This window comes from Amblyomma maculatum, chromosome 8 (assembly GCF_055883805.1).
Source record: "Amblyomma maculatum isolate TAMU_Amacu chromosome 8, ASM5588380v1, whole genome shotgun sequence".
Taxonomy (NCBI): Eukaryota; Metazoa; Arthropoda; class Arachnida; order Ixodida; family Ixodidae; genus Amblyomma; species Amblyomma maculatum.
Genome location: NC_139351.1, coordinates 55703696 through 55823998, shown reverse-complemented (window position 1 = coordinate 55823998; position 120303 = coordinate 55703696). Strand labels below are relative to the sequence as shown.

The following is a 120303-nucleotide window of genomic DNA, read 5'->3' as shown; positions in this document are numbered from 1 at the left end:
GAAGCCGCTACTACCATCGTGGATGCATCGTTGCTCAACATAGGAATCTAACGCGTCTCCATCATCCCCTGAGAATCCAAGTGACCCAGTTTACTGTCTTTTCAAACGATAGCATATACAACTCGTTATCCTTGAACGCCGACGATAAGACGTGGTGAAGTCGTGCGGGGACCTTGAAGCCCGAGAGGCCCTATTTATAGTGCCAAATAGAGTTTCTCTCTCTTAGAATTGTGGTCGTATCTGCGTGTCGGAAATACGTCTGTAATAACAAAGTTCACGTTCACGTGAATGATTAAATTGTCTTAGTGTTCATCTATTCTAAGCACGTTACTATCATTCGATTGAGGTGCCATACGAACTACCTCGGCCATTATAGTTACTGCAGCATTCGCAGTTAATACTGATGAAGCGAAAAGTTTTATACAGTCTGCGCACGCATTGCAGTCGGAGAGGAAGTCAAAGGAGGCGCACATTGAGTCTGCAATTCCCCGATTTTCACGTTCATGTTTGTCACTTTCAGTACCTGTTCAATTTGGCAAAAGTCATCCTTCGCGTCCGCTTAATGTGTACTAAGAGGGATAAGCAAATGAAATATATAAAAGTATATTTCCTTGATTTCATTTACGAGCGCAAAATCTAATATAAGGTAAGTTTATTGCTGTCAAACAGGAGGGCATTTTTACCACTTCCTATTTTCTAACAGCCAGCTCCCTGAAGAAAATGTACTATCTCATTACAAAATACGCGATGTAAATATACGCTCCGCAATTGGTTTTTATTCCGTCACCCTGAAACTCGCGGACGACCTCTTTAAGTCGCAAATTGAGGCACGCACAAACCGCTGCCACAGAAGAAAGCGTCCAGGGTTGAAATTAGGATCCTATATTTTTTTTAAATAGCGGCAACTATACGAGTGCCGTCTCAAGGAGTGCAAAGGGCAGAGCTAGCAGACGACACGCCGCTCTCTTTAGTGCATACCTCGTACTAATGAAGCCGCGCTCAGTGCAAACATAAACTGGTTAATTTACCAGATTTGAAACCTAAGCTTCCCAGGATGTTTCAAAAGACAGGGACAACAACTGAACAAGAACTGACGCACGCCTGTACCCCAATAGTGTAGAAATAAAACGGGTGCGGTAAACGAGACAGCTCATTTATCACAACCATTCGACTAAGCACAGGGGCTTGGATTTTGTTTGTTAATATCGCTCTGCGGAAAGTGGTATATTAGGAGGTATCGCCATCGGTGTGCGCACTTAACCTTGGTGTACGCAGCCTGTTCCTGCCGTGCTTCTTGATCAAGCCGCAGTGCCTCTAGTAAACTCCCATCCTATATTTGGCGGAGGCACTGCCTCGAAATGTCATTCCTGGAACTCTGCAATTGTACTCTTCCTACACCTGCCCTGCCAGACGGCGTCCAACATCAAGGCATGCAGGCGGGTCCAACTGTCATCTGCGCCGGCTGCCTTCGCCATCGAGACCCGGCTATCTTCATTGGGACCTATGAGCACGATGTGGAATATTAACTCGTTTCTTACGAACAGGTGAGCTTCCGCAATAAATGGGGCTACGAAATGAAACCAAACAACATAATCGTTACCGCACCGGCATGGCAAATTGTGGTACCACAACCATGAAAGCAGCAGACAAAGTGAGCTGCGTTTAAAACAACACGCGCAGAAATCTTTGATCACCCGGCTGTTAGGATATTACGCGCTGAGCAGCACTTGAGTGAAGGGTAACAGCCATGGCGGCGAAAGCTTCACCAAATATATCGAAGAAGTCGTCGGCCTGTCCTAACGTGTGAACGCCAACATGTCAGAGGCTGAAAAGATCCCTCAAATCATGAAGGGTATTGACGATAACGCCTTCGAAATGTTGTTAGCGGGCAACGTCCGTACAGTCATCGGTCTTCACGCCCTGCCAGAGCTTCAAGGGCACGGCGTCGGCCGCCAACTTCCATTCTACCTGCTTGGCCTTTGCAAGAACCAAGACCCTATTTTTGACCGGGTCCAAGACACCGCCATTCCGGGCCCACAATGGACACCCGCCAATTTGTTACACTTGCAGTCAGGGTAGACACATTGTCCGCTTTTTTCAAAACCGACTCTCAGCACCCACGATTTTGGGTAGTGCTCTTTGACGCCTCAGTATTCCTCGCCTACTTAGCATCCAGCAAGCCGTAATTTCTCAACAGACTGCTCAGCCATCTCTGACCACCATTCACCGTCGACACGACGCCGCTTCATCTCTCCGATGGGTCGTCGACCAAATGCTTCACGTCAAGAAAACTAGAGGCCACAGTTCCTGAGGCAAAAACTGTGACCTCATCGAACCTTACAATTTCTCATCAATGATCAGCCAACCTTATTGAAGTTTTTGCCGAGCTCGTTTCTCTCATGGCCTAATGAACACTGATGCAGCGATTCTGTAATGGATGCAAAACTTTGTAGGTGATTAAAGAGCGTCAAGATGCCAATTGCATTACTTTAGTTGGGAACGCGCAGCGCTCACCACATCAAGCTTTAGCAGCGTTCACGACTTGAGTAGCAATCCAGAATTGCTTTATGCATTTGTGTTCGTCGTCCTGCCACGTTGCTCATACGCAGTTATCTTAGGCTGGAATTTCCTGTCCCGTCACGCCATTATAATTGATCGTGCTCGCACTGAAGTCGGGTTTTCTGGGCTACCCGTGTGCATGCTATAGACAACGCTCTTCTACTTTGTGCTCTCGTCGTCGAAGACATCGACATTCGCCCCTCTTCTTCCCTGCTTGTAAATATCGCTTATGACTCTGTCTGTACTCAAACTGTACTCTTCATGCCAGCACATATATTTCTGCACCGATATTGCCTTTCGTTGCCCTATGCTGTACTCACTATTTCTGCTGGCTTCTTTGCGCCCTGAATTTCTGAACCATTTCCTTACTTCACTGCTTTGCGCCACGGTGAATGTCTCGGGAACCTACCCTCCATCGCATCTGTTCTCAGACGGACGACGTGACGCACTCGCCGTGACAGCGCTCAGTCCTCCACTTTCTGTACACGCTCCCTTGTTCACTGACCTGTTACACCACTCAATCTTCCTACGCCTCAGCGAATGCGACCTCTTTCCATACTTCAACAGTTCAGCGCCTCCTTCGACTCCCATGAAACTTCCCTGGTCCAAAGATCAATTGTCCCTCATCAGATCGACACCGGAGCCCACGAGCAACTGCGACAGGGGCCCTATCGTGTGTCTGCAACTGAGCGCAAGGTTAGTGCAGAGCAAGTAGACCAGGTGCTTCAGAATGGGATCATTCAGCACTCAAACAGCCCTGGGGCTTCGCCTGTGGTCCTCGTTACAAAGAGAGATTGCCCCATCCCCTTCTGTATGGATTACCGTCGACTTAATAAGATTGCGAACAAAGACGACTATCCTCTTCCGCGCATCGATGACGAGCTGCAGTTTTCGCAAGGTGCTGAATTCTTTTCCTCTGTAGATTTACGTTCCCGGTACTAGCAGGTCCCGAGGGAAGCGACCGACTTCTATAAAACTACTTTGTTACTTCATCCTTCACCTTGGCGTACCTCGTTAACTACTCAGTGACAGAAGATGCGTCTTTTAATCTGACATTGTTAAAGCTCTACTCAAATAAAAATGAGAATGGTTCAACGCTGCTGAACAAAATGTGGAGCGAAAGCATTAGCTGCGGGTGACCGAGCATTTTTCTACCTCTTCTGCTTCTTCGTTGTCTTCTTTATCTTCTTCGTCGTACTCTTCGTGCTCTTCTTCTTTGTATTCGTCTTTTATTTCTTCCTCTTCGCCTTTTTCGCGGCTGTTCAAGGTCATTTGTGACTGCGGCCACGGACTACGCGACGGGCCGAAACCTGGCGTAATGTTGCTTTCGCAACAAACGTACGTGCCACATAATTATCGAACCTCCACCGCCTATCATCCAGAGACTAACGGACTCGGACTCACCAAACGCTTTAGCCGGACTATTGGCGAGATGTTGTCTAGGTACGTCTCCACCGACCACTCTGACTAGGATCTCCTCCTTCCATATATGATGTCACAGACAACTACCGCATTCTTTCCATTATAGCTTCTCTAGGTCGTCACCCTTCTGCTCCACTAAATACCGTTATTCTGTATCAACCAGGCGCATCTCAATTTACCCCTTCTTCTTAAGCTGCCCCACACGCACAGGGGTGTCGCCAAGTTGCCCGGTGTGTCCCGACTGAAACCCAGTGTAAACAGAAATTCCGAGGTGACCACCATACTACGACACCGAAATTCACCTCCAGTAGTCTTCTGTCGCTCTGGACTCCATCCGGTACCTTCGGACTATCCTACAAGTTTATTTCCAATTATCACGACCCTTTTCGTATCCTGACGCGCATCTCTCCAGTCAGTTACCATTGTGAAACCCCAGACGTACCCCTTCTGATTTCCGCCGACACGGCTGTGATCTGTCCACGCCCAAGAGCCTTAAGCGATACTACGACCCTGCCATCTTGCCTACGGAATAGGTAGCCAGGGTGGCTCCTCTTCTCCTCGGAGGCCCTTGTACAGATGAAGACGTACTTGGAAAGGGGAAGAAGATTCTGAGCGCTGTCTTTAATGCTATCGCCATCGATGGGTGCGCTTGACCTGGCTGTACGCGGACTGTTCCTGCCGTGCTTCTTGGTGGAGTCCCAGTACCTTTAATAAACCCCCATCCTACATTTGAAATTAGTGGCTAGCTTGAAGTAGATACAATACTTCGGTAAACTTATTCAGCTCGTTTCCTAACTAAACATGGGTAGGTTGCAAATGTTCGGGAACTTTTTGAAACGTCTCTAATACAATAGTCGTCATTGCGTTTGTAACCGGTTGGCATTACTGCGTTTTGCACGTCTATGATTCGAGTTTATTTCGTTTACACAGCATTTTAAAGCTTTAGTTAGGTCAGTTTCACTGCAACTGTGGATTACCAGCCCATGTATACTTTCCAAGAACTAGAAATAAAATCTGTTGTGACGCGATAGCAGTGCTCACTATACAATTTTTTATCACTTTATGATAGTTCTTTGGTTTATATTATTTTACATCCTGCTGGCAAATGACGTCACCAGTAAACTCGTAATACGCTTCTTGAAACTTGATGTACTATGTGCTCGTTCGGCCGAACGCAATGTTTGCTTTCGATGCAATACTGGGGAATGCATGAATGAACGAATGAATGAATGAATGAATGAATGAATGAAAAAAGAAACATTTTAGGGAGGGTACAGCAGCGGTCCATAAGAAGCCGCCTCTTACAAATAATAGGTTAGCCTCCTTTCCAGGGGACCCACTGGCTTCACCCGCGGCCCGGGCCCGCTCGACAGAGGCGCGCTGCGCCTTCAGCTCACAGCAGCCACGCAGAGGCGCCTCCAAATCGCCAGGAAAAGTGTTCGGCAGGGAGATATATTTGCATCTTTTTGGCATGTCCACGCCATGTGAAAAATATTCGTGGATTTTACCTCACAGTGCGGGCATTTCGCCGTGCAAGCGGGGTAAGAGTATATTAGTAACACCTGTGGACGCCACCGTGTTAATTCCTAACCCTCCGCTATGAAGCCATAGCTTCCTTGGGCTGCTGTTATCGTCACCGCGAGGAATGGAAAATAACTTTTCCCCTTCTTGGCATTGTTTCTGAGCCAAAGGCCTAGGAGCCCTACATAACCGTATGTCACGCGTAGGCTGCAAATGTTGAGTTGAGACACGCAATCCTTGCGTCCGGTACTACTAGTAAATATGCAAAAGAGGCGTGTGAAATACCTCTTGCTTAAATAACGAGCCAATATCACACTCGCAAGAGCAGACTTTCGTGCTCTCAGCGGTGCAGAGAGCACTGCAGGACTCTTTGGGTATAGTTTTTTTGGCAAAGAGTTCACGTGATGCTAACCGGCCAATCGCAGGGAGGGGCGGCTTGATCAATACTATTTGGTACACTGTAAAAGTAGAAGGGCCTTAGGTCGGATTGTATTTCCTATATATTCTTTTCCAGAGTAGAGCGAAGGTTCCGCGTAAGCAACAAATTTGTGCAGCGAAGAAATACCTAGTCTTCGCAGGATTCAATCAGCCAGACTAGAAAACAGTCGAAAAAGAATTGCATTTAATGCCCTAATAAAAATAAGTCACCATCGCTACAGCTTGCAAACAGCGCGGCACGCCGTACTCACCACGGATGATGCAATGCAGCCGGAGCGCCCGTGGTGTTGGCGTCAAAGTGCTACATGGTTGCTTGGCGGCGAACGAAAAGGAAAGCAGAAGTCTGGCTAATCTTATAGAGTAACTGTAGGTCGGATGTTCGGATAGGTCCTGCGCGCCCCTTGCGGCGGAAGAGGACGCTAATCACTTAGAAGAGCTCTCATTGTATCCGCAGCGACTGCACAGGCTGTATGGAAGCGAGCGCCGCCACCGCTTGAGTTCAGCCCAAACGCGCAACTGTATACCAATGCTCCTCTCTGATTAGGGCCGCCTTCACTTGAATCCGGCCCAAACGTGCCACCATATGGCAATTCTTCTCTCTCTTTATTTTCCTTATAATTCCCAGAAAAGCTGTGTCAGAAGTTAACTGCATGTTACGCATGCCCCAGCAGACTGAGTACCCACACGGCCCATCTGTAAGCATAATTACAACTACAAAGCTCATACCTTTAAAGCAGTCCTGAGGCTGCAGACAAGAACCACAGAGCACAAAAAATAAAGAAAAGCACACGCGGGCACCCACCACACGCTGCCCAGCCGAAGCCAAGCGGCGGGTTTGTGCGCATAGCACACAATATATTTCCGCACGATGTTTGTCCCCGTAGCATTCCTTAACTCGTCAAAAGCACATAATAATCAAACTACTCAGCTATATACCTAATGTCCTGGCTTCCTTCGCTGTCATTTAAAACTTGCCTCTCTCTCTGTAACGTATGGCGTGTCTAACCCTCGCTCGACCAAAATTAGAATACGCATGCGCTATTTGGGACCCGCACCAATCATACCTTGCTAACACACTCAAATCAGTACAAATTCGAGCCATACTTTTTGTTTACTCTGCCTACAGCTACTTCACTAGTGTATCTAATCTAAAGTCTCAGGCTACATACCCCTTTTCGTTCATCGACGTAAAATTTTTCGACTTTGTCTTTTTCATAAGTTTTATCATTAACTGCAATTAAACTCCGTTATTATGCCCTCTGACCGGACTTGGCAACATGTCAGCCACAACAAAAGCGTTTATCCACCAACTGCCCAAGCCACTGCGCATCTGTTTTCATTTTTCATCCAGACTGCGAAAGACTGGAAAGATCTTCACCTTCAAGACGTGCTCCACTCTAATCCGCAAGATTTAAAAACTTCACAGCGAAAATAATTTATGATTGATAACTAATATAAAACTTCAATTTTATGGTGCTATCCCTTGAGTAATACCCCACAGCTGAGGCCTTTGAGGCGTGTTCTAAATAAAAAACAAAATAGAAAATATGTACTGGATGAATACAGATTTATCGGGTGTTATATGTCAGCACTGCGTTTATGAGGTCTTTTTCAATATTTGAAGAGGACTATTAGGTGTGTGGGACCAGACGGTGTTTTACCTTTGAAGATTACTTACACTCAGCACCGAAATGTGTTTAATTACTGGAAATTAGTTCAAAATGAATAAAATCGAAATGGGGCAATTGAACAAAGCGTTTCAAAAGTAAACTGGATTATAACAATGCTAAAAGATGATCCATCTCACTAAACTTCATCGCCGCATTCTGCAGCGGGAATGAGGAAGGGAAATGCTTTTAATTTAGAAACTACTGAATGTGGAAAGCTAAAATCTTGCTTGAATATACACAACATAGTTATAGAACTAAATGAAAAAAATTGGTAACTTATATACAGAACCTCATGAATAAAAGCAATCTTAATTATAGTGTTACAGAACTCCGGCTTCGGCCAGGACAGCCATTCGGCTCCTCTGGATAGATTAATGTAGGAGTTGTACACCCAGGTATGTGTTTCTATTTTGTTGCGTCCCCTCACAGTCTAAATGAAGTGCTCAATGGATATTTATGTGAAAAATTCCGTCGAAGTTTTCAGTTCTGCACAGGTATGCAGTTTTTAATAGCAAAATTTTCATTGAGGTTTCAATGACCATTGCTTTAACTAAAGCACCAAAGGCACAGCCCTTAACGTAAAACGCTAAGAAACAGGAGAAATTGATAAAACATTTACAAGCAATTATCGCACTGAAGGTTAGGCGAATATAGATATAGTGAGTACTGCTGAATAAGTTAACCCCTGCATGGATCACTGCCTTGTCGTGGCGGAGGGGCTTGCGAAACTCGATGAAGTCGTGAGCTATACTGTGTAGGGCCACCCAAGGTAGACAGGTCACGGCAGAGAGTTCAGACAAAATGTGATGCACTGGAGAAGGTAATGGCAACCCACTCCAGTATTTCCTGCCAAGAAAACCCTATGATCAGTCACAATAGCATTAATGGTATGGCGCCGGAAGATGAGCCCCTCAGGTTGGAAGGCGTTACAAGTTACTGGGGATGAACAAAGGGCGATTCCTAGTAGCTCCAGGACGAATGAAGCGGCTGGGCTAAAGCCAAAAGGACGCTCAGTTGTGGATGTGTCGGGAAGCATCCGGAAAGTCCGATGTTGCAAGGAGATATATCACATAGCAACATGGAATGTAAGATCTATGACGCAAGGTAAACTGGATGTCGTCAAGCGAGAAATGGACAGATTGAACATTGATATCTTGGGTATCAGTGAGCTCAAATTGACCGGAATGGGAGAATTTAATCCCGGTGGCCATTATATCGTTTATTGTGAGGACGAATCCAGCAGAAGGAATGGGGTCGCTCTCATAGTAAACAGAAGAATGGGCAAAGCAGTGCTAGGGTACAACCCCAAAAACAACCGAATGATTTCACTTCGGATCCAAGGTCACCCTTTCAACATAACAGTCATCCAAGTCTATGCACCAACAACTAATGCTGAAGAAGCGGACGTTGAGAGATTTTATGCTGACATGCAATGCCTTTTAGACCGCACTCCATCATCAGACGTCGTTTTTCTCATAGGAGACTGGAGTGCTAAGGTGGGGAGTGAAGAAATAACCGGAATTACAGGCAAGTTCGGTCTTGGGAGCCAAATGAAGATGGGCAGAAGCTAGTAGAGTTTTGTCAAGAAAACAACCTGACCATAGCGAATACTCATTTTCAACAGCACAAGAGTTGCCTGTACATATGGACTTCACAGGACGGTCTGTACACGGATCAGATTGATTATATTCTTTGCCGGCAGAGATGGAGAAGCGCTTTACAAGCAGTAAAAAAAGGCCTGGGGCCGATTTACTCATTTTCAACAGCACAAGAGTTGCCTGTACATATGGACTTCACCGGACGGTCTGTACACGGATCAGATTGATTATATTCTTTGCCGGCAGAGATGGAGAAGCGCTATACAAGCAGTAAAAAAAAGGCCTGGGGCCGATTGTGGCACCGATCATCAGCTTCTTGTTGCAAAATTTAGGCTTCGATTGAGCAAAAACCCAGAAAACTAGAAGGCCTTTCAGGTATGACCTGGATCAAACTCTATCAGAATATGCTATGGAAGTGAGGAATCGGTTTCGAGAATTAGACCTAGAAGACAGAGAGCCTGAAGAGATGTGGACTGATGTTCGTGATATAATACAAGAAGTTGCTACTAAGGTAGTTCCAAAGCAAAAGAAATGCAAGAAAGCAAACTGGTTATCTGAAGAGGCTTTGCAAATAGCTGAGGAAAGGAAGATGGCAAAAGGTATGGGGCAAAGAGAAAGATAAAGGGTTCTCAATGCGGATTTTCAGAAAATAGCAAGAAGAGTTAAAAATGCCTTCCTGAACATACAGTGCCAAACTGTTGAGGACCACAGCGAATTGAGGAACACAAGAGCTCTGTATAAGACTATCAAAGATATCAAAGGAAGCTTCTGTGCCAAGCTGGGCGTGATAAAGGACAAACAAGGCATGGACCTCACTGAAGCCTCAGAGATATAGAAGAAGTGGCAGGAATACACATAAGAACTGTACAAGAAGGACCCGGATTTGCAAACCCAACATAAGACGGTTGTGATTGCTGATCTCGAACCAGGCATCCTGAAGAGTGAAGTTGAATGGGCCTTAGCCAGCCTTGCTATGAACAAAGCTAGCGGAATTGATGGCATTCCAGCCGAGGTGCTTCAAAACCTTAACCACGACGACGCTGTCAATGTTCTATATGCATTATGTCAGCAAACTTGGACACCCCTTTAGTGGCCACTGGATTGGAGGAGGTCAGTTTACATGCCCATTCCAAAGAAAGGCAGTGTCAAAGATTGTTCCAACTACCGCACGATCGCGCTTATTTCGCATGCTAGCAATGTGATGTTGAAAATCCTCCAAGGTAGGCTGCAGCAGTAGGTGGATCGGGAGCTTCCGAACATGCAAGCTAGGTTTCGCAAGGGCAGAGGAACTAGAGACCAGATTGCCAAACTTTGCTGGATGATGGAAAAAGCAATTGTTCCAGAAACCCATCTACTTCTGCTTTATTGATTATGCGAAAGTGTTTGACTGCGTAGATCACAGCAGATTGTGGCAAGTTCTCCAAATGATGGGAGTTCCAATTCACCTCATCTGTATCCTCATGAACCTGTATGAAGGGCAAGAGGCCACAGTCAGAACTGGGCATAGTCTTACTGATTGGTCTCCGATTGAGAAAGGACTGAAACAAGGCTGCATACTATCGCCCTGCCTATTTAACCTATAGGCTGAGTGCATCATGAGGAAGGCCGGCCTGGACGAGTCTTCAGCTGGAGTGAAGATAACTGGGAAACGTATAAACAACCTTAGATATGCGTATGATATCACTTTAATGGCAGAGAGTGAATGGAACTCAAGAGACTTCTAATGCGCGTACAAAATGAGAGTGAGAAGTTTGGGCTTAAACTGAACATTAAAAAGACAAAGATCATGGCGTCTTGCCCTATATAGTCCTGGAGCATCAAGGGACAAGAAGTGGAAGCTGTGACAGATTTTCTCTCCTTGGGCTCCAAGATTACCCCGGAAGGAGACTGGAGCCATGAAATTAGGAGACGCCTGCCTCTGGGAAAGAGAGCCATGGCTAGCCTTGACCGCCTAGTAAAGAGCAGAGACATTACACTGCTAACCAAGATCCGTATAACTCGTGCTGGGAGTTCCAATTCCAGAGATGGGAGTTCCAATTCATCTCATCTGTCTCCTCAGGAACCTGTATGAAGGGCAAGAGGCCACAGTCAGAACTGGGCATGGTCTTACTGATTGGCTTCCGATTGATAAAAGAGCGAGACAAGGCTGCATAATGTCGCCCTGCCTATTTAACCTATATGCAGAGTGCGTCAGGAGGAAGGCCGGTCTGGACGAGTCTTCAGCTGGAGTGAAGATTGCTGGAAAACGTATCAACAACCTTAGATATGCGGATGATACCACTTTAATGGCAGAAAATGAAGTGGAACTCAAGAGACTTCTGATGCGCGTACATGAAGAGAGTGAAAAGTTTGGGCTTAAATTGAACATTAAATAGACAAAGATCATGGCGTCTTGCCCTATCAAGTCCTGGAGCACCAAGGGACAAGAAGTGGAAGCTGTGACAGATTTTCTCTTCTTGGGCTCCAAGATTAGCCCGGAAGGAGACTGCAGCCATGAAATAAGGAGACGCCTGCTTCTGCCATGGTTAGCCTTGAGCGCCTAGTAAAGAGCAGAGACATTAGTCTGCCAACCAAGATCCGTATAACTCGTGCTATGGTCTTTCCAGTTGTGATGTATGTATGGGAGAGTTGGACTGTGAAGAAGGCTGACCGCCGAAGAATTGACGCGTTTTAATTTGGGTTCTGGCGGAGACTTGAGCGTTCCTTGGATGGCCAGAAGATCAAATCAGGCGATATTGTCAACCATAAACCCTGACTGCTCATTGGAGGGTCAAATTGTAAAGTTAAAGCTCAGTTACTTTGGTCATCTGATGTAAAGAGAGGAGTCACTGGAGAAAGACTTGATATTGGGAAAGGTTGAGGGTCACCAGAGAAGGGGTAGGCAGCGAACGCGATGGTTAGATGACATTCTCGAGGCGCTGCAGATTAGGTTAGGACGATAGTGAGAGACCGGAAAGCATGGCGTGATATGGTCAAGAGGGTAACGAAAGGTCGGACACGACTGAACGACTGAACTGAACTGAGCTGAATAAGTTAAATATGTGACATATAAACACGAAATGCTTGAAGATTTGCCAAATTTCGTCTCTTCTTGAATCAAAAGGCAATAGAACGATAAAGCTTTAGTTGTAGCAAACAATTTCATGCGTCCCACATTTTTTGCAGTCGAACCTGATATTTTATGTAAGCGCTGTATTAACATGCTCGCCCAATTCTGGTTGAGCAATAATAAATTTACTGCATGGAAAGGAAGCATGTTTTTATTTCGGTATATTAGTTGGATGGCGATTATACAAGCAGTGAACCGAAGACAGCTTATAGTGCATTAATAATACAGTCAGTGTAAAAGACGACAAATAGCAGCAGCTATCTACACAGCCTCGAAGTTTCGAAAAAAGGGGGAAATGCTTGCGATTCCTCCTGCACTTTAAAAACGCAATAAAACTCACATGCTGTAGTTGTTAATGGCTAAAATAGCCTTTAACAACTACAGCAGGTCCGTTTTATTGCGTACGTACGCAAAATCTATCGCACTTAAAGGCTCTTGTCACCGGTGCAGCCATGTGCAGCCGCAAAGGCTGAAAATGACTCGAACCACCATTATTAGGAATTTTATGGGCAAATATTATATATTAGTGATAATACGGTTAAGGAGCGTAGTATCGAGACGACGATGATGTCATCTAAGTAGCACAAACCTGTTGACCATTTGAAGCCACGGAGGAGCGAGTCCATCATGCGCTGGAATTTTGCAGGAGCTTTACAGAGACCAGAAGGCATCAATCACCTTGAGTTGATACACACTAAACACGAATCCACACAAATCGGAGTAAATGGCTTGACCTCTGATGTCCTTCCTAAACAAGGTTCGGTTTAGAACGCTGGATTAGAGTGAAATTTTACCCCAATAAAAACGGAGCACTTGCTGGTGGACGGCTTCTGTCGAACTGGGTGTCAGTAGCCTGTGTCAATGCGATGTCGGGTACGTGTCACGGGAATGCACCGGGAACGGCTGGGCTGCGAGAGATCAAAGATGGAAGAATACTTGACCAGTAAGGCTTCCAAATCATCACGCTGTTCACTGTTTAGATAGCAGCTGATCATCCGATGCAGTTGTGAGTCAGGGGCCGGAGCGGCAGAAACTTAGCTAGGTGCACAAGTAAATAAAGCCACCGACGGAGCGTCCTCTTTGCTGCACGTCGCAATCTTCGTATTCACAGGCAAAACTACAGGTTGCGAAGAACAACTGATGGTCCACAGCCGTGAGCAGCCCTTGACCACCGACAGTAGGCAATGAGGAACCAGAATGTGTTTCTTTGCACAGTTAGAATGACGCGGTGCCACCGTAGCGTCGAATGTGTCGGAGGCGCGGCTAGGGCACAAAACTGGGAAGCACACCATAAACAGGGCTGGCACATTGATACCCTCTGTTACGCAGAACACTTCCTCACGCACGTGTGGCTTCTCTAAAAGTCCAGAAGGAAAGGAACCATCAACGCAGAGTTCCCCCGAGCGGCAATAAACCGTACCGCCACAAAACTTCAAAAAGTCCTTTCCTAAAATGATGTTATGCGTAGAGTGTTATGCGTAGAGTAGAGACACTTGCGCATTGCACACACCCAGAGGCCGCAATGCCTCTCCACTCATACCACAAAACGCTGAAGCACGATCATATTCAAACGTCACTTCGCGTCCCAACAAGCGCCTAAACTGATTGCTCATCACAGACACAGTCGCACCCGTATCCACCAAAGCTAATGTACACACACCATCTATGTACGCTCGAATTTGGTTTTGAGCATTGTATTTGGAGGGATGTTTGCACACAGCACATTTCCAGCGGCCTCACCCCCATTGGGCGCGCTGGTTAGCTTTCCTGGCGGGGCACATGGAGCGCCGATGCAGTTATGGAGAACGACGCGCACGGAAAGCGGGTGGAGGAGTAACGCTTCGATCAGATGCAGGGGAATGGTCGCGCAGATTATCGTTATGGATGTTGCGGTAATACCCACGCGGAGTATTTGATTTCTCAAAAACAGGCTGTATTGCAGATTGTTGGGTACGTTTGGAGGCGCCGGGTGGTTATAGCATGGAGGGAATATACTGTGGCAGTACCTTGCGACGTGGCCTTCGAGGCCGCAGTGGTAGCATATCGGTGGGGAAGGTACAAAATGCGGTTGTGGATAAGAGCCAGGAACAGCAGGGCGCGTCGTAGGTCTGGCTGAATGCACATACTGCTCAGGAATCCTGGCAGATCGAATTGAAGATCTAGGTGCACTTGAGGCGACGTCATCCTTCGGGTGTCCAGCATTGACGCAGTCGCGTTGGCGAAATGCATAGGCGGGTGGTCAATTGAAGCTGCAACTTCAGGAGGTTTGGAGAAAGGCTCTACTGCAATCGCTTGTGGTGGAGAAGCAGGCCATCTAGAGACCCTCTGGACAGAGACCGCAGCAGATACATGCAGGGGAAGTGTGTTGAGCCATAGAAGTTCATCCCGCACGATTTGCCGGATAGCGGACGGAAGATATAGGTGGACATGGTCATCAAGGCTGGCCACGGTAGGCCCTTTGGCCAGCCGCCGAAATTTCGGTGGAATTCGACGTGTTTTGTGAGCTTGAAACGCGCGGATGTGTCTAATGACATCGGAGACAGTGTTAAGATTGTCTTTGGCTATTACGAATTTGTGACGTCAGCCGCGATGCCCTTCAAAGTGTGGTCGACTCTGTCTTCCTCGGGCAAGTTAGAATTGACACATCTGCATAATCTTAGTATCTCTTGTGTACAAGTGGTACAAGTTTCATCGGACAATTGAGCTCTTTGAGCAAGGGACTACTTAGCCCGCTTTTTGCTCGGAACCGAGTCGCCAAAACGCTGCTTAAGCTTGGTGGCAAACCGTTCCAGAGTTGTCAAATTGTCTTCGTTATTCTCAAAGTTAGAACGAAAACGACATTTCTGAGCATGGAGACAGAGTCCCACCGGTTGTACTGACTAACTTGCTGATAATTAAGTAGCCACTTCTCAACGTCCTCACATTCTTCTCCTGCAAACTGCCGTGGTTCTTGGTAAGGCTGCGACGGAATAGGGCTGGAGGGGCAGGCCTGCCGCCAGCCTGGCTTGCAGTGTCGTGGCTTGCACGATTAGCGTCGATGTGGTCCACGATGATCGGGAGCCGTGGCAGTCCAGCAAGGCGGCGACAACGTTGAAACTCCAGTTCGTCTTGCAGCGCCGTAGGTAGGGATCGAACGGAGCACCTTCCACCAAGTTGTTACGGTGCAATAAGCAAGGGGGTGTTCATTTATAGTGCTGCAGCAGCCGGACCAGGTGAAGCCTGCTAGCCCCAAAAACCAACGCCTCCTCCTTTTTCTTCTATTCTCCTCCGTGCTCTGCTTGAGACAAGTCCGTAACAATATCATCACCGACTCACGAGGGGCTTGTCGGGTCGTCGCGCAAGGATGAGCCACCCCCTTAACCTATAGAATATAATAATTGCAGTCGGGAGACTGACCCCGCGTGCCGACATCTCGTCTGGGCTCCTAGCCACCAGTGTCTTGCAGGGAACGAGGCAGCTAACGTAGCCGCCTGCGTACTTTCTCTCCGGGCAGTTTCCTCGGGACTCGAATCGGCTGAGGACATCAATTCCAATCCGGCCTACACATTCAAAGATATTGTAATTTTTTATCAAAACTCGCATCGAAAATACCCTAACCCTTGCAACGGGTTGGGAAAAGCGAACGAGAGGCTGCTCATGCGTCCCTTCACTGGCACAATGCTGTACCCAGCAGTACTTCAATATTTTGACTCCCATATTCACTGGCCAGTGCCGGTACTGTGGTGAGGTGGCTTACACCTACCACATGGTATGGGCCTGCTAAAAGAACCCATCACGTCCCCCCATCTCAAACGCTTGCCGGGAGGCCTGGGAGGCGACTCTGCTCGGCTGCTGCGACCTACAGGCCTAAGCGGCGTGCGCGGGCAGCGGCAACCGCCAATGGTGTCCCTGACTAGGAACTCCACCTAGTGTTGTATGGCCGAGGCCCTTAAGGCTCCGCGCCAAACCTCCTTTATTATATATAGTGGCGAACACCGACATCACCACCGCCGCATAAACCGCAACTCGCCGTCCGTTTTTAACCGGCCAGACAGATACTTCCAGATGACGAGGCAGAGTCTCTGCAAATGGATGGGTACATTGCGCGAGGCACTTGCGACGCCAGAACACAAACAGAACCATAGTGAACACAAGATGTTCGAAAGGTTTCGGCTGGCGCCTGTGCCGGTTTTCGTACGGATGTTAAACATCATATATACGTGAGCCGCCTAATTGTTCTAGCAACTACATACTAAAAAAAACATGCCAGAGTCTCTCGGGAGCACCACAGTTGGCATACTTGTCATTGGGTACAATACCCCATCTGGCAAGACACCGTCTCGTGGGGAGGATGCCCCAGCGCATAGGCCAGTCAAAATCTTGCACTTCATTTGGCAGCCGACAAGCTGCCCACGCATGCCATTTGGTGACACAGACTTTCGTTGCTCATCAGCTGAAAGCCAGCGAACGGCAACCAGATCGTTGATGCGTACGGCTGGTAGGTCACCTACATTCATGCAAAGAGAATTAATGTGGTACATACATACATAGAAAAACGCACATTACACACAAACCAAAGCACTATACGAAACACTGTATGGTACATATGCATAATAAATGGAAAATCATGATTCCCCAGCAAAGGAAACAATAGAATGTTTGGTTTGGTTCGTGTGGTTCAACGTTACAAAGCGACTCAGGCTATGAGAGGCACCGTAGTGGGGGAGTCCAAAAATTTCGCCCACCTGGGGTTCTATAACGTGCACTGACATCCGCACAGCACACGGACGCCACTCCATTTCGCCTCCATCAAGACGCAGCTCCTGGGGCCTGGATTCGATCCCCCTTCCTTGGACACAGTAGTCGAGAGGCGTAACCACTGCGCCACCCCGGCGGGTTGTAATAAAGGACAACAGGCATCTCAAGTCTGTTAAGATCGCGGCATAAGCATCCTTACAACTGTCTGGAGAGTTGGCTGTCACACACTGGCATTTTATTTTAAGCATTAAGACACGCTGCAATGCACCAAGTGTCTCGAGGTCTGTTCTATGGCTGATGAAATAAACCCCGTAAGGCGCCAATTGCGAATAAGACTCATCGCCTTCCCTAAAGTACGGACAGCTATTAACCTCAAGATTGGAATGGTGAAGCTGCACAATACGTTTAATCTTAAACGATTACGAGGCCCAAAATAATTACCGTTGTTTTGCTTGGTCGTAAGCTCAGAGAAACTGGCACAGTGGCTACGTTTCGAATGAGGCAAAACAGTCGGGCGTTCGTACTCTGTGCGATGTCAGTTCACAAAACGATCACCTGGATGTAGTTACTCCAAAAGCCACCACTGCGGCACCCCTTTCTCACCTTCCGCTTTCACTCATATCTTCCTCACTTCCCTTCGGCGCTCTTTTGTGGCTGTAGGAAAAAGGAAAAGAAAATGCATGGGCCTTCTACTGTCTCTGTAGCTGAGTCACCTCCGCTGCCTCGTGCCGACAGAAGAGAAAATAGAGAAGAAAGAAAAGGGAGAGGGGATTGATTGATTTAATTGATTGATTTATAGAAAGGGAAAGGCGCGGTAACTGTCTCACTTGTGTTTTCTGTAGACACCTCAACCGTGCCGTAAGAGAAGGGAGGAAGGTGGGAGTGAAAGTGGAAAGAGAGAAAGAGGAGCCGTAGTGGAGGGCTACGGAGTAATTTCGACCGTCTAGGGATCTTTAACGTGCGCTGACGTCGCACAGCACACGAACGCCTCTTCGTTTTGCCTCCATAGCAACGCAGACTGCGAGGTTGGGTTCGAACCCGGGTACTCCGGCACAGTAGTCGGGCGTCTTACCGATGGGAGTGAAAGTGGAAAGAGAGAAAGAGAATACAGCGCGGTCCTTGCCGAACGCAACTGCATTTCATTGAATGCATCAAACTTCACTGGCGTTCTGTAATTCATTTACAGGAAAGGAAAGCCGCAATACATGTCACTCGCGGAATCCCGCTATCATCCTCACGGTAGACGAGGGAAGACGGCGTGGGTCCGGTAGGTGGTGAAGGGTGGCTGTTCCTGGCCCTACGGAGCTGGGACGGGTAAGTCAACGCCGCTTTCGGCGGGGGCTAATTTGCCACTGAAATTTTATCTGTTGTAGGCCGTCATTGCACCCACGACGGCTGTTGCGAAGGTGTCTTTCTCCCCTTCCTAGTTCGTTCTTCTCTATTTTCGCTTCTGGTGTTGTTGCTGTGGCTGTAGGAAGAAGGAAAAGAAAATGCACGGGTCTGCTACTGCCTGTGTAGCCCACCTCCGCTGATTCGTGCAGACAGAAGAGAGAGAAAGTAGAGAAATAAGAAAAGGGAAAGAAAGACGCGCGCCGCAACAGCCGTCGTCCAACACCTGAGCGGTGGCGGGTGCAATGACGGCGTACAACATATAAAATTGAGCGACCATCCCAGCCATGTAGGGCCAAGAACAGCCACCCCTGTTCTGTCCGCACGAGGCAGCGGATGTTGCTCAGCTACAGAGCCAGTAGCAGGCCCGTGCATTTTCTTTTTCTTTTTCTTACAGTTGAAACGGTACACTACGGGAATATGAAAGAGTATTTCACGGTCAGGGTCATACGCTATCCACAGATCCTTGTGATATCACCGAGCCAACATTTATATATTGTATATATTATATATTCTAGTATTGCGAAATGAATTTCGGGCGACACGCTATCGAAAGCCTCTTCTATAAATCGTTGTACCTCATGCGGGGATCTTGATTTTATGACACAATTGAACGAAATTTATGACACAAAACAAGCCCCCATCATTTAACACAGCCGATGTGGTTTTAATACCTAAAAGTGAGGTCGACGCTCAATTGCTGTCGGTTGGGGCTTATCATCCGATAAGCCTCAAGAATTTTGGTTATAAAGTGTTTATGAAGATTCTTTCCAGAAGAGTGCAAAATGTTATAAAAGATATTGTAGAGCCACATCAAACGTGCAGTAATAAAGGCCGCACCATCCGAACAAATGTGCACATTGCAAGAACTGTTCTTGAATGCTGTGACGCCTTTGTAGAACGAGTTGCTATGATGCAGCTTGATCTCTGCGATGGCTTTCGATAGAGCCTCGCGCGAAGTTCTTTTCGCAGTACTAGAACACATAAATGTGGTCTCGGTGATATCACAAGGTGTGCGGATGGCGTATGAAAACTGTGTAGCATGTATCATTGTGAATAAGCAGTTATCAGAATATGTGCCTGTCTGTTCTTCAGTACTGCAAGGTTGTCCGCTCTCACCTCTCCTTTTTGCTATTTATCTTGAGCCGTATTTGTCATAATTGATACATAATGAGCATGTCTACGGGTTCACTCTCCAGTCTAAGCAGGTAAAAGTACTTGCTTACGCGGACGACATCGCAGTTTTTTGCGCAGATCGGAAAAGCGTTAAAGAAGTGTTTCGAGTTGCGTGGGACTACTGCAGAAAGACAGTGTGCAATATCAATTGGAAGAAGAGCGTTGGTTCCTGACATGGTGAATGGGATAATGCACTGGCAATGCTTGCTAATATGCGGTCGACGACGGTTCCAGTGAAGTACTTGGATGTGCCATTAGAGTATTCTAAGAGCAGAAGAAAGGTGGGCATCGACACAACGCAAAAGACTAAGCAAAACGCGGATGGGTGTAAAGGGCGCGACCTCTCAGTGTTCACACGTGCAAGTGTCTGCAATTTGTTTTTAATTACCAAAACTTGGTATTTGCTGCAATGTTTATGCGTGTCCCACTTGAATGTGCTGGAACTGCATATATTTGCAGTTTTTATTTGGAGATAAAATTGGGAGCCAACTCGCCGCGGTAATTTGTTTGTTCTCTTAAAAAGAAGAGGCCTTGGTCTTTTGAACTTGTTTCTCAGAAAAGTTGTATCATGATTTCTTTTTTTGCGCGATCACAGACCCGTTGTCGTGCACAATGATGCAGATGCGTTTAGGTAACGTGATACTGGACTTTCTTTTGTCTAGTTATCCGGCCAGAAATCGCGCTGTCACTGGATTTTTAAGAGAAGTTGCTTTGCCTTACAAATTTTGCGTGCACATGTTTCGGTTGAGCATCGTAGTACTGTACCCAGGACAAAAATTGTATATAGCCTTGCTCAACCTGTTTGTACCTGTACCCATATACCGCTCCATATATTGTGGAGTACCAGGACAAGATGTCGTAACGATAGTTAGGAAGACGCCGGTTTAACGGACCGTCAAATAGTTTTTCTTCAAGCTTCACACTTGTATCTTTCCCTTGAACACGTGGCTTAATAATTAAGATATATTTGTACCTTGGACCGCGAACTGCACAATCGGTGACAAAACAGAGATCATAAGTTACGTTTTTATAGACTTATTGGATACGGATGTTCACTGGGATATATTACAAAGAACCTTAAAAAATGAACTACCCATTAATACTTACGGCATCCGGTTTCTACCCGTTCAAAGTGACGAGGTCCCGTACGACTTCATTAAGGTGCTGGGCGTACACAGCATTTGAAAAATGTGGATAGCATTTAGGCACGCCGAAGAAAATGTACTATTAGTCGCGGCTAACTTCATTGAAAGCGAACATTTCTCAGAGATGTTCTACGTAGTAAACCTGAGCAGCCTCGGCGAATGGATGTGATCGAAGGAATGATGAAAATGAAAAAGGTTTAACACATCACTTAAGCCAAGGTTAGGCTGCTGACTTTATGCCTGCATGCACTTCGTTCACCGGCAATAGAGAAAAAATAGGGTCGTGGTGCAGTTGGTAAAGCGCTGGGCTTTACGCTGGCTGGCGATGCAAGGGATGGAGATTAGATTCCGGGTGGAAACTTTGTTTATTAATTTATTTTACCTGTCGCTCTCAAAATTGTGAAACCTCTGCTAACAACCATCGGTCAACAACATTGAGACAAACGCGTTCTCCCTAAACAAGCAGGACGCTTAAGCTGCGGCTTTAGGAATAGTACGCAATAGCGTGACTGGAGCACGCTAGCATTGCGTTTCATCGTTTCTCCTGCAATTTAGCCGCAAACTGGCCTACTATGCATAGTACAACCCTGTTACGTACCCATAGTACGAATTTGTTGTGACATGTAATCGTGGTCCTATCGCTGTTGGCATCTGACGTGTTTCACATGTACGCAGTTTGGCCTCCTCACAGCGCCTTCGATGGTTTGCTCCGATCTCTGACAAGCGGTAGTCGTCATGTTCGCCCCGCGTCTGGCGCATGGCGTCCGCCTCCTTCGCTAGGCACTCAGCGTCTTCAACTTGAGATGGGCAAAGTGGCTTACTTTAGTGAGCGGCTCAGAACAGCTCAGCTCACAGAAGTGAGCCGACTCATTTGAAAGGCTCTCCGGCTCACTTATACCTGTCTCACTCAGAAGCGACCAGTGGTCTATTGCAGAGATAGAAAGACGGCTCTCTCTCTCTCTCTCGTTCACTTAACCGCGCCTATTCGACCTCCCGAAACTCAACTTAAGTGTGGAAATATTTGTGTCTTCATGCTACCTCCCTTCACGGTGACTACAAAATCTCAGTAAACAGCAACAGCCGTTTTTTTAGACGCGATTCTTTCTTTTTAAGCCCACTGTATTTACAGGAGACGTGCCCATTCCCAAAGAGACGATTTAGACGATTTCGTAACCAATCGTTTCGAAACTACCTGAATAACACTGACCATCATGCACCACACAGTGAATTATAAGTAATAAATACTTGGGGCCATCAATCTCTAAAACAGGCCAAAATCTCATGTGGACTGACGTTTAACAAATATAGATATTGACGTATAGACAGATACTTATTATAGAGAAAGCATAATAACTGATTCAAACTCCCTCTTATATTCCCAGAGGCAATGAATTCAGTAGGAGCCTGAAGTATAATGCAAATGTATCGTTTTTTAATGCAGTGCGAGCTTCGTAGCTCGAGTCCGCGTGAGTCCTTTTTCTCTTTTCTAAATTGCGCATTTGCCACCTCCCCCTTTTTTTTACTTTGCCTCTCTTATTCTTTTTTTCGTATATTCTCACAACCATATAGTTCAGTTTTGTGGCAGTCTTTCTCCAGGCTAACGCTCTCAACCCACAGCTTCTCCTGTTGCTTCCTTTATAACTGGCCATAGGTTTCTTCCCCTATCCCCTAACTAAAACTTCTTTATTCTTCTGTTTTCGCCCCGGCGTACACATATGCCGACCGTATATAATTCATCCGCTCATTGATTGATTGATTGTTTTATTTATTCATTCGTTCATTCTGTACCTACTTAAAGTCGCATCGGTCGCCATTCAGGCTTTGATTTGGGGTTTTATTTTACAAGGCACCTGTTTCCCGTTTAGGGCAAACGACGCGCTGCAGTGGGTGCTGTTTGTTCGTGACCGAACCAGATTGTTTTTCTGCTGGGCTGGGCGGCAATCGACATTGCCTTGTAATGCGGCTTGACGAAGCTACGCATAGCTAGCACGGAAAGCAAAACAAAAGACGCACAAAACTGGCGGAGACCAACCGAACCATACACACAGCATTGCGGCTGCCAGGTCACCGGCGCGCACCTTCGACAAGGTAGCGAAGCCGCCTATCGCGCTCCGACCGACGGCTACCAACAACGTGCGGAGTCTCTTCAGCCCACTTTAAAGCTGGGAATCCTTCTCTCTCATTCGGTCGTGAGCGTCGTCGGTCAGTTTCTGGAGCGTGGAGTCTGCCTCCCTCTCTAGGCACTCAAAGCCTTGAACTGGCATTTCGCGCTTGGCGTCCTTCCGTCGCTAGGAACTCAGCCACTTCAGTTCGTTTTTGCTGCTGGACATCTTCCTTTCTCACTCGGTCCTGATCGTCGTCAGCCCACTTCTGGCGCATGGCGTACGCCTACCTAGCTCGGTAGTCAGAATCTATGCTTCCGCTTGATTCTCACGGTAATCGGCGTCTCGAGCACGTTTATGTCTCCATGCATTCGCCTCTGGTGCTCTCATCTGGTCATTTCAGCGCCACCTAACCCTCATTACTCATGCTCGCTTAGCCTTCATTTTTGCCTTCTAGGCTTCAGATTTATTTGCCCGACCTCACCTCCGAAACCAGACGTACGTGCACTGTCCGCCTTCGTGAAATTCTCCCGAGCAGGAGCAAGAAGGTACGTCTGGCGGACTTCTAAAAGATTAAATCTCATACGAATAAACCTTGACGCCGTAGCAACATCAGTGTCAATGACACAGCTCTTTTAAGTCTCGCACGCAGTTTTGGCCGCGTCGAGAAGCCCAGATGCAGATGTCGTCTGCATATATACTGATGTGGATTTTAGTTGGCAGTTCATTCACCAAGGCAATTAGTGCAACGTAAATAAAGTTCGGTTGAGGACTCCTCTCTGTGGAACTCCACGCAGTAGACTGACGTCCCTGAATTACAACCCCGAGCTCCCATTCGGCAATCGTGCCAGACCAGCTAGGAGGGCGGGCCAAGGGCCTCGTCGAGCAAAATGGCCCGCACGCCCCGTTCAGGGTTGCAGCGGAACACAAGCGAGAAGGATTCGTGGCAATGGCCGTTGCGGTGACTACCAGCATCAAGACAGCGGCAGCGAGCGTGCGGTGCATAGACTCAACAGACGCCGATCAGGTTGTCATCGCTTTGGCGATCTCCGAGGCCGAGTGCACCACCATGCCCAGCGACTCGAGGAACGCTGTGCGCAACTTAGCCAAGAGGCGAGTGTGCGCGCCAGCGGCTGCCATCATCTTCAAGCTCCAGCTCCAAGCTCACGGCCACACAATCAGCATCAAGTGGCTCCCGGCACATGCGAGCGTGTGTGGATCTTCATGAATCACAATGAGACGGCCCATTCGGCGGAGCGAGCGTGACCATTCCGAGGGAGGGTTCTAAACCAGGGAGTGAGTGACTAGTTACGAGGAAGTTACTAAGTGTTGCCTCTTAGCTAAATGGACAAAGCCGCCTCCTCATACGGCACTCCTTTGGGAGGAAGCGGTCATAATAAGGCAAATACAGACCGGGTCACTCCTCGGCCCGGCAGCGCTGCACATCCTTCCCCAAGAAATCTACACGAGAGGCGCGTGCAGTGTATGTGAAGTGGGTCCGATGGATCAATAGCTCAATATGTGCGAATGTGCCAGGTTCCCGGACAAAGCTACTACCAAGATATACCCGCCCGAAGTTCAAAGTGATTTGCAAAGTATAGAGGACTGAAAACTATTCGCCATCCATCAGGCCTTGGGTGCGCTTAAAAAGCGCAAGCCTCACGACCTACCACAAACAGGTCGAAATGAGGTAATGCAGAGTAAGGCATAACCTCGGTTTGACGCTTGGCCCTTATCACGACGATTAAACGGTCATTTGCCGTCATTTATTTAAAGTTATACCTACCTTCCGTATATAAGAATGCTTAGCTCTGGCCTGGCGCTAGGCCAAAATGCCATGCTTTGGCATGGCGTTTGGATAGTGTGTTTTCTGCAGTGGGGAACCTGAGTCTGGCAAGCCTGTAATGCTGCAGGATTTCTCTATAAGAAAACAACCTGTCCTTGTCAGAGTTTATAATGGGAGGCGGCACGACCCAGCTCGGTGGGACAGTTCTTAGCTAGGTTATCAGCCGCCTAATTACCAGCAAGGGAGGGAGGCGCGAGCAAGCGTCCAGATTAAGCGTATGCACCGTGGAGGCTAAACATTTCTCAGAATAAGCGTTGCTTGTCGAGGATTCTTCCCAACGTCTAATTACGTACCGCCAGTTTTGAGTCACTGATTATGGTTTCTGCCGAGGAACCCGCAATGGATAAAACAATGGCTGTTTCTGTTTCTTCTCCAACATGTGTGTGTTGAGCACGTACAGTCCTCCCGGTTAAGACTGTTCCATGTCCTGTGGTGACCACAGCTACCGTATTTCCAGTCGAAGAATCTTCTGCACCCACTCACACTACAGATGCATCTTTGGGGAAACGTTTGCCAAAGATTTAGTTTTCCCTGCTTGACACTCAGCGTAGAATCTGGGTGCGTGTTCCGCTGTATCGGTGAGATGACCGAAAGCTTACGTATATGCTGGAAAAGATCTGTTGTCAGTCCTCCTTGTCGTTCGTAAGTTATGCCTAGCGTAGACAAAATTCATCCGACTATTGATGTGCCTGATTGCGATTCGTATTGAGAGATGGTGGCTGCTTCAATTGGCTCACTTATGGGGTTATGAAGACCGAGGCTATTGCTCTCTCTGTAGCTGTGTGACTGGAAAGTTCAACTGCTTCGTCACCATCATCAGCTGGACAATACACACTGCAGGGAGAAGGCCTCTCCCATAACCCTCCAATTATACCAGTCCTATGCAAGCTGCGTCCACTTGACCGTTCAATTCAGTTCAGTCGTTCAGTCATGTCCGACTCTTCATGCCCCTATGGACCATATCACACCACGCTTTCCGTTCTCTCACAATCTTCCTAACATCACATAACTTCATCTGCAGCACCTCGAGGATGCCATCTAGCCTCATCCGACTATTGATGTGCCTGATTGCGATTCGTATTGAGAGATGGTGGCTGCTTCAATTGGCTCACTTATGGGGTTATGAAGACCGAGGCTATTGCTCTCTCTGTAGCTGTGTGACTGGAAAGTTCAACTGCTTCGTCACCATCATCAGCTGGACAATACACACTGCAGGGAGAAGGCCTCTCCCATAACCCTCCAATTATACCAGTCCTATGCAAGCTGCGTCCACTTGACCGTTCAATTCAGTTCAGTCGTTCAGTCATGTCCGACTCTTCATGCCCCTATGGACCATATCACACCACGCTTTCCGTTCTCTCACAATCTTCCTAACATCACATAACTTCATCTGCAGCACCTCGAGGATGCCATCTAACATCGCGTTCGCTGCCTACCCCTTTTCCGGTGACCCCCAACCTTTCCCAATATCTAATCTTTCTCCAGCGACTCCTCTCTTCTCATCAGATGACCAAAGTAGCTGAGCTTTAACTTTAGAATTTGACCCTCCAATGAGCAGTCAGGGTTTATGGTCGACAATATCGACTGATTTCTTCTGGCCGTCCAAGGAACTTTCAAGAGTCTCCGCCAGCACCACAATTCAAACGCGTCAATTCTTCGGCAGTCAGTTTTCTTCACCGTCCAACTCTCGCATCCATACACCACAACTGGAAAGACCATAGCACGAGTGTAGGGACCTTTGCGAACTACTTAACATCATCCGATCACCAAAGTTGCGGCCTCCCCATGTCAAGCTTTCCTCCCCTTAGAATCCAATTTGTTACCCTAAGCCATCGGTTGTTCTCTCTGCACACTACATGCCCTGCCCGTGCTCCTTTCTTCTTGATTTCTACTAGAATGTCAGAACGTGAGTTATTTCTGTGATCCTCTCTGCGCGCTTCCTATCGCTTAACATTACACCAACCATATTTCGTTTCATAGTCCTCTGCGTTGTCAGCAACCTAAGCGGAACCCTGTTCGTTAGACTACATGTTTAAGCCCCATAGGTGAGTATACCGTTAAGATGTATCTACTCGGTGCCTTCATATTGAGCGATACCGGTAAGCTGCTAGTCATAATATGCGAATATTTTCCAAATGCATTTCACCCCAATCTTATTTTCCTAGTTATTTCCCTTGCAGGCCTAGATCCGCAGTTATTACCTATCCTAAGTAGACATGTCCGCCTACCACTTCCAGTGTTTAACTATCTATTGTGAACTGCGTTTCATTCTCGGGTCTGTTTAAAAATTGCCTTAGTCTTCTGCATACTGATTTTCAAGCATAACTTTGTGCTAGTTCTGTTTTGGTCATGAATCATTCTTTGCACTCATGTCGCAGGCTCTGAATGCTTGCCTCCGCCATGCTGCTGCCTCTCATCGCAGTCTGCCCTTCATTACCCAAGGAGTAGCTCACACATCATCATCATCAGCCTGAATATACCCACTGCAGGGTGAAGGCCTCTCCCATATTTGTCCAATTAACCCGGTTCTCTGCTAGCTGCGTCCACGTGACCCCTGCAAATGTTTTAACCTCCTCCGCCCGCCTTATTTTTCTGCCGCTCCTGCTATGCTTTCCTTCCATTGCAATCAAGTTTGTTACCCTTAGCAACCATCGGTTATCCTCTCTTCGCATTATATGTCCTACCCACGCCCATTTCTTCTTCTTGATTTCCACTAGAGTGTCACTAACTTGAGTTATTTCTCTGACCCACACTGGACGCTTCCTATCTCTTAATGTAACCCCTACCCTTTTTTGTTCCATAGCCCTCTGGGTTGTCCTCAACTCAACTTAAGTAGAATCGTCTTGGTTAGCCTCCACATTTCAGCTCCATAGGTGAGTACAGGTAAGATGCAACTGTTGTATACTTTCCTCTTGACCAATAGTGTTAAGCTGCTAGTCACAATCTGAGAGTGCTTGCAAAATGCGCTGCATCCCAATCTTATTCTTCTTGTTATTTATTTTTCATGGTCCTGATCTGTACTATTTGTTTTAAGTAAACATATTCGCCTACTACTTTCAGTGCCTCGCTACCTAACGGAAACTGCTGTTCCTTCCCGAGGCTGCTGAACCTTACCTTAGTCTTCTGCGTATTGTTTTTCAAGCCTACCTTTTTACTTTTCCTGTCTAGATCACCAATATGTCTTTGCAGTTCATCTCCTGCGTTACTTAGCAAGACAATGTCATCAGCAAATCGCAGATTACTGAGCTATTCTTCATCTACCCTTATACCTAACTGCTTCCATTCCATATGTCTCTAAATACTACACAAGCTGGGAATAGTACTGGGGAGATCGTGGGTCCTTGCCTAACACCATTTTTATGGGAATTTTGTTACTTTCTTTATACAGAATTATGTTTGCGCTGAAGCCAGCATATATATATCTTCCAGGATTTCACGTACGGCTCGTCTACCCCCTGATTTCGCAATGCCTGCATCACCGCCGAGGTTTCAACTGAGTCAAATGTTTTTTCTTAATCAATGAATGCCATGTATAAGGGCTGGTTATTTTCCGAGCGTTTTTTCTATCACCTGGTTGATGGTATGGATATCATCGATAGTAGAATATCGTTTCCGAAAACCTGCTTGATCCTTCGCTTGATTGCGGTCGAAGGTTGGCCTGATTCTATTAGCGATTACCTTAGTAAACACCTTATGCGTAGCAGACAGTAAGCTGATTAGTCTGTAATTTTCAAGGTGCTTAACGTTCTCTTTCTTATGAATGAGGATAATATTTGCGTTCTTCAATGGTTCCGGTACCGTCGATGACACCGGGCACTGCGTACACAGGGTGGCCAGTTTTTCTAGCACGATATCCCCCCCCCCCCCCCCGTCCTTCAACAAATCTATAGATATGTGATCCTCTCCAGCTGCTTTCCCCTTTTCATAGTTTATATTGCTTTCTTAACCTCGTCCTTCGTCACTGCAGGAACATCGGATTGATTCCCCTACCGCCAATCTCATTCGGTCCTGACTATTTTGGCTACTCTAGAGATCAGTATAGAACTCCTCGGCTACTTTGACTATCTTGTCCATATTCGTCACCAGATCTTGTCCAGCGCGTCACCAGATCAATGATAAAGATAAAAGCGACAACGGGTTACCTCAAGTGCTATTTTTGGTAATACGTTTCTGTTGTGTATCTTTCCTTCGACTCGGCTTCAGGGGTCGTGATAAATGTTATGATGTTAACGTACAAACATGCCAAATTATTTGGTTATTGCCAGAGAAGTACAGTTTTAGATATCGTTACAGTTCTTTATTGGGTGCTGTCGTCAAGCTCCCTAGCTTGCAAGCAGTGGGCTGTGAAAGAAATGGGTCGATTGAGTCATGGCCGTAATTCAGTACGAGACGCCACTAGTTCACAAAACCAATGCCACACGTAAGATGATGTTGAGCTCCTCCTTCTCCTCTTACAATCCCCCTGCCTGTTTTGGGAGACAACTAACATTTTCGCATAACGTCCAGCTTGTGAGGTCCCGCCACACTGCCAGACTTTCCGGGCCCGTTTTTTTCAGCTATAGTGTCCTAGGCGCGCTATTGTGCGGCTCCCCTATTCACCCTATTTTTGATGGGGTGCAAGGAAAGAAAGAGGCTGGACCTTCGGCGTACGGGTACTGTCTTGGTTGCAATGAATGGGAATAAAGCGAACTTAACACTGATCAATACACCTTCCAACATGCACTGTCGAGCGCAAGCAGGGGAAGAGTATTCATCAGTGTGCGCCAGATTAAATTCTGGCCACTTGCAGAGTACCTTGGAATAGGGATGAACGTTGCAAAATCTACCGCTCAGTACTTCAACTAGAGTCGGGGTGGGGGAACCGGGCTTATTGGACGAGAAACCTCAAAAGCGGCTTTATGTTGGGAACCTATTTCAGACGCCGGAAACCCGGCCAGCGCCTTGTGGTGGTGGAATGATCTTAGGGCCGAGGGCGGCATATTCGGCTAAGAGCGAGTGCTCGCTCTCTACGGAGGCCCGTATGGGAACCCGACTCTAATTTTCGGACAGTCAAAATCCTACGCTGCCCACATTCCCCTCCAACCCCCCATAACCCTATCTTCATACCCACTTCCCCTTTCCCTACAACCTATCTCTTCCGCTACGTCCTACGGGAGATACGTGGGTGTCCTCGGGCCCGTTCCCTCGGCTGTGGGTGGCTGAGTATCATTCCCCCTTTTCATTTATTAACTTCCAATCAAATACGTTTGTCCGAATGAACCTTTCCATTTATATCGCCAATTCCGGAACTTTCTCTACCCGTGATACATTAGTGCTGCGGGAGGAATCTGTCTTTAGACTCTATTTTACCTTATATGTCTTGGTTCGACTTTTCGCAGTGGCCAGCTAAACATTTTTCCGAGTCTGAATGCAACACATGGAAAGGCTGCAGATTTGAAAAGCCGTTCGCAACGTCAAAACCAAAGAAGAATTCCCATAGCCCTGCTAAACAGAACATTGTTGCTGCTGTAACCTGAGAGTTGTGCCCTCAAAACCTGTCAGTTGTCATTAGGGAGATAACCGATTTGTTCCTTAAAATATGAAGAACGTTGTAAATGCCCAAGCGCAGTTCTGGAAGATACGTCATGAATATTCAAGATCCAACACAGCTTCAGGTTTTTATCGTAAGACCGCGTTATCCTAAAGCTCGTAGAAAGATGGTCACGATCGATCGGCGTATTGTAAATACGAAGGAACCGAAAGCTGTTCTTAAGCTCTTCAAATCTTAATATCAACTTAAAGGCTACCTCAGACCTTTACTCTGGTAGCGACAAAATACAGATTGTTAAGAATTTTAAACCTCTTGGGGTGAATTTTGATGCTGATACGAAATGGAAAGGTCATATCATTTACATAGCAATAAAACGATCTAAGTCCGTTCAGGTTGTTACCAGATGTCGATCTGAATAAAAATGCATTTCAATCGCATATTACCTACTGCAGTTTGGTCGGAACCGACACATCCGGGACCAACTTAAGTAAGGAACTAATACTCCAAACGCACTATAAGAGTAATGTCTGAGGTCATCTATACTGCTAACTCCGGAGACACGTTACTGGTGCATAAATTCCTTCTTAGTAATCTCTTTGTAGAATACCGGTTACTACATATTCTCAGTTTTTCTCCTCCGACTAATTTCGAATTTGTTAGAAATGTCGCAAAATTAAATTATACCATAAATGTTTACACGCTGCAATGATAAATGAATTATACCCCTACAAGAACTATAACTACGGAAGAGTACTAGTTTAGTTTTTGACTATAAAATGTATTTAAAAACGTAGCAGTGATAACAGTTACCGGTCCTGCTTATCTATTAATGCTCTCAAGGTATATGTTGTTTGGACTTTTCAACGAATGGCAATTTTAGATTTCCAGAATGTTAACGATGCTTAGCTGGTTTCTATGTACTTATGGATTTTTTGGAGAATTGTACCAACCCCATCGACACAGTGCACTGGGGAGTGCAGAAGGCGCTCGTTGCGTATGCGAGACGCCGAGCGGCTGCGTAGAAAAGTTCAGGGATAGATGATCTGGCAGCAGACAACAAAGGGCGGGACAGTGTATCAAGGTAAAGATTCAAGTTTAGGAACTGCAATCTTGGACGAAGGTTTCGCTACAAGGACCACAGCTGCATGTATTTTGTGATTCCTGTGATCTGTCGGGAAGTGCTCAGTCTTTCCGGGGAAGCATTAGAAAACAGAGGAGGAGCTCTTAACCTCTCCCTCTGAGGTCTTCAGGCGATTTATTTATCCTCTGTAAGTAGCGGCAGCTGTTGTCAGTGCTGTTTTGCATAGATATAGATTGCAGCTCACCTAATGAACAATCTCAATGAGCCTTTATTATCTCATGCAGAATCTATAAAGTTCTAAGCAACATCATATGAGAGACCATACAAATGAGTTGAAAAGCCCCTCTCAAGAAACATTATTAATAGGCTTGTGAGCGCTAATGTAGCTTTTCTCTTGGTATCCCAGAGAGAGAGAATATCTGATTTTCTGTACCATTCCATCACGAATGATATGCGAGAGTTGCAGCTGAAACCAACGCTGCTTATGACATCGCGAACTTTAAGACCAAACTATAACCGACTATGACAGCTACCAGCTACAACCTAGGCGGGCCATCCCCGTGATGTTTCTAAAAAAAAAACAGTAGCACCGATGTCACGTGTCCTAGAGAACAAGATAGTTAATGCTTTTGTTCATAAGAAAGTAAACAATATTTAGAGCCGTAAAGTCGCAAGCAAAATATAATGCCGAATTACACTCCTTCACACACTTTCAAATCTCCTCTGATAACAAAGCAAACATATTCTGCCAACCCAATTCGTACTTCTTGGTATTAGTGGTTAACCTTCCTCCGTCGATGTTTCTCTCTGCCATCTACATCAGAAAATCATGACCAGGCGTAAGGGACTGCTTGAAACGCCGCACCTTCACGCCACTAGCTTTTCCTGTGACGCGGACTCTTCAGCGAGACACAGCTCCATTGAGTTTCGCGGAGACCTCTCCCTGTAGCCCTCGTCGGTTTTGTCACTGCTGATATCCCGTTGTTGCATGTGTCCGCGTGCAACAGCGATACAGCCGAATTTACCTCCTCCACTGAAGTATTTAAAGACTGCGACGAGTCAGTGCTCCTGTCTGAGTGTTCCAGGCATCGCTTTCAGCACCAAACCGAAAGGAGGTAAGCAAGGCCTCAGCTTCCGGCACACTTCAGTGCATCATTTTTCTGGAACCGCGATCACCACCTTTTTTCTTAACTTCCTCATCATCACCTCCAGCAACCAACGTGCCATTGTGGGAGGGCTGGTTCGATTATGCTGCTCAGAAGCATATATTTCGTCTCGCGAAGGCTTCGTCGACAACAAGAGCTACGCTGCCGAAAGAGAGTAGATTGCGTGAGGGCAAAGAAGGTACAACCATCGAGACCCCGGTGCATGCCTGGTAACTTAAGTTGCTTAGTTTAGCCTGTACTTTTTGCTTAAATATTATTTCGTCGTGACTGTACACGAAGCTTTGTATAGCGGCGTAGACATAGTGTTAACCCTTGGAATCATGACGAATTTTTTGCTCAAGAAACGCATAGAGCCATGTAGGAATTACTAAAGACGACCAGTATGCTGTATTGCTTGAAAATGCAGAGCGTTTATTTCAAATATAAGCAAAGCAATTTGGTTCTTATTCCTGAAAAGGAGCTTCCGGAAGCAATACTAAAATTCCTGCCTTCCATCCTCACTCCTATCTACTTATCTAAAATACCTAAAATCGAGAAGACGCAGGACGTGGTTTCTCGCCATCTACGAAACTGCGAGTTCTGAAGATACAAGAAAAGGCCCTTACATGGCCTATTTAAACCATCGGGATGTATAAGTTGACAAACTCTGTACTGTACAAAACCAATAACATTTATCCTAGAACTCTGCTTGTGAGTTGCAGAGCAAATAAGGCTTCTGCTTCATCGGGTACTATGGTCTTGTAGCTCTGTTTTTTGGATGAATCCGTCACAGGGCTGGATCACACCTATTATCACTTGTTCTTGTTCTTTGCTGGTAACATTATTTGCCTTCAACAGTACAGCCCCGCTAGAGTGCTCTAGATGAGGGTCATCCACCTTGTACAATGTAAACTGGCCTTAAAGCAGTGCTCTCTAGCCTTTCGGTCAGATGGATAGGCAACATCTAAAGGGCACTGACATATTTACAGGGGCTAATACAGGGATATCCATATTTGAGAGGCCAAACAGTTCTTTAATCTCGGGGAGAATAACCTTGAGGCTACAAAGACATCAAGGTTAACTACGTAACACTCAGTGTAACTACATGTGAAAGGGAAGACACAACAAACAGAAATGGAGAGAATTACGAAATCTCTACACATGTTTCAAGGCTCTTAAATTGATGACACTGAGTTTGTACAAAAAAGAAATTTATTCTTGAACTCAAAGGTTATGTTTCAGGTATCATGATGTTGAATTTATAACTTTCCATTGGGATTAAAGTTTTGTTGACAGGAAGAATTTACTTTGATCCAAACGCGATTTTAGGCACAAAGCAGACATGGTTTAGAAGCATAATAATACAATGGCTTTTTGTAAATGAAGCTGTGCAGTAAAGAAAAAATTTTACAACGAAGCTTTTATCAACTGACCCAACAGAAACATCCGGCCAGTAAATTAAGAGAGGCTGATTTATTTGTTTGCAAAGGAAGCAAATACATTTTATGAATCTCAGTTGATGCATTTGCCGATTCCATCGCACATTTAAAGAATGGAAGTTTCATAAGAGAAAGTTTGTGCGCGGTTACTAGCAGCAAATTCATCACAAGCCAGCTGTGCATTCGACAACTTCGGCAGAAGTTTCATTGCTATAAATTTGAGAGAATATAACAAGAGTTGAAGGAAGAGTTGGCCAAGCAACTGTTTTTGCTTTCAGACAACAACACAAGCAATTGACTTAACGCGCACTTAATAATTCGCAGCTCTTATACTTTCGGGTTGACGTTTTGAAATTGTGTTTTCGCATCAGCGAACAAATCGTGCACACAGTTGAAACAAAACTTCGCATTTAACGAAACAGTATAATGTGGGCACGCAAAGGCAGGGTGACTACATTTTGAAAGGGTCTGAGGATAATATATTCAGTTCTATAAAGACGGACTTTGCAATCTTTAAACACGGTTCTCTAAACACTGCTGACGTGCTAGTTATTAGTTTGGCCATTGGGTAACCATATAAGTCTGTCCCGTGCGGCAGAAGGCCAATCTATGGCCCTTTTCCGAATCAACTTATTTGATCCGTCCCCTTTTGCGAAAGGGTGAAAAACTATTTCACCCTTTTCTAAACCAGGCTGATGAAAATTTTGCGTTCATTGAAAACCAGCGGCTACCCATAGGAACCGGGGATCGAACCTGGTACCTCCCAAATGCGAAGCGATTGCTCTTCCACAAAGCCACCGCCTTTAAAAGCTGTACGAATTCTGTGCAAGAGTTAACGTTTTGCTAACCGCAGCAAGTTGCACAAAAAACAGTAGTGATTTCGAGTCACTATTAAATAAGGCGTTATTTTGGTAAAACAGTATTTTATTTAAAACAAGTTTGATCCCTTCTTTAGTTAGCATCTGAAACATGGAAAGCCACTCAAGTTTATCACCACGTAACCTCAGGAAGTAGCGACTGCGCGAACTGTTTTGAACAGGAGCTCTCATTGCAGGGTAAGATCTCCAGTACGTGAACGCTGCTGAGAGGAACCATCTTTTTGTCATCTGTTAGCTTCTTTCAACTTAACCAACATGGTTTTCGCAAATGACGCTCATGTGACACTAAGCGCGCTCTTTTCCTTCATAGCCTCTATTCTTTCATTGACCTGAACATTCCTGTTGACGCCTTGTTATTAGATTTCGACGAGGCATTTGAAAAGGCTCCCCAGAAACTCCTAATACTTAAACTTTCTAAAATAAATCTTTATCCGCCTGTGGTGGAATGAATCCCAGGATTCCTGGCTAATAGACAAAAATTTGTTTACGCAAACTTGCATTTCTCTCCGATGTCTTCCGTCCTCTCTGGAGTACCCCAAAGATTTTTCCTTGGGTCCCTTCTCTTCCTAATATATATCAACGACCTACCTTGTAACATCACGACCAAATTTGCCCATTTGGTGACGACTGTTTCATTTATCGACCAATAACTAATCGTGCAGAGGCTTCAGCGCCGCCGGAGTAGCGCAGTGGTCACGGCGCTTGAATATTGTTCCCAAGGAAGCCGAATAGAATCCCGGCCTCGACGGCCGCTTTTCGATGGAGGCGAAAAGCAAGGCGCCCGTGTGTTGCGCGATATCAGTGCACGTTAAAGACCCCCAGGTGGTCGAAATTCCCGGAGTCCTCCACTGCGACGTTTCTCATAGCCTCAGTCGCTTTGGGACGTTAAACCCCACAAACCACACTTCAGGCCTGCAAGGAGATAACCAATAGCTCATGACGTTGAATGTAAGTAAGACTTTCGAGCTATCATTGCACCACCGCCGTAACTATGGCGCTCCTACTCATTACATTAACGACAACCCTGTTGTCCTTTCGATTACGGCAAATACTTAGGTATCCATATCTATAATGATGTACCTTGGGCACGTTATGTTACAGCTAAATAACTCAGCTGGTAGGGTGATAAGCTATTTGCGTCGCAAATTGGCACTTGCACCTCTTCTCAAATTACTTGCCTACGAGACCCTAATTCGTACGAAACTAGAGTAAGCTAGCGCTATTTTCCAACTTCCTCATAGTAACCTAATAACAGTCCTGACATCTATTCAAAACCGCGCCACTAAATTTATTCTATCATATTATTCTTACAGCAACAATATTACAGAATTAAAAGTAGAGATTAGCCTTCCCAGCTGCCATCTCGTCCTAGAACTGCCAGTCTCGTTCTTTTTCATAGATTTTATCCCTCATTGCCTCCAGACAACACTGTTATTAGGTCACCCTTGTCGCTATTTCCGTAATACCCACCCCAACGTTGTGTATCTCCCGCGCATGTGCACTGTCACATACCAAAACTCATCTTTCGTCCGCACTGGCAATGATTGGAATCACCTGCCTGACCATATTGCACACTCCGTCACCTGCCACGCTTCAAGCCTTCAATGGAAGCCCATCTTTCAAGCCTTCCCTCCTAAATACCTTTGTTATGCTTGCCCACCCCTCATGCAAAGTGCCGGCTAGAGGCTTTTGAGGTTAATAAAAATAAATAAATAAATAAAATTCCGTGTTGAGACTACTTGCCATGCTCTGGCGCTGATATCCTATTTATTTACATAAAGAAACCCTGGTTTCCGGCATTAAAAGTAAGCAGTTACTTGGTTGATAGCTCTAAATGCGATATCGAAATTCCTTAGATTTAGGGCTCAGTGCATGGCTAAAATGTTTTATTTTGCACAACTGCGCATTACCATTTTAATTACCTTCGAAAGTGTGTAAAATGAATTAGTAATATTCTTCAAATAATTCCCTGCTTCCCTTCAAGCGCGTGGGTTAGCATACTGACTGTCATCTAGTTGGCTTTGCTGCCTTTGACGTATAGCCTTGCTTTCTCCGGAGATGAAAGAACTGTGTGTGAAATCTGAAGTATGAAGGTATCTGTGCAAATGCCACTAAAATTTTCCGTGTTCTTTGAGCTCATGCCTACTCATTGAACCGCATAGGTGATATATCTCTATAAAAATGTAAATGCCCATTGTACAATGTCGCTGATCCTCATCTAGAATGCTCGAGCAGTTATACCGAGGAAGGAAAGTAAAATTCTAAGCAAACGACAAAAAGAACTAAAATTGCTTGCATTCCAGTGCGTCTGTAAATGTATGCGAATAGCACAGACACATGTGCCGAATGAAGCAGAAGCGTTAAATTTGACGTATTTGCTGCACAGCCAACCAGTCGAGTGTTTCGGATACGCGTGATCGATGTTATACAGCACAGTTCTTGTCAACGTATACAGCCAAAAGGGATGACTCCATCCTTGTAACGGAGGCACTCGAGCAACGTCAGCACTCGCTTTTTCTCACATGATCAAAAGTCTCATCTGCACTTTGATAGAGTTCAGGTACAGTGCTAATTCTTGAACTTCCACTAATAGTACTCGTACTTCCAGGAGCCCCATTAAGCGCTTAATAGTAAATCCCCTATGTTTAAAAGTATTTGGGATAAATGCTCCATGGGCCCTTAATCCTAGTTTGTTTTGTTATGAAAAGTGTCCCTACTCCCCGACCTTGAATCATCCGATTGGTGGAAACGCCGGAACATGATGCTGCAACCCCTTCGGGTTCCGTGGTGATTCCGGCGTTTCGACCAATCAGATCACTCGCGGTCACGTGAGATAGCGACACTCCGAAAGCGACAGAAATTCGGAATACAGAACCAGATGTTAACAAAATTTTAAACATAGAGCTGAGGAGAGATGACGCCTCACATAATTATGATAAGTTATGATTTTTTTTTATGTTTGCTGCTGTAGATGGAGATACATATTATGTGTAGTCCCAAGTGGCACTTCTGTCCTGTGCTGACGCATTTCAATGCCATCTAGGCTAGTGTCCGCAAACGGTATATCAGGCTTCTATTAGATCAGGTGGGCGCCGGATGGCGGTGCCAAGTTTTCTGATATCGTTTCTCAATTTTGGTTTAATATGGCTGCAACGGTGATTCTCTTTCGACAGAACGAATTGCGTACCCTATCACGTAATATTAAAATATCTCAGAGTTCCTTAACAGCGACATCGAACATTACAGAAAAGACACAGCACTCGTAAAAAATCCACTAAAACTACGACATTAGTGTAACTTTTTTTAAGTTCAATCTGCCAACTTGAGAAATGATGTGGCGGGGCGGATTTTAGTTTGACTCATACGGTTCAAAACGTCAAATAAAGATAGTGGTGCCCAAGACGCGAAACAGATCATGTTTCTCGGGTGGTTTTTTTTTTTTTTTTTTTTTGCTGTATAAAAGTGTGCATTGTAAATTCTATGAGATACCCAGGTGCTGCGGCCGTTGTTGGTTGCACATCAATGAGGGTATTACGTACGTTATAGACATGAATGATTGACGAATAAATATTTTTTTTTGCGTCACCCACATCCAAACGAAACTTGACACTCCAGGCGCGATCCTCAGAAAAGGAGCAACCGATATCAATCAAGGATGCGTATAAAAGAAAGCTGTGAAATTTCGTGCACCGCGCTACAGCAAACCTCCTAGGGAAGCATTTGACCGCACTATTCACTGTTTAGATTGAAGAGGGGCGGCTGGCGTGATATCTGCACAACCTTCTGTGAGCTTCGACAGCGATCGTCAACAGTTTGCAAGGGGCCAACGCCTACAAGAAAAGTACGGACTGGTATCCAGAGAAGAATTTGATCATTTGGAAATAGAAAATAGTGTGCTGATGTCATAACAGAATTATATTCTAGCGGGATGACTTCAGTGTTGAAGCGGGCAGGTTGCCTACAATAGGCCATGCAGGTAGCAAACTCGTTGCCGAGAAATTCTGCCGAAGAGGAGCAGACAGGGGGTGGGAAATACCGACAAGCTTAGGAGCCTTAAATTTGCAAGAAATGGGTGTAGCAACCGGTGCGCTGAACAGTGGATTTACGATAATGGGGGATGAAAAAATTATGTGATGTTAGGAAGATAGTGAGAGACCGGAAAGCGTGGCGTGACATGGTCCATAGGGGCACGAAGAGTCGGACACGACTGAACGACTGAACTGAACTGAACTGATGAGAAAAAACATCACATTTCTTATGACCAGGACTGACGGGACTGACGTATTATCATGCCAAAGAATGTGCAGAGGAAACTCCCTATGAGGTCATTGTTCTCAGTAAGACAGCTGGAATATGTCTTAAATGTCTACAGCTCATCATCACATCACATCACTTTAATACCTTAAAGACCCTCATTAGAGGGTATTACATAAGGGGTGGTGCGCACAGAAATGAAAAACAGAATTGGTAACATATCTGTGTAAGTAAGTTATAAAAATACAAGATTTTCACTGCGCAAGTACACGTGTGATTTGTTCAAGAAATAAAGATGGACATGTGATAGCAGCAAGTTCTCGGGGAAGGCCGTTCCAGTCGTTGGCAGTCCGGGGGAAGAATGAGGGCGGCACTCCCTCCAGTACTTCACAGTAATTCGAGTGCTCAAGCGTTTGGGAATAAAATCTCTTCTCATACCGAAAAGATACCTAGAGCACTATATATGGCGCAAGGCTCCGCGCCCACTGATTCCATGCAGATCTAACTAATATTCATAGCTAATTTTACCTTAAAACGCTAATCATATTGCGTAAATCAACTCTTAAATGAGAGGCTGAGCCACATTTTTAAATTGTGTTCAGCGACGAAATGGCTCTCAATGTTGAATATAAAAAATGCATGCTTCAAAACTCGCGGAATACATTCACAAATTGCACATTATATAATGGCGTCGCTACGCGCGGCATTGTATAGCCAGAAGCCTGATAACACGTTCCTGATAAAATACTCAAATGGCGACGGCATCGCAACATTAGCTAGAATAGCAGCTTGGGCATGTTAGTTATGCATCTTGAGGTAACAGAGCGTAACGTGGACGGGAGCACAAGATTAGAACACGACACAACGAGCGCTGTCGTCTTCTAATCTTGTGCTCCCGTCCACCTTACGCGCTGTTACCTCAAGATCGCAACATTGCACTGTACGTGAAAAGCATGAAGGCCTAATTTGCCTAATTTGGTTCAATAGTAGTATTACTATTAAGGGGATAATGCATTATAATCTTCATGATTGGCATGTGTACTAGAATACAATATGACCTTTCTAGCATGACTGATCAGCATCGCTCTTGAAAAAAGTCAGACGAAAGTACTTTATTTGCCAATTTTTCTCTTCAAGTAACGCGCCTGTTGGATGCACCCGAGGCTAAGTTGTATTTGCCTTCGTTACGCAACCAGCGTGCTTAAGCGCCAACCCCAAAATTCGCGCGCATACCTGCTATAGCTTCGTGGGCGCTTTGCATAACGTTAGAAACACGCTCAGAGTGCCGTGGCATTATGTAGTCGCTCGTACCGGAAGCCGTCTCAGCTCTATCTTTTACACTACGCACGCTGCTACCGGCTCCGGAAATAGGTGGGCATGGGATCTATTCTATTCAAGTTTTGTGGCATTTTCGTGGTGCAAAGAAGGGGAGATATTATTCCATAAATTTCCCAAAGATAATAGGCACAAGATAATATTGATCTGTGTAGCGAAGTCTTTAGTTACAAATATTAAGGATTCAAATATTTTTGAGGCACGACTGTAATGTGGAAAGAAAATTTCAGCGCATGGGTAGTGTGGAGAGAGCCTTTAATAGAAGCGTGTCCGCCTGAAACATGAAATGAAGTCTTCCCCGGAATCCCAAACACATTTGATCAGATCAGCTTCCTTGGTCAAAGCTCGAGAGTACTATACTATCGTCGAAGCCGAATACGACTCATTTAAAACTTCAGCACCCTCACGCTGCATCACTGCTTACAACATGTTATAACTTAAGTAGCGATGGGGCTAGTGTTTTAAGATTTCAAGAAACTTGCGTGCTACACTATACACAGACACACAAGAAGGAAAACTGACGTACACAGGACAAGCGCACGTAACAACAGCACAGTACACAAACAAGCGCGCCCCTTAATTGCGGCTGTCGTGTTTACGTCAGTTTTCCTCCTTCTTTGTGAGTCTCCGTATAGCGCAGCGTGCAGAAGTGTTGATAAGTTCAACTTAATCACCCTCTTGCGCTGTGCGGCAAACGTCATCTTCATGAATTTCCCTCTGTGACGCTGCTACATTTAACCTAGGTTATTTCGCCTTTTATATATATAGGCAATAAATTGGTCTTCGGTCGAATTCAGGAAGTGTGTGGGAGAACTCGCAATTCTTTATAATTACTGCACCTAAGCATATTTTGGCACACCCCTGCAATTTCTTTCAACATCAACTGCAAAGCAAACCTCCCTCTGCTGCGAATCTTCACCAAGGTAAAGTCTATCAACGCCATCCATTTTAAAACGCCATCTAGACCGTTGTTGTTTTACTGTCATGCCCATCCCTCATGTAAGGCCTCATACCAGGGGCCTTTCAGGAATCAAATAAATAGATAAATATATAAACGCGACTGAAATTACCACCTCACACGCCTGGCGCTCTGCCGTAAATACCGCATTCAAAGCGCAAGGCATATAACTTTCGCAATTAAAGAACACGAGAATCTCGGATAGATGCAAAATACGATTATAATCAGGGTATTTATTATAACTTGAGCGAACACTTGCAACTAGATGGAGACAATAAAATGTATTTCGCCGTCATGCAAAGTGTCTACTCGAAGCTTTTACATTCTGCCTAACACTTGTAGCTGAGATTAATTGTGCAAAATATTTGATAGTCAACCAATTTCTTCCATCAACGCACCTCATACTTTGTAGTGTTTTCTGCCTGTAAGAAAGACCGCAAAATATTAAAAAGTACCATGTGAGTACAACTTCAGTTAGCTATCTAATTAAGCCAATTGCAAAATGGTGTGGCGAGCAATCCGTCAAGAAAAAAACAGGGTCACTGGTCTCACGCTGTTACAGTGCAAAAATATGTTTTAATTCCATTCTCAAGTTACGTCGAACACATTGCACGCAAATAACAGAGCACGCTGAACAAAAAAATAATAAATTAGTGTGTATCACGTGTAGATTTATACAAAAATGTATAGAAAATAAGAAATAAAACGCGAGAATGTTTAGAACATTTGCATTTCCCCCGGGAAGGAATATTTCGAGAGCAATATCATTGGTTTCGGTATTTTTTGTTGATTCAAAAAACAACCTTCCATGGACCATCATCTCAGGTATGATATGCAACAATAATGAACTAGACCCATACCCGTCTTCCCTATTTAGAGTGCGCATTACATAAAACGAACAGCCCTCAGCGTGTGCATGCGCATATCCGAACTCGAAAAAAATTATATGCTACTATATTTTTCATCCACACATGCGAAAGTACAACAGAAACTCCACAGAGAGGTTTTTCACCGAAGACCATGATGATTGAGATTAAACTTTACCGGCACTACTTTGGAGAGATGTCTGCAGGAAAACGCAGTATCAACGTTCTTAGAGAAAGTTGGAAAACTGCGCAGGCGCGGCTCAATGCAAACTGGGTCCAAACAGTCACCGGTTCAGCGTCCGGTATCCCCTAACCGGTCAGTTATGTTTAGCAGCTAGCGCAGTCTTTTAATGATTGGGAAACGCAGTGACATTGTAATGAAAATACAAGGAATTTGACATCGGTATTAGGCTTAAACTGAACATTTAAAAGACAAAGATCATGTCGCTTTGCCCTATCAAGTCCTGGAGCATCAAGGGACAAGAAGTGGAAGCTGCGACAGATTTTCTCTTCTTGGGCTCCAAGATTACTCCGAAAGGATACTGCAGCCATGCATACGCAAGGCTGGCATACGCAATCACCCTTGTACGGCCGTGTTGTCGCTGAGCGAGTATAGCTCCTATTCCATGGCCACTTGCGTCGGTACGGAGTTCAGTTTTGGCGGAAGGGTTGAAGTGGGCCAAGACTGGTGGCGTAGTTAGAGCAGCAATAAGCTCTGAGAAAGCTGCAACTTGTTCAGGCCCCCAATAGAACGAAACGTCTTTCTTGAGGAGTTGGGTGAGCGGACGAGCAAGGACTGCGAAGTTCGGGACGAATCGTCGGAAATAGGAACATAGGCCAATAAAGCTTCGGACATCGCTGGATGAACGCGGAGTGGGAAAATCTCTGACGGCACGTATCTTGTCAGGGTCAGGCTGAACAACGGAAACATTAACCAAGTGACCAAGCACTTTGATTTCCCGATGGCCGAAACTGCATTTCTTTGAGTTGAGTTGAAGGCCGGCGCGGTGGAATAGCTCGAGAATGGTAGAAAGGCGAGAGAGGTGGTTGTCAAAAGTGGACGAGAAAACAATGACGTCGTCTAAGTAGCAAAGACAAGTCGTCCACTTGAAGCCGCGCGGCAATGAGTCCATCATCCGTTCGAAAGTTGCAGGGGCGTTACATAGGCCAAAAGGCATGACTTTGAATTGATAAAGGCCGTCAGGGGTGATGAACGCTGTTTTTTCACGGTCTCTCTCGTCGACAGAAATCTGCCAGTAGCCGGAACGAAGGTCGATGGATGAAAAGTAGGTGGCTCCGTGCAAACTATCAAGCGCGTCGTCAATGCGCGGAAGAGGATATACATCTTTTTTGGTTATCTTATTCAAATGACGGTAGTCAACGTAGAATCTCCAACTGTTATCCTTTTTCTTGACCAACGCGACAGGAGATGCCCAGGGGCTACTGGAAGGCTCGATTATGTCGTTCGCTAACATCTTTTCGACCTCCGTTTGAATGACGTGTCGCTCGGCAAGCGAAACGCGATAGGGCCGCCTGTGAATAGGACTGGCGTCACCGGTGTCAACGCGGTGGGTGACAACTGTCGTTTGACCCAATGGGCGGGTACTGTAGGTAAACAAAAGCTTGTGTAACACAGCGGCGAATTCAGGTTGCAGATCAGCTGCAATCATGCTGTTAAGCGGATCAGGGCGCGATGTGGACGACGAGAGGTTGTTGGCAGGGACGGCAGTTGTATGATCTGTAGACAGAGCTGAAATGGCACAATCGGTAATCGGGGACAGCGCAGCTAATGAAATTCTCTCGGGCAGAACTTGAGTTGAAAAGCTGAAGTTAAGGACAGGGAGAGTGGTGCGGTTCTGGGAGATGTGCACAATTAGATGAGGAAGGGTGACGTGCCGCTGCAGCATGACATCAGTAATGGGACAAGCGAGATAATCGCCATCTGGGACGGGTGGAAATGGCGACATAGCGACGTAAACGGCAGTTTCAGGAGGAAGGCGGCTAAATTGTGCTGATCGAAGGCGGGGTGAGCAGGAGGGGTCTTCAGAGCAGAGCGGAAGGTCCAAGCGAAGTAGGCCGGTAGAGCAGTCAATGAGGGCAGAGTGGGCTGTTAAAAAGTCAAGCCAAGGATAACGTCTTTGGGGCCTTCCTGTAGGACGGTGAACAACACTGGGGCATGACGGCCAGCAGTGGTAACTTGCGCCGTACATATGCCAATCGCGGCAGCAGAGCTACCATTGGGGACGCGAACTTTGGACGAGACGGCTGGCGTAAGGACTTTCTTGAGGCGACGGCGAAATGAGTAGCTGATAACGGACAGTTGGGCGCCTGTATCAATTAGAGCAGAAACAGAAACTCCATCCACAAGGACGTCGATATGGTTATTTTGTAGGGCAGGGGTCAACAGAGGTCTTTCGGTCCGGGTCATAAATGCAGCGTCATTGGCATTGGCTGCATTGGCTAGTTTTCCGGTACGTGGCCAGAATATGACGGTGGCGAATTGCGGCGAGGAAGAGGAGAACGCGAACGTCGTGCTTGCGGAGATGGCGAACGGTTGGCAGCACGGACAGTGGAACCGGGGTCAGCAAGGGTCTGGTCGGGGCGAGGTGGGGAATAGCGAGGGGCATAGTCTCCGCGGCGGTCAACGTAGGCGTACTGTCGAGATGGCGTGTACCAGCGACTACGGCAGTGGCGGGAAATGTGGCCAACGCGAGAACAAGTAAAACAGATGGGGCGATTGTCGTGGGTACGCCATTCATTTGGGTTGCGGTAACGATATCGGGGCGAGAAACCTGCGTTGGTTGAGTGGCAGCAATTACTGGAGGGGCAGGTCCTGAATCCGTGGTGTCGGTGGTGCTGGTAGAAGGGAGGCCCACATTCGCAACCTCTTGGCGAACAACAGCCTTAATAAGTGATATGGTAGCCAGGGTTTTGTCGGGCGTATGCGAAAGCGAGGCCGCGGGAGTCATTTCCTCAAGCTCTTGGTGGACAATGCGTGTCAAAGTGTTGTCGTTAGCAGGCGGTCGAGGAGTCGGGATATCGATACAGGAGGAGCTAGCAGCCGTGTTCGGCAACCGGTCGAAACGGTGAGATATGCGCCTCTGTTTCGCCTGCTCGAAACGTCGGCACACCTGTAGCACAGAGTCCACGGTGGAGCAATCCCTGCACAACAGGAGGTTGAAGGCATTGTCGGCAATGCCTTTTACTATATGGCCGACGTTATCCTCCTCAGGCATGCCTTGGTCGACTTTGCGGCATAGAGTAAGTGAGTAGAGTAAGTGAGATAAGACTCCGTAGACGTTTGGGCGCGAGAGGCGAGCGCTTTTTTGGCGGCAATGTGGCGGCCAATAGGCTTTCCGAATAGGTCGTGCAGCTTCTGTTTGCAAATATCCCAAGATGTTAGCTCGTCTTCATGGGCTTCAAACCACACCCGCGTGGTCCCAGCCAAGTAAAATATTACATTCGCGAGCATGAGCGTGGAATCCCACCTGTTGTGCTTGCTCACGCGCTCGTATAGGGCTAGCCAGTCGTCTACGTCGACGTCCTCGGTCCCGCAGAAGGTTCCGGGGTCACGGGGGTGGGCCATTACAACAGCAGGGGTGGCGGCTGTAGAGGTAAAGGCGTCGGTAGTCATCGTAGTGGTTCCGATGTGGCGGCCGCTGCGGAGATCCAGGTTGTGACAGAGGATCGAATAGATTCACCTCCACCAAGAGATGTTACGTGGAAGATTTACAGTCCCAAAGCTGTCCGCACAACTAACGTTGATGAGGGCACCGATTTCACAACACTCAGCGTCGTCGTCTTCTCCGAGTCTGTTGCATTCTTCATCCTCATCACGAACAGCGAATACAGCTAAGTAACAATATTGTCGAATATCTGCAATTCGGGACTGAAGTCCACGAGCATTTCATTGAAAAATTGATGCGTCCTTGAGTTTTTTTACAAATGTTAATTCTGGGGGAGCCATTGTGGCTGCTACTGTAGAGCTGCTATAATTGGTGTTAGCGCGTCCAGAACCTGCAGCGCATTCTGTGCTGCTGGGGTGTGCAGACTAGGTAGCACAGCGCGGATTGCATTCGCCAAGGACGTGAGAGTGGCAATTACCTGTAGGTCCTGGCAATGCCCCACATCATGACTTTTCTCTGGTTCGGCAGTAGGTGCAGGACATTCGGTTCACGGCACGTTTCCTGGCCCAGCGGACGGGGAAGGTTTTGATAGCGTTGGCCAGTTAACGTCTGAGGCAGCACCTACAGAGTCACCGCCCGTCGAGGTCCCTTGATTTAAAACTGTAGGCATAGGAGTAGGACGAGATGCAGGAGTGCTCGAGGCCTTGCTATAAAAATTAACTGCTTTCTGAGATGAACTTCCGCGACGCGAACGACGCCGTCGCACCTTAGCAGCGGCCTGTCTGTGTGTAGATTGATCATGCACCATATGCTTCAGCACTGCCCGTTCTGTCTTTAAGCGGGGGCAACTTTTTGAGGAGAAGTCATAAGGGCCATGGCAGTTGGCGCACTCCAGAACAATCGCGCGGCAAATGTCGCCGCTATGCGACTCACAGCATCTAGGACACATGATGGAATTTTCGCACACCGCACTTACGTGCCCAGTAAGTGTTGGCTATCGGGACCATTATAACTGTAGAGATAAAGCACGGCTGTTGTGCGCGTGCAACTTAAAGGGACACTGTAGCATGTTTTGCAAAAATTTCGCTTTCAACAGAAACCCACAGTTTTTCAGGCAGGGAACTCGAATATAGATTGAAATTAGGCAGAACAAAGCAGAGATAGCCTTTATTCAGTAGAAATATGAAGACCGCGCGACAGGGCTTATCACGGTTCGCGAGCCGCCTCTGACTGGACCAGACGTCGCATGACGACATTTTGAGGAGCGGGGAAGCTGCTGATACGGCTCCTTTGCTGCGCTGTGTGCTGATCGCAGCTCTCTGCGGCTGTGTGAATGTCATTATGGCATGTCATTTTCACACGAATGATCATCGGGGTTTTCACAGCATGCATCCGTACCAGATGCGCCCAAACACGAGGTAGCACTTCTGTTGTGGAGAGTGTCGGTTTCGAATAAAAACTTGCTTTGGTTAGAAAGTAGTGTGTTTCATTATTAGCAGAAACTAACGGCCGTCAGCAAACCCTCGGCGCGCATATTTCCGAAAGAAGGACAGTGATCAATGCCCAAGCCGACTACCTTCGTCTCTGGCCTCTCGCCTTGTCTGAACGTTTATTGATGTAAAAAATGGATCAAGGCTTGGTGTACCAAATTCTGCTTTGAGTGCCAGTCGTCGTACCTTGGGGAAACGAAGCATTTTATAGAAAGGGTGAAGCAGTACACAGCTGCCATCAGAGAAATGAACAATAAAATAAGCGTGGTTGTCGAGCTCTGGAATGCATGCGAGGCACTGACTGCTGGAGACCCAGTCAAATGCGCGCAGAAAGCTGCTTGAGTCGTACAATACACGTTTAAGAAATTGATGGCTGAGGTATATGAAAGACAATCTGCAGCGCCTCCTCACCCATGACTTAATGAGAAAACCATATTACGAAATATGCTTCGTTAGAAGAGCCTCGTCGTTTTCATTTTTAACTTTCTTTGCATCCCCAAACAAGACAGGGCTATGTAAAATGATGAGGCAGAACCAGGTGAAACATCACAAGGCCATATATGAACCACTTCGATGATTGCTTGCTTGGAAGCATTGAAGGAAACATCACTCTGTGCGCTGCTTACCTGTATGCGCCTATAACCAGCTGAGGGTACACACTTTATCTTCTAATAACGCTCCCGTAAGGTTTGCAAGATCATATAAGGCACGTGCCGCGCTGGAAAGGATCTCGCAAACCCTTCACAACCTAGCTGCGATACAGCAGTTAGCTGTTATTATTCATCTGCGAGTTCTCAGTGCTTAGCACAGAATTCGTTGAGCGGAACTTTTGCGCCACAAAAAACAACAACAACGAGACACTCGAATACCACCATGCGCAGAGGCTGGCTGCCCGTCAGTTCGCGAAATTGCACCCCTTGAACGGATCACAATCAACGCTAAACACAACGGTTCACATGCAAATGAGACCTGAATAGTCAGAAAGTAATGGAACTACGAAGTTAGTCCTCACACCCTTATCTCCTTTTTCTTCCTTTAATAACCGGGGTTCTAGGACATGGTCACTGCCCTGACTCTTTTGTGCATTGAAATAGAAGGAAACGCGTCATGGTTCTGTCGTGCCTTTTTTGTCAAAGCCCTACAGAAATTGCTTTAGGAACAAACTGCATGTAGTCACAGTCACAAAAATGCTTCGAGTAGAGTGCTTCTTTAGCCCCCCTTCCACCCCCCCCCCTGCTTCAATTTATCTCCCTTCTCAGATATGCTGCATTGCGCTGCGAGTTTTTAACCTAAAGAATGAATTGATCGTCACGTCCACAGCTGTTCGTGCAGGTTGTATCAGGTGCACAACACATAGCTGATGTATTTGGTACGTTCGCAACGCACGCAAGACGAGGAACAGCGCACGCCGAAAGCCTCTTCTGTTTACTCTGAATGCCTGGCTCCGCTCAGTGATATCCCAACGGATGAAGTAGCGAGGCTATCTCTACACGCTTCTCCTCTGTAGCAGTCTCGCGGTGCGCGGGAAATTTGAGCTGCGTGCTTTCAGTCGCCGATTGCTCAGGGGTTTCATGCATAATAAAAAAAATAACTTCACAGAAATGATAAAAAATAATCTACTTCAAACATCTATATTATTCACACATTTCAAAACCGCTGCAGTGTCTCTTTATTCCCGAACCACTCAACCAGTTAAAAGCACTAAATGCAGTTCATCACGTCTCATTTCATGCAAGGTCATCAGACATAAAACTTCTCACATCAATTGGAAAGCGGTGAACGTGATGCCGGGAGTGATCACTTCGACCTCGTGCAACCACGCACCTCTTTGTACTCAGAGGCCCCATGCCTCTAACACAGGTGGCCCCACGGCCACAGAACCGTCCAAACCGTTTCGGTCAACGTAATTGGCAGAGTGTTAAACTAGAATCTTGCGAAGTAAAACCTGCAGAGGCAGGAACGCCAGCAAGCCTGTGTTCGGGCGCAGTACATAGTAAACAAAATGAGCAGAAGAGCGAAGGATGATGCCAAGAGCAGCGTTCGCTGAGGTTCACGGCTGTGAAAGAACGAGATGATATATATTTTTTATAAAAGAAGCGTTTTACCTCTCAGCAAAATCTACGCAAGTAAATCATATTTAAATAGATCAGTAGTAAAAAACTTAATGGCAATGAACAATAAATTATGAGGCACACGATGGTCATGAACATATTCTTGTTTTATTCGGGTTTGCAACTCAAAGTTAACAGAAAAATGTTTTCTACTAACTCAGTGTCCACTTAATAATTGATGTTGCTGGCACGTGTTTCTAAACCGCCTTCGATCTCGGCTGTAGCGACCCAGGTGAATTGACTTTGGAAGCTGTATGATGTAGAGGGTGTTTCAAAGCAGACGTTATAAAATTGCTGAAAATAGCGAATTAAAAATAGGAAAAAAATTGCATAAATGCCTTTAGGCCGCGGCGGGTCAGGTTTGCTACAAAAAGCTTATAATAATGTTGGTAATTAACTGAACTCAATAGTTGCCTTTTGAATTATCGCTGCTCGGTGGTCTGTTCTACTGAGAACTTCAAAGCCGAGAACGATAAGTCATTTAAGGTATTGCAATGAAAACAAAATCGTTTTCTGATGACCTGCAGCGTGTCAAAACGCGATGCTTCTTCACTAAGAAAAAGAAACTGAGTGCAAAAACATGCAGACAGTTCTGAAAAGACGACACGTCCGGCGCTGGAGTGATGCAGTGGCAATGGTGGTCAGTTGGAACCTCGAATGATATTACACTAAGTAATATGCATATTTAAGGCGAAAGTCTTTAACGTCATGCTCGCGGCCAGGATAGCCTCCGTCCGTACGTAACGCTTCAATTTGATGACGTTATCAGTGGTGTAGTATGTTGTGCCTTAAACTAAATGATGACATAAGGTTGCTGGATGTTACATCTGACCGCAGCGGCTAACTCGGGCCTCTCCTTCACATGGGAGGGCGATATCAGAATCAGCCTGCCAGGACCATTGCATTCATGTTACCCCTAGACCACGCAGGCACGTTCCACACGTGCTTCTTTCAATACCCGGCATCAGGAAGGTCGTGCTATCACCGATAGAACTAAAACAAATCACTCTTGAATACTTCCAAGAGCACCATGCAATTCGTTTGCATGTCTACACCGACGGTTCAGTGAATGCCGTGAGTTCTTCAGGCTCCATGGTCATACCCTCAATGATTACAGAAATAAGAGTTAGGACAATTCACCAGACTTCAACAGCTGCAGAGCTAACCGCTCTTCGTTTCGCAATTAGGCATATAAGTCAGCAGAACCCTCAGCGGTGGTCTATTTTCACTGATTCAAAAGGAGCCCTGCAAGCCTTAAAAGCGGCTCTTCGCCGTAAAGTCCATGAACAACTCGTTGCGGAATGACGACAAATTCATCACTGTACGATTAATGGAGGACGTAACATCATCTTCCAATGACATACAGGACACAGCGGCATAGCGGACAATCTTCGGGCGGACACGGTCGCACGAACAGCCCACCAAGACGGCGATTGGGTGTTGATTCCCTTTTCCCGAGCAGACGCAGCGGGCAGGCTCCGCGCACTTGCTTGGGAACACAAACTCGCCTTGTGGAATTCTGGCCAGTTTGCAAACTGCCGCTTAAAATTCCTGGACCCTGACCTGAAGCTCCGGCTTCCACCTGGCCTACCCCGACGCGAGGAAACTTTGCTGTGCTGCCTGTGGGTTGGCGTAGCATTCACAAACTCGTATTCCTTTATGATAGGTATGGCAAACAGCCCATGTACAAACTGTGGGTGCAACGAGTCTATAGGCCACATTCTTTGTGAGTGCCCCATATACAGTGAGGAAAGACAGTGTTTGTGCCATACGCTGCAGCATCTACATGGACGCCCATTGACTGAAATTACTGACTGAGTTTAGGTCCCTGGCCACGGCTATCGTCTGCGGTGGAGGCCTCCCAGGCACTGTTCCGGTTTATGTAAAGCATATGGCTTAATGGCCTAAGCCTAAGCACATGGCCTAAGTTTACTGTTATATTATGTGATATGGCCTGTGACGTGATGTGATGTGGTATGTCTGTTATGTGACTGTACTAACTTCAATCATCCCTCTCGCACACCTTTTATATTCACTCATCCCTTTCCCCCATGGCAGGGTAGCAAACCGGTTGCTTTTACGGGTTACGCTTCCTGCCTTTCCTCTCATCTTCCGCCTCCTCCTTTCATACGGCTTCATTAAAGCGGGGATTTAAATGTGGGGTGGTGTGCCTATACTATAGCGTCATACCCATAAAAGAAGAGCTTGTCGGCCCCCAAAATGTTAAAGCAAAAGCTTGTAATTTCTCATAGTCGCGGCCACGATCGTAGAGGAAGATGGAAGTGTAAAAAAGAAAAAGTTGCCGTTGTGGAGGCCTTCAGACCATCATGCAACAGGTACTTAAGCCTCATCGCACTTTAGTGGTCAAAAGTGCCCCCCAGAAAGTGTTTGCCTCGCAGCTTGGCGCAGGGGAAATGCTAGTTATTGCCAACTGACCATTAGTTACGTTTTTGAGCGACGAAGGAAACTATTTTGCATGATAGGAGGAAGAAGAGGAGGAAAAAACTTTGTTTAAATAAAAAAAATGTAAACACTCCCAGGAGGACCTCTTATTCCAGGAGCCCTCTGGCTGTTCCTTCTAGCTTAGCCCGCTCGACCAGCCGCAACTGATCTGCAGGTTGCGTGGCTAGAAGGGCAGCCTCCCAGGAGGAGGGGGTGGGATGTTTGACGGGAGGAACGCGGATGGGATGTGTCAATTCCCATAAGTAATGGTAGAGAGTGGGTGGGGTGGCGTTGCATGTGGTGCAGTATGGTGGGAAGTCCGTGGCGTGAAAGATGTGGGCAAATTGAGGAGAAGGAAAAAACGAATGTGTCTGAAGTTGTCGCCAGCACGTGCTGTCGATGTGAGAAAGCGTGTGATGTGGTGGCGGGTACGTGGCACGGCAACGACGATAGTAGTGAACAATCGTATTGTACTCAAGAGGTTCGATGGGGGTGCATAATGAAAGTTTGGGGAGGACATCCACCGGCACCCGGAAGCTTAATTCTTGGGCAAACGCATGAGCGCGCTCATTTCCGAGGATGTCCTCGTGCCCAGGAACCCATGTGATGGTGATGGGATCGGGTTGGGTAGGCAGAGTAGATAATATTTTAGCAGATGAAAGTGGTAGAGTTCCTCGCAGTAGATGTCTGTATGCTCTTTGGGAGTCTGTGCATATTGTGATGTGCTGAGTCTGCATCTGACTGATGTGCGCAATAGCGAGTGTAATGGCCAAGCATTCGGCCTCGGCGATGCTAGTGCAGTAGGTGGAGACGGCATTGAATGTTGAGGGGCGAATGTCAGTGAATACAGCAGTGCAGATGTGAGGAATGTCCGGATTGTGTGAAGCATCCGTGTAAATGATGTCCTGGCGTGTAGAGCACTGTTTGGAAAAATATGAAGCATGGGCTGCGCGACGGCCTTTGTGGTGTTCGGGATCCATATTTCGTGAGAGGAGTTTGAGCTCGAGGAGGCTCCGCAGATGCGAAGGGATATGACTATGAGGTGAGGGATACATCACAATAGAGCAGACAGTTCAAATATGGTGTCTTAGGCCGTGCAATATGTTATCAGGGAGCGTTTACAGAGTTCCCTGTGAGTCTCTTGAGCTCATCTCAGACTTTGTATAGCAAACAACATCACAATTTCTCGCGTTGCAGGGCTTCAGAATTATTTATGCTCGTTTGTAAAGCCATATAGCATCATCTTGCAAACGGCTTCGAACTTCGCTAGGACAACCAACTTAACTGAGACGATTAAAGCTTTATGAACGGGTTTTATTTTATAAGCTGTGTAGTTAAACGAGATTCGTATCAGATGTCCTCGAAACCTGAGTTTATTCCTGCAGTTTTTTTGTTCTTTTTCAGGCAAACCGTTTATTGATTTTAAGAAGGATTTGTTGCCACACCTGGTATATATCTTGATCTCGGTGTCTGAATAACTGCCACCCCAGAAATATGTTTTGTGCTTTAATGGCTGGTTTCATGCACGCTTTCGCGTCACTAGCTGGGAACGCCTAAGGCACAATCGATGTCACAACTATCCGTCAGGTTCAAGTCGCTCAGAAATGAGACCTCACGCGCGACTCCTGCTTATAAGGGCGGCGTTGGAGTCGCGAGTAATGAAGCTAGAAAATCAGGCAATCCACTAAAAATTCGTGGAATCAATACTGCACCTTCAGATAATCGCATCTAATGATTGCACTTCCAGCGATTTAACAAAGCTTCTATTCAGCCGGTCTATACGATTAAGCCCAATGGCTTATTTATTGACTACCGTGCTGTACAATCCACCTGTACAGAACGACACATGGTATATCTCGACGTTTTTAAAACACGAATCTCTGAAAAGGAACACATATTACTCTTTAGTTCATCTTCTGATTGGAATGCATCATGACCTCTATACAAGTGTACCCCTATGGTACTGCGCTAGATTTTTGTGCTGCCTTATTAGACATAAGAAGAAAGAAAAATGACATTACAAAGCCTAATAACGTTTCTAAATCCCAGTAAATGTAGTAGTGAACAACAGTATATCACAGACGCATTTTCATTGCTAAGTTGGTTTTATTAAAGATGCTCTGTATGTTCAGCTAACATATGTTTGGCATAACTGATGTGTTGGATATAGTGCTAGACTCGGCTTTTTCCTAACCATTGACCTCAGCGAAAATGTGCTCCAGGTTGACGTTCTCCAGAGTAGCGCATGTTCAAACTTTATATCTGCCATTTTGGAGTAAAGAACGACGTACACTAATGAACGCGAAACTTGGAAAAGGTTTGTTGCTCCCGTCACTCTACACACTTGGTAACTAACGCATGCCAGTAGACTTCGTAGGGCTATCCATGAGAACCCCACTTGGAATGCTAGTTTATATACAATTCATTAACAGGTACTAAGCAGAAGGCTTTTGCTGTCAGTTGCTCTATAGTGCTGTATTAACGGACAATAACTCGAGGTGGCTATTTTTGCGTAGCACGTTTTGCGGCTTTAGTGCTAAACTTGCGCCAATATTCTGAGAACTGTAGTACAAAGAGCTTCGTTGATTTCAAATGTATGATGAGTATCACTGTGCTAGAGCAAGTCAGTGACTCCTTTTGTGCTGCAGTTGCTTCCTTTTTATCTGATGTAATAAATCATCCTCTAGGCATTTGTGTGACTCCCATTTGGGTTAAGGTATAAGTGGACCTCAATCATCATTGAAGCACACAGAGAAAAAATGAAGTCGGCCTTTGCTGTCGTCTTGGTTTTTGCTGCTGGTACATGTGAGTAGCAGTAACTTCTGCTCCTTTGCACAAAACGGGGTACGTGATGAAAGGAATTTTCGAGCACAAGGTTCGAGAGCGTTAGCACTATACTAATCATGTTTGTAATTACCGGTTGCTTACAAAGACATTGTTTATTTCATTTGAACGACAAGTAACGTCACAGTTTTCATTAAATTGCCTGAAATAGGAACCTCTTTTAACAAAACGTACCGGGTCATGAATTCACGCCAAGAACTATACTATAGCGTACACGGTAAATGGAGTAGGGGGTTGGTTGGTTGGTAACAACTTTATTTATAGTCCTGCAGAGATTTCGCCTACGGGGCCCTAGGTCTCCCACGTGGGGACGTCGAGGTGTTGCCTCGTCGTCACCTCGTGGGTCTGCTGGACGGCCCAGAGTTGTTTACCGAGGCTTAGTCTGCACAAAGCTGCGGCCAACCGCGGCGGGAAGGTTCCGGAGTTAGCACCGTGCGGATTTGTGTTACAGTCCGAGAGCACGTGATCTTAAAGTGGGTACCCTACCAACAAGGTATACCTCTATTGTCTCAATTGCTAGTTTCAGTGTCGTTTCGATATAACCGTCGCTGTCTTTGTGCACCCAAAGGGTTATATCGTTGGCATATATGGTGTGCCGGACGTCTTTCAGTTCTTGTAGCTTTCCTGCTAGCCCGATCATAACCAGGTTGAACAGTGTTGGCGAGATGACGGAGCCCTGAGGCTTGCCGGTGCTTCCTTACGTTTTCTCTTCTAGTTGAAGGTCCCCTGCACTAAACAGCTCGCCTGTCTGTCAAGACATCTTTAACGTAGTTGCACGTGCGTACACCTAGGTTTTACCGCGATATTTGGTGTAAGATGGCCGAGTGCGATATTCTATCAAATGCTCTTTCAAGGTCGAGGCCGAGAATTGCTCTGGTGTCTCTCGTCTTGCCGTCAAACACGTAGTGCTTCAGTTGTATCATCGCTTCCTGCGTGGGCTTGGCAGCGAATGAGCAGTGCGTGCTCCGTGGTCTTGCCGACTCGTGACGTTAGTGAAGTGGGGCGGAGGCTGTCGAGGCTCGGCGCTTTTCCGGGTTTCGGGATTAGTACCATTCTCGCAGTTTTCCATTGTGGCGGGAGGGTGCCGCGCTGCCGGTAGTCATTGATGAATGCCATTAACTGTTCCACGGAGGTGTCGTCGAGATTTTTCAGGACGCGATTCGACACCCTGTCGAGGCCTGGCGCTGATCTGCTGTGGATGTTGCGCAGCGCCGTTTTGAGAAACAACTTCATTTAACGCATCAGTAACCGTCGAGAATATCCTGGGCCAGGGTAACCAAGGCAAAGTGGTAGGAACTATCAAGCAGGAGGGAGGAGATTATTTAGTTATATACGTCGAAGAATGGGTGTTTGTGTGGCTGATGAGGGATTTGTTAGGAAGGGGACGTGTGCGAAGAGTTCCCCTAATGTTGTCATAGTGACTAATATATTCTTATTGTAGTGAAGAGTAGCGTCTCACGTGGGCAGATAAGGCCAGGAAATTCAAGGCCCCAGTTCTGATGACGTTCGCGGGCGAGGCGATGCTTTACCTCATTGCCTGGGATTCCAGCGTGACCAGGAATCCACTTCAGTGTGACAGTATTGGGACGTAATTTGGTAACAGCCTTGTGTAGTCATTTTGCAGTTCTTCAGGAATGCGACCGTATGAATGGCGCCTATAGTGTATATCAGTGTATATGATATATCCTGTGTATATAGGTATTCGCTGTAGGAGGAGGATCTATGTAAGGAACGAGGGTATGCTTCACCACCTCGCTGAAGCTCTCAGTTGAGTAAGCAGCCACTCCGACGTTAGTTCGTTATGCATCTGTGTAGAAGATCATGGAATCAGTAGGATGAACATGATTGAAAACGCGAGCGGAACATCTGCCCGAGTTATTATCGGGTTCAGCATGTTTCCGAATGGGAATTGCTCTGAGGTGATCAGCGAGCGAGGAAGAAGGGGTAATGATAGAGAGGTCGATAGGTGAGAATGAAACTTGCTGAAGTATCAAATGTTCTTGTTTCATGCTAGAAATACGTGCCATTTGTTGTTATCGATGTTGCTGTATGAATCTCTCAGGGGCAACAACACCCGTGTAGAGTATAGGCGCTCAGTGGACGTATCTACAGGGGTGTTAAGGGCAGCCTTGTGTAATGTATTAAGCGCAACTTCAATCTGATGTCTTTGACGACCTTCGCGTAGCCCGGCGTGCTTACTGACAATACGGTGAACTAGATGCATAAGCTGATTGTAAATTTTACCGGTTGTAGAAACTTTCGCCTGAGTAGTTCACCCATGGATATCAAGACTAAGGATCGTCAGGAAGATACGCGATTGATGGGTGACCTGCCTTTTGTCAGATTGATTGCTTTCATTTATTTTATTACCCTCAAGCACATAAGCATTACAGATCATTACAGGGGGGAGTGGTACAGCATACATAGATGAAATTATAGAACATGAAATGAAGAAAACGCAATAAGGCTAAATGAACGAAGGGAATACATAACAATAAAAACAATCATACAATAAACAAAAAATGTAGATGGTTACGCTGCCTTTGATAGCGGTTTGCTGCGATCAGCACCAATTAGAATTTTTCAGCTGCAGGAAATAGCCCTACTTTTTCAAGATAACTAGTGCCTGTATCGTGACCTTGCTGTAGGGTCTCCTATAAATCTCTAGGAGATCAAGACGTGCAGCAAATAATAAGGTCACCTGTATATAATATGCTTTAAGTTTGGGATAGGCGTTAGAATACGAGATATGGGTGTCATTCCAAGCTTAAAAAAGGGTGGGTGACAAAGTAGCGCCCTGAGGAGTACCACGTGTAAGGGGTAAAGGATCAGAGACAGAATCGGGGAGGTGGAACTTGGCCGTGTGGTCGTGGAAAAATGCAGTGAGGTAACCGTACATATTTGGATCACAGTCAGTGGAGAAAGGATGTTTAAGACAGGATCGTGGCCAAGGGTATGATAGGCCTAACACATTAAGAGCCACTATGGCTTGGATCTGTGAAGAGGGCGGAGGGTAAAATTCGTGCGTCAAAAGAAAACAGAGGTCCTGAGTATACACGCCTATTCGAAAGCCAATTTGATGAGGAGGAAAGCAATCTAGAATTGAAGATGACCCTCCATGCGATTGAGCACTATGCGTTCCATGATCTTTCCAAGTCATGATGTTAGAGAAACTGGGTGGAGATTTTGAAGTGCAGGATTTTTGCCTGGATTTGACAGTAGAATTATACCTTGTGATTGTTTCCTGGATGCTAGGAGGATGCTTTCTTCCCAATGAAATTTTATGATGCTCAGAAAATGTTCTTTGTCCATGTCAGAGAGGTTTCGAAGGAGTCAGCATGTAATCTGGCCTTCACCTGGGACTGACTGCCGCTTAAGCAGTTCTAGCTCCCAGTCAAGATCCCAGAGGGTGAACGGGCCCTCGAGTTCTGCGTTAGAAGCAGCAGTGTACGAGGACAAGGCCTAGGTAGAAGAGGAGGAATGTAGAGATCGCGGTATTGGGTTGTTGAGGCATCCTCAGCTCCTGTTCCCTCTCTCGAGAAGTACTATTCGCTACTAGGTGAGCGGAAAATTAATACATCGCTCAGTGTTGCTTGATGTGCAATGTTTTCTGAAGAAAAAATCAGAAAGACAGCTCATCCAATCTATACTGTCTCCTTAATGAATCCAGACAAGCAGCTAGGAGTCTTGTCGAAACCTCGACAATCTGAGTGAAAATTTGTGTCAGTGTGGTACTTTCTAGAGAAATGAGTACTATCATAATGTATGACTTTACGAGCGCCTAGGTTTTGGTATTTTTCAGAATATTGAATAAAAATGTTCTGTCTATTTCTGCATGAGACCATCGTGAGTGTATTTCCCACTCATATCACGTGCCATGAAGTCTCGCAGTTCTGCAATATTATGGCGCCTTTGAGTGTGCGGTTATAGGTGTTAAGTAAAATTGACAATTCTATGTCCCAGCAATTGATAATTTAGATTCAAGGTATATTGTTCATTCATTACGGTAGGAAAGAAAGAGACGTCCGAATACCTCAATGCATACATTTAGGAAACAAGTCTGGCAAATATTTTATACGCGCCGAGTCAGTATCCAGCGTGTGAGCCGAACAGCATTCTAAACAGCGACATGTGTTTCATAAACTAATTATGTTCTCAGAAAAAAGCCTCACATTGCTGCCAGCATATTAAAAAGTAGCTTTTCGCTCCTGCCTTAATTATAATATGCTAAACTTTGTACGCAATTACGACCTAAATGTCGCGTGTGCATGGTATTTTTTCCTAAGTATTGCTCATGGGCATCAAAAGTGAAATATAGTTCTTAGATGAGTCCCTATGCCTTATTTATGCACCGCAAAAAGTGAGGTTTCATAAGGTTGGTTTTATCTTCATTGCCTTGCGCGGTGGTGCAGTGGTAAAACACCCGACTACTGGGCCGGGTGTTTTCGCCGACTACGTTAAATATAATTAACAATATTAACTGGTTCGCAGGAAGGGAACGGCGCATAATTTGTCACACTTGCTCAGTGGGCACCTGAACCGCGCCGTAAGGGAAGGGAGGAAGGTGGGAGGTAAATTGGGGAGAAAGGGGTGACGTAGTGGAGGGCTGCGGAGTAATTTCGACCACGTGGGGATCTTTAACGTGCGCTGACATCGCACAGCGCACGGACGCCACTTCGTTTCGCCTCCATCGAAATGCAGCCGCCGCGGTCGGGTTCGAACCCGGGTACTCCGGCAAAGTAGTAGAATGTCTTACCACTGCACGACCCCGGCGGGGCCGCTAAAGATCCCCAGGTGGTCGAAATTACTCCGTAGCCCTCCATTACGACTCCACTTTCACTCCGACCTTCCTCCCTGCTTTACGGCGCGGTTCAAGTGTCCACAGTACGAGTGTGACAGATACTGCGTCTTTCCCTTCCTGTGAAACCAATTATTACTATTACTTTTTTTTCTTCACTTACGCACACGCTCATACACTTCCTGCACCTAATCATCCTATTATTGATTTGTGCAAAATTATATCAGCGCTTTTAGTTTGAAATGAACTACCTGAAACATTTATTTAGTTGGTTGGTTTGTGGTGTTTAATTAACGTCCCAAAGTGACTTAGGCTATGAGAGACGCCGTAGTGAAGGACTCCGGAAATTTCGACCACCTGGGGTTCTTTAACGTTAACTGACATTGCACAGCACACGGGCGCCATGCTTTTCGCCTCCACACAAAAGCGACCGCCGAGGCCGGGATTCGATCCCGCGTCCTTGGGAACAGTAGTCGAGCGCCGTAACCACTGCGTAACGTGAATAATGAAACCCTTTCTTGCCAACCACTGAATCCTATGCAATTTGAAAACTGTTCAAGCTTCCATTTAAGAAGTACATAGCAGTGTCTAAAAGAGTCAAGATTTGCCTTAGTAAAAAATGGTGCCCGAAAATACTGGACTTTTGTAGCTAACCCCATCTTTCTACAACCTGTACTTTGCTTACAAAACATATGGTTTAATTCACATTCGTGCCGATGAAATAGTTTGAAATAGTAGAGAATTCTCTAACAGCTTCGTTTTTATTTCTAGCTTTCTTCCACAGTAGCATTCCGCAGACCTGTAGGCCAAAGGAAGCTGTAATATTTAGAAGAAAACCAAGAGGCCCGGATCATTTTTGCAGAGGTGTTAGGGCCCCTAATCCCGACAAACATGGAAACCAATGGGTTGGAATTGTGAGTATGCAACTGTGCCTTTTTATCGTCGAGTGCTCAGGTGGCAAAAATACTTATAAAGCCCAGGAACTCACTCTTATCTCTAAGTGCTTTAGTAATAGAAGTGTCTTGAATGTCGCTTGAATATGTTCTTTTACATTTGTGGTAGCTATCAATGAAGTACTTACAGTAAGGTACATTATGAAAACATTAAGAGCAGATATGCTCAAGAAAGCTACGAGCAATTCAAAGGTATGAGAAGCGATATACATTTTGTAGTACATTTCTGAAACAAAAAATTTGGAGGACGCTTAAGCTTCGCTTTCAAGAGTGGAACGCGATAGCGTTATTGGACCTCGTTCGCACCGCCCACTCATTCGCTCGGTATGCTCTTGAGTGATCTAAAGAAAGGAAAGACGCTTGATTTTACAACCCGTGAGGGTGCACGGCGAAACGTCAGGGGCGAGTGGCGCGTCATGTGTCGGGGCAGCGCCGCACATTGCGAGGAGTGGTTCTTCTGTGTTTTCCGCAAGATGGCTCAGCATGTGCGCAGAGCGCAGAAGAAATGTAGCGAAAACGTACTTCGCTACTCGTGTAACTGCGACTTCTGTAAGTAACATGCTCATAATTACCGATATACACCGCAGTATAACGTTCTACGGCACGTTTCTAAGGCAACACCGCATTCACTAGAAGCGCTTTTGTACAGCTTTCAAGTAACAGGTTCTTGATGGTGCGGTTTACTTTAGACTATTTGTGGAGTGTAAACCGGAAAAAACTGTATAAAGACTTGTGCGATGTGGTGCTTCCAGAACCGTTGTACAGAGCTGTGTACTCGTCCACAGGGGGCAAAAATGTTCTTAAAAGAGTGAAGAGGATGATGGTGCCGGCAGGGGTGAAAACGTTCTTTTTTAAGCTGCACACTGGAACATTGGAGGCAAAGAAATGGAAGGAACAGAAAGGGCTTTTTGTACACTGGGGTGTCCACTGCATAATATGCAGGAAAGAGGAGACGATTGAACACGTGTTTCTTGAATGCTGGGATGCCGTATTTTTATGCGACGTGCTCCAGAGGACGCTTAAAAGGGAACTACCCATAAGCCCACATGGTATCCGATTCTTGCCAGTAGAAGCGAACAATGATACACCGTTGGATCTTTTGATGCTACTGGCTCTCCACAGCATACGGAAAAGCAGAATGGCTGTAGAGCACGGTGACGTCGATGCACGTTCAGCGAGACAGCTCTTTAGAGAGAGCATACGGGCATATGTGGACGAACAGAAAGCTTTAAAACTAGAGCCAGAATGGTTAGTTAGTTTTGAAGGGTTGTCACATATGAGGGATTTTTAATCCGACAACTTCAGCTAAGGAAGGCTGAAGCTTTAAGTCAATGCTTGCTCTTTTATTTTGTCATGTTATTGATGTCACATGTGTCTTTTTTCTGTACGTCCTCGGTCAGGAAATAAAGAAAAAAAAATCGATCTCGTGGCTGAATGGTAGCGTCTCCGTCTCACACTCCGGAGACCCTGGTTCGATTCCCACCCAGCCCATCTTGGAAGTTGCTTTTTATTTATGAAGGACATGCCGGGATTTATCGCTCACGGCCAACGCCGCCGACGCCGACGACACCGGCTTTTCTGCGACACGAGCTCCATAACGCTACCGCGTTTAAAGTCGGCGCCATAAAGACCGCTTTTACACCAGCACTATGATAGTCCCATTTTGGAACGCTATGAGACTATAAAATACGTCGCTAGGCTCACCTGTCTATAATAGTATTTTTTTTAAGCTATTTGCATGGTCAGCTTGCTGTGCGAGGAAGTCCGCCTAATTTAATAAACAAATAAATCAAGCGCTTTCACGATTACTGGCCTAACGACTCTGTACGTCTAGATGTCGGTCTAACAACAAGAAAATCGTTATAATTTATGCACGAAACAGGCTCTGAAATTCACGACAGAATTCTGCCAGCCGATTGGAAAACGACGAACGTATATTCCTGCTCTTCTGTGACTTTTGTCAACTTTTATTCCGTGAAACGTCTTGAAGGCCTCGCGTATGTTAGGCACACGACAGCTCTTGTACAGCTGGAAACCGTTCGCGATATTTACGCAGATATTTTTCCTTAAATTAGCATTTGCCTTTATGAGCCATCACAGAGCAATCTATGCTGTAGAGTTAAAAACTAATACTTGGTAGACAAAATTTCAATCCTTGTATTTGCAGATAACGGCTAGTTAGAGCAGTGCTACAGTGTAATCATAATATAGGGGACTTTCGCGGGTAGCGTTGCTCCTATCGGTGACATTTATTTATTATTTATTTTATTTTATTTTCAGTACACCCTGCAGCGCCGAAGCATTATAGCAGGGGAGTGGGTACAACATTAAAGTGACGAGCAGATAAACAACAACAAAAAAATCACACGAGAGAAAGAACAAAAAAAGCGGGGGGGGGGGGGGGGTAGACAAAGGAGTAATGAATTAAAAAAAAAATACAAGAAGAACAACAGTGCATTCGGTAAACAATAATAGTTAGAAGGAACAGTAAAATCACAAATCATTGATTAGCCGTAAAAATACATCTCGGTCTGCACTCACATCAGCTGGCAGCTTGTTCCATTCAGAAATAGTACGTGGAAAAAATGAGTGCTTTTTGTAGTTAGTTTTACACGCCATTTCTCGTATTTTAAAACTGTGGTCTGTCCTGTTAGAAATATAGTGGGCTGTTTTGAGGTACTATTCCTTATCAATGCCTGTTGTGTCGGTGTATATTGAGTGCAGAAGTTTGAGCCTTTGCTTCTGGCGCCTTATCTGTAGCGGTTCGAGTTCTATGTGTTTCTTTATCTGTGTTATGCTGGCATGTCTGGAATATTGCCTTGATATAAATCTGGCTGCGCGGTTTTGTATACCTTCTAATTTATCAGTCAGGTACCGCTGATGCGGTACCTGATTTGCGTTAATAGAGAAATTGAAGTGAATTTATTTTTTCGTTAACTCGACACATATTCTTAAATTTAATTTTAAACCAAGAAGGGGCGGTGTAAATGTGTTTATCAATCGTAATCTCAATTATTGTTTGTACGATTTCTTCCTCAGAATACATAAATAAATTTCGGAGGCACTACTAATTGTGCAGAAGGTTTCATAGGAACTGCTGAGCTCTCGGCGGCTCCCTGTAGAGGTTCTCCGGCTCAGAACTGTTTCCCTTTCCCATCAGAAAGCGTCGGGGGCATTACTATAGTGCCTAGAACATTCTAGGCACTATAGCATTACCTATCATGCACACACAAAACTGCTGTGCACAATGGATGGCAATTGACTTCTCCAACTCACGTAATATAATCAATAAGAATGGCTTCACAGGAAGAGAAATGCGCAGTATTTGCCACACCCTCTTCTGTGGACACCCTATCCCCGCAGTAAGGGAAGGGAGGAAGGTGGGAGTGAATAACTCATATGTCGAATGTGTATCATTATTATTGAATGCAGAAGGTCTGCTGTAAAACAACGCTTTTACTTAACAGATGTGCTGTTTTAAAGTTTTTCCAAACGATATCATCGATGTGTGCTACGCAACGCATTGTTTTTATTATTTCGAGGAGCAATCCCGTAGTATGCGTTTTATGGATGAACATATGGCTATATTGTTTTCCGATGTTTTCACTTTTATCTAAATAAATCCACCCGATTTCCGTACATACATTAGGGAGTTTTAGAATAGGGGGACCCAAGGCTTGGGGCCCCTAAGGAAATAGCGTGCGGCGGCGCAACGTGCTAGCCTAGTGGCGAGTTTTAGAATAGGGGTTTTCCCGACGCAGCGGAGCCGGGCTTACGTTCGTTGATTGCAGCGCCACGACGGTAAACCAAGGAAAATCATTTAAATATATAAAAGCCAACAACGGTATTTTATTGACCAAAGTACTATTCTTGTGCAAAAACTATCTTAAGACTACCGGTTATACAAACCGTTTTCGTCACAGAAGACGAAATTGGCCAATTGTCAATCCAGGCCGAGGCCGGCAATCCTCATTTGAACCTTCCGCGCCTTCCGCCGTCTGGTCCCCATGGCAACCAAAGGAGGCGAACTCGCTACACCCAGCAGCTCGGTAAATCCGAAAGCAATGTGAAAATATAGTGCGTTTTATCGCTAAAATTTGGTAGTGCAGGCATCATGAGACATATTCGTCGGCCTTTCGTTTTCCATGAACGCGTGACAGCGTGGAGCGGTGACGACAAATGTGCGCTGAGGCGAGCGGCCGCTATTTGGTTGAACTCCGCCATGTTGCCGTAACCCAAGCGACCTAACGGCTGCTTGGGGCGAACGCTATTTCCTAAATATAGGGGCCGCCCCTAGCGTTAACCCAAGACCCAAGCACGCCTTACGTTCTGCGCATGCGCATTTCGACGCCCCAAGCTCCATGGGAGCCCCAAAGCTTGGGGCCCCCTATTCTAAAACTCTCTATTAAAAATATATGCATCCAGAAAGTACATATTTTGGGAAAGAGTTTCAGAACGTATTTACTCGCATGTTTGTAACTTCACGAAAGCGATTCAGAGATCTGGAAATATTTTTCCTGGATTGGTTTGGTTTGTGGTTTTTAACGTCCCAAAGCTACTCAGGCGATGATACCCCGCACTTTAGGACTCCGAAAATTTCGATCACCTGGCGTTATTTAACGTGCACTGACATCGCACAGCACGCGGGCGCCTTGGGGGGGGGGGGGGGGAGGGAGGGGTGAAGGGTGGTTGCTCCTGGCCCTACAGAGCTGGGACGGTAGCTCAACGCCGCTTGCGGTGGGGGTTAGCCGGCCCCCGAATTTATATCTGTTGTAGGCCGTCATTGCACCCTCTACCGCATAGGTGGTAGACGACGGCTGTTGCGGCGTGCGTCTTTCTCTCCCTCTTCTTTTTCTTTCTTCTCTACATTTTCTCTTCTATCCGCACGAGGCAGCCGAGGTAGCTCACCTACAGAGCCAGTAGCAGGCCCGTGCATTTTAATTTCATTCTTCCTACAGCCACAGCCACAGCCACAGCCACAACAACACGTTGCTTTTCGCCTGCATCAAAAAGCATCCACCATGACCGGGATTCGATCCCGCGTCCTTGGCAACAGTAATCAAGCGCTGTTACCACTGCATCACCCAGGCGGGGACTCAGATCTTCTTTTGCATGTATGCTTCAAGAATTCTGCAATAAATTTTCAAATTGAGCCTACATTGATTTTAAGGTGTTGTTACCTATTTGTTATGAGCGCAGAAAAAACGCGCAGAAGGAAAATCTTCGTACGCAAAGGAAGTTGCAAGCATTCCCGTCATCTCGATACTTTTCAAATACTTTGCAATCGCCTGTGAAATATTTCAAATGCATTGTTTTGTGGTAATATGAAGGTCCTCAATACTCATTATGAGTGCGGGGCTACATTCATAGGTAAACCTTGCTACGTTTGGGACACTTAGACCACTGATAACAAATTGTCATAAAAAGTATCTTACAACATTCGATAGTTTTCTCTCAATTATTTTCAAGAATGGAGACCATTCACTTTAAATATCAGATTCGAATACCAGCAGGAACTCTAGGGAAAGCAATAAAAGTAAATTTTCGCGACCTACAGGAAGCGTAGGCTATTCCTATCCATATGGATATAATCGTATCTTGTGATATCTCACAGCTGCCTCAAAAATAGAACTAAGGAGAGAAAGCTGAACTTGAAAAGTATTCGAGAAAGGTGGTAATGGATGTTGCAAAAAAAAGAAAATCAAAGTTATTTGATCATATCTCAATGAATTTGCGCATACGTTTAGGTGTATGTGTAAAGTAGGGAAACGTTTTAACGAGGTTCTTTCATCAGCTGGCCTGAAATTGCTCTCTATTTATTGAATCATTATTTCAGAAAATTTTCAACTCTTAACTTACCCCCCCCCCCCCCCCCCCAGTACTTCTTTCTCTCTTATCTCTCATTTTCACTTGCCTCTCTTCAGGCCTCTCTTCGGAGACAGATACCGCACTTTTCCTAGCCGCAAAGCTGATTTCCATATTGCAAACACAAAAGCGAGATTTGACATTGTCACGTAGCCGTTTCGGCCTGTAACCAGAAGGTTGGGTTTTAACGGGGGGTTGAGCTAGCAGGCGCAGAAGAGCAGGTTCGGAGCACCGAGAGACGGCAGCTAACTTCATCTTCTTATCGAACGCCACGGGGCCACTTCTTCGAGTCCGCGCACGAGACTCTCGATGAGCAGCTGCCTAGCGGCTGCTGTTGCACACGCTACATTACCCCCCTCTCTAAAAAAATAAATGTCAACTTGATGAATTCGAAAGCAGAGAGAAAAAAAAATAATGCAAGAAATATGCGTTAGGCGGTGCGCTAATTTTCTCGCGAAAAGTACGGCTTCATGCGCACGACAAGGACAACTTCGGATTTCTGGTGGCGACGAGTAGAAGAAAAGCCGTCCGGAAGCACTTCGTACGTGACGTCGCTCAGCTGACGACGCACTTTGTATGGCCCAAAGTACTGCTTCAAAAGTTTTTCAGATAGTCCCCGATGTCGAATCGGAGTCCAGAGCCACACTCTGTCGCCCGGTGCGAAAGTCACTATACGGTGGCGGTGATCGTAACGCTGGGCGTCTCGGCCTTGCTGGTTCCGGATGCGTGCCCTCGCTAGCTGTCGCGCTTCTTCTGCGCGTTGAGTGAACTCCTCGGCGCCAACTTCGAGGTCACGGCCGTCGTGGGGCAACATGGCTTCGAGCATTGTCGTAACTTCGCGGCCATACAATAAGGAGAACGGCGTCATTTGCGTTGTTTCCTGCTGCGCCGTGTTGTACGCAAACGCGACGTACGGGAGGACGTCATCCCAAGGCCGATGTTCAGCATCCACGTACATGGACATTATGTCGGCGAGAGTTTTGTTCAGACGTTCTGTCAAGCCATTAGTTTGTGGATGGTAGGCGGTTGACCTGCGATGGGTAGTGCCGGTTAGCTGCATGACAGATTCCAGTAGCTTGGCAGTGAAAGCAGTGCCTCGGTCCGTTATTATAACTGTCGGGGCGCCGTGCCTCAGGACTATGCGCTCGATGTAAAATTTCGCTGCCTCGATTGCCGTACCACGCTGGAGGGTTTTCTTTTCAGCCTAACGCGTGAGGTAATCTGTAGCGGCAATTATCCACCTGTTGCCGGAATCAGAAATTGGAAAAGGACCCAACAGATCCATGCCAACTTGTTCGAATGGGCATCTTGGCACTTGAACAGGATGCAGTAAACCGGCCGGTTTCACAGGCGGTGTTTTCCTTCGCTGGCAATCATGGCATGTTCTCACGTAATGTCGTACTGCGGCCGCAAGGTTTGGCCAGTAATAACTCTTCTTAATTCGGGCCAGAGTTCGAGCATACCCCAGGTGACCCGCGGTGGGCTCGTCATGACATGCCTGTAAGATTTCTTCGCGAAGAGACTGTGGTACGACGAGGAGGTAATCTCTTCCCGTCGGAGCGAAGTTGATATTGTATAAGACAATGTTTCGCATGCAAAACGATGAATGTGGTCTGGCGAAGAGACGGGGAACTTCTGTAGGGCGCGCTTCCAGAAAATCAATAAGTGGTGCGAGAGCCGGATCGTTACGTTGCTGCTGCGAAACAATGAGGGCGTCGACGGCTGCGATAAGGGGAAAGTCTGGTTCTTCGTCTTCCCGCGCAACCTCGACAGGTGAACGGGACAAGCAGTCAGCGTCGTTGCGCTGACGTCCATACTTATACACGATGGTCATGTCGAACTCCTGTAGCCGTAAGCTCCATCGTGCAAGGCGTCCGGAGGGGTCCCGCAAGTTCGTTAACCAGCAAAAAGAATGGTGGTCACTCACAACCCGAAAGTGCCGGCCATAAATATAGGGTCGAAATTTCATCACCGCCCATACAACAGCCAGACATTCTTTTTCGGTGGTGGAATAGTTCGATTCGGCACGGGACAAAGTCCGGCTGGCGTATGCGATAACTCGCTCGGCACCGTCTTGCCACTGGACGAGTACAGCGCCTAGACCCAATTTGCTGGCATCTGTGTGGACCAGAGTCTCGGCATTCGCATCGAAATGGGCAAGCACAGGTGTTGTCTGCAAGCGGTGCCGTAACTCGTCGAATGCCTTTTGCTGTTCGTCCGTCCAGGTGAAGGTGACATCAATCCGGGTGAGACTTGTCAACGGAGCGGCAATGCGCGAAAAGTTTTCAATAAATCTGCGGTAATAGGGCAGAGGCCCAAGAAACGGCGAACTGTCTTCTTGTTACATGGAGTAGGGAATTTGGTAACGGCTGTTGTTTTAGCGGATTGGGACGAACTCCCCGATGGCTGACGACGTGGCCCAAGAAAAGGAGCTCTTCATAGCCAAAGTGACACTTTTGTGGTTTTAACGTGAGGCCGGCAGATCTGATAGCCCGTAGCACAGCGGAGAGACGTTGGAGGTGTTCTTCGAACATTGGTGAAAACACAACAACGTCGTCCAGGTAGACTAGACACATCTGCCATTTAAGACCAGATAGAACTGCGTCCATCATTCGCTGAAATGTCGCCGGAGCGGAGCACAATTCGAATGGTATTACTTTGAATTCATAAAGTCCATCGGGCGTGACAAACGCTGTCTTCTCGCGATCACGTTCATCGACTTCGATCTGCCAGTAACCGCTCTTAAGATCAAGCGATGAAAAGTAGCGCGCGTGGCGCAGCCGGTCTAATGAGTCATCAATGCGTGGCAGCGGGTAGACGTCTTTTATTGCGACCTGATTGAGCTTACGGTAGTCCACATAGAACCTTAAACTTCCGTCTTTCTTCTTAACGAGGACAACAGGCGAAGCCCAGGGACTCCTCGATGGCTGTATGACACCGTCATTTAGCATCTCGTCTACCTGTTGGGCAATGACTTCGCGTTCCCGCGGTGACACTCGGTAGGGGTTCTGTCGGACTGGTAGGGTGCGGTCGTCGGTTATTATGTGGTGCTTGGTCAAGGGCGTCTGTTTAACCGCGGAGGCGGATGAGAAGCAGTCTTGGAAAGGAAAGAGCAGCCCGATGAGTCTTTCCTTCTCTGCCGGTGATAAAGAGGGATTCACATCAGGGTAGAAGTTGGGCGTTTGGCTGGCAAACGTATTGGTCTTAAGAACAAAGCAGTCGTGGGCACCTTCTGCGACACCTTCAAAGTAAGCTACCGTGGTGTCTTTAGCGATGCGTTGCCGTTTGTTTCCGAAGTTCGTAATCAGCACGTGAGCTAGACCATTAGTCAGATGAACTATACCACGTGCAACACGGACTCCATGATGTAACAGAAGCTCTGTGTTCTGTTCGGCAACACCGGCAGCACAGGACTGGTCGTCGCACCTGACTGTGACGAGAGAAGACGAACGTGGCGGCATGGATACATCCGTGTCAACGATGCGTAAAGGTGCGTGGCGTCGTTCTGAGTCAGCGGTCATCGTTGCAGGTGTCGAAAACGTTACAGTACGGCGAGGAACATTACTAATGGCCCCATGCTCCCGTAAAAAGTCCATGCCGAGTATGAGGTCTTTGCAGCAGTGCGGCAGGATAACAAAAAGGGCTATAAAGGCTGAATCGGCGATGGTTACTCGGGCAGTGCATCGTCCGATCGGCGTCATAAGGTGACCGACAGCAGTACGAATTTGCGGCCCCAGCCATTCAGTTTTTCACCTTGGAGAGCGGATCTGCGAAATTCTTGCTTATTATTGAAAAGTCTGCTCCGGTGTCTACCAAAGGGGTTACTGGGTGTCTGTCGACGAGAACGGAAAGGTCGGCGCTAACAACGTGACCGGCTTGAGGTTGAGTGGGAGTTTCGGGTTCATGGGGCGGCGGAGGGATCGTAGTCACAGCATCGGGTTGAGTCGTCACGGGAGGGTCTTCGGGACATCGATTCCGTTCGTCAGCAACCTGCCCTCCTGAGGTCGCCGCCTTCAGTTTCCCCGGTGTGGGCTTGGCGACCGGCGCCTCGGCACATGATAAAACTCACGGCGGCCGGGTGACGAGTAGCGCACGGGCGAAGGCTGGGTACTGTCGCTCGAAGAGGTTGCGCGGGTTGCCAGATATTCTTCGATTTCTGGAGGGCGTTCGCCGACCCGGGGACGCGGGGAATCACGAGCAAAACCCCAAAGACCGAGTTCACGGTATGGACAACGACGGTACAAGTTGCCGGGTTCTCCGCAGTGGTCGCACAGCGGCCGTTGGCGAGGAGTGCGCCAGACGTCTGCCTTCCGAACCGGTTGCTGCATGACGGGGCTCTGCTGGGATGGCGGCTGGTAGAACAGTGGCTGAGGAGCGGACGGCTGCATGGCGAGGCTCTGCTGAGATGGCGGCTGGTAGGACGGTTGGTAGAACGGTGGCTGCAAAGTGGGCGGCGGCTGTGCTTCGAAACGAAGCTGTTGCGAAGGAGGCACTGCAGGCCGACGAAGAGCCGCTGCGTAGTTGACAGAACGTGGCTCCGACAGTGACTCAAGCGGTGACAATGTTTGACGTATTTCTTCCCGCACGGCTTCGGTGACAGCCACGGCAGTCCGGTTAGGCGATCCAAGATTGAACTTGAGGGGCTCCTCGCGAACTACCTCGCGGATCAGCTCACGCAGAGAGTGATCGTCAGTGGACCTGTTCAATGTGGCCACACTGCTGAAGGGCTGACCACAGGCAGACTCCGTGCGCCGAAATCTTTGCTGCAGGGCTCGCTCAATGAGGGTAGCTTCATTGATGAAGTCCGCGGCGGTTTGAGGTGGACTCCGAACCAGACCAGCGAAGAGGGGTTCTTTTACGCCCTGCATCAGGTGGCGCAACTTCGCTGATTCCGTCATTTCGGGATCAGCCCGTCGGTAAAGACGCGTCACGTCCTCGGCGAACATGGCCACACTTTCATTAGGTAGTTGCACACGAGCTTCTAGGAGGCGGCGTGCGCGATCACGGCGGTCGTGGTTGGCAAAAGGTTTCCCGCAGCTGGTGGCAAAAGGAATCCCAGTTTTGAAGACTGGCCTCCCTATTCTCATAGCACGTTTTAGCACAGTCTTCAAGCGCGAAATATACATTGCGCAGCTTCTGAGCTGGGTTCCACTGATTAAATTGCGCCACTTGCTCGAACTGGTCGATCCAGTTGTCGACATCTTCCCCAGTACCACCATGGAAACTGGCAGGCGTACGAGGCTGCTGAAGCAGCTGATGCTGACTTGCCTCGGCCATTGTAGAAGTCTCTAACTGCTGGTCAGCTGGCGTCGGTTCAGGTAGAGGAGCGAATTCCGGCGCCAGACCCCGGATGCGACGGCTGCAGCGATGAACGGGTGTATATACGAGCGGAAGCCGGTTCGGACTCGATGAGCGGCTGCGAGAGGCCCGAGACATGTAGTTCAAGGCCTCACCTCCACCAGTGTAACGTAGCCATTTAGGCCTGTAACCAGAAGGTTAGGTTTTAACGGGGGGCTGAGCTAGCAGGCGCAGAAGAGCAGGTTCGGAGCACCGAGAGACGGCAGCTGACTTCAGCTTCTTCTCGAACGCCACGGGGCCACTTCTTCGAGTCCGCGCACGAGACTCTCGATGAGCAGCCGCCTAGCGGCTGCTGTTGCACACGCTACAATATAATATTGGTTTCTGCTTCCATGTATATATATTGTCATCTTAAAATGGAGGGCATTTCACAATTCAAAACGACAATCTATGCATTCATTAAAAGCTCCTTGGGCGCTAACGCTTTTTTTATTGTGTAGATAGTACTTACCGAGTGTGTGCTACATGTTTCACGTTGACCATGCTTATATGCTGTTAAATACTAACCACTAGTGAAGTTAAGCGACATTACCAAAACATGCACCGAAATTTTCGCCTAGAACAGCGCAACCGACGCTGGAACCGGATTTCTATAGTAACGAGACATTTAACCATGCTGCGGTAAAAAGCAGTTTGCTGGCGATGATATGGTGAAGAACACTGACAATTAGTCAGCCTGGTATTTAGTCCTAAGCTTTGTCAGTAGGGGAATCATAAATTCTCGACTTCCGGTGGGTGAAAGCATGACTGACAGGAGGCAGTCAAAAAATCAAGTAAACTTACCAACTACCGTGAACTGAATCAAAGTGCGTTGTTTTTCATAAACCACTTCCTAATGTATGTAGTCGTTATTTTTCATTCAAATAAAACATGTGGGACTTCAACAAAAAATTTTGGCACTCCCGTCTTGTACCGTTTATTCTCGTCTTTTTCATTCCGAGAAATGTGCTGTTTGTTTTTACAATTTAGAATGTCGATTCCGAAAATTGCACAGTGTGCTGCGTGAAAAAGAGTAAAACTGGAAGCATGGAATATATATTGAAACTACCGACGCAGCGGCCACTTTGCAAACGAAAGCAGGTAGGTGAACGCAGAAGCTACTTCCAGTAAAGTGTTCTCGAAAATTGTATTGCGTGGGTTGCGAACTGTGAACTCAGGCCGGACTTCTGGAGACCTTCATATTAGGTCTTTAGTGACTATAAGAGTGGAAAGAGATATTTGCACGTAACAGAAACAGGAAAGATTGTAGTGACTAGGAAATTGCCGCTCAGGCTTTCCGGGTGGCACCGGAAACAAATTGGAACCTCATGCCGGAACATATGCATAAGAAGGGATACTGCCTCATTGAAGTCGAAACATAGCTTCAATGCTGTCATATGCTTGTCTTTTGCTAAAAGGCGACATGAAAGAAGGGTTTTCCTGCTAAGGTGGCTTCATCGCTTCTCTGAAAATTCTTGCCGTCCTTGTAAGCACCTGTCCTGTCCCTAGAGAAGTGTGTCCTCTACTTCTGAGGAAGCTCCAGACATCCTCTCGGCGACAGGTTGCGAGACCTCCAGCGCATGCTACCCATGCATGATTGCCGCTCAGGTCGGCACGGAGGCTAGGCCTAGTGCTGCCGCTACCACGCTGGGGAAGGCAGCTTCGCCGGAGTTTCTCGCTGCAACTCCTGCCCTGCCATCGACACCTCAACCTGACCATCGGCCTCAGGTCCAGCTTGGTGCTCCCGATTCTTCAGCACCAGCACCCATTCAGCGTTCCCAAAATGCACAACAGCCTGTAAATGAACGGTTCTCTGGGTGGAGCTCGGCTATGGCCACCCGGTTAACACGCCGAGATGGATATCCAACAGTGCGACTTGAGGAGACGTGTTCTGCAATGGACTTATCGGCACCACCATCCGTGTCAACGAGCACCCGTGCCCCTCACAAGCGTCCTTCGGAAGATAATCAACCGAATTCGTCCTCGGCAAGTGGTGGTTATCAAGGAAAGTGCTCCTGTTTAATTATCGAAAACCAGGTTGCACCTACACCGGGATCGACATCTTGTAAAGTGGGGTTTAAATCTCTAGCCAACAAAAGCCTGACCGATATACCAAACAGGATTATCCAGGCAAACTTAGACGCGTGTCTCGGAACCAGAGGTTTTCGGGGCTTCACGGCAAGGAAGAAGTCAAACACTATAGATGTGTGGCTTCCGACCCTTACTGCGGTGGAACGTATCCAAATGCTTTGTTGTATTTCAAATACAAGTGAGATCTCAGTGCCTGTGGAAGTGTATCTAGTTGGAGGCTCTTACTTGCAGCGTTGCGTCGTTTACAACGTCGACATAAACGAAGATTCAACCACCCTTCAACGTAAGCTGTACTGCCCAACGCACCGAGTCATACAGGCCCGATACATACGAAAGGGGCGTTCCTGCATGATCACCTTGCAAGGCCCTCCGACACTCCCGGCCTGTCTATACTACTATGGCTGCATATTAAGGCTGCGGCCGTATAAACCAAGGGTGGTTTACTGTTACAACTGTTTCCGGGCAGGGCACATGCGCAAATCTTGCCCTTTTGCTACTGCCGATGAAGGTGCGTCTGAAGAAAAAGTTACGTACCGATGCGGCCTCTGCAAATGGAACGACCACGAGATAACATCTCCAAGTTGTCCGACAAAGCAAAAGGCAACGCAGAAGGCTCGTCTTCGAAACGCTAAGCATTGGCCAATAGAAGACATGACACCAGTGCAGACATCCAATCGCTTTGCAGCTCTCCAGTGGGATGATGACAAGTGACTAGAGCTTCCTAAGCCCGCTTCGAATGCACCTCAAGCTAAGACAAAGTCTAACGATGTGGTGCTCAAGAAACGCAGTCAACAACAGCCGATACAGCAGCGTAGTGATCTACCAGAAGACGATATGGCAGTAGTGGATGAGCAAATAAATCATCTCTAAGAGGTATCTAAGCTCCGACAACACTGCGAAATGCTTGCTCGACGTCGGCGAGCTGCAGAAGTAACCGCCAAATCTAGCAATTGCCCAGCACCGCCGCCTTCATATCGCGCAACAGGGCCATTTACTGCCTCTTCCCAGCTTACCACAACGCCCAGTGATAACTGTGCATCAACGCTGCTTCGCTATATGGTCAACCAGTTGTCCAACCTGACATCTGTGATACTGCAGCGCTTGGACTAGCACACGAAAATGGCGAAATCCGGTTCTCCTGGTGAACTACAGTGGAACTGTAGAGGCATTTCCACGAAGGTGGCCGAGCTCAAGACCCAACTGCGATTTAACAAGCTTCGGGTGTGGGCTATGTTACTTCAGAAAACGAACGCTTTGTCATCAATTCCGGGCTTGAGTTGCTACGTGTCTCCTTCAATGACCGACCGTCGTGTGCAGACTGCTTCTGCCCTGGGAAAGCCGGCGGGATATGTTGAAAGGCGTATTCCTCATGCGCGCCTTTCTCTCGAAAACGGGTGCAGATCATACCAAGAGGTAGTAGTAGTTGCTTTAAAATTTGTGATACGATTGTTCTCGTTTCATATTACGTTCGACCAGCTGGAGACGCCCGTTCTCGTATTAATCTTGGCTGGTTATTAAGTGTTCGTCGGCAATAATCCGGGTGTCCAATTTTGGTCGGAGGCGACTTTAACGCCCCTCACCTGGATTTCGGGTATCCGACTGCAAGCCTTCGTGGTAGGCATGTGCGGGACGTCTAGACTGATGCCCTGTTTGTTCTGCTTAATAACCATGGGACAGCAACACGGCCTGTGCATCATATACGTAGTGCCGCCTATGCTCCACACTTGACGTGGTGGATGGGCGCGAAAACTCCCTCGTGGCGCATGGAGCCAGACTGCTGGGGAAGTAATCACCACCCTATCAACATCGGTCTCCATCCCTCCCGTCTCCGCCCTTTATGCTGCAAATGTTCGGTGATCAACTGGGACAGGTTTCGCTCATGTCTCGACAGTATGTGTTCAGATTCGCCGTCACTCTTTGTTGACTGTATACAAAGAGCCCTAAACAGCGCTAAGACTACTGCCTGGATTGATGTAGGTCAACCGGCACCAGATGTCGGCCTGCTTACCTCGTGGGCAGCCCGCCGTCAATCTGAGCTGGCTGCTACGCGAGACCCTACTTCGAGGCAGGCACGTACACGACTGAATTATCTTACTGCGAAGGCTCGGAGATACAAACGCCATCTCTCGCGACTGCAGCGGCATACATGGTGTGAACAATTTTCTGCTAAATCACCGAATGCCTCACTCTGGCGAACGTTTCGTAAATTGAATACGGTCGTCGTTCTACTGACGCAGCACAGCAACAGCATGCTTTGTGGCTGATCTGTCGCCGGGGGATTTCGCCAAAGAAGCTGCTCGAAAATGTTTCCCAAAATACGATATACTGCCTCCTCAGCTGCAAATCTTAATTTTGCAGGTATCTCAGCAGACGCATAGAAACTACCATCTGCTGCCGACGCAGATGGAATTGCAAGCCCCTTTTTGATCTCGAAGCTGCTGGCTGCAATTGATGACGCGAAACGAAAAACAGCGCCCGGCCTGGACAAAATTCAGTATGAGGTTTACAAGAACCTCAGTACTGCTGCACTTCCTCAACTACTAGATGCCATAAACAAAGGGTGACTTGATGGTGTCATTCCCGAGAGCTGGATAATCGCTGTCGCTGTGTCTGGTTTGGGAGTATCCAAACCTGGGAAGCCTCCAACAGACCTCACCAACTTGCGACCAATCTTCTTAGCATCAACGCTTTGCAAGCTTCCAGAGAAAATGCTAGCCACACGGATTTCTTGGTGGCTTGAACAGCATAGTTTTTATCACCCTGCTCAAATTAGATTTCGTCCATACATAGGTACAGACGACGGGTTGGCTGTCTTGGCATCAGCAGTTCTATCATCTACCCGCTGTCGCAATGTGCGTACCATATTGGCAATGGACTTTGAAAAAGCATATGACAACATCAATCATGCTGCAATCCTGAATGCCGTTGACATGCTTCATCTCCCTCCAAGAGTACGCACCTTTGTCGCGTCATTTTTGGACGGAAGAAAATTTGCAATACGCCTCAGTGGTGACACAGTTGGTTCATTTGTTTCACTACGTGGAGTGCCCCAGGGATCAGTATTGTCTCCGACGTTATTCAATATTACTTTCAACCCATTGGTGTTACGCTTACATGATATCCCTGACATCAAGTTTTTGCAATACGCAGATGATACCACGGTATGCAGCACTCACCATAATCTCCTCACTCAAGAGCCTGCCCTTCAGTCAGCATTAGACGTAACTCTGATTACGCATCCTCCATTGTCCTTCAACTTTCTGTATGTAAAACTTCATACACGTCAGTCGCCAACCGCTGGGGACGCCGTAAACTTAACTCAAATCCAATTCGTCTCTTTGTATCAGGCACCCCAATACAAGAAAGTTCGAGCCTGAAAATTCTGGGCACAGCAATTCACCAATCAGGATCAGCGACTGCTTGGCTGTCTCAGGCAAAAAAGCAAGCACTTCAAGCTATGAGTTTAATAAGAATTGTACCTAAAACGGGCGGCGCTGGCTCGTCTGTTGCACGCCAGTTAGTGAGGGCGGTTCTGCAGCCACGTATTGTTTATCAGGCCTAGTTCCAGCATTTTACAAGAGTGCAATAGAATCGCCTTGAAGCCGTAATTCGAGAAGCTGTGAGGACCATAACATGCCTTCCACGACTCACACCGGTCGTAGCGTTACAGGAGAATGCGCAGCGTAACACCATCGATGAACTGGTTCAGCAGCGCCATGATGCTCGCCGACTCAAGGCCACTTTGTCAAATTCCACGCAAGCACTGAGGGCATATGCAACGTCACACATTATTCTTCAGCCACCTGCTCCAGTTCTCCCTCCCTGGAAATTAGTACAATTAGGAGACAACAAACCAACCGATATCCGCAGACCAACCTGCCAACTCGGCATGGTTGCTTCGCCAGAAATTTGGAGAGCAAGATACTCACCTGCCTCAAGATTCCATAGTAGTGTGCGTGGATGGAAGCCTGCAAGGCTGTGAAGCCAAAAAAGCAATTTACTGTCCACGGAGACCTAGGCTGAATCAGACCACTACGTTTCAACTTTCGGAACCACTTACATCTTTCTGCGCTGAGCTCATGGCAGTTCAGGAGGATCTCTATTCCGTGGCTTCCATAACCATGCTCCCTGCAGCGCACGTTGTCATCCAGACGGACGCACTTCAAGCATTACTTCTGCTCCGACGTGTAAGCCGCTGCCCTAAAATTTGCCAAGACGTCCACCAGCTTGTGGCACGCATCCCACAGTCAATACGCATTGAGTGGGTCCCACAGGATCTGCTGTCTTCCCAAGGGCAAGCTGATTTAGCAACCCGCCTCGTGAACCAAGACGCATCAATCCCACGGCTCCTCGAAGTGGACGACGCTACACTCCTTTTGTCTAGAAAGAAACACCTCCGGGGCCGCATACGTGCACTTATTCCTCCGTGTGCAAGATCCCTTCCCCGCGGTCTCACCCGTGCAGAGGAGGGTGCGCTTAGGAGGATCCGGGCCAGTGTTGTCCTTACACTAGCTGTCACTAGGACGTGGTCATACTTCCAACACTTATATCCCAGCCCAGGGTGCCCGATCTGTAAAAACGAAGATGTTGAGGCCGACATCCACCACTTCCTGTGGGACTGCCCAGCACTCAAACCAACACGAATCCGGCACCTGAGCATAGCTGGCCTTTCAGCAACGAATCCTGCCTGATATGTCACTTGGACGTAGGGACCTCATCATCGCTCGCTTCTGGACTTTATAAAATCAGCCAACCTTTTTCCATTCATTTAATCATTTATTCATCCTTCATCTCATACCCTAATGATGCTCTTAGGTAATAAATAACGATTTAAAAAAAAAGCTGACGAAGGACCACCTGTAGCCAGATGGGCTTCTGCAAAACAGCGTCATCTGAGAACTGCCATCGGCCAGGTTTAATAAGTGCTCAATGGACAGTTGTTTCCATATCATGTAATAGAAGCAGCAGAATATAGTTCCTGAGATGCTTGCTAGTGAAAAGGAAACTTTTGATCAATTTAGATGATATGAGCAGAAAATGGCCTAGTATGTGCAGTCCTGCAATGTGTTTGGGGTAATGCATGGTATAAATGTATAAATATAACTGCCTCAGAATGAGGTAGTTATACGATTAGTTCGTTTGATCTCTACTTTAAACATCATGCTTTAAAAGGGGACGTTGAGAGATTACTAATGTCAAATATGTTCAGTGTCGTAGACGAGTTTTAAAAAGGTTTTGTTTTCCGGCGCAAAACATTCCTACACACAAAATTGTTGTGCCTCCTTTCGAAACGAGTCGTGGCCATTGTATTGTGAGCGATAAATAGTGGGGTGACATTTTCTTTATTATTAAAATGTCTACGTGAGTAAAACGAAATTCCAGTCCAAGAACGGTCATGTGATATTTGTTTCATCATATCTTGGTCATCTACGATCACAGCGAATGTTAAGGCACTCGACTGTAAGCAGCCGTGTGATTCCTAATCCATACAGCAGGGTTTAAGATCACGTGCTCGCACACGGGCTACGATTAGTGGAAGAACAGGCGAATGCGGATACACATTCACGCTAACAACTGCTCTCAGTACTCATATTGCTTCAACCGGCATTTTGCTGTGAAAGGTTTTATTCATTTTGTGAATTCTATGAACTGAACGTCAATCTGTAACAAATACGTGGACGCTCACTTTTCTAGATCATTTACATGAACAGAAGTCACTTCACTGTACATGGTAGCTCAGTGCAAAATAGTGGTATGTGGCTTTGTCCCACCTTTTCACTGGCCTCATAACCTCTACGATATCTCTGCGGCACACTGCCGCTATCGCTTCAATTAACGAAGTGTTTCGAAGCAGGAATGACATTATAAACAGGCAACATTCCTCTCTGCAAATCATTGGAAATAATTTCTGGGGACTAACCTTACGGTTCGTAGTGATGAGCACCATTTCTTTAACGAAGTGGTAAAATCGGTCATAACAGTGCTCATAGCGAACGTACTATTGCTTTTACTCATGTTACGAGAGACCTAGGAGTGCTCTGCATTTTGATAAACTATAAACACAGCATCCTGCTCGCAGTCTGCAGGATCTCCGCGAGGGAGCTCACCATTTTTTACCAGCCGCATGCATTTTCAGCGCCCCGTAAGTGCGGCATCCCGGGCAGGGCGTTCAATTTCGACCTGCGGTAGATTCATGACTGTGCGATAGCCAACCGCCAATGTGTATCGAGCATTTCGAGTGACGGCATCACTGCGAATGAGGAGCTCCACCCATAGACTGGGCAAGAAAAAAGAAAGCAGACTTACCAAATGTATACATGACCCTCTCCCAGCTCTTGACTTCATTCCCGACTTTCGACTCTGTTCAGACGCATTCTAACGGATTCTAAGGCTCTGAATTTTCCGTAGTCGAGGTTAATGTTATCTTCAAGACCATTTATTTTTTATCTTTCTTTGTTAGGAACACCTTACAAAATTTAAAAGCGACAGTATTGTATTCTTTGATTATGTCAATGTTTTGAGTTATCTTTCGGTGGTGAGGCTGGAGGCACACTGACACCTAGTCTAAGTAAAATTAGTTGGAAAGTGCGCAGTAGTGCAATATAAAGTAAATCGAGCAGTCTCCAGTACAAGTAGATGCTGGTAAAAGAGAAAAGGTAAATATTGGGAATGAGGTTTTTTCAAGAAGCGAGCACTAAAGCTTAACTTGCTGCCACGACGTACTACGATAATTCCGGAACTATCTGGCTAATCATGATCGCACAGATCTACGACTTTCGACAGCTGTTTAGCTCTATAAATGGAAACATAACATCGCCTTCCCGATTTATAAAGCGCATGGGTGTTTGAATATATGTAGCTCTGCAAATTTCGCAGATTGGAAATAAAAGAAATCGAATTGCCAGTTTAAATGGCTATGCAGAATTTCAGCTGCTTTAACTGACTGACGGTAGCAATTATGCACGTGAGGAGGTAAGACCTCGCGACTTGCCCTAGCTGGCCGCAGGTCACACGCTTCCTACCATCATGCCCACCGCCATTGGTAAAGGATTCGTGCTCAGCTTCGCAGACTATAGATAACAGAGAATAAAGACATACCTTTATAAAACAGCTACACTCTATTTGATTTAAAGGAAAGTGAGGGGTGTTAAAAAAACACCGAACGATCTTGGGATCACTACTGTTTGTCCCCACATTAATCAGTTCAGAGAGAATAGATTGCGTATGATCTTATAAGATAACAAACAGATTTGATGTCAGGGTGAGATTAGTTTCTATGCTTGCATGAACTGGAGCAATTAGATCAGTCACTCCAAACATTTCAAGTTCGTTCCTCACGCACTTAATAGTAGTACTTAAGTTCATAAAGTGTTCTTGTTGTATATGTGTGTACTGGAATCTAGTGATGTAATGAAAAATGAAAATCTGGCAGCCATGATACTTGCTTTGTTCCAAGTAGTAAACGATGAATGACGTACAACGGACTAATAGAACCAAAGCAAAGATTGCAAATACAAATAGCGCACGTAAAATAATCGAAATAGCCATAATAAAAAGAAAAGGACAAAATTACAAATAAATTGATTACAGAAAGGAATCAAGAAATGTGCATAAACAAAACTGTTGCTACCAATTATCTGAAATCATTAAACTTTCAGGTACTACATATTTGCATGGTAAGTATGGAATACATCAATAATGCGCTAACCTGTATGATTAGGAATACAACAACGGTGACAACGCCTAAATAAATAGAGATGAAAAAAATTTATTGCTCCGAATATCAAGCGAAAGTAAATGTGTCAAAGAAAAAGACTTGCGCCTCCTAGTCCTACCTTTTTTCATTACCAGGCTGACCTAAGCCCTTCACTACTGCACACGTATACAAGCTATACAAGTAATACACAAAAAAGGGATAAAAACAATACAAAAAAGGGTGAAAAGCTATACAAAAGGCCTACAAAACCACACTAGACCGCCTCATGAAACTTCCGCCGAAAGACTTTTGCAGCTAGGCTTGCACAATAAGCTAGACAAACTGATAGAAGCTCGAAGATAGAATATCGGAGGCGCTCAGGTTAGCCCGCACGAGCTCAGGCAGGGAAATTCCAAGACTCGAGAGAAACGTGCCGCTACATAAGTCGATCACGCATTCCGGCCCGAGAGACATCAGAAAGGCGCTTGCGATAAATCCTTACCGAAGAATATGCATCCTGTCCATGCCAAGCGCAGACAAAAGGCCAGGTCGCAGGATCTGACCGCGAAATACGGTGGTCAACGCGTACTATACGTTGACGCGGCCGCCTACCACAAAGATAAACACCCGTGTGCCTACGCGATAGCTGCGGTGACCGGTGACGGCCGACTATTCGTGAACGCATCCATACGCACCAGATTCATAGAAATAGCCGAAGAGGCAAAGATCGCGCTAGCAATGACGAACTCGACCAAAGAAATCCTGGTCAGTGAGTCAAAATTAGCTGGTACCAATTCTGCCAAAGGCAGAGTCTCGCCAGTCTCCGCGGAAATTATAAAGAATTAAAGAATTACCCTACAGGGAGAGAGAACGTTCAAATGGTTTGATTGCCGGCTCACTCGTTAACCCTGGGGATCGAGGCAGCCTACATAATAGCTCGAGGATCTATCGGCCGATCTGTTGCAGGGATGCGATCGCCGGCGACTATGGAAGATCTAGATACCTACCACGGTATAACGCTACACTATTGGCTGAAAAGGGTAATGTACCCTCCACCTCAAAGAAACCTCACTAAGGGGCAAGAGGTAATATGGAGACAGCTATAAACTGATACCGTGCCCATACCCGGTAGTACTTAGGCACGTATATCCGGACAAATTCAGCCCGAAGTCGAGCAAAATGAGTCGGCAGAGCCACTGTGTGTATTCACCGACTGACGGCAAAGTAGCAAGCTATACAAGCTTACCATTATTAAGCGACCATTATAACAGTTTTTCTGATCCAGTCTAATTCGGTTGTAATAATAATTGGTTCACAGGCCAGGCCAGGCTTTAAGGGAAGTGTGGGTCCGAAAACCGCGGTTCTGTCCATGAAGCGGTTCAACTCGCACGAACGAGAAAACGTTGAGTTTATTTCGCAATGGAAAATAATAAATCGCTACAGCTTACAGAAAGGAACAAAAGCAACCACAGCTACGCATGCAACAATGAAAAGGCAAAAGAAAGGTGCACTCACATCGCACTTACGCGGATTATCTGCAGTCCGCAGAAAGGAAAAAGCTCCTGTGCTCTCTTGATCCACTGACTGACTGGAAAACTTTAATGTGTAGAGATAAGGTAGGGGGATTCGTGGGTGGGGTCCCTAGTCCGGGACTTCAGCGGCTGCCGCTGCTATCCGCGCGCGTTTCAGGGGGGCCCGTTGGGCCTCTAGTCCAGAGCTTGAGGGCGTCTAATTAGATCCCTCCGCGTCCGGCGTTCGCATGCAGCCCAAAAGTGGGTCTCTGCGTATCCCGACGCCGTGCGGAGAAGGAGACCCACCGCAGGGTTCGAGCACCAAGCTGAAAGGGGTACGGTCTGCTCTCGCCGCGCTAGGGGACTCTCAAACCGAGGGAATCAGCGACACTCACGATACAGACATTTAATCGCCGAGGGCTACGGTACAAAAACACTGTGCGGTAATGCACCCCTAAGTAACTCTTCCCAGGCGTCCACCTCCTCGTAACGGACCACATCGGCAGCGCGCCCCGACAACGGTTGGAGAATGCGGACTGGTGCGGCGGGAAAAACCCCGTCGCCGGGCCGTTCAGCAGCTGAGGCCACACGGCAGATATGAGGGAAGGAACCAGCCCGACAAGGCCAGCGAATGTCCGTCGGCACAGGCCTTTGAAACAGCGGAAATAGTCGCTCACGTACCTTGTCGTTGCGGCTGGCCCCCGTTACCCGTGACCCGCGCTCGTCGCCTCCGCATCCGAACTCCCCCGCGCCCCGCAACCCCGGCCTCCAGGACGCAATCCCCTGTCTACGTTAGGTTCATGGTGCCCAATGAGAGGGCCGGCACAGAGCGGCACCCCAGAGAGCGCACTGGGCAGCCGGGTAGAGACAAAGTACTGCCGCGCCTCACGGAAGAGGGTTCGCGTGTGTCGCAGGGACAGCACAGGCTGCGCCTGCAGACGCCGCGTAATCCCACATTCCTCTCTCCTTAAATACCATGGTCGGTCTGGAAAGCCAGCCGACCGTTCGCTGAAAAAAAAAGCAGTGGACATTGTGAGGAGATCCAACTGACAACCTCAGTTCCATCCCCTCTACCAACGCACAACAACAACAAAAAAATAATCATAAGAAAATCGAGACCAGGCAATACAAGCGATAACATAACACAAAAATAATATATAAAGACTAATAATCATAAGAAAATCAAGACAAGGCTATAAAAGCGATAACATAACACAAAAATATTATATAAAAACTAAAGGCAGGCATGCTACGAGTCATACGCTACATTACAAAGAGGGAACGTTATGTAGGCAGGACTAATGACACACACGCACAAAAATAACCAGCGTCCGTAATCATGGCGTGAGGTGATGACGCCCCAAATGTCTCATGCACGTCGTAGCCGAGCCAATCCATCCCAAGGCTCTCCCACGTGGCACAAAATGTCACGGATGCTGTGCGTGAAGTGTCCGTTGCTCTTTCCTCTTTTTTTTTTCGGCACACCCTGGTGAGATGACGGGATCTCCGAGGTTCTGGTTTCTTTCGCGCCCTCTTGCCAGGCCTCGGCCTGCCCCCTTCACGCCAGGGACTTCTTTTAGAGCGCTTGCGTGCCGGTGGGGGGGGGGGGGGGCGAGTTCCACGCAGTCATAAGGCGAGCGGAAAAGGCAGTTCAGGCAGCTTGGTGCTCGCGTCATCAGACCCCCCCCCACGCGAGTGGTTTGTGCTTTGAGTGGAAAGTGGCTTCCGGCCACTTTCGGAGGGTCCATCGTTGTGCGCTCCCGGTCCTGTAATCCGGGGCGGGTTATCACTCCTAGCGGCCAAGTACCACTTGTGAGCACAGTCTCGGACACCGCACACGCACAGAAAAGTTCACTCACGCGCACTGCCAACGAGGAAGACAAAACAGGGTATAGACATGGAGTTTCAACGTGTATACGCGGGCTGGATGGAAATGCGCGCGCTCGCCTCTCTGCGAAAGGTCTTAGAAAAGGTGTATATACTAGCGGAAGCCGAGACGACCGCGTGGGTCATTGTTTAATTACCGGACAAAATCCAGACACAAGGAAGCGCTGTCTCTATGGGGTACGGCGCCTCAGGGGGTACCGATGCGACGGCCGAAAGTATTCGGGCGCACCGTCCGTGCTCTGAGACCCGATGCCACTGCGCTCCGGCATCGACTCCTGCGGCCTGCAATGGTAGGCTTTCAAATCGGCTATATGAACGCGGCCGCCGGTGCGTCCCGTTGGAGGTTCCACCAGCTGGTACACAAGGGGAGAAAACCGTTTCTCCACTCGGTAAGGCCCCAACCATTTAGGAGCCAGCGCTGCGGAGAACCCTTTGCTGGCATCACTGAGGGCATGGTTGCGTTTCAGCACGAAGTCACCCGTCTGAAAGCAGATGTTTCGGTGGCTTTTGTCATACTGAGCTTTCTGCTGGGCTCTAGCTGCTCTCAGGCTTTTCCGCGCCCTACTGAGGGCCTGTGCAAGCCTGGTACGTAGTTGCGCCGCATAGGAAGAGCGCTCCCGCGACGCGTTATCAACCCCTTCCTGGCATCGCGTGACAATGGTCAGCGGGTTACCCAACTCTCTCCCAAACGTGAGAAATGCGGGGGAGAACCCTGTGGAGCGGTTCTCAGCCATTCGAATCGCGAACGTGAGTTCGTTCAGATGGTCCGCCCAGTCTTTCTGGCTCCTGGCAAAGGCCGTGAGCATCGTCTTTACCGTGCGGTTGCAGCGTTCTGTCAGATTGGACTGGGGGTGGTAGGGCGAGGTGGGGCGGTGCTCGATCCGAAGGGATGAACACGTTTCTCGAAACACCCGTGCGGTAAAGTATGACGCGTTGTCCGTAATGAGGCGGTCCGGAAAGCCAAAACGCGTGAAAACTTCCATCAGCTTGTCTAACACCGCCCGGGCCGTCACTTTGCGAAGTGGAAAAAGCTCCACCCATTTGGTAAAATGGTCGACCACTACCAAGAGGTGCTGAAAGCCCTGCTTACGTCTGGGAAAAGGTCCCATTAAATCACAGGCAGCGTATTGCCACGGCCGCTCACTTTCGATCGGTTGCATCAACCCCGGCGGGCGGCCACCGCGAGATTTCACCGTCTGACAAACGTGGCAAGTTCGGCAGTAGCGGAATATGTCTCGCTTCATGCCAGGCCAGGTGACAGTGCGGCCAAGGCTTGCAAAGACCTTTGAGCCGCTCAAATGCCCGGCCAGTGGCTCGTCGTGAACGTACCGCAGTAGTGCGCACCTCAGGCCTTTTGGTACCACCACCTTAAACGGATCAATGGGCTCATCCTCGGCAGCGATATACCTCAGCACGAGCCCATCGGCGTCCAGCAGGAACGAATCTTCAGGGCAACCGGCAAAGCACGCTGGCTGGGGCCCTTTGGCGGCCGTTGCACTATCAGCAACGTTACGGCGCTCTACTTTCTGCATATGACTCACAATCGCCCTACAGATTGGATCGGCCTGCTGGGCCCTCAGGGCGCTATCATATTCAGCCGGAGCTCTTGCCGGTTGAATATGATAGCGGCATCCCCAATGGAGGAGCGGTCTTCATTGCGATTAGCTGAGATGAAGCAAAGGCATGGTTCTCAGTCGCGTTGCGGGGCTGGCCTACAGTGCAACACCCCTTAGGCACTCGCGAGGCGGCTTCGCCCTTAAAGAAGGGGATAGCCCGTCCACCTCTCCATGGGCCGTTAGTGCTTGACCCACTTACTTTCTCCGTACAGCGCGACTGGCACCCGCGTGCCGCTTCCGGCGCACAGTCACCATCGGTCCCTCCCAGGGGGGAAGGCAGCCCCCGTGCAGCTCTCTTCACATACTACACCACCCCCGCCCTCTCTCGTCCCCGAGGGGGAACCCGTATCATTACTTTCACGGCGAATGGCAGACGACCAAAGCGACCGCGAAGGGAGCTCTCTCTCGCCGTCTCTTCCCTCGACGCTCACGCTGGGAAGGGGCACTGCTCCCCCCTCTCGTCGCTCGTCCCCAGCAATAGCGATGGCGAGCAGAGGGGCACGCGAAAGCGCGTCTTCGACGACGTTGGTATTCCCTTTACGGTATTGCACCGAAAAGTCATAGTGTTGCACCAGAAGCGCTCAGCGCGCCAGCCGACCCACAGGTTCGCGAAGGCGCATGAGCCAGCTGAGTGCGCTGTGATCGGTTTGCACCACGAACTTCGTGCCGTCCAGATAGATATCGAACTTTGGAAGCGCAAACACGATCGCCAAGCACTCCTTTTCAGTGACAGAATAATTCTTCTCCGCGGGGAGTAAAGATCGGCTAGCAAAGGCCAGTGGATGCATGATGCCATCGGACTCCTGGAGGAGGACAGTCCCCAATCCCAAATCACTCGCGTCCGTCTGGAGAACAAATTCTCTGGACAGGTCGGGCAACCTAAGCTGCGCCGTCTCGGCAATGGCGCGTGACAAACCGCGGAACGCTTCCTCTTGTTCAGGGTCCCATTGCCACCCGACTGATTTTCCTAACAGCCTGGTCAGTGGAGCCTGGCGTCTGGCACACGACGGAATGAATGATCGATAAAAATTGACCATTCCCAGGAAGCGGCGAAAGTCACGCACGTCTTTGGGCCTGGGCAAATTTAGAATCGCTTGTAGTTTCACCAAGTTCGGTTCTATGGAACCTCCACCCAGTGTGAATCCCAGTAACTGAATTTGAGTTTGAGCCACCTGTGCTTTCGCTGGGTTAAGGGTTATGCCCGCTGCCTTGATTCGGCGCAGAATGTCCTCTACGTGATGGGCGTGCTCCTCGAACGTGCGCGAGTATATCACAATGTCATCAAGGTAGCACATGGCATGAGACCACTTTCCATCGCCAAGTACCTTGTCCATTAGCCGCTGAAAAGTGGCCGGCGCGTTGCACAATCCGAAAGGCATTCTCGCAAACTGAAATAGGACTCGATGGCAGGTAGAGGTAGTCTTGGCTTGGTCCTCGGGCTCCATCTGCACCTGCAGGTAGCCCTTGGCGGCGTCAAGCGTGGTGAAATACCGTGACGAACCCAAGTTACTCACAATAGACTCAATGGTGGGCAGCGGATAAGCGTCCTTCCTGGTTACGGCGTTCAATCGACGGTAGTCGACACACAGGCGAACGCTACCATCCTTTTTTGGGACCAGGACAACTGGGGATGCCCAGGGGCTATCGGAACGCCTGACTATACCGGTAGACAGCATCTCATTCAGCACGCCGTCAATAGCCCGTCTTTTGCACAGACTAACTGGTCTGGGATTGCTCTTCAGAGGAAGCGCGTCTCCGGCCACAATCCTATGACGCACCCTATCAGTGCAACCTGGCCTTTCGGTGAACAGCTCGGCATAACGACGAAGCACGTCTGACATGCGAGCCTTTTGTTCCCGTTCCAGCCCGGAAGCACCGATCATCAAAGGGTGCAACACCTCATCTCGCGCAGTCGCACGCCCTAGCCTTGTTCCGACCTCGACCGTCGGTTCCGTCATGGCTGTCCCCCCTCACCCACAGTCCCGCACAAAAGAGGCGCCCCCTCCGAAGGGGCCAGAACACGAGTGGGAGGGGGGCTTGCGAAAGGCCTCAGGGGGGACAGCGGTCCGACACGGTAGCCACCGCTTGCAATGTCCACGACTATCCCCGTCCTGCGCAGAAAGTCGCGCCCAAGAATGACGGGGACCGTTAGCCCAGGGAGGTGAATAAATCGAAAGCACAGCGCTCGGCTCTCCCATCGGACTTTCAACCTCGCCGCACCAGCCGCGCGTAGGGTACCGCTGGCAAGGTTAAAAACAACCCGGTATTCTCTCAGGCGAACAGAATGCTGCTGAAGTAGGGCGAAAACATCGTCTCCAAAAAGGGTGGCACTGGGCCCTGTGTCCACAAGTGCTAGCACTTCATGACCCGCGATGGTGACTGTGATGTACGGGGCTGGCATGTCAGAGCGCAAGCCCGCACGGCACACGAGGGGGCAACCATTATCTCGGTCGCACGTGTGCTCACGCCCGACCCCCGACCCCGTTTCCCTGCTGGATGGGCCGACTTGCGCACTGACGAGAAATTTGGCCTAAGCCACCGCGCTCAAAACACCGCACCCCGCGCGTATTTCCACTTCTTGGAACGGCCTCGGGCCGGGTGCTCCCCGCTGAGCGGCCTTCCGGTCGTTTGGGGAGTGTCTCTCCCTCCTCCCTGCTCTGTCCCGGGCGGCGATTTTTATCAGAGTGGCAGACCGCGCCCGGAGTGCCACTGTTTACACGTCGGTGGAAAGAAAACGGGTCCAGAGCGCGTTCGCTTAGCTGCCATTCTTGGAGGCTCTCCATGCCGACTGCGCACACAGATTGGGAGTGGGAATAACGACGCGACTGAGAGAAGGCCCCACCGTCCACGCGCACCGTGGCTCCAACGCTTCTATGGCAGGCGGTGGAGGGCGATAAGCGCGCATGGCAAGGATGTCGCCTTGCACGCGCTTGGCCTCCGCCGCCAGCTCCCCCATGTCGCTAAACCGACCGCCACGCAAGTAGGCCGCAAAGGTCGTATGCGCCTGTCTAACAACTCTTTCGACGCGCTCCTCGTTTGAGGCGGTCGGCTCCGCAATCTGAAACAGCTCCCCCATCGTTCGCACATATTCCAACAGGGACTCGTCAGGCGCCTGCGTCCGCAACTCTAGCTCTCGCCGCATCCTACGATAGTAATCTACAGGTAAAAACTCCCGACGGAGAGCCTCCCTGAACTGATCGAGCGTCGTTGCGCGATTACCGCAAAGCCTGTACCACTGCGCTGCTCGCTCCGTAAGGCGACAGGTACAATACGTGCGAGCATATCGCGGTCATCGAGACCTGTCGCTGCCTGGTAATGCGTCAGACTTTCAATGAAATCCGTTACACTGACTGTGTCGGCATAGCCGCGGTACGTTGGGACAGCCACTTTTACTGCCGGGCGCGAGTTCTTGGATGACTCCAGGGAAGCCTGGAGAGCGTTCCACAGCGACCGGATGAGCTTCGTGGCGTCTTGGAGCAACGACGACGCGTCTGGTGCGGCCGCTCCGCCGAGAGTTCTCGCCTCTTCGGTCCTAAGTTGTTCGGGGTCCGTAAGCAGCCGCGCCGTTTCCACCAGCCCTGCGGTCCCAGGAGCATCCGAGGCGACTATTTCATGGCTCCGCCTGAGCGGGCTCCCAGCTACCTGCGCGTTGGCACGCCCTTCACGGTGGTCCATGTTAACAAGCGGTGTGCTTAGCAGTCTGCCCTCCTCCATCAGGGACTGCAGTCCACCATTGTCCGTTGCCAACTCGCGCGAGCCTGAACCGGAAAGAATGGGCGTCGGGGTGGCGCTTTCCGCCTGCTGCCCTACAGCCGCCAGTGTCGTTTTTTGCACCACTGATTCCATTCCTCCGACATTAAAACATCCCCAGTGACATCTGAGCTGTCCCAATCAGCGACGTTTGCGAGAAGCGTCAAAGGTGACGCCTCCCGAAAACTGGAGTACATGACGCGGCAAGATAACACCGGTTTTCAGTTCGTGGTGCACAGCAGCAATTGCACAGGCGGTAGCTGCCCCACGTTCGGGTGCCAGAAATGTGGGCGTCCAATTATATCCCTCCGTGTCCGGCGTTCGCATGCAGCGCAAAAGTGGGTCTCTGCGTATCCCTACGCCGTGCGGAGAGGGAGACCCACCGCAGGGTTCGAGCACCGAGCTGAAAGTGGTCCGGTCTGCTCTCGCCGCGCTAGGGCACTCTCACACCGAGGGAATCAGCGACACTCACGATACAGACATTTAATCGCCGAGGGCTACGGTACAAAAACACTGTGCGGTAATACACCCCTAAGTAACTCTTCCCAGGCGTCCACTTCCTCGTAACGGACCACCGCGGCAGCGCGCCCCGACAACGGTTGGAGAATGCGGACTGGTGCGGCGGGAAAAACCCCGTCGCCGGTCCGTTCAGCAGCGGAGGCCACACGGCAGATATGAGGGAAGGAACCAGCCCGACAAGGCCAGCGAATGTCCGTCGGCACAGGCCTTTGGAACAGCGGAAATGGTCGCTCACGTACCTTGTCGTTGCGGCTGGCCCCCATTACCCGTGACCCGCGCTCGTCATCTCCGCATCCGAACTTCCCCGCGCTCCGCAACCCCGGCCTCCAGGACGCAACCCCGTGCCTACGTCACGTTCATGGTGCCCAATGAGAGGGCCGGCACAGGGCGGCACCCCAGAGAGCGCACTGGGCAGCCGGGTAGAGAAAGTACTGCTGCGCCTCACGGAAGAAGGTTCGCGTGTGTCGCAGGGACAGCACAGGCTGCGCCTGCAGACGCCGCGTAATCCCACAAGCTGGATTGTTGACATTGCATTTGGGTCATCTGGTGGATTGTGTGGGCAGGCTCACACCATGTGGTGCATGCCAGCCTTCTCCCGCAATATTTACATTTGGGATCGCAGAACCCGGGGTGTATTGTGCTTAAACGCGCTGGTGTGTTATTTGTACCGGTCTGTAGACGTCGCCATCTAACTTCCTGCGTTTTGGAGGGGTGCATATTTTTTTGCGAGAGAGTCTTCAGTGCTGTAACCTCTCCGTGTACGTCGCCAGAGGGCAGGGATAAGGGGGTCCGGAAGATGAAGGGGTCGAGTCCCGGGAAGGAGAGCTCGCTATTTTTATGACTCGATCCACGCTCCTTGTTTTCGCGCATGGCCCCCGATTGCACAGTGCCAAGCGTCGTCTCCATAAGTTTCTCACTGTGCTTATTGCACCCGTGCCCTCGGCCGGCTACACAGCCTGCAAAGACGCAGTATCTGTCGCACTTATTCTGCGGATATCGGCACCACACCGCGAAGAAAAGACCAAAGGTAGGAGTGAAAGTTAAAAGAAAGAGGAACCGGTGGAGGGTTGAGGTATAATTTCCACAAATGAGGATTTTTAAAGACGCCCCCCCCGTTTCGCCTCCATCGAGACGCAGCCGCTGGTGGTAATCACGGATATGTTCGTAAAATTGATGATAATCCGGCCAAGACAATGGAAACGTTAAAACGAACATACAGATAAGTGATCAAGAGGATTCTTGTCTAATTGAGAGAGAAAACATTTGCTTCTTTCCCTCGAAAACAAAAATTTATCATCAAACTTCATACACCCAGTATATTTGGATGATTTTCTATAATACCCACTAGAATACTGGAGGGTGCCCAGATATATTTCACATAACAGACTGAGATGGTACGACAACCTCAGAGATAATTCGTAATATTCTGAGTAATTGCAGTACACATTGGGCTATTAGAGTCCACACGAAATTTGAGGTTAAATAACATGCTTTTGCAGCATTTTGGCAAGCGCAGCTCATCGCAAAATTTGTGCTTCTTGTAGCATAGTGCGGGTAGTGAAAAATGTCACATATCTAATAACATTGCTCTTCCAAGCACATGACCTCAAGGTTTCAAAATTGTTTGTGTCTTGGTACAGTTGTATTTTTTCCGACTTCATCCGTTAGGCTTTGTTTCATGAATCGCCTAATAAAGGTAATATATCAATTCAGCAATGCTGAAGTGCACACCTTGTTATGAGCTTATTCGAGCTGTTAGGTCGACAGTTTCTCGAATTTCGAGATTCATCCTATAAAACAAATAAGTCTAAAACGGTCATAAAAGGTAACTACAGTTTTTTTCAGCATATTCGACAGCTAATAGAATCTTGTTAAGCACTGCCGTAAAGTAAAATGGCATTCTCTCTCATATAATGCTTAGAACTAGACAAAACTTTTGAATATTATGTTGCATCAAAATCTGAAGATGCGATTAATTTATAAGCTTTCATTTGAAGTTGATAACAAAGTTTAATAATTATTTCCTCTCTTTCAGAAAGGATAATTGTCAAATGGCTTGCTCTCTGTGAATTCGACTTTGATTCTCAATCTTATCAGCTAAATAAACAAAGTTGAGCAAAGACTTGGTTCATGTTTCCTCTCTAAAGGGCACAGAGGCCTAAAACACCGTTCTATTTGGAGCGAGAGTCAATTAACTTCGTGAAATTGTGTTGGAGAACATTGCAAAAAATGGCGGAAATTTAATCTTTCCAAACCTGGCTTAAATAGGCCAAAGTAACCGCCACGGTGTCTCAGTGATTAAGAGCCGGTTACTGAACCAGTAATCGAACGCTAAAGCAGCTGCAGCATTCCTATGGAGTCGAAACGCAAAGGACGCCTTGTCCTATGAGGTGACCATGCACGATAAAGAGATCGAAGTTACTCCTGAGCGAACCTGTTTAGCACGCTTTGCTCATTTTTTACATTGACTCTCTCCTTCCACTCTGTTTTGAGGCGTGTCCGTACAGAAACTGTGGCAGGAACTTCCTTTTTCTTTTTATTTACCTATTATTATTTAGAAGATATTAACAATGCGCCATTATTGGTGCGCATATTACCAGACACCCTCAGAATGAGCGGGTGTAGCCATTCCGGTTTTAAAGGAGCAGCCCTCGACTTGCTTAGCAAGCTCAGCCTGAAGTCAGTAACCAGTAGTGAAAGAAGGGGTGGCCGGTTGGTGCCCAGCTTACTAAAGTTGAAGCCAGAATAGGGGCCGGAGTGAGAATTAAGAAAGAAAACAAACTTAACACAAAGATACAGAGGAATTGACACTAACCTTCATAGTACACAAAGGTTCACAGGAATGCAATTTAAACCATGGAACTTTTATAAAAACGCTATCAATAAGCATAGAAGCCTTACAGCACTGAACAACACATGAGAGAGTCGACAGAGTCAGAATAAATGACCATCAAAGTTTTCACCGGGCACTGTTACCGATTGCTAAAGGGTCATGATGTGGTCGTGTGTTGACAAGCGCCGCTCCCTCGCAGAACTGAACAGTGCATTGACCCCGGGAGTCGAACAATATTCCCGCAATATTAGCTGCAACACACTCGCAATAACATTGGCTGGCTGGCCGAAGCGATGCGAGCTCAATAAATATAACACGCCTCGTATAGAGCGTACATCAATATAGATATGCAGTGCACATTCAGAACAGAACATGGCTTCCAGATAGGTCAGTTTAATAAACTGAAATTTAAACTTCAGTGAGGAATGACCAGACCAAGCATTGAACAAAAGCAGTGATTCATAAGGGTTGTATCTAATTTTACCGTATACTATAGGGTGCCGGAGTGTAAAAAGCTTGAATTCAGCCCATATCTGGTCTAGATGAATAGGCAATGGAAGAGCATTTGCAAGAACACTAAGTTCAGCTGTAAGCGTGGTTGTTTAGGCGCCGGTATGAGCAAGGAGTGGTATTCGCCGCAGTGACAGGACATCAAGCACAGTTAGCCACGTTGGCGGCTTAGCTAGTTCCAGATATACTTCCCTGAGATGTGCTACAGAGCCAGTAGCAGGCCCGTGCATTTTCGTTTCCTTCTACCTACAGCCACAACAACACTTTCAATATAATACTCGCATGCAGATTTCACTACAACAGCGGCATTCTTGAATTGTCGACGGGTATTACTGTCTTCAAATGCGCTCTTATATATTTTGATTCAACGTACTAAAGATGGCGCGTCGGACGCAACTGGTATGATCAGAGGATTACTGCAAGCATTTTTAATCCAGCAAACTATTTTATTGCGTATGCACTTTAGTTTATGCACTCCAATGTGCACTCAAAAAGCATTTAGATTTATTGACTAGCTTTTCGTTGTGTTTTATTTTTTGGTGACGTCACCCGGCACTTCTTTTGCTGCAGTTTTCAGGGATTGGCAATACGCGTCTGATACCCTAGAAGATGGTTTGGTTTGGTTTGTGGGGTTTAACGTCCCAAAGCGACTCAGGCTATGAGATACACTGTAGTGGAAGAGTCCGGAAATTTCGACCACTTAGGGTTCTTTAACGTGCACTGACATAGCACAGCACACGGGCGCCTTGCTTTTCGCCGCCATCGGAAAGCGGCCGCCGAGGCCGGGATTCGATCCCGCGTACATGGGCACGGTAGTCGAGCGCCCTAACCACAGCGTCACCCCGGCGGGGCTGACACCCTAGACGAGGGAGGCAATGGATACTGTGGTCTCTAGTAATGACCATCATGCAAGGCTCCAAGCTGAGAGCAAACAAAAGAGGCGTGTGGGGACAACCTTTACTGATACGGCAGGTCTCAGGGCAATCGGCACATTCCCTCCCTCCATCACTACTGTACCTTGAATACCATCATACATGCTTTTATTAAACATGGAATTTTGCGGGAACTGAAAAGCATCCAAGACACCAAATATGTAGACATGTTCTAGTAGATCAAAAGCTTTTTCTTGATTAAAAAAAAACTGTGAGTACTCAATAATGTCACGAGCGGTATACAACAACCTATGTATTTCCCTGCCAGAAGCACAGCACCCCTAATGGCAACCAGTGAGGGAGGCCATCACACCCCTCAAGCATCGAACCACGATGGCTGCGAGAGCCTTGCATATGCACGTTTAAAAGCGTGATCGGCCTCCACAATACTGGACGAGATGGTCCAGGATCACGTTTTGGGACCAAAATTATTCGCCTTTTCAAACATTGGTCAGAAAATGTAATTGTTCAAAACACCTGCGGTAAACATCGGTGAGTACTGTACCGACAGCGTCCAGAACCTGAATAAAATTCAACAGGGAGCCAAGCAGATCCAGGCGCTGACACGCGTTTCATTGACGCTAAGGCTGTCTTGACCTCTTCTAAATTGAGAAGTGAGAAATGCGCCTCTCAGAGCTCATAAGCGGCAACCCAGCTATAATTGCATATGTCTCTACAGCCCCTACATAAATCGCGGTATCTGAAGACGCCATTGTTTTGAAGTGTGCCAAGACACGTTGTCACGTGTCCGATGGGACGCAGAGAGGAGCGCTCTGCTCAACTCTGAGGTATGGATGAAAGTACTTCGCGCAAATCGATGCAGCTCGGGATGTGCGATTGGACTGCGCTTCCCACGCCGGGCCATCAGCAGTTCCTGCATGAGCCACGGATACCGGCTATGTAACTCCTCATAGCAGGCATGCATCTCCGGAGAATGCAAACCTGCCCTGTGCGTAATGTGGAACTTTGTAGCCGTATCTGCGAGATCCTGAAACACGTGATGCCATTGTGCGCGACCGTTTCCCGCACTCTGCATGCGCCAAATTGAGTTGAGCGTATCCCACTCATTTTCGGCACTATCACTAAGCAATGCGCGCGAACCTGGCGACAAGCTCTCATGGGAACGCGAATCATATATTACGCGCACATCAGAATGCCGCGGGCAAAATCAGCCTGCTTTAAGAATGGAAAGAGTGAGAATGACTGTCCGGTGATCGGAAATGTGAATCGGCGTCTGGGACAAGGCCACAACATCCATATACGTCACGCACGTAGAAAGGGACTGCGGCACATATACGAGGTCTAGCCTGCTCGCCATGAACCACGACGCCATGTCCAGCAGAAATGCGACCCATGCATGAGATCGGGCGCATCAAGAAGCGCAAACTTCTAACCCACGCGTTGCAGTTCACGTGCCTTCCAAGTCGGTCGCCCCTTGAACACCTACTGAGTGTGAGTCTATGACAATTAAAATTGCGCACTGTTATTACGTGGCGGCCATTCAGAAGCTATATATCCAACCCTTTATAAAATTTGTTTTTAAGGCTTGCGTCTGCCGATGCATAAACGCACATTATGCGCAGCTCTTCGGCCGAAAATGAATAACTTAACACCAGCACACGCCCAAACCTGTCATATGGTAAGTGATGGCGCAAAACGGATCTGTTCAGCACCACAAATCCTCCGCGGGTCGAGCGCGAAGTGGCGCGCGCAAAACACTCTAAATGAAGGTCACCCTTGAAAGCCAATACATCAGAATGAGTAGTAAAGTTATCGCACTGTGGTCTTCAAGCCAAATCTACTATGTATGCTTCCGCTTCTCCTTAACCCCTGTGATGGAAAGAAATAATTTTGGGTCCTAATTCCATATCAGGGTTACGTACACATTGAAACGTCCTAATTCCATATCAGGGTTACGTACACATTGAAACTCAATACTTAAAGGAGGAAAACTATGTGTGGACCGCTGTTTAAACCATTATACTCTTGAGTGCCTGTACATGCAAAGTTTGAAAACGAGCGATTTTAACAGCTTTTGTTAGCCGTGTACAAAAAGCATGCGGGAAAGAAGAGGTTGAGATAGCTCAAATGAGAGTCATACCAGTGTGATCGATCCGCTGCCTTAAAGCATTATTCTTGGTACAGTCTCCCCTGCCCGCCAAAAAAGTACGAGAACTGGACCCACCTAAAATTGCCATATGAAACAAGACCCCCCAAAAAATGCGCAAAAATGGTAACATAAAATGATTTGTTGTACAGGAAAGGAAACGTACAGTATCTCTTATGTTTTTTGTCGACATTGAGCCGCGCAGTAAATGCCCCGCCAGGGTGGTGCAGTGGTAAGACGCTCGACTACTGTGCCAGAGTACCCGGGTTCGAACCCGACCTCGGCGGCTGTGTTTCAATGGAGGCGAAACGAAGAGGCGTCCATGTGCTGTGCGATGTCAGCGCACGTTAAATATCCGCAGGTGGTCAAAATTATTCCGTAGCCCTCCACTACGGCTCCTCTTTCTCTCTTTCCCCTTTCACTCCCACCTTCTTCCCTTCCCTTACGGCGCTGTTGAGGTGTTCACAGAAAACAAGACAGTTACCGCGCCTTTCCCTTCATGGAAAAACTGATTGATTTATAGGAAGGGAAAAGGCGCGGTAACTCATTTGTTTTCTTCCTATATATCACTCAATCAGCAAAGGAAAGGGATAAGGTGGTGGTGAAAGCGGAAAGAGAGAAACAGGTGGTGGTAGTGGAAGGCTACGGGGTAATTTCTACTACCTCGTGATCTTTAATCTGCGCTGACAACGCACAACACACGAACAGATTTCTTCGTTTAGTCTCTATCATGCGCAAAAGTGACAGCTCTATGTCGTTCTAATATTATAGAATTCAAGCATATGTATGTCTAGTTTGGCTAGTGTCTACCGACGATAGATAGGTAGGCCTCCACTTGCTGGCCAAAACAAAGTAAAGACCTTTAGTTAATTTTAGTTATTTTACCTTATAGGGCTCCGCATTTCCATGCGACTCAGGCTACGGGAAGCATCGGGCTACATTAATTTGGACCTTCTGGGGTTCTTGCAGTGCACTGGCTGAACAAACAGCCGTCATGCAAAGTGCGTAAATTGCAAATTGGTTGATAGAAAAGGCGCAGCATTTGCACCCTTCGTTGGACAACTTAGCTCCTTAGCTGCGCAGTGTAGGAAAGGAAGAAGGTGAGTGTGAGAGAAAAAAGATGTAGCATAGTAGCGGGCTAACAAATGATTTTCGCTACCTCTGGACTTTCAATTTCTCTAGGTTATTAAGTTTGGCTTCTCAATACTAAACTACCAAGATGATCATTCAAGCAGTACTTTCAGAAAATTGCCGCGTTTAAGCCATGTTGGAACCTGAGAAATTTTGCATTTGCTACCACCTTCCATGCTCCCCTTATGGTTCGCGGCACTTCTTCACAACGAAATGTGGCAAATACTGCGTCTTCCTTCTCCTATATGCCAGTACGCAATTTATATAGCACCCATTTGCTGTGCAATGTCAGGAGACGTTAAAAAACCGCACGAGGTCCAAATTGTTTCTGCCCTCTACTACGATGTCTATTATAGCCTTAGTCGCTTTGGCAAGGTAAAGCGTCACAAGCCAAACTAAAGCAATTTATCAATCGCTTTCACATTCTGCAAAATTTCCCCACTGCGCCACTGGCACAGCGTTCTCTAGTCTAGTTGGATTGGGTTGGACGTATTCAATCGAGCAGACGCTCGATTGAATACCTGCGTTTTAAAAGCTAATAGTCGGGTTTATTTCTTTATTTCTTTGCTGATATAGGGTGCCAGCATTGCACTTGTCGATCTTGCATCGTTTCTGAGACTGCTGAAGTTCATTTAAGAACGAGGAACCCAGCGCAAGCACCCATTGCTACCCGAAGCATAATCTCACAGAAACTTCCTTCATAGAAATTTGAATGGGCAAATCAGCGAGCGATCATTCTCATAAAGTGCGCAGCAGACATTTCAGCGAGCGCGATTTCGGCCATAGAGTTGGCGCTAACATTTTGTTTAGCGGCAGAAGAAACGGCTCGCGCATGTTAATTTGCGCTTATTCCTTGTGAACCTAACCATACTGTTGCTGAAAGGTTGGAAAAGTTGCTGGCTTCTTCGTGGAGCAGTACCCTTCCAATGAAAAGAGGGATCCTAAGAAGCCCAAAAGCTTTCAAATTATTCTAAATGAACGCTGTGACATGGCAGTTTCACTGAAGTGAACTAAAACATTCTGCCGCCTCGGAGAGCGGTATGCATGGTGAGTTGTCTCCGGCAGAGTCCTCAGTTGTGTAGTAGTTTCAAATGGCGGAGTCCGTGAATAAACGAGATAGAGCATTGCATGCATGTTGTGATGTCCTGATCGAGATATGCGTAAAAAATCAACTCTGCGCGGGGAAAACAAATATCCGCTCCAACAAAGAGTGCCAATGACGGTAGTCAGTGCGCAAGAATTCGGTGCGTGGAACGTACGTCTTCACACTTGCTAAAAAATTATTCTATGTCATCCCCACAGTCAAACTTGTTTGCTCTACTACGTTCAAGGCAGCTGGAAAACGGTGCCACTTCATCGACGCTATGTGAAGGCGCTCAGCATCTGTCCGGCTCCCGACAGTCATCTGCTCTTGCAGAGGAATCTACCTCTGCACGGACTGCTTACATCTGACTGGTTGTGCTGTAACTTCAGTTTTTTTTTTTTAACAGCAGAAATGCTGCAGCCGGTGCGCGTCGTTGAAGCAGTAAAGCTCGTCAAATTCGATAACTCTGATTTAGTGAAGTGCTTTTTTGCCGAATGAGTGGGTCTCACACCTCAAAATAAGCTTATCCAGGCCCATACAGATGTGTAGATTAAATAAATAAACGAACGTAATGCTAACGCGCAACTGAATTGCCTAGCTTTGAGTAGCAATTCAATGTGCGTCACCCCACTTACATCGTCATGCCGGCTCAACCGAGCGGTGACGCAAGGGTGCGTCCTTGCACCCAGGATGCGTCTATAAAAAGTACCAACATCCACTGCAGAGCAGAAGTGCTGTGGAGCCGAGCGCATACAGCTCAGCTCCCCGATGTCACAACAGAAAACACAAGTTGATTTGCCCGGAGGTATTCATATTTTATTGCCCAGCTCAAATCAGGCAGTTGCTATAAAATTAAAGCTGAACATATTACAACGTGTCACTAACTGCTCACATGCATTTCATTTTCCAAAGTCCGTCAGAATAACCGAAAGAGAATTACAAGAGCACGTCGCACAGAAAGGGATGAAATAACATGACTACTATAGAAACAATCACCAGGGTTTCAGCTGTTGTTGAACCAAGTTAGACGCTCTAAAGACGGGTTTACTGCGCTTCAATTGTGGTCGGCATTCGTTTTAGACGTGCGCTGACATCGCACAGCACACGGACGCGGCTTCGTTTCACCTACATCGAAACGCATCCGCCGGAGTGACCGGGATCGATGGTGCTGAGATCTTGTTTGAGGGGGCGAGTGGCTACTTCCAAACTAGCCACATGGAGCTCGAGGGTAAGCCCCGCCGGGGTGGTGCAGTGGTAAGACGCCCGACTACTGTGCCGGAGTTCCCGGGTTCGAACCCGACCGCGGCGGCTGCGTTTCGATGGAGGCGAAACGAAGAGGCGTCGTGTGCTGTGCGGTGTCAGCGCACGTTAAAGATCCCCAGGTGGTCGAAATACTCCGTAGCCCTCCACTACGGCTCCTCTTTCTCTCTTTCCACTTTCATTCCCACCTTCCTCCCTTCCTTACGGCGCGGTTCGGGTGTCCACAGAGCAAGTGTGACAGTTACTGCGCCTTTCCCTTCCTGTGAACCAATTTAACTTAACTTTAACTTAGCTCGAGGGTATGAAAGCTTTCTTCAATAAAAGACGGAGGAGGGGGCGAGTGGGAAACGAGCGACTGTGGAGATGATTGGAGAGAGGAAAGAGGCTTGGGAATCGGACGCATAAACTGAAAAGTATCCATTTTGCGGAAACTAAAAAGTATCCAGGACACCAAATATGTAGCCATGTTCTCGCAGATCAAAAGCTTTTTCTTGATTAAAAAACAAACTGTGTGTACTCAGTAATGTCACTAGTGGTATACGACCACCTATGTATTTCCCTTCCAGAAACACAGTACACCCAATGGCAACCAATGAGGGACGCCATCACATCCATCACGCATCGAACCACGATGGTTGCGAGATCCTTGCATATGCACGTTTAGAAGTGTGATCGGCCTCCACTCTACTGGACGAGATGGCCCAGGATCACGTTTTGGGTCCCAAATTGTTCGCCTTCTCAAAAATCAAAGTCGTAATATTATTCGCGTTCTCAAAAATTGGTCGGAATATGTAATTGTTCAAAACACTGGCGGTAAACATTGGTGAGGACTGTACCGACAGCGCCCCAGAAACCTTAATAAAATTCAACAGGGAGCCCATTAGATCCAGGCGCTGACACGCGTTTCATTGACGCTAAGGCTGTCTTGACCTCTTCTAAATTGAGACTGTCTTGACGTCTTCTAAATTGAGAAGTGAGAAATGCGCCTCTAAGAGCTCATCAGCGGCAACCTAGCTATAAGGGCATGCGTCTCTACAGCCCCTACATAAATCGTAGTATCTGAAGACGCCATTCTTTTGAAGTGTGCCAAGAAACGCAGTCACGAGACTGATTGGTCGCAGAGAGAAACGCTCTGCTCAACTCAGAGGTATGGATGAAAGTACTTCGCGCAAACCGAAGCAGATTCGGATGTGCAGATGAACTGCGCTTCCCACGCCAGGCCATCTGCACATCCTGCATGAGCCACTGATACTATGTAACTCGTCATTGATGGCACGCATCACCGGAGAATGCAAATCCGCCCTGGGCGCAATGCGGAGCTTTGTAGCCGTATCTGCTAGATCCTGAAACACGTGACGCTGCTGTGCGCGACCCTATACGAACTCTGCGTGCGCCGAATTGAGTTGAGCGTATCCCACTCATTTTCAGCACTATGACTTGAAGGCCTCGCCTTCAAAAAACGGGTCCGCGAGCCATGGTCTCGCCCGACGAGTGACAAATCCAGTCTCTTAAAAACACCGGTTTATTCCGGATAAACAAAAAAAAGGCAAAACAGAGAAACATAAGGTGCTACTGCGCTGAGAACAGGCTGTTCATGCGCGCGACAATAGAACAACGGAAAGCGGGAAGAATGTCAGGGCCTTACCGCGGCGAAACAACACACACTGCGGAGCGAATAAAACGAGCAATGGGGCCAAAGCGCTAACGGCGACACAAGAAAGATTGCCCCTCGCGGCACAGCAACTCACAGAAATACGCCTAGGCTGTTCCTGCAGGCACTGCTCCCATCTTCCCGTCGGCGATCTTCTTTCGGTCGTCCGTGCACACCCTGCTGACCCATGACGCTCGCCGGTTGCCCTGCGCCGGCCTTTCCGCCGGCGCAAAAAAGCCCCGCGCCTCGCTTCTGCACGTGCTTATCTACCCTCGTCTGTCGCCGCTAACATCACGCCCCCAAAGATTATCTGCTTGCTCATGCGCACTCGCGCTGCCCGTGCAAACACAATACAAATAGAAAGACGCGCGCGGTTTAAAACACCTAAAGGGGCTGCGGGGCCCCACAGACTAAGCAAACCAAACCGAGTTTAGAAAACGTTTCATTACACAATATACATTGCAACGTGTGATGCTACAACCATACCCAGTTGCCAGTGCTTTGCAGTCGAGCTCACGCAGCTCAGCCGCCCCTACGTCACAACAGAAAACACAAGTCAATTTGCCGCAGAAGTATTCATATTTTATTGCGCAGTTGTAATCTGGCGGTTGCGATGAACTTATAGCTCCGCATATTACAAGGTGTCACTAATTGTGCACATGCATTTAAATTACCCGAGCCCTTTAGAATAACCGAAAGAGAATCACAATAGCAAGTCTCACAGAAAGTGATGAACTGGGATGACTAGTATAGAAAAAAAGCACCTGAGTTTCAGCAACTCTTAAACCAAAATAGACGTGCGAAAGCGGCCCCGCCGGGCTGGTGCAGTGGTAAGACGCCCGACTACTGTCTGGAATACCCGGGCTCGAACCCGACCTTGGCGGCTGCGTTTCGATGGAGGCGAAACGAAGAGGCGCCTGTGTGCTGTGCGATGTAGGCGCACGTTAAAGATCCCCAGGCGGTCGAAATTACTCCGTAGCCCTCCACTACGGCTCCCCTTTCTCTCTTTCTACTTCAACTCCCACCCTGATCCCTTCCCTTACGGCGCGGTTCAGGTGTCCACAGAGCAAGTGTGACAGATACTGCGCCTTTCCTTCCTGTGAACCAACCAACCAACCAACGTGCGAAAGCGAGGTGCAGCTGTGGTCGGCATTCGTCTTTAAAGCCCCTATTAGCGCACATCCAGTGGCCGGCGCGTGGGCGCACCGGTGAACTTTGATGTCTTTAACGGGACGTTCGCTGTATTCGACAAGTAGATCGCGATGTACTGTACCATGTGCGGTAGAAACCCTTATGCTCTCTATTTCCTTCACTGGGGATTCTGCACAGTTCTAGGAACATTTTGCCATTCTTTTAGCTGGTTAAGCTCTAGGATATACACACTTTAGGCAACGTGTTCACGCTAACGGCGTCTTCTCTCCCGTCCCTACTGAACACGTCAGACACGTCGCGCTTTTCCGGGTGAGACAATTGAAGAAGAAGCCGCTCTCGCCATCCTGGCATGGTTCGGGGTGCTGTAGCAAATGCGCGGTGCGACCATGTATGCAACCACGGCGCGCAGCAAGATCCCAGTCGCACCGAATCCGGGTTCAGATACTGTTCGTGACACACGAGCGAGACAATCCTGTGGTCCAGCTAACCCTATAATGACATCTGTCACGGTACGTAATGAAGGAGCTTTTCGTGTCGGTTGACCCACCTATTGTGGCACAGCTGCTGCTGCAAACTGCTAAATGCTTCGTCAGCGCCACGTGTGCCCGCCTCCACTCTGCTCGTCGTTATCACCAAGCGTCACGGCAGCCTCTGTTTGCAGCTTTCCTTTCGTTCTTCTTTTTCTTTGGCTTGATATAAAAACCCAAGCCACACAATAAACCTTGTTCTTTCTGCCCCAGCCATCAGTCTCGTTGGGTTCTAGCGGGCTCTGCCGCCGACCCGTTGGCAGGCGTCCGCCAGCCGCTGGCGGTTTCTAACAGTGGCGACGAGGATGGGATTGTGGCACAGTGGCTAAGATTCCCAGTCACTGTCAGGAGTACCCAGCGTCGACCCCAACCACGGGAGGCTCAATTAGATAGAGGTGACGCAGAGCATGGTCCTCATGCTGCTCGATTCCAGTCAACGTTAAATGACGAAAATGGTCAAAATTTACACAGCTCTCTACTATGCAGACTGTTATAGTGTGTGTCGTTTTCAGACGTTATACCCTGCCAACCAAACCAAACCTATTAAAGATGCCGGGCACACGTCCTCTTTAATCACCTGTCTGTGCAGCTTGGAACTCCAATGCACCGCTCTTGACTTGGCGCTTGACTTAAGGTGATCTGCGGCTGCTTGGTTTGGCAGTGTTACACTTAAGGTCAAGTTAAGAACATACTGAAGGAATGGTTAGCCTTAACGTCACCGTAATGTTTTGCGACTTTTGGTGTTCATCTTCATTTTTTATTTGTTTTTATTTTAGGCTATTAATTTTTAGTGTTATTTTCACTTTTATTTTATTCTTTCCCTATCACGGATTAGTTATTTGCTGGTTAGTATCTATTATAATTAACATCAATAGCATTTATTACTTTTACATGCACTACAAAATATTTAATTAGTAATTGATGTGTAGGAAAGGAAAGGCACAGTATCTGATGCTTTCTGTGGACACCTGAAAATGATAACTGGTTAACAAGGAAGCTAGGCTATATGCTACCTTGCCTTCCTTTTCCTCTACAATGCAGGCCTCAAGAACATATACACTTTAAAAACGAGCCTTATAATGCCTTGAAGAGACTTCTAAAAGAGAAGATGAAGGAGCAAGCGTGGAAAGAAACATATTTCATTGGATTTGACTGGGAAGGTTTATTATAGCCACTTCGCTAATGTCGGGCTTTTCGACGTTATTAAGTGGGTGTCTGTCGAGCCTGGTGGCAACCATTTCTGGCCTGTGGCCTCGGGTGCAGTTTTAGGGTTGTGGACGCGCATTAAGGTACGCCAATAGCTCAGTGATGCGATCCTCCGGAGATGTTCGGTAAATGATGAATGGCGCTGTGTCTGCGCTTGTGCTGTCGAACACTCAAAACTGGAAGGCTGAGGTTATACGACTGTCCAAGCCCTCACGTCGCGGCTTGGACACCTGAACCGCGCCGTAAGGGAAGAGAGGAAGGTGGGAGTGAATGTGGAAAGAGAGAAAGAGGAAATGTAGTGGAGAGCTACGGAGTAATTTCAACCATCTGGGGATCTTTACCGGGTGCTGACATCGCATAGCACACAGACGCCTATTCATTTGCCTCCATCTAAAAGCAGCCGCCGCTTTCGGGATCGAACCCGGATACTCCGGCACAGTAATCGGGCGTCTTACCGCTGCACCACCGCGGCGGGGCGCGCCAATGCTTTCAGTAGGAAATTGCGGAGGAAGCCTTTCTCCGGCTGTGTAATAGTAGGGACTGTCGGCTACCGCCAGGGCCATACGGTGGCCTGACGTATATTTCGCTGCGTCCACATAGACCACCGCATTACCGGGACAAACGAAGAGAATACGCACCCCCAGCCCCGGCCCTTACCATAGCGCAGGCCGCACGCTGGCGACGACTACAAACTCGCACTGCTCCATACCCCATACTACTACATGCCAGATACCCAGACCAATTTCCCTCCTCATGCAAACTTTGCGGCAAACCAGGAGATTTCCTACACACCCTCCTCACATGCCCCACCTTCCCTCATCCCCCATCACCGACCGTGGCGGAGTCTTACTGGGAAACTCTACTGACCACCACTTCTGCTCAAGACCAGCGCCGGATCATCTCCAGTGCTATGAGAAGGATAGCGCTCCAAGGACTATCCTTGTAAGGGTGCCCTCCTCATAGTGAGGGAGCACCGAAGTGCCATGTAGGGGGCTTCGCCCCCACTATTCATATCATTGGCATTAAATGTTTTTACCACCATCATAGTAGGGACTGCTGGAGCTGCAAAGTCTGACCAATGCCAAAGTTAAAGTGAATTTTATGGTTACAGTGTACGAAGCTTTCTTTACTTCTAGAACATGCGGAAGATTGCTGCGCAATCTTTCTTACGCTCCAGTAATATCTAGCTGGAGACATCCTGCTCCTGGTAGTGTTCCTATTCCTGGGGAACATTTGGGGGTCAAAGGTACATCCCTAGGTGGATTTTCCGTAAAGCCGCAGTAGATTATGGAAGGCGATTTCATCAAATAGGCCCTTTCAAGCTCAACCATTTAATCGGCAGTTGCTCTCCCATCATGACCCGCAGTAAATATGAAAGCGCGCTGCTGCGGAGATCCTTGGTGTTTGTTATGTGAAATGACAAAACCGAATATGATCGCGCATACAGCAGAGGCCGTCCAGCTAAAAGGAGCCGGTGACCAATCATGCTCTTTGTTTCTCATACATTTGCCTGGAAGGAGGCTTAGGCTAAAAGCTCGGTCGCCTGACGTGGCCTCAACCCCTGCTACATGATCAGTAAGCATCGAAAATAGAATATTAAGGCAAAGCTGCCACACAACAGTAGCCTTGATTAGGACATAAAAGGAAAGAAACAAAGCAATGGTGACATTTGTGCGCAATGTGTTAAAAATTTATGTAGGTACAATATGATTAGAATGAGTCCTCCTTACAGGTACAACTTTACGGTGAGCATCACAGGCATGGAAAAATAATAAAAGTAAAAGAAATATACACAGTAGAAAGCACTATATTAGAGAGGTCATATTTTTACATCTTGAACAATAGGCCATGTAAACAAATAGCAAAACCAATTACAGCTTACACCGGACAAACGATTCAACTACAATAACGCCCTGGTGAGCAAACAAAGAAACGAAAAAACACTGACCAAAAAAATCTGCAAAAGTATGCGCGGGCGGAGAAATATAATAACAATATGCAATATCATTACACAAAAGAACTCTCTTACAATCTTCCTTGCATGCAGAAAAGGGTTACTAGTAATTTGTGGGAATATTAACGCGATAGCGTTGAGGAGTTCGTGTCGCAGAAAAGCCGGTGTCGTCGGCGTCGGCGGCGTTGGCCCTGAGCGATAAATCCCGGCATGCACATCATAAATAAAAAGCAACTTCCAAGATGGGCTGGGTGGGAATCGAACCAGGGTCTCCGGAGTGTGAGACGGAGACGCTACCACTCAGCCACGAGTTTTTTTTTTCTTTATTGCCGACTTGTACATTCAAAACAAGACGATGAACAATAAAACGTGCCAGCACACTTTCGCGTGACACGACGGGTTAGAACTTTTTGAGTTTTACCAAACTGTCAAGCACATGAATCCATTGTGACTGCTCGGGGAGTGTCATATGCACTTCCCTGAACCGCACAACACTGTGTATGAAATGTTCTAATACAGGATTGACTTGTATATCTGCATTGTTAAACTGCACTCTGGTTTTCCACAAGCTGTGGAGGCCCAGGAGCATTATTGTATCAAAGGGAAACTCCTCTGTATTAGGAAAAGGTAAAAATCGTATGCCATATGCATCTAGAGGTAGCTCTTTTTTTAAAGTTCTCTGAAGCACATCCCAGAAAAAAACGGCATCCCAACAGTCCAAAAACACGTGTTCTATCGTCTCCGGTCTGTTACACAAGAAACAGTTTGTTGACGAAGGGACGAACAGGCCTTTAGCGTGCATCCATGTTTTGACTGATAATGTGCTAGTGTGGAGTTTAAAGAAAAATGATTTGACTGGTGGTGATATTGGCATCTTCTTAACTCTCTTGAGTACATCATCTCCTGGGCCTGGATAGTGCGACAAACGGTATTTCGGTACAGGAAGCATTGTGTCCACTAGGTCCGCATACAATGTTTTCCGCTTAACATTGCACAAATACCTATGGAAAAGCGCACATGCAGCAATCTGTACGCGAACACCACTTCTCGCAAGTACCCTCGTACTGTACCACCTACATTGAGACACGAACTGACAAGAAAAATAGGAAGGGGTCGACCAAGCCGAACTTAGATTACTGTTCTGAGGAAGACATCATTTTGGTCACGAAGGTACATGAAACGCGAGGCAACTTGTCGCAAAAATAAATGCGCCAGACCAAGTCCTCTTTTTTGTACGGAAAGAAACAAATTTGTTCGGCTCGTCCTTTCCCAGGTCGACGCCCAAATGAAAACGGCAAAAACAGGGTGAAGTTTTTGTATGTTTGTCCTCGAAGCACTGAGCACATTCATCGCGTACCACACTTTAGCAGTAAGGAACAGATTACATATAGTGGCACGCGAGAACATGGACAACTGCCTTCCTTGCCACGCATCACTTTTTTCCTTGGCCCTGGATGCTTGGTCATGCTAGTACGGATCTGGGTCCCGGTAAGAATCAAGGGGCACTCCTAGATACAATGCTGGAGTGGTTGACCAGCGCATCCGAGAATAGTGTTCGGGTGTGACCTGCCAGCTACCATGCCAGAAACCGCAGCTTTTTTCCCAGTTTATCTGGGTACCTGTGCAGCTGCAAAATTTCTGTACTACATTCGTCACCTCACAAATACTTTCTCTATTTGCACAAAAGACAGCGATGTCGTCGGCATAAGCCAGGATTTTCACATGCACTGATTGCAGCGTGAATCCCGTTATGCAATCATTATTCCGGATGGCCAAGCAAAGCGGTAGGCTGCGAATGACAATGGCGACAGTGGACAACCCTGCCTCACAGAAGATCGCACTTGGAGGCTTTAAGTGAGTTCTCCATTCACAACAATCCGCGTGGTACAGTTTTTGTATGCCATTCTAACGCCCTCTAATATTATTCGGCCGACATTTGCATGATCTAATAGGGCAAACAGAACATCGTGAGAAACGCGGTCAAAGGATTTTGCCAGGTCTAGTTGTATCATCGGCACTCGGTCATCAAATGAGTCACAGCATTCTAGTATGGATCATGCCACGTGTATGTTAGTAGCGATACTTCGCCCTTTTATTCCGCATGTTTGGTGCGTGCCTAGGAGCGTTGTTATAACACCCTGCAATCTTTTCGCTAGCACCTTCAGGAAAATTTTGTAGTCGACGTTGGTGAGGCTTATCGGACGATAAGACCCCACCAACAGGCGCTTATCAGGGTCATCGGTTTTAGGAATTAGCACTATGTGAGATGTTGTGAAAGACAGCGGAGCACGTTTTTTCTCATAGCTTTCGTCAAAAACCTTCAGCAGAGCCTGGGCTATTGCAGGTTTGAACACTTTGTAGAAAGCTGCACCCAGTCCGTCAGGGCCAGGGGCTTCACCTGCTGGCAGGGCATCTATTGCATCCTCAATTTATTTCACGGAAATCGGCTGCTCAAGCCGTGTTTTAACTTCTTCCTCAAGTTTCGGCATAAGTGGAAGGAATTCACTATAGAAGCCCCGTTAAGTTTTTGGCGACTGACAAAGCATATCTGCGAAATGATCACAGATTGCGTTCTTGATTACACTACTGTCCGCCGAAATACCTGTGCTAGTTCTTATTTCTCGTATTTCCTTTCGGCACGCGTATCGTTTCTCGTCTGATAACGCACGCTTTGCTGGCTTTTCTCCGCCCACAGCTGTTCCGTCCGCGCCCGAATAACTGCCGCACTATACTTATCTGTGTCCATTTTTTCAAGCTGGGGTTTGACACCCCTGATCTCATTAAAGCATGCGCGTGGTTGGGCGTTTTCTATACACGTCAGAAATTCGAGCTGTTTACGAAGCTCAGCTTCTTTTTGCTTCTGTGCGTATCTTAATTTCGTGCTTTTTTCTATCGCTCTCATTTTCACTTCCTGCTTAAAATCCTCCCATTTTACAGCGAAGCTCAACGGTTTCGCTGTAAGTAATATATTTAATTCTTGATCTGTTTTGTTAAAAAAGCTTTCGTCCTCCAACAACTTATTATTAAGTTTCCATAAATGCCAATTAAGCCGATTCTTGCTTTGTTTTCTTCCAAAGGTTGCAATCACTAAGGCATGATCACTGAAAGCCACAGGTCTAACTTCGTACAAGTTGCAAAGTGGTACAAGTTCAGCTGCGACATACAATCTGTCTAATCGAGCATGGCTGTTGCCCTGAAAATGGGTATACTGCGTATAGGTGCCATTAGTAAATAAACTTCCAATATCTTCTAAATCATGGCCATGGACGATTTCATTCAAAACATCAGCACTTTTATCACGTACAATTGACTTTTTGACGCGGTCTGAAGCTTGGCAAACGCAATTGAAATCGCCCAGTAGGATTATCACTTTGTCACTGTTTAAATATGACTCCAATCCTTCAAAAAATAATTTTCGCTCAGTCTCTGCGTTTGGTGCATACACACAAATAACTCGGAAATCAAGGCCGCAGTGCAAAAAATCAACGACAAGGAGACGGCCGCTTTGACGCGAGAAAATCGACTGTACCATAATGCCAAGATTATTGCGAAGAGAAAGAACACACCCACCAGAGGCACCTACAGAATGGCAGACACATGCATCAAAATGCGTACGGAAACGGACACCATTCGGTCTGTAGCAACTTGACTCTCAATTTTCGATTCTTGCACGGCGACTACATGTAGGTCGTTGTCTAGAAGAAGGCGACTGAGCTGACACTGTCGCCTTCTTCCTCCAAGGCCTACTCACGTTAATAGATGGTACACGCAGTGCTTCACTTACTGTGATCGCCATATCGAAAAGAAAAAAACGCCTTATAAAATGGTGTCTGCCCTCCCGCCACACCCCAATGCCCTTAGCCCAAAATGACACTTTGCACAACAAACTATGGAGGTGGTTTCCCCGCCTGCCTTGAATCGACCGAAATGTTCGGCCGCGGCTTCAGGGCAGACCGCCTCAAACCTGGAGTTTTGGGCGGCGGTCCGTCTCCCCCGCTGTGATCCTGTTGAAGCAATCCGCTGTCAACGGCGTCGTGGGGGCGTTTTCCGGCCACCAAGGTAGCCGCACCGGGAAGAATGTCCATACCCTCAGGATCTGGAGGAATGCAAGCAGCTTCAGTGTCGACTGAAGATTTCGCCTCGCTCTCAGACTTGGGCCCGACGTCGTGGTGAGGCGCTGGTTCACGTGTGGTGACATCCGCCTCAACCACGGTTTTCTCCTGAGGCGGCACCCCCGAGGCAGTCTCCCTCTCACCCGCCGCGTTCTTAGTCGCAGCGGAAGATATCTCTTCCTTATCCGCCTCGTCCATGAACAAGGCGGATGCGTCCTGAGCGTTCACGGGCCTTGTCACTTTTGCGTAGGTCCGCTCGCACTGGCCCTCCTCGTGACCGAACCGTCGAAAGGCACCACACCTTGGTATACGGCACTCTCGGCGAATGTGGCCGGTGCCGCGGCAGCGTAGGCAGAGCGGAGCTCGCCCTGGCACGACCACAAGGGCCAGCTCGCCGGCGACGCTCACCTGGTGGGGGATGTCGCTCACAACTTTTTAACAACCAGCTCACCAGAACTGACAATTTTCTTCACGGCGTCTTCATCCTTGAAGGTAACCGCCCACACATGGCTTATCCTGTAGGCTCCGATGGCGATGACTTCCGGTAGGAGCGATAATTCCGCGAGCGCATTGCGGAAATCTTCCACCCGGTAAGGGCGGGCCCTGATAAACAGTTTTACCGAGTTTGCCTACAGGGCGTTTTGTTGTGAACATGGTTTTTTTGCACTGTGATATCACTCAGCCCCGACTTCGATGCTTGAAAGCGGTACAAAAGCGCTTCTAGTGAATGCGGTGTTGCCTTAGAAACGTGCCGTATAACGTTATACTGCGGTCTATATCGGTAATTATGAGCAAATTGAATGGACCTTAGCCAGCCTTACTGAGAACAAAGCTAGCGGAATTGATGGCATTCCAGCTTAGTTGCTTCAAAACCTCAACCATGACGCTATTAACATTCTGCATACACTATGTCAGAAGATTTGGAACACCCTGCAGTGGCCACAGGATTGGAGGAGGTCAGTTTACATCCCCATTCCAAAGAAGGGCAGTGCCAAAGATTTTTCCAACTACCGCACGATCGCGCTTATTTCGCATGCTAGCAAGGTGATGCTGAAAATCCTCCAAGGTAGGCTGCAGCAGTATGTGGATCGGGAGCTTCCGGACGTGCAAGCTGGGTTTATCAAGAGCAGAGGAACTAGAGACCAAGTTGCCAACCTTCGCTGGATCATGGAAAAAGCAAGAGAGTTCCAGAACCCCATCTTTATTGATTATGCAAAAGCGTTTGACTGCGTAGATCAGAGCAGACTGTGGCAAGCTCTCCAAGAGATGGGAGTTCTAATTCACCTCATCTGTCTCCTCAGGAACCTGTATGAAGGGAAAGAGGCCACAGTCAGAACTGGGCATGGTCTTACTGATTGGTTTCCTATTGAGAAAGGAGTGAGGCAAGGCTGCATACTGTCGCCCTGCCTATTTAACCTATATGCAGAGTGCATCATGAGGAAGGCCGGCCTGGACGAGTCTTCAGCTGGAGTGAAGATTGCTGGAAAACGTATAAACAACCTTAGATATGCGGATGATACCACTTTAATGGCAGAAAGTGAAGTGGAACTCAAGAGACTTCTGATGCACGTACAAGAAAAGAGTGAGAAGTTTGGCCTTAAACTGAACATTAAAAAGACAAAGATCATGGCGTCTTGCCCTATCAAGTCCTGGAGCATCAATGTACAAGAAGTGGAAGCTGTGACAGATTTTCTCTTCTTGGGCTCTAAGATTACCTCGGAAGGAGACTGCAGCCATGAAATTAGGAGACACCTGCTGCTGGGAAAGAGAGCAATGGTTAGCCTTGACCGCCTAGTAAAGAACAGAGACATTAGTCTGCCAACCAAGATCCGTATAACTCGTGCTATGGTCTTTCCAGTTGTGATGTATGGATGCGAGAGTTGGACTGTGAAAAAGGCTGACCGCCGAAGAATTGACGCGTTTGAATTGTGGTGCTGACGAAGACTCTTGAGAGTTCCTTGGACTGCTGGGGCATCTTCATGGCGGTTGAAGCAGGCGGACACGCGTCACTTCGGCTCCGCAAATTTTGACCGATTTCACCGGACCAACGCTTTTTCGCCACCGGATTTCATTCGGAACTGGAAGACATCAAGTGCTGGATCCCCTGGATGACATATTGCAAGCGTTAGGACCATTTTTTCGGATCTTTACCGGACTTGAAAGTTCCAAAGCGGGCGCCAGCCCACTAACCCTGACGGGACGCCCAGCACGACATCGGGAGAGCATGGGACGCTAGGCTTATTGACGACGGCGGCGCCTAGCACCGACGCTTCTTCAAAGAGAGACCATATGGCAGGGCCAAGCCAAGCCCCAAGTGCGTCGCCACAACTACCAAATGCCCTCCTTGACGAATTCCAAGGAATGGATGAAGACGACTTTGGAGACGCCGAGTCAGGAAGCGAAGACGGAATCCCGTCAGATTCCTTATCGGAGCGCGTCGGGTTCAACAACGATGCTAGTTGGGAGCTTGTTCAATCCAATCGCCAGAAAAAAAAAACTTCAGAGACAAGGACACCGGAAAGGCACGGGAACCGGCCCGGACGCCCAACCTCATGATCGAAAATCACTGGGTAATGCGACCGGCTGCAACAAGACCGGACATGTGGAGCAGAGGAGGCCTAGGCATACTCGGCCATACTAGAAAACTATAGAGGAAGAAGAATGCGATATCCCCCACCGCACAGTTCTCTCACCAGAGAGGAAACTGTCATATGGAGACAATTACAGACGGGTTCATACCGAAACCTACACATACTAAACAAAATGCACCCTACCATATACGCTGACAGATGTCCGTGGTGCTATGAAAAACCAACACTATATCACATCACATGGGCATGTCAAAACATAGATGTGGTCCCCAAAATTCGAAACCCGAGTGCGGAGCAATGGGAGGCTCTGCTGTCCAGCGACCGCTGCGAAGACCAGCAAGGTCTGGTACAGCGAGCCCAACGGGCGGCAGCAGCCAGCGGAGCCCTGGACTGAGGGCAACCGACCATTGTAAAAAAAATGGACGAAGTCGACGGAGAAGACTCTTGTGGATACAGCAAGCAGACATCTCTGAAGACGTCCAAAAACCGCCAAATAATATAGGACTAAATAAAGTTTTTCCTCCTCCTCCTCCTCCTCCTTGGACTGCTAGAAGATCAAATCAGTCGATATTGTCGACCATAAACCCTGACTGCTCATTGGAGGGTCAAGTTCTAAAGTTAAAGCTCAGCTACTTTGGTCATCTGATGAGAAGAGAGGAGTCACTGGAGAAAGATTTTATGTTGGGAAAGGTTGCGGGTCGCCGGAGAAGGGGTAGGCAGCGAACGCGATGGTTAGATGGCATCCTCGAGGCACTTCAGATGAAGTTATGTGATGTTAGGAAGATAGTGAGAGACCGGAAAGCGTGGCGTGACATTGTCCATAGGGTCATGAAGAGTCGGGCACGACTGAACGACTGAACTGAACTGATGAGCATGTTACTTACAGAAGTCGCAGTTACACGAGTAGCGAAGTACGTTTCCGCTACATTTCTTCTGCGCTCTGCGCTCATGCAGGGCCATCTTGCGGCAAACACAGAAGAATCCCTCCTCGCAATGTGCGGCGCTGCCTCGACACGTGGCGCGCCACTCGCCCCTGACGTTTCGCCGTGCACCCTCACGGGTTGTAGAATCAAGCGTCTTTCCTTTCTTTAGATCATTATCTTCGCTCACCCGCTTCTCCCCTTCGGGCCGCGCGGGTACCGGTGCGCCCGCCGGGGTGGTGTAGTGGTAAGACGCCCGACTACTGTGCCGCAGTACCCGGGTTCGAACCCGACCTCGGCGGCTGCGTTTCGATGGAGGCGAAACGAAGAGGCGTCGTGTGCTGTGTGATGTCAGCGCACGTTAAAGATCCCCAGGTGGTCGAAATTACTCCGTAGCCCTCCACTACGGCTCCTCTTTCTCTGCACTTTCACTCCCATCTTCCTCCCTTCCCTTACGGCGCGGTTGCGGTGTCCACAGAAAAGTGAAACCGTTACCGCGCCTTTCCCTTCCTATAAATAAATCAGTTTTTTTTAAATCAGAGGTTGCCCTAATACCCTTGCGTTTAATAAGTTTTCTCGCTCTCTCCCCTTCCAACATCCAGCGTGCGTCACTCGAACCCTGGTGTTTAGGCGACGCGGCTCCTCTTTCCGCTCACAGTGCGATTTCTAGGTGCAGCGTCTGATGCCGGACGCCTCTGACGTGATCGCTGTGCCGTAGCGCTTCTGCTGGGAAAGCGTCCCCTGCGATGTGTGCCGAGCTGCTTGCGAGGAATCATAGATAGATGGATTTATTGAAAGGAAAAGGCAGAGAGGTTGGCCCGAATAATTCAAATCTGGCCTGCTACTCTGCACTGGGGAAGGGGAAGGAGAGAAGAAAGAAGGTCATGATGGGTGACGATGTGGGAGAAGGCATATGAAATATATATACAGACACAGCAGCTTGCTTTACAAACGTGAATCAAGTCCGCTGGCGCTCAAATAACGGCAAAGAGCGCGCACTGCCTGGACGCCCTTCCCCTTGTCCTGCCAAGCGCCCAGCAGCAGTTCCTCCGACAGAGGCCTCTTGCCTAAGCAAGGAATCATGCTTTGTACAGTGCACTTACAAGTGTTGAGTAAATAATAATAATAATAATTGGTTCAGAGGAAGGGAAAGGCGCAGTAACTGTCACACTTGCTCTGTGGACACCCGAACCGCGCCGTAAGGGAAGGGAGGAGGGTGGGAATGAAAGTGGAAAGAGAGAAAGAGGAGCGGTAGTGGAGGGCTACGCAGTAATTTCGACCACCTGGGGATCTTTAACGTGCGCTTACATCGCACAGCACACGGACGCCACTTCGTTTCGCCTCCATCGAAACGCAGCCGCCGAGGTCGGGTTCGAACCCGGGACAAGTGTTGAGTATGAAAACTGTCTTTGTGCGACTCAAGAGCATACCGAGCGAATGAGTGGGCGGTGCGAACGAGGTGCAATAACGCTATCGCGTTCCACTGTTGAAGGCGAAGCTTAAGCGCCCAAATTTTTTCTTCTATTGAGCATTTTTTTTAACCTGAAAGGATAGTGTTTGGTGACCATAATTTGTTCTGGTTGTAGGCACTTTTATTTTAGGATCCCTGATTGCGTACAAGTTTATTCTGTCTGTGGAAGTGTTGTGTAAACGATTCTTACGTATCCGGTGAAGCAGCTTAAAGTAGTAAACTTTGTCTGCCTTCAGTATACTGTATTTCAGAAAGAGTGGGTGAGTTCTTAGTTGATATTTCTCATAATAATAATTTTCACGTATACGCCATACCCGCGTCTGTAAGCCAAATATTTTTTGTAATTGTGATCAGTAGTTGTGGTCCATACTAATATACATTAGGTTATTCTTGAGTAGAAAAGAGAGTATTACAGGGCTTGTTTAAACCTAGAAGGGATTAAGTGTTGAATTCTGTAAAGAGAACCTGTAACTCCTGACAATTCAGGCTTAAGGCTATCGATGTGGATGTTTTATGAAAGTTCAATTTCTGCTCAATAACCTCCTCCAGTAGGGTGGCTTCATATTTGATGCTAATAGAGCGGATGCCTCGCTTACTTATGGGCTCGAAAGTACATATTTAGATTTTGTTACATTTGGGCCTTTACGATTGGCTTGCAGCCACGTGGAGAGTTTTAATAAGAAGTCATTAACCATTTTCTCTAGACATTCTTTTTTTTGCTCCAGTAAAAAAAATGTTAGTGTCATCAGTATACATGATTAGCTGAGGGCATCCTGGTGTCATAGTTATGTTGTTAACGTCTACTATAAATAGTAGAGGGCCCAAAATTGATCCTTGAGTGACCTCGTGTTGAATCGCAAATTTTCCCAATATATGAATGTTAATAATTACATATTGGGATCTGCTCTTTAGGTATGTATCAAATAGCCTGAGCGCAACTCCTCGGATTCCCCACGTCTCTAGCTTTTCTATCAAAACTTCAAGTGGCACAGTATCAAATGCTTTCCTAAGGTCTATAAACAAACCGAGAGTTAGAAGTTTCTTTTCTATGTTTTTCAATAATTTGATCTTTTATATGTAGAAGCGCCTGTTCTGCAGACTTTTTTTCTTGGAAGCCATAATGGGCGTCAGCTATTATGTGATGTTTCCGAAAAAAAAGCAATAAATATGCCGTTAATGACGCGCTCAAAAATTTTAGAAAATTTATATGAGTTAGCAATTGGCCTATAATTATTAATATTTGATGCATCACCATCTTTATATGCGGAAACTACTCTTTTAATATTTAGATCTCCTTGAAAATCTCCATTTAGAAGCATCAGGTTGATTATATATGGCAAAACATGACTGATGTGGCTTACGACATGCTTAATTGGTTTAACCTTGATACGTCATATCCAGGTGGTACGTAATTATTCAAACTCCTAATTATTTTCTGAATTTTAGAAGGAGTGCTTCGAATAAGTGAAATAGAACTCATTGGACTGTTGGTATATTGAAAATTGTATCGACTAGCTAGAGGACAAGTTTACCTTCAAGAGCTACTGAAGCTAAAATTCATTTCTTCTGCAAGCTGTGCAAAAGAGAGACGTTCACCATCAACTGTAATATCTGGTACGCAATGACACGAGCTTCTTCTGTTCATTAGACTATTTACCATCTTCCATAGCCTTTCATGGAAATTACCCCGCCGGGGTGGCGCAGTGGTTACGGCGCTCGACTACTGTTCCCAAGAACGCGGGATCGAATCCCGGCCTCGGCGGCCGCTTTTCGGTGGAGGCGAAAAGCAAGGCGCCCGTGTGCTGTGCGATGTCAGTGCACGTTAAAGAACCCCAGGTGGTCGAAATTTCCGGAGTCCTCCACTACGGCGTCTCTCATAGCCTGAGTCGCTTTAGGACGTTAAACCCCACAAAACCAAACCAAACCTTTCATGGAAATTGCAAGTAGGAAGAATTTCAGCCTCATAATACTCGGTTTTAACTTTTTTAAATCGTTATTCAGTTCGGTCGGGAAGATTTTGAACACGGAAATCAATTTCAGATCGCAACGTGTAATAAAAGCATGAAACTCCTTAATTTTCTCTATGATTCGTTTATACAATTCCAGTGCCATCCAATGTTTTCACAAGTTGTTTCCGCTTCATTTTATGCTTGCTCAAGGGAAAAGCAGCATCATAGGACTGTAAAAGTCTGTCGAAAAATATTTTTGTAGGCAATTGTGGCATTTTGTTCCTTATATACGTCATCCCAACTTACCTCTTCAATGAGGGTACAAACCTGTATCATGTTTTGACCACTTATTGCATGATACCAAGTCTTTTCTTGGCTTTGTCTATGTTGGCTAGATAGAGGCGGGCTCAAGCAGAAAGCAGGGATGTGATTACTGAGGTCGCATAATACAACACCCGTATCAATATCCTCACAATTCATGTTTGTAACACAGACGTCTGGACACGTTGCTGTGTCGATGGTCACTCCCCATGTTGGGATTGTAACAAAATTAGTACAAGCATGCAGGTGGACAAGCTCATGAAATTTATTTCCATATGAACTGTCCAACATCGTGTTAATGCTGACATCTCCGAGAATCGCAAACGATTTTGTGATGGATCCAACCAAGCCATGTGAATTTTCAAACAAATCGCAAAATTCAGACACGTTGCCAGATAGCGGTCTGTGTACTGCTCCAATCGTTATACTAGTTAACAAACTTTCCGTATGTTGGTCACATCTGGTTAAATTGTCTATAACTTCAGAGTATATTTTTCTCAACATATACAGCTATTGGATCTCCAATTTTCCTTCTCTGCATATGTTTTCACACCTATAGCCTTGCAGTAAAGGACGTGTGTCGCCCTTTATTAACCATGTTACAGTTAAAACTATTATTCTAAATTTTACTTTCAGAGACTGGAGTAGGAGTACTAAATTATCTACCTTGTTTTTTTAAAGTGCGCATGTTTAAATGCAGAGTTGAAACTTAACTATGTTCATAGCAAATCCCAGATGGGCGTTCAAGGCGTTCCTGCTGATTTATGCAAGCTTCTTATTTTGTCCACATCTGCCCGGTTGGCATTCTGATGAATATCGAAGTCTCAACCCTACGTGCATAAATGTTTCATGGGAGGCCTACACGAACTTCCATCTCTCTGCTTTTTTTCTAGCACACGGCACCTAGGAGCTTCTTGTTTGGCCCTATTAAATGTTCATTTGTAAACACAGAGCTGCTTTCTCCGCCAGGGTCAACATCTTTAGTTGTCAACCTCTTCTTTCCGAACTTCGGCAGGACCTTGTCATGTTTGGCGCGTTGCACAAAACGGACAACTATGTTTTTTTTTCGGCTTTATTGAACGCAGGCAAGTGGTGGCACACATCAATATCCGAGTCTTCTGTTGGTTCATCTGGGAAAGCCCCAATCCTTTTCGGCGCATCACAAGGATCACCCGCATCCGGTACAGCTTTTATTTCTAAATATTTAGCACTGTGGGGGGCTCTAGCTCTTCTATCCTTTCATTAAAACAGCGATATTCTGCTATCAGCTCAGCGTTCTTTTGCGTCAGAACCTTAAGTTCCTTTCGCCGCTATAGACATGGCAACCCTCTCTGCAAGCCTGGGCGAACCACGAATTCGGAATGTGCAGTAAAGGTCTCTAATATGATGGCGGGTTACACAGCTTGAATGTTACGCACTGCACATGCATATATCATCTGCATCGATTAATGTGTGCACCACGCAGCAGGTGTTTTTTATGTGTAAGACTAGTACTGAACAGAAATGGGCTAAATACAGCGACCTGAAATACGCCTCTCTTCACTGTGTGCAAGATAGGGGCGCTTTTTAATTAACCTTAAGATTCTTCACGTCTAGCACATGCGACATTGCCGCGCTTGGACTATCATGGACCTTAGAGTGACCTTCGTGTGCTCTGTGCTCCTGAAATCATGTGTCCATGGTAGCGTGCATATCGGAAGTGGAGCCAATTCACAGGCAAAACCGCTGCGTTTGAGCTGGTAAGCATGTTTTGGCACAGCGCGAAATTCGACCCGACTGACAGCTAAGCTTTCGTCTGAATTACCATATGCAAAGAGTACATAGTCGTGCTCAGCGTGTCGCCTCTTCATTTTTGTCT

At 47.4% G+C, this 120303-nt stretch overlaps 1 long non-coding RNA gene across 3 annotated transcripts; it reads left to right on the top strand.

Moving 5' to 3' along the window:
* Positions 1-37160: 37160 nt before the first annotated feature.
* LOC146181191 (uncharacterized) lies at positions 37161-92854 on the top strand. 3 transcript variants are annotated; one of them, XR_014700425.1, is made up of 6 exons: positions 37161-37345; positions 41143-41297; positions 54555-54672; positions 60281-60423; positions 72655-72765; positions 92770-92854. It is a non-coding gene; the product is annotated as an uncharacterized LOC146181191 (long non-coding RNA). The 3 variants fall into 3 exon arrangements; XR_014700426.1 differs by lacking the exons at positions 41143-41297; positions 92770-92854 and adding an exon at positions 81414-81457 and having other exon boundaries at positions 37163-37345; XR_014700424.1 differs by lacking the exon at positions 41143-41297 and having other exon boundaries at positions 37164-37345.
* The last annotated feature ends 27449 nt before the right edge of the window (positions 92855-120303 follow it).